Genomic DNA, 142,073 nt, shown 5'->3' with positions numbered 1-142,073 from the left:
ATTTGTGAAATTGTTTGTTGGTTGTATTTTAAACAGTTATGACAAATATTGTTTTTTTTGCCATTATTAGCTATAGTGACAATTATTCAGTATTTTTTTGATGCACAAATAAGTGCAAACAATATTGAGACAAGTTGCACTGTACATTGTACATCTTTACATAGCGAAGTGTTGCACATATGAATAGTCCATGCAATATAACTGATCACAAGAAACCTTATACAGAAGTCTTAAATAATAAATATCCACCCTACAGTGACCAGAATACTCTGTTTTAAACATGTTTGAACCACTCTTTAAAATAAGTTGTATTCTGCTGATTTACATTATATTTAATTGTGGGCAATTTTTCAGACTATTGTGGAAGAAGTTGACGTCAAGGATGAAGAAGAAAAACCTTTGAAGAAAGAAGAAAATGATGAGGAAAAGGACCCAGATGTTAGAAACCGAGTTCCCAATAATAATTACAAATAGAGCGCATCTTCTTTCCTGGTGGCTACCTGCATAGTACATTTATGAAAAACTACATTCATTGAAATCACTTATTTAGTGCTTGTATGTGTTGTTCTGTGTAGCTTGTTGTTTTGTAGTACAATGGACAATTTGCTTATTACTTTAATACTAAATGGTGATTATGTTCAAAATATTGCTGTTTTTGCCATGGGTGTATTTTTGGTCAGACAGTGTTGTTTGGTGGCGACTAATTTATCATGCCATCTAATGTTATTATTAAGTAGATGTTTAGTGATCTTTGCTTCCCTTGTTCTATGCTGACAGATTCATAAAATAACAGAAATTTTGAAATTTTTCATAATAATTATGCAATATGCCTGTACTTGTAAAGGTTTACGGTTTTACAGTAATTTAGGTTTTGTTTTCTTCCTTAACAAACAAGTTTATATTTGTGTGATGGCTACTGGTTTTAAATTCCCTGGAACAAATGTTAACTGCCTTTATAAAGGAAACAACAGAACCATAAACAAACTAAAAAGTTTGTTCTCGTGTTTATACCAAACTCAGACCAGCACTTGTAAAAAAACTGGTGAAGTTCTGTGTTTTGAACCTATATGACATGACTGTAGAACGTCAAACTTTATAGTTAAGTAATATCTTGGCCCTTTAGGTTAAGATCGTTGTAAAACCATATATTTTGTCGCTATATGATAATTGTTTGTTTATGCAGTAGTCAAGCTTTTGTTTGATGAAATGTTTTTACTTTCAATTCCTTAAGAGCACAGTTTACACCAACCTTGTATCATTGATTAAAAAAGTGCAGCCACTATTTCATTCATGTTATGCCTGGGTTCAAAAATACTGTGTTGTGCTTATAATTGGGAGTTTTGCGCGACTTTTTCCAAATTGTTTACCTTTGGCTACAAATTAAATGCTGCACTGTGTGTAATAAATCAAACTTTTTTGCTGGAGTAAAAACAAGCGTATCATATAACTGTGTAATTGGTTCTATTTGTTGTATGTTGTTGAACATACCAAGATTGGAGCTCAATGGCCCAATGAAAAGATTGAGAGTTTTGTGATAACTGATTTTTAGAATAGTTTTCTAACAACTGTTGTCAGTTGTTATTTTATTGGTGGGTATAACTGCACAAGTTTATTTGATCGTGTTTGTTGCATATAAAGTGCACCTTAATTTGTCCCAAATTTTTTGTGACCATTTGTGATATTTTAACTTCTAAACAACAACAAACCTTAATTGTTTGAAAACAGTGCTTTGTGTTATAGTTAGGCGCATAAATTTGATATATTGCAATTCGTTGCTTTGTTTGTGTGTAAATGCTCGCAATGATCTTGTGCTGTGTGGTACAATAAACTAGTATTCTGCAATAAGTCTTTTGGTAAAAGCTCCATAAAAGATGTGGCAACCGCAGCATAGGAATTTATTCAATCTGACGCAACATCGAGCCGACTTGTTTTTCCCACAAACCAAAGCTGTACTTCGGATTGCAGGTTCGTGATGATTTCTGAGATTTGTGTCCTTAGCCTTTCATCCTTGCCTGTATTCATCAATTAGGTTTGTCAGATAGTATGGCTGACTGCAGTATAGTAGTTCACGTAATTCAGAGGTTTCAAAATAAGGTTTTTTGTTGTGATCTAGGCAATTATTGCGTGGTCAAAGTAACGTCATATTGCCTGTACAATAATCAATAATAATAGACTTTTTGTCAACGTAACTGACGCAAAGCATAATTTTAACGTGGTAAGCTGCTGCGTAATCGTAAAGCAGTTCGATTATTTTTTAATTTGGACAGATGGATAACCCCGGCTACAGCGGTGGGATTCAGCCGGTTTGCACCGGTTTTTGGAATTTAATGACCAACTCGAACCCGTTGTTAACAACCCTATGTTTAGGCCTATGCTTAACTTCGAGCACTGTAATACCGTGGTTACTTTAATATGGCATGCTGATGGTGAGAGAACCGGATGCTCAAATATTGGAATCCCGCACTGCCTGACGATACTCCCCATTTGGCCACCGCTTTGACTGGTGCTTTTGCGCCAAAACGTTGGGCACAAATCGATTTAAAAAAACACTGCCTCCAGGTGGCCAAATTTTAGGAAATGTATGTCCACTAGGGTGTGACAAAAAGTTGATAATTGGACATTGGCCGAATACACTGCACAATAACACAATTATAATTGTAGTCACTGTTCCGTCCCTAACGTTGACTACGATTCCAAGTACGTCATTTGCCACTGCAAAGCAAACGCTACTTTTGTTATTAATATGATTATGGTCATAATCGCCAATTGGAAAATTTTTGACATGGCCGACGTTATCTTTATCTAAAATGACAACAAATACAAAAATTTTTACTTGATGGGAGACTCGCCGCAGTATAATGCAGGAATATTCTGATCATCATGACATCAAAGAATTGACATGTACGTTAAACCGCACAAAACCTGAATATTTTCATCGCAAATCAGTTATCGATTTTGGCAAGTAATAACCGCCACGGCAACTGTGCAACATGTAATTTTTCGAAAATATATTTTGTTTGAATCACAACATGGTGGAAAGATTTTCATGCTCCCCCTTTTTTTATGCGAATACCTGGACACTTGCGTGTGCGTCTCACATGTCATGCGTCACTTGTGCAATCAAGCGCAACGGCAGTCTTTACGGTACTTTCCCACTTGTAAGGGTAGAACGCAACACGCAAATCTGCGACCAAACAGACCAGACAGAAAAGGGAACAAGTTAGCACTTCCACAAAGCCGACATTGCTCGAGCAGCTGGCAATGTTTTCGCGAAAAGTTAGGTTTTAATATATATGGTAATGATATATCGAAGTGGTCCTTAACCGGGTTGTAGGCGGATAATTAGTCGGCACCAAAATATACAAAAGTAGTTGTTGTGTCCTGTATTCAGTGTGTGTAATACACTTATTGGCAGTTGGGCGCAAAATACCGTCAAAATGTTATGAAAGCATAACAGATACAATAACTAAATTCTAAAAGTTCAAATACCTAAACAATAGTGGGAAAAAGGGATTTCCTTCTCACTGAAAGTGGAAAATGTGAGAAAAAAGGTTAAGAACCACTAATGTTGTAGGGTATGTCACCCAGGAAGATATTATAACTTACAGAACTTACTAGTGATATTTATTAAGCTTCAGACAGCAGTACACACACTATTTGACCTATCTTTGCAGGTAATAGTTATATTAGTTCAGTATCGCGACATTGAATCAACGTAACACTTGTGTTTTAAAAGGCTACCTGATCTTCGCACGAAGATTTTCGCTTGCGTTGTTATGTTAGTCCAGGCAATCATGGGTCTATGAGTCATAGTGAGAAAACAAAACCAACTCGTGCTACCTGCAATGCTATCTCAATTTTACAGAGGTTGATGCGAGTGTCAATGAGATGCACTTAAATCTCTCATAAGTGTGCACTTTTTCATTCACATGTAAGTTTTCTTTACTGTCAATAGTGGTTTTCTATATAGAGGTGTATATGCACAATTGCACTGCAAAATATGTAGGTCTGCTAGAGGAGAAGTGTTTGGCGTTCAAACAAGTACAAAAAGAACTGACGAGAAATATGTGTTATTTGCCAAGAATTATTAGTAAGAATCATTTGAGAATATATCATCTAAGAAATAATATTTAAAATGTGCATAGACGTGATAGTCACGCCTTGATGATTTTCTAGACTGTTGATGGGGCAAAAACCTGTAGAGCATTTGCAACTTTTCTGGCAATTTACAGAAAACGTGTCTGCGATTGCGAACGGTTAGATTTTGTGCCTGATAACGGGCACTTCAGCCAGTCGCTACTTGCTTTGGTAATGGTGGGCTTCACACCACCGTTGGTTGTGATGGCTTGCTATAGCAGGATGTGAGTGTTGACTATGGACTTTTAGGATTTTGTGTTTTTCAAAATTATGTTTTAAGAACTACATAAGAGAGTGACTGCTAGTTTTTTTGGTTTATCAGGCGAAGCAAAATGTTAACCAATGAGTATCAGAAGAGTCCAAGACTCTTCGCAAAAGTTGTTGTTCGAAAATTAAGTCTTCGGTGTACAGATATGAATAAAAGACAATTCCTGTCGACCATTTGATTATTATGGTTGAAACTATGATTTCAGTATAACATTATGTTAAGAATATGCGAATAGGTTCAGTTTGTTTGAAATTTTTTTATGGGTTAATTTAGTGGATATTTTCCGTGCCGCACTCGTCCGAGAATTCGGTGTAACCTGCATTGGTTTAAATCTCAGGAAGGAATAAATGGAAACGGATATACAGAAACCGTTTATAGAACTACTTTGTTTTGGTGCCACAGAAGTAGCGCTTCTCCGTGCGTCATCCTAAACTAGAACACAATGTATCTGACGTCATCCTTCGCCAAATACCTCTGCGCTGTTGACGTGTGAATAAATTTGTATTTTGGACAGGGATTCTTTGCCGTCTAATGGAATGAATGATCCATCGGGGACCTAATGGTCATCCGGGAATAAATCGTCCCTAAGCCGTTAGATCCCATTTGATGTTGCAGGCAATTGACCGTTTTTATAATCATTGTGTTCTGGCTTTGACGTAATACGTTTAACAAACTCCGGTAATCTACTTATGTCACCATGTTTATCTTGGGACGTTGCTCTTTCCTCTAAATTTCGAACTGTTTCCATTAGCACTTCCCTCAGAAATCAATTGATATGACAAATGATGTTTCATGCTTCACTCCGTTTTATAGAGTGAGGACAATCGTGAATATTTCCACCTGCTGAATGATATGTTGCGTTTATGATATAAAAAGTGCTTGTGTTTCCACTAAGTATAGCATATGGTTTGTGGACAGTTTTTGGAGATGCCAATCGCAAAAAAGTAGCGACGTGTTGTCTGTTGGCCTTAAAAAGTACCCAAGTTGTTTTTTGATTCGTTGCAATGTAAATTCATATGTAAGTGAAGATTTTAGGGCGTCCCAGCGATCAATAACTTTTACATGGGAAAATTGTTTAAGATTTCATATAAACGCAAACTAAAACTTGATTGTGTTTTATTGTTTCAGGACCTAAGAACAGCACTTTTTAATATCATCCAATACCAGTGCAAACCTAAATGTATGTATACAAATGGGTAAAGGGAAAAAATGAATTACAACGCCACTGCCATTGCCCTGGTTAACTTCACAACTTCTTCTTGCAACCAAACTGACCGAGCGGACATATTTGAAGTCTTTTATCTTTCTTTCCTAACTGTGCTGGGCACGATTGGAAACTTCCTCGTAATATTTTCGATCGTGTACGCTAAGCGAGTTCACAAGAGCGGCAACCTGTTTATCATCAATCTTGCGGTGGCGGATTTAATTGTGAGTATACAAAACCTATGCATGTGCATCTAGTCTTCCTGTTTAGTGTTGTGAGCTTTTTTTGTATTTTGCTAAATAGCCAACGCTTTAACCCACTGACCCGACTAGTGCGAGTTTCGAATGAATGTAGCACAAATTTCTATTATTTTGTAGCGTTGGTTCGGGCAACAGTGACATTCAGATAGCATGTTTCTAGCAGTACATGACTGGTTTTTATTTCTCAGTTGCAATAACCATCACGTGGACAAACAATCATATACGTTTTGCGTATAAACATATCGCATTACGAAATATTTTCGGCGCAATTCAACTTCAGAAAAGTCCTCCATTCAACATTTTCAAAACACTATTCTTGATTCACGAATGAAAACGAATTTTTTTGTTTTAGGTAACAGGCTTTTACCTTCCCACTGTGATAGCCAACGTAATCCACGGGGGTAATGCCCTTTCTATGCCAGCTTGTCAGGTTGCGGCATACCTGGTAACTGTATCATGCGTGTGTTCTGTCTCAAATCTCACATGCATTGGCATAAACAGGTATTTGAAATTCTGTTGCTTGTAATTTTCTGTGTTTATTTCGTGTTGTGTTTTGTTTATTATTTGCGGTTGAAAAGGTTTTCCGTTGTTAACTATTCGATTCAGTGTTTAAAAAACATTTTCTGTTGAAATATTTTTTTGTTACAGAATAGTTACAATAGGTTTCGTGCAGTAACAGATGGTTTTGAACTATTTATGAATTGTCCTTTTCATAAAATGGCAAAAAAATGTTCACGCGTATAAGTCTGACGCTAACTTTAAATATTGTCCGGGCTTCAGGAACAACGAGCAGTCGTTCTTCCCACTGATATTAACTGTTGAAATGTGAAAAACATTTAATAATCGCTCCCACTTCAAGTTACGTCATTTCCGGATCTGTTCCTTGTCGCACGGGTCAGTTCTCCACGTGCCAAAACATCTGTTAGTCGCTATCACGCAATAAATCTCTTCATTTACTTCTGTTCTCCTTAGGAGGTTACTAGTCAAATATTGACTAAACCAGAGCACTCCTCTATTTTTGACGATGCCACCGTGAGTGTGACGTGCGCTTACGATAAATATTAGACCCGGGTTTAACCGAACCGAACCGGCGGAGTAAATCCTGTGCTTAACGTGCCCTCGGGCCAGCTTCGGCGCCCGGCAACGCATTTTAGGGGGAGCAAAACAGCTTGTGTGTTGGATGATAGACGATAAAGGCAGTTTTATTCAATACTGACGCTTGATTGTGACGTTTCGAATCGCGAAATAGTGGTTTTCTCTTAACACCAGTACATGCAAGGTCGTTTTGCTCATAATCGTACTTTGACCGGTCTTATGGCTTTATACTGTCGACCCATCGCTTTAACACATGTTGTAAAAGATATGTTTTTTAGTGCTTTCTATTTTTCATGTGGCCACTGGCTTGATGCCTTCTAACTATACTTATAAAAGCGCTCCGCCAACAAATTGGTGTAGTCTCAGTATTTAATTGCTCTATAATCCGTTCTTGAAGAGAGAATTTTGCCATGGTTCAATTCCTTTGCGAAACGGAATGGTTCTTATAGCCCAGATTAAAACGTCCAAAAATCGATGACCTTAGCTAGCCAATATATCGTAAATGGTTTTTGTACGTCAGATAGCAACATAAGTGCACTAGGTGAGTATAAAGCATAAAATCAAAATTTCAAGCGCGCTAAACCGTTTGGACGCAAATCCACCCTTGGGCAATCACCGTTAAATGCTCGTGGGTTGCACTTAGCCGAGATTTATGGCCGTGTTTAGCGGCACATACCGCAAATAAAACGTAACCAATGGCTTATAAATATTTAATGTGTTGATTTGTCTTGCACAAACACAGGTACCTGGTCATCGTCTATCCGTGTTGGTACGAGACACATTACACGAAACGAAAGATGTATTTGGCGATCCTGGTGGTCTGGTTATGGTCAAATTTCCTCACATCTCCCACACTTTATGGGTGGAGTGGACTGGTGTAAGTCATTGTTATTGACACATATTCTGCGTGTTGTGGTTCAGTCCGGTTGCGTGAATATTACTTGCGGCAGTGATTCACAACCTTTTCGTGGTTGTGTACCACTTGGAGGTAAACAGTTTCAACGCGTATCGCTTAGTTGATTAACCTAAGGGGATGAAGTTACAAATGTTTTGAGACCACTGACGATTTTCTAAACTCGAACTAGATCCGCAAATTACGAAAAGGTGCTCGCATACCACCTGGAATGCAGTTACGTACCACTAGTGTACCACCGGTTGGAAAACACTGACTTAGGGGAACTTAAAAGTTCGAATTGAAAGGGTATGACAAGAATCTGAAAAAAATCATTTTGTAGTTAAGATTACAAAATTTGTAAACTTTTTTGCGCACAACTGATGTTGATGTTGGTTTCTTATACATGCTGCAGATGATCTTTCACAAAACTTGTAACAATCCAACAAACACAACCGCGAGGCACGCGCGCTCAACACCCATCACAACTTTTTTGCCTTTTTTGCTTTATGCGCGCGTGAATATTTATCACCGTGTGGGCGTTTTCACTTCATTATCCTGATGAAGGTTCCGACCGAAACGTCGATCTAACAAGTTTTTCTTTTGCCAGAAGAGCTTTTAATTACAAACCCATCACAACTCACAGCAACAAGTTGCACAAACGACTTCTCACTAAACCCGATTCTTATCTCAACCCCAAAGTATCCGCGCATTTTTCGTGCAAATCATTAATCAGCTTGGATATTTCAAATGATTGCAGCTAACAAAGTTGTGTCACGAAACTCCCAAATTAAAACTTATCAATATTTATTAAAACCGACATGACTTTTAGTATTGAATATGACGATTTAATACTAGTACCACAGTCGATGACCTAGCGATCACTTCCCATTCCGTAATAGTGCCCATAATGTATTTTGTTAAATTATTACAGGTTGACCCTGTTTCAAATCACGTGCTTTGTGTATGTATTACCAATACTAAAGTCAACTTTTTAATCGCTATTCGTAACGGAGAATGTATTTTTCGTTTTGAAATTTAGTTACGATGACAAGATGGTCGGGTGTTCCTGGGACGATAGAGCTTCAATAAGTTACAACGCAACGTTAATGAGTCTTTCCGTGTTCATTCCTTTTATTGTTCTGTGTGTTTGTTATTGGAAACTCTTCAGGTGAGGCGACTTGTAATCCGTGCCCGTCCTCGAAAATGCGGGTCCTTTTATAAAAAAAGATTTTTTCGACCCATATTACACATAAAAAGACTATTATAATTCGACTTGAGCTTTTCTGTAATTTTCGAGGCGAGCCTAAAATGCAAAAAGATTTGGCCAAATCGGCGAAATGTGCCCAGAACTAGCCCTGCTTGTCATATTGTTACATCGATACGAAAGTAAACATCTCAAGGATTATCGAATCATGTTGATAATCTACCATTACCAAAAGATATCCAGTAGCCCACCTTTATTCTAGCTTTATCGTTTGTAAACTTAAAAAAGGCAATTCTCAATATATGTCACATTTGCAGATGTGTGCGGAATCGTGGTCGGTGGATTCGCAGTTTTGGTGTTTCACCCACCAACGTCTTGCGTCAAGCGAAAGAACGACGCTCGCTTCAGAAAGAAATTAACCTGTTGAAAACCCTTGCCACCGCCCTCGCATTTTTCACACTATGCTGGACTCCGTACGCGTTCAGTGTAACCTTTAACCCCAAGGGAATTTCCCACAAAACGAAACAGGTATGATTTGGTTGCACGTTGGTTCCCGACGTTCATTAACCGGTAACTCACTGATAAAAATGCTGTAACAACGCACTCGAAACATGGTGATCTTATTTTAGGATAACAATAAATATGACCGTCCATTTTTAGGGACGAATTTGCCTACGTAATACGACAGTTCGTTTTTATGTAACTGCAACAGCTACACAGTTTATTATTGAATTAAAATGGGTCCAAAGTAAACATTCGACGGCTCAACAACAATAAAACGATGCACTATTTGGAACCTCTTGGTTATTTGTTGATTTTGTACGGGTGTTAGGGATATTGTGTAATGGAGAGGAAACACTTTAAATAGGATTTCCGCAAAGTCAAACAGGACGTTTTATGTTGAAGCTAAAGACAACGAGAAGCGATAGAATGCTTGTTTATTGTCCAATCTATAAATGATGCCTGCATGTATTTGCAGACAGTTTAGGTAAATTTATTTAAGTTGGCAATGGTTCTTTTTGGCCGCTTGATTTTGTAAACATAAAGAACGCATTGAACCAAAGGTGCCTTTGATTCATTAAAGTACGCCAAAAAAAAAAAAATGATTAGTCAAAAAATACATGGCCATTACTATAACATACGTCTGATGGTCTTCAAAACTTTACCGGAATGTGTTCTCCAAACAGTCTGTTAAATGCTTTACATTTCCAGGACGCGAATGCCAAGCAAAATGTCATTCCCTTTTCTTTACGCATGGTTTGCCACCCAAATCCCAAAAATGACGCAAAAAGGTTTACAGCGCAAATAACAGCACGATAAAACCTTGTCTGATGTTTCCAGATCGTTGCCTGGTTCGGACTCTCCAACTCGGTGGTGAACTTCATGGTTTACGGTGTGATGAACACGACGTACAGGAAAGGTTACAAAAACTTACTTCTGCTGCTTTTGTGCTGCAAAAAGCCGAGTCTGGCGAGGTAAACATCTTGCGCGCTGTTTCTGATCGAAAGGGTTTAAATGAGTTGCTGCTAGTTAAAATTGTCCACCAAGGTTGAATCATTTGCAGTAACATGCATTATATTCTTCACAAGGTAAAACACTTTCATTACAATCTATATTGGTTTGCCTGTTTTCTGTGTTACATATATGCATTCTACCGCAAATGTTCATTACAGTATACAAGGTTGCCCGAATATGAACTACAACATTAACTCTTTAACCCAAGTCCTTGTGCAATAGTTATTGCTACTATTTGTGGGCATAGTCTCATTTATTTTCCAAATTGTTTCAGATTTCCTTCTCTTTTCAAAAACTATGCAGCTTCACAGAACGTAGCTGCTCCAGGGCAAAGGTATGATACATTTTCTCACATAAAATTACAAGCTGAAAAAATATAAAGGATAGAATAGTCAGTTATCAAATATAAAGAAATAAAACGCCTTGAGACCTATAGGAAACATTTGATTGCAACTCTGCTCTATCCATGCCAAGTTAAACCATTTCCGTAAAATTACACCCATTAGTTGTGACGTAAAGGGAGTAAGAATTCCATATATGGCGTGCGTATTTGACATTTTAGAATGCGTGTGGTTCGTAAGCACATTTCTCAGCATGTGAGCATTCCCGAATGCGGCGACTCAAGAATTCAACCGCACTTATTCTTTCTCGCAGGAGCACTCAGCATGTTGTTTGCGTGAATTTCACAGCTTCCAGTACAAATTGCCATCAAACGATTCCATCTCCTGGCACGTGACTTCAACAAAACGTTCGAAACGCTTCGTCGCAATGTTTATATTTTATTTTATTTGTAGAACGGTATGAAATACGTCGTAACGTCACTGATGTAAGCTGACTGTCAATTATTTCTCACTGTGACTCTTCCTGTTGTGCTATGTTTACGTTTCTCTTTTTCCGAATCGCGAATACAATTCACAATTTCAAGCTGTGAAAAAAATGTTCATTTTTGTGGGCGAGATAACTGTAGCATGAAATGCCGACATTAAAATAGGACTTTGTATGCGTCATATGCACTCCTGACACGAACTCGGCAATGTGACAAAAAAATTGTGCTTGCGCTGGTGAGAAAAACCACAGTCAAGTAATTACTTTTCAGGTTTTTATATCGGTTGAGGGCAACTTTTTACCACGTGCTGGGATGCTGTATTTTATGTGCTTTAACGCTCCGAAGTCGCCAATGATAACGAACCACAAATCTAAAACCGTTGTTAACGGTGTGTAGAAATTGAAAGGCACACCGTTTAACAAACCCTGGTGTACATACATAAATGGATACCGCAGAAAATTCTTAGTACGTATTTGTTGACCATGATTTCGTGCACCGGAAAATCGATTGGACCTTGTGACGATGTTAACAGAACGACAAATTGCGTAGATTCATAAATATTTATTTGAAATAGTAATAAGTTATGGTTGTTTATGGGGTAACGGTGGTTATATACTCATGATTGCTGTCGCAGCACTAAACCCAGTTACTTTAGCGTTCATCTATTGTTACGACACAAATCCTTACATGTACCACCTATACATTTATGGGGTCATGTGCTGTGTCTCCTCAATTTTCTCAATACTTTCTTGACATTTGTGTTTGACCGAATCGTAATTCAATCAGACTTCACCATTCTTTTTTTGCCACACCGCGGTTTGCACCCAGGATATCCAGGGCACGAATCCCGATCAGGTTTTCTTTTTGGTATATGGGTCACTTGACCGATGCTGCCAATCACCCACCCAGACTTCGCCATTTGCTTGATCACATCCCAAACAACTATTTCACGACACTTAGCGGACAGCCGCATTATTACTTATTGCCACGCTGTGTCGCTCTTGTGTCCATTTATCATTCACAAGGTCCGTGGCACATAACGATGTAGGGCGAGCAATCGACTGGTCGGCCAAGGCGAGCGTCCCATTCACAAAGTATAGCAAACCGGATCGGAATTGTTGCCAGGATAATACGGATTCGAATTCTGGTTGCGTAGAAAACGTTGTACCGAAACCAACCGGTAATTCAAGTCTGAAACTAGGGAGAAGTATGTTGAAGACTTTTTATATCTGCACTTGGCCCTCTTCACCTTAACGCCCACACGACACAACGCTATCTTCCCTGCAGATATCAAGTTCCTAAAGTGTATTCAAAGCCTTGTGGGAAGGAGAATACAGCGTCATATCTGTTCTGCTGCCTTGGCTGCAAGTGACGTAGGAGTTTACGTGTTGTATCCTGTTATATCAGATTTTCATTGTGTAAGAATTTCCCTGCATGCAGTCTGTGTAATTCCGAGCATCGTTGAAACTTATAAAGGTAATGGATGAGATCAAGTCAAGGAGTTGATGTATGAAGCGGTCGGCGATCGTTGCGTACATCCTAGAGAAAAAATGTCTCTGTATGCTTTTGAATAGTATGTTACAAAAAAAAACGCTAAAAAAAAAAACGCTGCTGTAGCACCTGGTTAATGCGCTATAGTCTATTAGTTTTTCTTGTAAAAAGGTTTTTGTGTTTACGAAAAAGTTTATGAAACTTGCGTATTTTTTTATGTGAAATAGTTTTTGTTTTTTTCGTGTCACGCCTGAAAATCGTGAGAGGCGTAAAGTGGGTGTCATAGCAAGCAAGAAATTTCCCCAAACTGCGGTGTGTGTTTTTAACTTAACTTTGATGATTTGGTGTTGTGCTGGAAAAATGAAAAAAAAAAGATGCGAAACTGCTTCTGTAAAAGTCGTTTCTGCCAACAATCGGTTTTATATATCAGTCATATATATAACTATACCTTTCTGACACGAAGACAGAGACACGAAAATAAGAGCAACATAATCAAAGAACACTTTTGAATGTGGGATAGTGTATCAAAACTAAGTGTTTTAAAATAGGTTAAAGTTCCAAACATGGCCTACACGATAACATTGCTTAGCGTTACGCTAAATGGACTTTAAGTTCGCGATATAATTGACAAATTTACTCACTAGGCAGGATTTTCGTTCCCCTGGCAGACCTCCTTTTCGAAGTGACCATTGGTTTGTATAGGGCACAATTATGATCCTGGGTCCTGTTGTGTTGCATCATTTGAACCCTCTCGTGTGGGGCTTGTTTTTGTGTCAATACTGTATACGACAAGTAAGCGCTGCTTCGTGTAACGGTTTTCTGAATGCACAGTAACGTCACTGCATTGTTGAGCAATTATCAAAGAAACGTGTTAGCTTGATGACGACAGGCCACGACTTCCTTAAGCTAACGGAAGTTGAATGACGACCGGAAAATGCGCTGAGCTTCCTACTATCGATTGTGGCATCACAACTAACTCCTTGCCTCGTGTGTGATGTCATAGATACTGCTGTTCGGTGGTTACCGAAGCGTGGTTGCCTCGGGCAAAGTACCGAAATTTTTCTTTTGTTTCTATTGTCGCGATTTTGCTAATATTCTGACATCATTGTCCTGGCACTGCTTCGGGTTTGAGCATCAAAAGTTGTACTTCATTAGCGAGACTGCGCGTGGCAAGCACGGTGCCATTGCCAGACACGTCTGTGTTGTTGTGTTTTTGCGGAAAACCCACTTTTTCAGTGGGCCGCCTTTTCGTGCTAAATTTAACCATCGCTCAATTTTTTTTACCTGTCTCCGGTTGTAGAGCACCGCTTTTTATTGCGTTTTTCTTCTTGGATATATAAACAACGGTGTGCGTAATGTGCTGTCTGTCGTGCGGTGAGTGGCAGCAAGCTGATGTCCTGACGCAACGCTCTCTCCAGTTTACTGCAGACTAGCGTTTGGACTTGGGTTGAAATGTTTGCCCTTATATGAAGATTATAAGCAGTGTTGACACAGACATACAGGCAATCCTGTCGTGCAAATATCATGCAGGGTTTTCCGATGCAGCTCTGTTGCACATAACACGCGCGTTTGCCGTGGTATTCATATTGCGTTTAACTTTTTGTTTTTAAGTCAAAACGCGGGGTTTCAAAAATTGCATTTTTGGATTACTTTTCTTGGGGCTTTGTATGCTAAGTTTTGCGGTTTGTTTACCTTATATGTTTATGCTACTTAAATTCATGCTACTTTTTACCTGCAGGAAACTATTTCAAATGACTAACGTTACTATGGACGTCCTTATCTGCGACAATACGACTGGTCCTTATTGCGGTGTTTACGGGGCGGAACGCATATTCGACGCAATATTCCTCGCTATCCTGACTGTTGTTGGATCAATTGGAAATTTGCTCGTCATATTTTCGATCATAGTTTCCAGGAGAGTGCATAAAAATGGCAACATTTTCATCATCAACTTGGCCATCGCGGATTTAATAGTGAGTTTTGACAAGTGTGTAATTGTTGGTTTTACATTTACCGTTCCCATGAATTGGGTTTTTGTAACATGAAACGCTTGTTAAATACATCGTGGGGGAATTTTAAAACGCTTTACACAGATTTTCGTTTCTTGCGTTGTTTCACAATACCAGTATTTTAAGATACGGTCGAATCTTTGTCTGTGAAACACCTCCTGGGTATTCCTGTGGCCAGTTTCGTGTGTGGACATCCAACACATACATTTTCGATTTTTAAAATCCTAATTGCTATTTTCAGCAGCTTCAAACGCCTTTGGCGGCCGAAGGTTTCGCTTTGACAATTGTTTAAAGCTATTTAGTGCACAGAAGACGAACTTAAATGCGATATTTGTATTTTGCCGCAGGCAAAAACACTTTCGTTCAAGAATATTTCGCTCATGATTTAGCCGTTTTGTAATCCCATGTTTTGTACAAAAATTCAGGCTGTCTAGAACAGATCGTTCAAAGTGTTAGGAATACGGCACCGTTTGTAAGAAGCGATCAACAGTTAATTTGTGTTTCATTTTACCTTTCAAATATATATTAACGCTGAATGTTTCGGGCAAAGAACAAATAAAACACAAATTGTTTTCTGTTCTCGTGTTTTAAGGCAAACGCAACATAATCAACAATTGAGGCACAACGAGAATATTCGCACCTATTGGTTTTACGCTACAAACATATATTTTGACCGAATTCGCCATAGTGTGTCGCCAGTCCAATACTTACAGCCCAATTGCATGCGGTGTGTTAACAATAGTGGTCATTAAAGGTGACTCAACAAACCACCACTTAAAACCGGTAGGAGAACAGCCCAACGGTTATGGCAGGGCTAAAGTGTTACTCATTGCAAAGCTTATCTAACTTGTTATCTCCAAAACCACGTACGACGCAGGAGAAATCAACCTCGGAAAAATTATTTTGGACATTTCGCCCCATTTTAACATTATTAACCGCCTGATTTTATTATACCTTTGATGAGTATTTTAGGGTTTGACCATTTGTTGCTTTCATGAGCGAATTTATAGATCTAGTAAATATAGTCCGAAGGCAAAAATTAAATAACACCGCCGTCTCCATTAACCAAAATATACGTAAACAAACCAACCTTTGTACGTGTAATGACTCGGTAGCCCGATGACTGTGTTCATGCAGAAATTTATCATGACCACATGAACAATAAACAAGCCAAGCTGTGTGAGCCAAAAATTAAAAACAAAGCAAAATTTGTGATTAATTGTCACGTGACAATATACTGTACGTTCATTGGTCAGCTCTTTATGAGCGTTTAAGTTGTAACCAAACCTTGAAAACGTAAGTTTATGGCAATTGCAACACCTAATTTGTTAAATATATTTTACAGGTAACAGGTTTCTTTACTCCTACCGTCATTGCCAACGTTGTCAGGACAACCAACGCCCTATCCAAACTTGCGTGTGACGTAGCCGGTTACCTGGTAACCGTGTCTTGCGTTTGTTCTGCCAGCAACTTGATGTTTATTGCTTTCAATAGGTGAGGCCAAACTTATACTTTTGCGATAATCACGAAAGATTAATTTGACAAAATATAATAAATGCGTAGAGGTAACTGAGCTAAATGGGATCTGTAGCTGTAGATGCACTGTTTAGACATATGGAATGTAATAAAATATGTTATGTAGTTCCTACCAAACGATCTTTATTGTTGCAAGTGAGTGAGGCTGCTTTGCACTAAAGGTAGTTGTTAAATTCAAGCATTATGGTCATTTGTGCAAATCCGCGATATCTTTATAGTTTTGATGTTCGCATCTCATATATTTCAGGTACTGGGCTGTAGTCAGACAACCAAGCTACAACCGAATATTTACCAAAAGGCGCATGTATATGTTGGCTTTTCTAAACTGGGTGTGGGCCAACTTGATTATTATGCCGACAGTGCTTGGTTGGACCAATCTGCAGTAAGTTAGCGTGCATATAATTTAATCTGTTATTTTAAAATTTTGTGTTAAAATTACTCAAATTAACCTATTCCCAACTTATTACGATTAGGCCTTTATGTAAAACGTAATATCAAGCTAATTTGCAGTGTGCGAAAATAAACTGATCATCCTGACAATGTCGTGACAGAATCCTGACAGTGTCGAAAAATACTGGCTTGGTTAAATTGGCCTCCAAAAAACACGTTTTTCCGCTTTAAAAGGTCGACTGCTTGTGCGGTTAAATTTCAAGAGATTTGTGTAGCTTTCGAAGCGCGCTATTGTTACAAAGCTGTTTGTCACGAAAATTAGCGATACGAAGGAAAAGCAGAAATGTTTTTCTGATTGCAGTTAAATTTGCCGTCTTCTACCAATAACAAGCTATTTCCAATCACGCAGACCTTTTCGTGCGTTATTTTAAATCACAGCATGTTTGTGACAGGTTGGTGTGTTTTCTAGGTACGGGCAAAAAATGATGCTGTGTTCGTACGACGATGGAAATGCCCCCGGATATAACGCTTTCGTGATGGTCCTCGCGATCGCACTTCCTATTCTGGCTATTGTTTTTTTCTACTGGCGTCTATTCAAGTAAGCCTTAAAGTAATTATGTAAACAATTTATCCTGCCAGTAATATGACAGCATTCATGGGGAGATGGTATATTTCACGACAAAACAATGAAGTTTTACAGGAAAATTAACCAATATTTCTTCTGATAGGAATGTGAAGAAGCGTGGGAAGGTGGTGAAGAGAATGATGAGCAACACAAGCACCGGAATGCGGAACCTGGAACAGCGACAACTGAACAAACAAATAAACCTTGCCAAAACTCTCTCCATGGCTGTCATTGCCTTCGTGTTGTGTTGGACTCCGTACGGTGTCATCATCATCCTTCCACAGGACATAGTGCCGCCTTTAGCAAAAAAGGTGCGTTTTGTGATAATTTCTGTGCAGATTAGAAGATGGTTCTGAGCCAACATAAAGGATGGTTTGAAATTTTTGGATTTAAGCTAATGTTTCACTCTACGCTGTACAGACGTGTTACAAATATATATAGTTGAAATTGTTGTAGCTTTTGACTGAGGTTTAATTTGCACAGCAAGGTATTAACCAATAATAGCCTTAAAATGAAATGTAAGCAAACGATTCCCATGCCTACATCCACGTGCATAAAAACCGCACCCAAAGCGAATCCCACGCGATGCAGGCATCAAAGCCACAGAGGAAACAGGTGTCGAAGAATACTGTCCAAAATTACCACACAAAAACATGATGACATCTAGCTAACCCACAGCTTTTTTGCGAATAAATTCGAGTATGTCATTTGTACTTTAGATTGCTTCCCGGTTGATCTTAACCAACTCTGTCGTCAACTTTATCATATACGGCATCATGAACCCGACATACAGAAAGGGATATCACCTACTGCTCTCCTACATCTTCTGTTGTGGAGATGGAAGGTGAACATCTTATAACTTGAAAAAAATAAGCAATAACGAAAAATCAGAAAAAATAAGCAATGAGCCATTGCAGTACTCAGCATACCGACCCATAGCTGTTTTCAATGAAACTTACATGCAGAGTTCAACAATCTTCTTTTAATTTTTAGCAAAATAAAGGGAGAGCTGGATTCAAGCACGATGGGACAAGCTTCCACAGTCCGTCAACGGTTCAAGTCCCGGTTCTTGAAATCAAACGTAATTAAGTTTGCATGGCAATGGAGCCCCTAATATGTTTTAAGTGAGCCTCATACAGGGTTACTGTTCCGAACTACAAGCTTTACTGACAGTTCGAAGCAATGGTTGAAACATTGGCCTTGTATATAGCTCATTTAAAGTGTAATTGTTTTAATCATTTTTGTTGGAACCACTAACAGATTTATTTTTATTCGAAAACTAACGTGTTCACATTATTGTTGGATATATAGTTGAACAGGGCAGTACATAAGAGCTTGTGCGAGCGTGTCTTAGTTAAGACCATCTTTGTAACAAGCGTGATTGGCTCACTTCCGCTTAACATACTTAAACAAGAAGTGGCCTGTTCGTGTTGTTCATCACAAGATAAAGCTGCCTGCCCGAAAAATCGTTACATTGATATAAACGGAAATGATGAATCACTTTATCAAATTCCGCTGGTCGGTCCACGTCACTGTCACAACGATCCACCTCCTCAAGGTTTATAAATGGATTGCGTGTTTTTTAGAAATCCTCCCCCAGTCGATCTCCTAGTACTTTGTCGCGAACCAACAAAACTAATCTCCGCAATGAGACTCCTCTCGGATCCAACAACACACTGGACCAGCTTTCTTGAATGGATGTAGATCCATTTTGCTTGTTTGTGTCATGTCTGCTGTGTTTGTTGTTTAGTTGTACGCTATGTCTGTCTTATATTGAGGAAAATCATGAATTTCTTCTAGTAAGAAGTTGTAATTTCCGAGTTCGGTCGTGGCGTGTTCAAAAGGTTGTCAGAGCTGGCCTCCGAGGTATTATTATGAAGTGTTTGGTATGCGCTTTCTGAAAAGATACACAAAAGATAGAAATATGTGTACGTAAATGTCTTGAATAGTTGTCATATCATTCGGCTTCTAATTATTTAAAAATTATTTTAAAGACTCCTTGCTTCATTAGATGCATTTTTTTTTAATTTGGGAGTTTAACTTGTGCATTTCTGTTGGTATTTATGAAAGACTTGAGATTGCCCTATTTCTTTTACTACCAATCCAACCGCCACGCTTGTCGCGTAACCTTATTTATGTTATATTTTCTTGTACAAATTTTTGCACCTTACATGGAATAAAAATCGTTTTTATAAGAAAATGCGATTTACAGAGGAAAATATTGGTATGCAGTAGAAGCGATTCAGGCAAGATGAAGAGCAAAAAAAAAGCCTTTTTCAATTTTCTTTTTCGGCCGGCCAACCCAAATTAACCTGGGCAAGAATTCCGAACAGACCTTTGTACTTGCTACATTTGGCCGAGCCCCGTGACCGGTCGTATGAAAGTAGACGTATTTTACGCTTTGATGCGACCTAGTCGGTATATTTTCCAGAATAATCTGGCCACATGGAGGAGCTAGATATGTTGAAGTTGATAGACGTCGCCAAATGGCCATGGCAGCATTGGTCAAGCGCCCGACCCATATACCAAGAAAAAAACCTGATCGGGATTCGTGCCCAGGATATCCTGAGTTCAAATCCCGGTGCGGTCAAAAAAAAAAAAAAAAAAAAAAAAAAATGGCCATGGCAACATCGGTCGCCGCGCTCGATCCATTTACCAAGTATAGAGTACCTGATCGACATTAGTGACCTGGGTTCCAGCTCGGCGTTCGCGTTCAGAATAAACTGGATTCGAATCTCAATATAGTAACATTTTATGAACCGAACAACTATACTTTCGTTGGATGGATTATTTCTCAATTAAATCCCAGTAGAGAAGAACTGAAGATCCAAGCTTAGATTTTTTGTTAAATTGCGTTTTTTTCATATTCTATCTTAAAGTATTATCTGCTATACATGTGTGCTTAAGCAAGCGAGCACAGCTTAGTATGCTTCAATTAATTGCATGTAAATGCGGTGAAGCGTTTAATTAATTATTCACAAAACATGAAATCACACCTTCCGCGACTTTGCCTAAGCGATGGTATATCGACTTAGATCTCATTAGAGGGCATAGGCAGCAATGCAAAGGTTACAACGAAATCTCCGAAACTTAGTGCCATTCATTTAGAACAGAGAAGTTATGTTAGAATGTTAAATGCACCAAGTCAGACATTGAAAAACAACAATCTTTATTCTTGCCTGTTGGACATTGTTAAAAATGACCACTGTTTATACGTTAATTTTTGTAAGTGAATGATTTTATAAACTGCAGTCTAAACACACTTTGTTCACGCTAAGCTCATATATGGCCCATCGGGACCATAAGTTTTAATAATTTATAGGACAAAATGTTTGCCCTACTAATTAGAATTGACACTATAGCCGGATTCATAGTACATGTGTCTATGAATGCTGAAAATTATACACAAGTATCATCGAAGGGTATCATTTACTTCATAGAAACGTCGCACGTTTGTCTGTTACAAAGCAATGAGGATTCGGGAGCTGTGTTTGCCATAATATGATACAGATAAAACAGGTGGTACACCCAGTACAAATTGTCGATTATACAAAGGCCACAATGCCTCTGTGGATGATGAGTTATTTTAACAAATGCCCTTGTCGGGTATATGTACGCAATTTCCGCCATTGGATCTGATAGTTTTAACTGGGAGTTCCGATGGTTGCCGGTTATCTCCCAGGGGAGTGTGTGCGTCTTGTCGCGTTGATAGAGCAATTGAACTTCTGTGATTGGGCAATACAATCGTGACAGGATGTCATACAAGTCATGAACTGTAGGCAGGCCGGTTCATATCTTGCTAGACAAACAAAGATCGTGAGCGCCGTTTTTATATAAACCTTAACCTAGTGATGCTACAATATGTCAGGGAGCATTACTATTGTATTTAGTACAGAAATAACATTGTTTTCTTGTTCTAGTATATAGAGTACTCTTGAGCTATTACCTTCTCCATAGCCGAAGAATTTGTTGATTGCGTTGATATGTTCATAAAATAGAGGGGTTTTCTTTGTATTAAGGTATTTTGTTCATTTCTTTCGTTTAATGTCTTAATTTTTGACACAAAAAACATGTGCAATGATCAAAATACTTTGAGGCAAAATTAAGAACGGTTTGGTTTCCGAGAAATTGGAAGGGTATTTTTTGCATACATGTAAATATAACGCCAAGGTGGCATTTGCATAATTTGCACATGAAAATTTCCCCGGAAAATCGCTGATTTTACAGGCATGTGTTTTTGAGATCCGAAGTTGACACAGGGATTTTATCTACCCGGAATAACATTTGTCTTGCCAACATTGAATGTTTTGTTTTGGCAATAGCATTTGCATGAGGTGATATAAAGGCTAATACTCCATATGCAACAACTTAGAATAATGCTCGTCCATTGCTCTACCACTGACCATACGCACACATGAAAACGGGGTTGGCCCTCGATTACCAGGAATCTAGCAGTCAATAACCCACGTGCAACTGCTCGGCAACATGCTTGCGTTATAGCTGCTGCTGGCGTAATGCTCACCTGATAAGTACCTTACAAGGTCTTGCATTTACACCGCTAATTTTGTTTGAAATTTGAAAGTTTATTTTTTGATAGAATAAGTTATGTGGGCATTGCTGTTTAGGATCGTCAAGAAAGCTGGTGTTTTGGGCGATGTGATATGCATGTAATTACCACTGGTTTGTGTGAGGATGTCGATTGTTAACACTAAAGGATGTTTTTAGCCACCGAAAATACTCGTTTCGTCGGTGATGTTAAATGACACCACTATATTTAAGCGGATTTCAGAGTACGCGACTTGTGTGTATAACGCAATATACACATATGCAAGCATCTTCGTATGATGTGATTCACTATGTTTCGTTCTTAATTTTGGGAATTTCGAAAACAGTTTTAGCAATAGTCGATTTTTTATGGTCCACGTTTTCGAATGACTTTTTATTTCCAAACAGTCAGGGTTATACTTACGAGAAATATCGAGTTACGCGCATCAGTGTAGTCGCCACAGGTGCCATACAACGACCGGCGCTATCGTTGTATGTTACCGTGGCAAGGGATATGCGGTGTTATCTTGGCAGCTTGACAACTTCCTACTGTTGGCGGTGGTCATTGTTGGCAGCTCTATTACGGCAATCTGTCACTACCTGGACACCAAACATAACGACTCCTGTTTATATGTAGCTTTATAAAAAATGGTGACCTAAAGTTCAGGAAAGGCAACCGATTGTTTTATATTTGCTGGTTTAGTGTTTATATGTACGCCGCAAAATGCTGTGAGAGGCAGGCATCAGAATAACTTTTAGAATCTGCGTTTCGTGTCGTAGTGAATTTTGATTAAAATCGTGACAGTTTTGGGTGGGAATTCGTCATTTTAATTAAACTCTCCTGTGATTGGACAAACGACCTCTGTAAGGAAAGGGTTACAGAAGTTGAAACATGTTGATTTCTTAGAAAGAATGGCACTTTTACAGGTTGTTTTGTCCAGAGTTGTTAGATAACCTTTTTTGGTAAACAGCGATCAGTTATTTTGGCACAGCGCTTTCTGTCATTGGTTTCTAAAATAAATTCCATCCAACTTCTGAATCTAGACCCGAAAAAGTAACAAGTTGTAACATGTTGGTATTGTTTTCCGTTTAGGCTACTTTCAGACTGATCTTGTATTAAAACCGCCCCACGTGATGTTTATGCGGAGGTGGCAAATTCAAAAGCACATCGCAGCAAAATAGAAGTCAATCAGCCTCCATTAGCGCTGAGGTGGCGAAGCCTCTATGACGTCGACAACCACGACAATAACCGACTATGCTGTAACAAATAATTTCGAACACGTGCTTGATTAGGTGTAATGGTTTGAATTGAAGGAAGCAATATGAGAAGGAAATTGTGCTGTCGCCGAGGCTGGGTTCGAGTTCCCTTGGCGCATTAATTGATTAATTACAATATTTAGTGCGGTTGTTTTGTGAAGGATTTGTTTGAACGAAAATTGTGGTTAACAGCTTACATATCAGTTTGCAATTGGAACTACCCTTAGCTTGCCAGCCAATTTGCATTTCATGGGCAACTGGTGGTTTCCAGTTTTACCAATAAAACACGAAAAAAGAAAAGTCGTTTCAATGCTCTTATTCACTGTCAACTCTGTTTTTCCCTTTAACGAACGACAAAACCATACTTAAACTTGTACACATTGCACCTAAAGTAACCGTTGTTGACTGAACGAACTTCCGCACAAAGTTAAAAATGCCCTCAACCAGCTCATATTTTGTATCAATCATGTCGGTACCATCACATGGGGTAACACCGTTTTGGGATATTTTATCACAAACTTGGGCGTGGTTAATTATGATCAACAAATCGTGTTTAATCAACAGGAGACTTACTAAAAAAACCTCAAGTTACTGATTCGTCACGGTAACAGGATAGCAAGCATACGATGAACCACACGATAGCCACGCATCGACTCCAATTACCTAGCTGACTTTCGTCACAACACGTCAATTAGATAACTTCAAATGCCTAAAAGCCGAGACCACAGCCTGATTGATTTTGTTGTGTCTCTGATTAGTGCGGTCAGCTTGTGTGCGTTGTTGTGTCTAGGGTGAGGCGAGCCGAGCGATCAAACGTTTACAGCTGGCAAATTGGCAACAATCTGCCATTTGTGGCGTTGCCGCCAGCACAGTCTAGCATAACGCCTCTGTGGGCCATGCAGCGAGGTATTTAATTTGATCGCAAATTACTGCGCCAGCTTGCTCCGTGTTAACATACGAAGTTTTCAATATCGAGGACTCAGTTGCATTGCGCACCGAGGGACAGTGTGCCCGTTGTCACACGTTTCGAAAAGATGACATCGCTTGTCATGAGCTATTTAATTCGACAGAGCCGTATTTCCTTTCGGAAACCACACTATCGTGCTGCTCTTTATAAATCTGTTTCGGCATTTTTAGTGTGGCCTGCAATGAGGTCAGAGTGCAAACAGATGAATATTAGCAGAATATTAAAACCAGACGAGTAGTTTTGCAAAGAGATATGAAAGCAAGCAACATACAAACTGTCATATGCGACTAATGAGATTCGATGTAAGGAAATGACGAGAATATTTTGCTATTTGTCGTTGCATATGTTGCACTTATTCATAAAGATGCACCAGACGCTTTTATTCACCGCTTGTTGGGTGGTATTCACCAGTTCCAAGAGATATTGTATAGTATACAAACGCCTAACTGGTAACTTATGAATATTACAGATCGAATGGATGTCAGTGATCGTTGTAAGTTTTAAGTAAAGATAAACACAAACATAACAAATACTGTGAAGATGTCATCAAGAGCCAAACGGCGACAATAATACGAAGCTCAACGCATTAGCATGTGGCTACACTAACATCCGTTTTAACAAGTTTAATTTCCGCAGCGTCACTAGCGCGTTTGCACATAGCGCGTAGAACACAGCTCAAACTTTGCCAAAAAGTTCGTGTAATAAAATGTACCAAATAAAAGGTTCCGGTACCTTTTTGATTCAGTAAACCCGCAACGCGCTTTTTGGCCACATATGTTTGGTAAACGTTTAGTTAAAACAAACACGAATCCGAAATGCCATTGCAACGGCCTTCTTGCCTATGTCTCGGGGGTGAAAAAATGTGGGCAAAGTGCTATTCAAAACGTGTTTGCTGGCTCAAATTAGCTAGTATGGAAATCCATTTTTGTAATGTCATAAAACTAACCATTAAACCGAAAATTTTGCGTTTGTCAACAGCCACCATCAAAAACACGTACAAAACATGTTCACGTACTACTGAATCAGAAGCGTGGTAAGAAAATAGATCAACGTAGCAATTAAAACGGAAGCAGTACAAGCGTGAGTAATTGGAATTTAAACATGGCTGTAATGCTGTGACGGTTTACTCTGGGGTGAATCGTCTATAGTTAGCCCTTCGACCTGTTTACAGAAATGGAACAAAATTTACGTCATTGACTAAATGTTGAAAATATATCGGAGGTCAGTTCTCTTTGAATACTGAATAAGGATAGAAAAAATAAGAATGCTCTGTGCCTATTAACTTGAACACGATAAATTGTTAAACAAACACTATTACGAGGACAAGTCTTAAAAACAGATTGTAATTTGTTTTCACACTTTTGTTTCATTCCCTGCATAATATTTCTATAGCGACAATTATTTTTAGTTACGTCATGCAAAATACAAAGTATCAATTTCAATAGTTCATAATATTTCTAGAGCTTGCGAGATAGCGGAAAAACAACTTTTACATATCCCGAGACAAAATACGATAATTGGCATTGGTTCAATTCGGTTTCACTCCTATATTGATTCATTTTAACATAATAGCCTACATGGGTTCACCTGTTTTGCATATTCAAGTTTAATTTTTGTTCTGAATTCATGATGTTTTTGTGTGTCCAGTCAGAGTCAGATTTGCTTAAAAGCATCTGAAAGTTAGAAAAAATCAGGTCACAAAAAAAAAACCAAGTTACGAAGACAGAACTAACGTTGACACAATAGCATTCAGTGAGAGTTCGTACATGTGTTACATGATATTCAACATGACGTAAAGGTTAATACGCTTGTTCTCGTTTGACAATATTGTCAAGCACGTTTCCGAAAACTAATTATAGTAAATTGTTTTCCTTGCAAGGTATCGGTTGCTTACGTTTTGACACTTACAATGCCCGTTTCGGGGCAGTTCAGCTTAGGGTTGTAGGGAGCTCTTCGGTGCATTAAGGCGCCAGAAACAAAGCTATTACTTTGAACTGCTGATACACATGCACCGGCTTCACTCCCTGGATACGCCATTGGGCCGTTTCAGACGTAAACTTAGAGTACCACAAACTAGTAAAATTGCAGCAATTTCAGCTCGGCGCGCGCATCAGAGACAAAAGTAATAATACAAAAATTTGCCTGGATTAAATAATTTCGTTAGTCAGCACTGTGCACAGTTGTGACGCATAAACATATTTCTTTCAAAAGAATCTCGTCAGAATGAGGTGACGTTTGTGTTTTTTTGATTACCGAATTTACTGCTGCGTGTTTTGCACCGTAGATCGGTAATACGCCACCAATAATGATTAATTGGAGAAGTATTAATAGCACTTAATGCTGTCACTCAATAGGTAGCGTGCATATAACATTCTTCGTCAGACATGTTTTAAATTCTAATGGACAGTTAGGCAGACATACGTTGGCCAAACAACGTTAACAGGTCGATGGAGGATATTATTTGCAATTGAGAAACGAAAAAATGTTGGTTTTTCGGACAAATTTATCAATAATTAAACCCTTACTGTAGATGTTGGAGTTGGGATGTTTGGTTTTTGGTTTTGTTTTACGTGTTACAAATTTGAAGTACCAGAGGTTTGATATTTTCAGTAGCACAGTGGCCAAAAGCCCATTTCTCCAAAGATCCGCATTTATTGTAAATTTTTTCTTATTAGTGTACAGATATCTGGATTTAAAAATGTTTTTTTGTGTATTGCCTTCGCAGATATACAACCGAAATATATGTGTACAACTAAAAAATGTCTTCTGCGATATTAAACATAACCCTTGCCGCGTTGTCGACATATGAGGACCATCACGATCACGATGGCGATCATCACGATGAAGTGGTCACGGGCAATCATCATGATCACGACAACGAACACCACTGGGTAGAGAGGACCGAGGCTGAAATAGGAATCGAGGTGTTTTTTCTCACGCTACTGGCTGTGGTTGGAACCTTCGGGAACATCATTCTCATACTTTCCATAACTATTCAAAAGAGGGTTCACAAAAACGGAAATATTTTCCTCATTAACCTCGCCTCAGCCGATTTGTTGGTAAGTTCAGCAAAAAAACTTGGAACGTACTACTTTAAACAAGAAAGTCAATGCTATGATGTTGTTTAAAACTCTATTACTTCTTGTGATTGCATTCGCTCCTGTCATTTCACCATTGTTTTGAACAAATCTTATTGTTATTTAACAAAGTTTGTCACTAAATAACTTTGCGATTTTCATTCAAGTAATTTTGTAATGAGTTTTCTCGCGCTAAGGCCGCTACATTTCTTTCCTCAGGTATCGTGTTTATGTGTTCCCATAGTGGCCGCGAACGCCACGCTCGGTCGGAACGTTTTACCTGAAGTCGGCTGCACGATTCTTGGCTACTTGACGATTGTATGTTGGGCGAACTCTTTATCCAACTTGGCGTTTATTGCTGCCAATAGGTTCGTATTTTTTTTATTTTAGGCATATAACTTATTTTAATACATTGAGGTCTATCTATATACCGGTGTACACAGAAAGCATTGTCAAGGGAACTCTGCCTCTTGTATAGCATCGTCTGCTGACAGTAAGACGAATGGGGATTTACGCTTAGTTTAACAGACCCGGATATATTACCGCGAACTGTGAGCTCTATAAAAAGTACAAGGAAATTACCAATATACGCAGTGGCGGGTTGGTGCTGGTTTGCGGACATAATTTGATTTTTATGTACTGGACTATGGGAAAAATACCTAATTATGGAATATGTCAATGAAACAAGCATTTGGTAAACAAATAAATTGCTACAGTTAACAGTTACGTTCGTGTGGAACTTCCATTCAGACCTAAACTTTGTGTACTGTTTATTTGTTAAAATAGCTTTTGTTGGTATATATAGTGTTTTTCATAAAAGGTTGTTTTTGTCAAAATCGGACCTACGAGTGTTTGTTGTGTTGTCCGAACCCATTAGGATAGACATGTTTTGGCATCGGCTACGATGCTTACAATGCCTCATTGCAAAATAATTGCGTTTCGGGCCTTGCATGCGCCGTGTTTAGCCATATTAGCACTACTGATGAGGCACATGTACCTACTTGACACTCGCGAAATGCCTGATGATAAAATGGCATGATCAACGCCGTACTGTTTAATCGCACGCGTAGCGCTTAGTTGGCAAACGACAGTTTACAAATATTGCCCTAATTTGCATACACGTCGAAATTCTGCGTCATTGCATGTGCGTTTGAAGCAGGGCATCTGAATCCATTGGAGTGCCAGCAAATGCACCTGTACGTGTCATTGATCGTTACTCGTTGTGACAGGGGTATTGCGTACACACAGACAAGGGTAATTTGGGAATGTATGTAGTAATGTATTACTGCGAAAAAATAAACTCAAAATAAAACACAGTTTTAACAGTTTAACAGTTTTAACAGTTTAACAGTTTAAGTTTCTGCCGTTCGGGTTAAAAAACATGATTGTTTTGGTGCAAGTTAGCTGACGTATTTCCTTTGCGAAAAACTCATTTTAAATTCACGGAAAACTAATAAAATCGCATTCGGAGAAGCGCTTCCAACAGCAAAGGTCGTTAAAAGCCCGGCACGTTTTCTCTCCGGTATTTCAAATTAGGAATAATTCACATTCTTTTAAGGTTATGGATTTTGCGTGGTTTTATTAGCTCTTAATGATTGAGCATTTCGTGCAGTTTGAAGGTTACAAAAATATTTTAATCAAAGTTAATACGTAACTTCTATTTCGTATTAACGTTTCTTTAAAACGATAGAGTGAACATTCAATGGCCTATGCAAGGCCGATGCTGAATTACAAACCCTTGTCCTCCAAAATTACAACACAACGAATGTATGCTTCAACCTTTGTCATTTTAAGAAAGCAAATGCTTTTCTATTGGTGATAATTACTTGGTAAAAGTTGCTGCATTTGTTAAACCCTGTTTTGTTGCAGATATTGGGCGGTCGTTCGTTATGAGTCGCACGGAAAAGTGTTCTCGAAAAAACGTACCATCGTTATGGTCCTGTGCACATGGATATGGGCGAATCTTCTTGTCCTGCCGGTCCTGACCGGGTGGAGTAAATTAGAGTAAGTATGTCTTCTAAGTTACTCAATTTTGGGTAATTTTACTTTTAGGGATCACAGACAGTTCTACAAATACCACGATTATAAAAAAAACAGCAATTTATCTTGGGTGAAGACAATCGAAGTCTCGAATTTGTGATGTCATCATGTTGCAAAAGAACTTGAATTATTTCGACCTAAGATTTATGTAATATTGTTGCTCTAGATTCGATGGGAAGATGATGATGTGCTTGTGGCACGACACAGAAACACCAGCTTTCAACGCGTGTATGATGATAGCAGTCTTCGTGCCTGTTGTTATTATAATAATTTGCTACTGGAGACTAATTTTGTGAGTACTTAGTTCTGAATCGTGAATGTGTCAAATCTATTCATCTTGAATTACAGATTTTTACTATGCATGTTCCCTTTGCGTTTGGTGCATAATTGTTTAATATAACATTGTGAGAACTGGATTTTGGCCCAACTTAAAACTATTTTAATGTATGGTTTTGTCCTAACGGCAAAACGAAACTTTGAAGGCAAGGTTTATATACTGTATTTTAATGTTTTAACAAACAGATCAGTGCGGAAACGTGGCAAATGGGTAAGAAGCATCAGTCACAGCTGCAGTTCCCAATCCCAGGGGGCGAACAGGAAGTCGATCAGGAAAGAAGTTGATCTGATGAAGACGCTCGGAGTGACGGTCGCCGTTTTTCTTTTATTCTGGCTTCCCTACGGACTCATGTTAAGCGTAAATCCAGAACAAGTTCCAGCTGTCGCAGAAAAAGTAAGATGCCGTTTGTTGCTTTGAAGTTTTGAAATTTTCTTTTACCAACATTCAACTTTTTCTGCTTTGGTTTCAAACACGAGCAAAAATATACTAGCGAATACTCATCTACAAAACTAGAATGCTTACAATGCCATGAATACGGTCTAGTTACAAACATGGGCTTCGCACTTAAACTTAGGGTAAATACAAAAGCGAATTAAATAAAAGTAGGGTTACATCTACTAGGTGTTACAAAATAATAATCAAACAGTGCAACTGCACTATTTGTTCGCTACATATTCATTACGGTTAAAAAATGCTTGCTATAGAACTAAATTTAATTTTTGCTCAATGCTGTCGTCTAGCGGTAAATAATTATTTGGAAATAACTTTTCTGATCGATCTCAGATTGTTGCCTGGTTGGCTCTCAGCAGTTCCTCGATCAACTTTATTATTTACGGCGTGATGAATCCTGTTTATCGACGAGGTTACGTCAGGTTATGGACAAGTCTGCGCCACTGCACCACCAAGCGGTTTACGTAAGTTTGATAATGTTTTTTTTATTCTTGAACTATCTGCAAAGATAAAAAGTGGATCATGATAACATTGTTAAGTAGTAGTCTAGATTTAAGCTACTACACCCTTCGTTCTGGAAAACATGATTGGGTTTTCATCAAAAGTATCCTGCTACGAGTTTATAGATAAAGAACTACCTGCATATTTGTGCCAATTCTCTTACATGTTTATGTTCCACAGTTCGGATACAGACAGCAGTTCGACCTTTTCTTCAAAACCAAAAAAATGTTCGACGACTAAGGTGTGTAGTGAATGAACTAATAGGTTTTTGTGTACGCTACTGAATGCTACGTTTTAAAAATAACAAGGATACACTGATGATTTTCATCTATAAGTCGACATTCTACAAAATTAGTTGCATTTATAAGATATTTGGTTTTATGACAATTTTTTTGTAGTTGTAAAGAACCATTTACATATATCAACTCAGCATTAAAGACATAAACCGTATCGTTTGATTTAAAAACAACTGTTTGGTTTGTTTCAGCCAATTCCGCAAATTAACCGCCTTTCAGCGCCTCAACTGAACGTCGGCTTCAGTAGCACAGCATCGAAATCGGAAGTTAAAGATATGTCGGATGAGCGCGTCTGTCAGAGTGTGTCGTGATTTGTTTTCTGATCTTGGGAGACTTTTTCGAAAAGTGTCACCCGTATGTTAAGTTTACGAATTAGGGAAACTTGTTCAAGTTGGTATAACTGCAACATTCAAATCTGAATGCTGTTAATAGCCTGTCGTTGACATGATGTTAAGGGTTCCCACTGCAGTTTTAATTTTCATATATTTCTCCCAAATTCATGATTTGTTTATCAAAATCAACTCGCTCTCCTGTTCTAACTTTTCATTTTCTTTGCGTTTTTTTTTTATATTTGGCCTTTTTGTTGGCGTGTGTAAGTGCAATAACGATTATTTTGAAATAATAAAAATCAGTGTAAATCTGTGTAATCAGTGACATATGATAAATAAACTTAAAAAGCTATTTTGGCGAACAAACTCCCAATTAGGCTTGACGTTTAGATTGGTATCCAGCGAACCTTAAACAGTATCGTATGGTGTTTTAGGTCTCCATACGATAACATATTTTCATGCTAATATCAAAATATAAATTTAATGTTTCACAAAAATATAAAGTGCTTGGGCCTAAAAGTACAATGAAACCCAACTTGGCGATCACAAGTGTTGGTATTTGAAATGGTAATGATCAATCTATTATATATGTCTCTTCATATACATCTGTTTAAAAAGCAGCATTGTTTTAAACTTCACAATATCCTGCTGATGGCCTATTTGAACATTTTCCAACGCAAAATATTGCAGATTATTTCCAAAATCTTTGAGACTATGTTTTGACGTTGTTCCAATAGTTTCTCCTGTGCGATTCTCTGTTCTTCCTCTCTCCGTTTTTCCTCATACTCCAATCTGGCAGAAAGTAGCAGGGCCACTATTGTTACTGCCGCGAGCAAACTTATTGAAGTCTTCCAACGTAGTAATCCACAGAATGAGGCACCCACTGCTACCACAGCAAAAATCGCAACAGCGGCTTCCGACATATCAAGTAATTACAAAATCTAAAACGTTCGTATCACAAGTTGTAAAGTCCCAATGATGCTAATTGCGCTTGATACACGCATGGATCATGAAATGTATATTGACTAATCTCCCCCTTAATCTTTTAGTATAAGTTACCTTGCTCTAATACGCCTTTGTTAACACAGTCTGTGGAGGCGCAATGAAATGTTAATGTATTACTCAGGGCAAACAAAAATCTGTTTTCACAGCACAAGGTTGGTAAAGAGTTTTTTTTCTATGTTCTGTTACGGGCGGTTTAGGACCATTTACAATTGTATGGAACTACGAAAACTTTGAAGGGGCAACAATGATTTGTACGTTTTCAACACTCAGCTCTGCACTGCATTCAGACGAATTATTACGTCACTCTCCTTCGCAGACACACCTTACTTGCTTGCTGGCTGCAGGGCATACCGCCTGTACAATCAGTTGTTTGGTGCTGATGATGAACGCGATATTAGTGTTGATAGTTTGCGTTTGTACTATCTCAAAGATAACCAGCAAGTCATTTGGTTTGGTAACAGGTGAAATGTATTGCCAAAATATTAAGACAGATCAACCCACAAAAGCTTGGTCCCTCTCAAAAAGAAGGTCCATCACCGGCATTTTTTGTTTTCAAAGCCCCTGCGTAACCATGAACACGTTTTGGTTGCGCAATGCAATACAGACAGATCTGATTTACTTACTACCGTTAATTCGGTTACGTGAGGTAAGGACCAACACCCACTTGTACAAATATAATTTTATATTTGACTAAACGATAATTTTGCACAAGATTGTTCTTTAAATATTTCCTTTTACCAGCCACTGTCCATACTAGGTGTTATCAGGAGAAATTTGTATCAGCGCCGTCGTGAGGCTTTAATACCAAGTCCCAGAAGTGCAACCCCTCCGATTATTCCCGCAACTCCCAAGGCAATTTTCTTCTGTTCTTCCTCATATCTTTTTTCCAGGTACGCCAACACGACAATCGTTGCAATGGCCACAATTACAACTACAGCAAGCAAAGCTATTACAGTCTTCCAACTTATTAATCCACAGAAAGTGGCACCCAGTGCCACCACTGCGAAGATCATCGCGATTTTTAACATTGCGATTGCCTTCCAAGTCTGCAACGGTAATATCATATGTTACATAGAGGCCCTGTAATGTTAAAGTGTCATAGTACTTAATACACTACATTGCACTTTAAGATCAGGTCCGTCAAAACTTCTGCGGCCTGTGTATTGTGTAACAAAGCTTTTAAATACTTTACAATATACTTCATAGTACGCCGAAATTTTATTAGTGATAGATATGACTAACCCTGTTATCACCTTATCTGCAAAGCTATTCGCATACAATATCATCGCGATCAAACGTCAATTGATGAACCGTTCATACCAAGTAATGTTTGCATACTGTGGATGTGTCCAAACAATGACGCGTTTGTGCAATGACGTCTTTAAAGATAGGTGAACTGATGTTTTGCTTTGGTCAGTATGCTGTGAGTTGAACCACGTAAGGATATTCGTTACATCATGTTGGATGCAAGAAAGTTTTTGTGCCAATCGAGGTATATTATGTTAAAAAAAACAGACATCACTTAACAATTTGGAAGCACTCTTTGGCTACATTGAATATTTAAGTTAGTTGCATAAATCAAGCAACAATAAAACATTTCCCCTAATGGAAAAAATTTAAACTTTTTAAAACTAACGATACAACCAACCACCATGGGTTTTTTATTATGTTTGAGTTAAGGCTTGGGAACGATTTAACCAAAAATAATCAAGGCAGTTGGAATTGATTTTCTGCCAAAGCACCGGCAACACTACCTCGCATAGTCGTGCTGTGTAAATATAAGCTGCTCGTTAACGTTAATCTTTCTCTGAAGACAAATGTGAGCGTATTTACACAACCATCGACTTCCAATTTTTTTTTAAATTGCGGTCATTGTTAAAATACCAGCGGCTTCTGATAAGCCCAAAAGAACCCTTTACTGAAGTAAAATCTCAAAAAGAAAACACATTTTGAATTTGCCAAATCTATTTTGAAATACGTTAAATTATTTATCACTTTATCATTTGACTCGTTAACTCAAATAGTTATAAAAACTATGTAATTAGGAAATATCACCTTTTGATTATCTTTAAAGCAATCAAATCGTAAAAGCAGAGAGCACTTGTTTGAAACCGCTACTGGTCAACCTCTGGCATTTCGCTCACCAGAGAGGAACTGTTGCTGATGTGTGCAAATATTTATGCAACAGATCATTGTGCAAGTCGAACTTCAGACCCTCTGTAAAAATTGTTAACCAAAGCGTTTTTTGTCACACATTAAAGCGATAGTAAAATAAAGATTGCTGGCATTGCGTCTTTTTTCATACCTACAACAATAGTTTACGCGAAAAGCGGAGGTTATTCTCTTTCCACTTCGCTGCAGTCATGCACTGACATTGTTACGCGTTTGTTACACGTTTTCGCTAGTTCGTTATTCCCTTATCATGAGCCTTAATTAGAGCCCATTGTCAAACATGTGAGAATGACGTCAGTCAATACGTAACATACATCACTTACCGATTTGTGGAAATACTCTTTATCCACCTTGATTATTTTAGCTTATACCGCAAATCAAATAGCACTAAAAGATTTGGACTAATTGAAAGAAAGAAAAAATCAAATATGACGAAAGACCCATGATTTTTTCATATTTCAGTTAATCTCTGAAACGATTTTTACCAGAAATATTTTTGGGAGTTGGCAGTGATAGGCTACCAATACATAACCAACGCTGTCTCGCGAAGTCTCGCGAAATAACGCAAAACGTAGGTTGTTGCAACGTGCCGAGCAGCTTAAAGAGATAAACAGGTGTTGACTCAAACTGTTTACCCGCGTCAAGTGGAAAACGCGGTTAAATTTGATAGCCATGTATGCCTTTGTGTTTTGGGAAACTGTTGATGGACAGATAAATTTTAATACTTTCAAAATTCTTCACTTTTTAAAACTAACAAAGCTGCGTCGAATTATGTCGATCATCCTGTAGGATACGCAGAGGATGCGCTTCAACCTTCTGCGATTACAAATATTTTTAAACGCCCACACGGTACAAATAGAAGCGTAAAGAGGTACAGGATGTTTAACATCATGTGTTTTTTCACCATTTTAAAAGACTACACGCTGTTGTAAAGGTTTTGTGAAATTGGAGATAAAGGATCGAAAATTTACATTTTAATAGGCTAATGTCATGGATGGATTTTATATTTTTTACTACGTTATTCTTTCAACCAACTCTGACATATGGTGCACAGGCTGTGTAAATGGTATACGTAAAATTTTACATTGGAATTGAGACCTTTGTTTTCAAGTTTCCGCTGCTTCTGTCTGTCTGTTTGACAACAGCTTCACTCTGAATGAGGCTATTTGTATGTTTGTACTTTAAAACCACATGCTTGCGTCATTTTCGTCTTACACCATCTCACTCAAGGACATGTGTAAATAAAATGCTTCACAACAACGCGCTGTCAGTTGAAACAATTTATTTCAATAAACCGAATAACTGTACACACATCGTTTTAAATTTTACAAGATTTTTTAATTAAATGTGTCAGATAATCTGATTAAAATCAATAACATCGTATGTCTAAGAAATTTGTGATTGGTAGACCGACATACTTGTGTTTAGACAGAATTTTGGTGACCATTGCTAAAAGGTTTATATGAAGCAGCACTTATAAGTGCACAACACTTTAAATTCAGGAGCCAAAATTACGAACGTAAAGCAACAACGTCGGTTTTTAAATGCAATAGACTGATGTTTTAGACGAAAATAAATGTCATCGCAAATGTTAGCTTTTAAATTTAGGTGAAATTTGGAAAGATGGTGATTTATCTTACAAACAAGAGAAGAGACGAAGTGATGTCAGTAGCTCCGGTTTGGTTTCGTTGTTTGTTGTGTTCGATAAGTTGATCCCAGGCTAAAAATGATACAAAAAATTTTAGGCGTGAAAAAGTAACGGCTTCAAAAGCAACCATAATTCTTGCATTTTATCCAGGGCAATAAAAATAAATTGAAACAGCCATTATGAATTGTGCCTGAATAAGACTATTATATTTACCAGCAAAGTCACCACACTTGTTTCTGAGCGAATAATGGGTTTGCACACTTCCAACACAATGCATCGCTGGATCAGAACCATTTACTCTGCAGATAAAATACAAACAGCTGGTGACACACATCCAGGTGCTTATAAATATGAAACCAAACACTCCTTTTTGTGGACCAAACAAGTTGTCGCGGAATAAAGTCAAAATTTGTTAGTTGCGTTTTGCCATGCAGCTTGATCATAGCAAAACAATTACCATTAACTTATTGTTACCACCGCTTTGCGAGGTTTGTTTCATGAAAAATAGAACTAAAAGTCGATCTGAGTTTGCATTTACGTTTAAATGGCAGTGTAGAGGTTAATAGACGGCATATCACCTTATTCCTGGGCAGAGAGCGAAGGGGTAACCAAGCGAGTCGTATTTTCTCATCTCTATGTAACCGGGAGTGACATTCTTAATATTATCAATCATTTTTCCTTTAATGAACCTTGCCTCAGTAGAGATACTTGGGAACTTGTTGAGCTGAAATTGTTCGGTTTTGGCTGAATAGAAAAAAAAGGCAGATTACTAAACAGTGACCAAAACTTTTTTAAATAAATAAGAAAAACAACATTTATGTTCTAAATAAATAAATAAAATTCATGAAACGAATGTCTTTTTGCGTAAAAACGAAATGTAAATTTTATTTTATAGCGATGTCGATAATAATTTTGTGAAATGAGCAAACAAATGTTGTTAACCTTAAAAATGTTTCAAACCAGCCAAATGTAAAACCCCTTAAAAATCCTTAACGACAATAACCAAACCATGAACTCACAGAAGCAATTCATCAATTTCCTTAGCATTTCCCTGACGATGCGAGAGTTCGGGACACCCACTGGTTGTCTGTATGCGAAATAACACACGTCAATACACGAGGTTTAGGCACTTTAAATTGCAATACTGTCAACTGCTACCTTGCAAAGTCTGCGTGGCCAAACATGAAACGTTGATTTGGACTCGTGATGTTTATGGTTCCCCAAAACGGCTGAGTGCTGTTGAACCGATTCCCTGGCGTCCTCGAATCCCAAAGCTAAAGGTTTCATAAAATTTGACTCTCATAAGCAATGCGAGCATCACAAATGTAAACAATATTCGGCGAATTTCAACTGCACTCGTGTCTCCAGAAAAAAAACTACCATGAATCCCATGGCATAGTTTTCCAAATTCCTGACACAAGTTTGACAATTGTCCATTCTTACCTTGGTGCTCGTGAGGATAAAGAAGACGCTGCATTTTACTGACGAGCAAACGTACTGGAACTGCAGGGAGAAATCTCTCGTAGACGCATAGTAAGCGTATCTGGATTTGCTCTTGGCTCCATACTTTCTCTTTACCTGAAATTCCAAAGCAAGTGATGGTCTAGAGATAAATAACAATGTAAAAGCAAGTGTATATTTGAAGAAAAACTAGTGGGTTGACTGGGTGTTAATGTAATGGCATCAAAAAGGTTTTTTTACGCTTGAAACAAGTATTTTATTGCAGAATCAAACGACAACGTTTGGATCGATGTGGGAAAGTTATGACACAAGTATTTGAAAAAGGTAAAACATTTTTAAACTAAAAAACTGCAACGAACGGCCAAATTATGAACACAAGATCGTTTTTGAACAAAGTTCGAAACCGTCATGTAAAATACAAGCTGGCTGACGTAGTTGCACGTGATTGTAGATTCGGAGAACTGTTTTGTAACAATCATCACGTTGTGACGCAGTTTTACGTCAATGCACTCACGACTTTACAAACACAAACTTTTTTGCGAGATTTCCGTTCAAAGGCCAGACGTTACTCATGGATTTCCGGACAATTGTAAGGGACTAAGGATATTTTTGGATAAATTCCTTTGCTTTTGAGCAAATCGTCAATAAAGTGCTGCAAATTTGGGTCTCGGGCGTTTCCGCCCGACATCGCTTCAGTAGACGATGATTTGTTTCTCGTTTGCTCGGGCAATATCTGCACCATGACTGAACGAATTTCGCTGTCATTATTTTCCTCGCAACTAATTAGGGAGTTTTTCATTTTTCTAATTATCATTAAAAGTTTCACAAGCAATATCTCCTATGCACTGTGGTTCAAAGTGATTTTCTATGGTATTCTGTTGTCAGCTGTGCAATAGTGTCTTACCGTAAAGAGGATTGTCTTGATGGAGCTGTCTTCGTTCCCGACCCACGCTAGCATCACTGTAGGCGATTGGTCACTGAAGGAAACGTTAATTTGTTTCGAAACGCTGTAGAAACAAAAAAAAATTAAAATTAAAATTCACTTTAAACGAATCAACAAAACAGTAGTCTATACCACATCCCTCTCGCTTAGCAGCATTTTAATAAAATGCCAAGTTACTATTTTAACAATATAACATCGAACGTTATGCAAATAAGTTGAACTTGTAAACCTAAACATTGCTGCAATTACTTACTTGTTGACTTTTCCACTCTGAACTCTAATGTTTGGTCCTCTGTTCACACTGATGTAAAACTGCATAAAGGCAAAATTGTTAACCACTAAGAAGCAGTACGATTCAAATTATGTTCTTCTACAACTGAGAAACTGAAAATCACTTAGTCTTGCGATGAGATCTTTCCTAAATCGTTTTGGGCCAAAACGTTTTCTTTGAAAAAAATGAAACAAAACGAGGAAAATGTCTATTTAGACCAAGTTGCATAAACTCACGACGAAGATGTTTCCATTGCAAACATTTTTAAAGCTGCTTCAGGATTTGTGGCGGTTACCATTAGGAAAAATACTACATTACTGCGTTACAGTGCGTGATCTATGGCTTACCAGTGACTGTCTAAGAAATACAGTTTTTACACAAATATCACTTATAAAGTTTTGAATACCTCGTCGTTCTGGATCTGAGAATTTACTTTGGAAGATGTAGTTGGAGGAAAAGAGGTTGTGGTTAATGAAGAAGTTGATCTGGAGTTGGGTGGACGGCGTGGAGGAGGTGTTCTTCTTGAAGAACTGGAACCGGTATCGTTGTAAAATGCCCAATCCGTTTTAAAGCAAGGCAGGAATTCTTTTTGAATCCCTAAAAAAAAAAACCAATTGTTCGACTGATCTGTAATTTTTTTAATCCATGAAAAAAGAGAGAAAATTTACCTTCGGGACTCAGACGTTTCAGTGGAGCGTATCTTGAGTAGAGTGTTTGCAAAGTTGATCCGTACTCTAAAAGGAAGTTTGTGTCCGTATAGTACTTAAAAAATGCCTCATCACTGATACGAGACATCATGACATTGTTAGGAACATGCCATATCATCATGTTTGATCCCTAAATGTATGGTAAGGCTAAGTAGACTGAAAATACTTAAACTGGATTTAAACTCGTTAGGTTATTTAAACTGACAAAATATTGACATCTTTATATTTATTTTTATACATTTAACTTATAAGTTTACTTGTTTACTTATTTAGGGGCCAAGACACAAAAAAAAACAATATTTATTATCACAAAAATTTTGTTGCATCTTTAGTTTTTGCTCAAATGTATTTGATTACTGGTGGGCTGGGTCTAGGCCAACCGGCCTTGCACCGAACTTGACAAAATGTTGAAAAGTTTAGGTGCACGAAAAATAACTTTTTTAATTAGTACTTACAACACAAAAGAACGTTTGTAAGATTTTACTTTAATTACTTTTTCCCATACGATTGTACTTTTTAGTTTATTATTGTATTTGTCTGTAAGCACCAGACAACCATGGAATCATATGGGCCACCTGCTGTGCCTTCAGGTAAATACAAACATGTGCTCAATCGCTCATACAATGCATACTTACTGGCACAGCGTAGTAGGCCTTGCTTTTATAATCAGCGCTTGTAGCTCCACTCGGATCTCCGAAGGTGATCAGGTTTTTCCAGTGTTGAAAACCTTCAGGAAGAAAACCTCCTGGGTTATACGCGTAGTTTCTTGATGGCCCGTAGAACGAGTAGTCACGGTAAAAAGGCGGCGCTGTGAAGGAACATGGCTCGCGTTGCTTTAAAGGATCGACCTTCGAACGTGTTATACGTGTACGCAAAGTGATCATAAGAAAAAACGAACCCTTCAACCCTGTTATCTGTCATGTGAGTTAATATTTTTGAACTGACTTTTACTTTTACAGGACTTTACCCAACTGCCTTATAGTGGTTTCCAGCATTAAAACAAATGTTTCGTTGTCAGTAATGAAAAAATGACTCTGGAGCTACAGACATAAGCAAGGCGTGACCAAGATTGCAAACGCTTTCCAAATACTCAATTGGGACATTGGCTTAATCCCACGCCCACGATGGTAGGGACCAGCACAGCCAAGTTTATTTAATTGAGCTTTTCAACTTTTTCTGCGTCGTGTTTTGCCCTGTTATTGCAATTTAAATGACGTTTTTTGGTAGCAAAAGAAAAGAGTCTCCACTTTGCTTATCAAAGTTTCAAAAAGTATTATGTCAGTTAATATCCTCGTTGAGGGTTCAGGCTATTTTTACATTTAGGCAACACGGTTTTAAAATAAACACTTAAATTTTTGTATTATAAAAAAAATGAAGTTTTGTGTCCATATCGCATGTTGCTGCTACATGCATGCAGCAAAACAACACGAATTTAGTGTTGTTTTTGCAATTTCTTTAACATATGTAAAGATCAATCACAAGTGTAACAAGTTAATACGAAGCACAAACAGAAAAAAATAAGCAAAAAGAACCAACCGGAGGAAGAGCTTCTGGTGGAAGAAGACCACATGTCTCCGGGACCACACCTTTGGGAGATGTCGTCCTCGTGAATTGACGCAATCATGGTCCATCCACCACCGACTGCCGACATGTCACAGTAAACCTGAACAAACACGAGTAAAAACAATTTCGAACGCAAAGTTTTGTTTGTTGCTGCAGGAAAATATTAGTCACAAGGTTGCCCTAAATGTGTATTTGGCTTAACACATCCACGCCTTGTGACAATTTATAAAGTGATGAAGGCCGGAGTAATCAAACGTGATGTTTCCCTTAGATTTATTTAAATAAACAGATCTGTTTAAATAAAATGGCCAGTTTTATCTAAATACAATTTGATAATGATATTATTGCTTTCAATGTAAAAGACAATGCCGATTAAAAAATATTTTTGTGCAAATGTGAAAGTTGTATAAAGCTAAATTATTTTTCTCGCAAAAAGAAAAATAATGAGAATATTCCTCGTAAATGTAACGAAGGGTGTGTCAGTTGTTTGTACCTCAAATGGAGACATTGAAGTATCAGGCTGTATAGAAATGATTCCAGAATTCGTGATACCTTGTTTTATGGCATCATTGCACGACTTCGGAAGGTTTTGGTTGAAACCACTTTGCGCTGAGGACGATCCGCCCGCTTGGGTGTTCTACGATTACAACACATGCATGACGTTTCTTATATTTTAAAATTTAGTAAAAATTTACCACTTATAAACCCTGCATCAAAACCTATGAAATGTAAGACAGAAAACAAGACTTTACCTTAATTGTGGAAATCCCAAAAGCCATGATGAAAACAAGAAGAATCACAATCAAAATAAGAAAAATCCATTCTTTTAGGGTGCACGGAGTGCCTTTAAATTTCTCCTCCGACGTTTTTTGGGCTGAATACATAATGTTAGTCACCGTCACGTTTTATAACAAAGTAGTTGTCGTTTAATTGTAACAATTACCGTTGTATTGGGTATGTAAATTTGCTATGCCTTCGGCTGCTAGTCTTAAAAATACATAAAATTTTCAAAATGAATGGCGGGTTTGGATGTGTATAAAGAGTTTAATGTACTTCCAAGCTATATAAAACAGGGTGCATTTTCTAAATTTTACGTACAGTTAGTATTTCAATTTCCACAAACTTATTTATTACAAAACAAACTTCCGATGTACGTTTTATATCACCATAAAAACCTTTGACAAAGTACTTAGTTGCCCAGGCTGAAGTATATTTGCCAGACAATAAAACGATACTCATAGAAAATTGCCTAAGTCTCATACGTGCTTGTGGTTGTTGCGTCCTGGTTGATTCCACGTCCTCATCCAAAGTTCTGTACTTCATCGATGAAGGAGTAAGATCATAATCGTCCGTTGAAAATCCATTTGAAGTCATGTCGGTTAGCGATACTGATCTGCTTTGCCACCCGAGATTATTACAGACAGTTTGTCAAACAACGGAGAGCAGTTCTTTTGCGAACAAACAGCCGCGCAACTGAATTTAAATGATCTGTTTCCGCCGCCAACTTCGTGACGGGCCAATAAATATTTTTGGACACGATTAATTTTCTTCTCGTTGGCGCAGCGCTTGGGAAACTTTGCGACGAAAAAATAACATCTCTCTGTGATCTCAGCCGCTTTCCACGATTCCAATTCATAGGTTTTCATTTTAATACAGCAGTTAAGAGCATGTTTACAGATGGGACATAAACGGTAAAAACAGCCATAGCTCTGTGTCTAAATGGTAACCTAAGTAAATATATATACATTTTTATTTGCACATTGTAATAAAAACTTGTCTACATCATCAGTTGATACAAAGTTTCACAAAGTATTGAAATGTTGCCCGAATTTAATGGTTTGCAGCAACCGTATCGTAACTTATCTCGTCAATTTCATTTTTCCACGAAGTGACGACGTGAATAATTTTTTTGTCTCCGTGTCACGTTTTTTATCTTGTGATGTTTCTCAGCGTTACTCCTCAAATGTGGTAGAAAAACGTTTCTTGTCATGTTGTTTTAAAACGAATCAAGCGAAAAACCTTTAACAAAGTTATGTACCGTTCCGAAAAGACTATGGAAAAATATGTGCTGTACAATATAACACGTTTATGAAATAAAACTACGTCCACAAGCAGCGACACGTAGTTTATAATTGGAATGGTTTAACAGTTGAAATTAATTTTCATAAAGAAGTCCAACAACAACTACTGCAGTAAAAAGTTACGGAAATATAAGAAAATGCAAGTGGAAAAAATTGATGTCCGTTTCCAAAACTGTGTTTCGAACAGACAAAATGGCTACATGTCTGCCAGGTGTCGCAACAACAGTCGCTGTATAAATGACGGTTGAGTAGCATCGGCCCAAGCAAAGTTTACAATCTGCTTAATTACCAAAAGCACGAGGCCCGAAACATACAACATGACGTCACGTAGTCCGGACATCAGTTTTAAAGTTCGTGACGATTTCCAAGAACGTTTTTCTGTTTAATGTAGTAACAACTGCGGCAACTCGGGGATCCAACGTGTTTCGGTTCGTGAGCAAGTCTGGCGCAATTTAACGCTAAGCTTTTTCAGAACTCTCGGTTATTTTGAATTGTCAAGAGCAATTTCTGTTTCAGTTGCGACCAAATCTTGCTTCGTTTGCTATTGAATTAGTTAGGCATAGTGTGTAGTTTCAATAGTCAAAAACTCGGCAAATGAGGAATGTGCGATTGCACTATTAGTTCCAGTTGAACAAATAAGCAACACGTTGCTGCTCAAATTTAAAAATGGGTGGTTTGATGTGGGTTGGTAGTGTGTATACAAAAACAAAGTTTCCCAGCAATTGGACTAAAATTAAGAAGAAAAGACTATTTTTTTAAGATTTTGTGACAATATAGTTTGAATTCAGAACAAGAAAAGTTTGTTAAATTTTTTTGATAATCTTATTCGTCTGACTGTAAAACTCTCCCAGCTGAAAAAATGGCATCGTATAACTTACGAAATGACGAGGTGTCTGTGCAACCAACAGGCACATATCGGAATCTAGAAGAAACAGACGACAAGTTTCAAACAGGTAAAAACATTTTGCAATTACATTAGAATTCGATCAAGACTTAGTGCAACAACTTAGTGCTTTTGCCACAGAACCGAAGCCTCGAAGCAAAAGCATGACTTTCAGTCTGGGAGTGGTTGTCATTATTCTGTTGGTTGCCTTGATTGCAATTACTCTGGCATTTGGCATTTCGTTGGTAAGCGTTTGAACCCCACCGAACATTATGCTCGCAGTTCCGTGCCGAGAGGAATTTAAAATATGTAATGTTTCAGACCTCGGGAAGCCAACAAAGCACAAAAACAAAGCAACCAAACACGACAATTCCAACATCGGCAGAACTCACTCCAGTCCCCACATTTCAATATAAAACTCTTGATATAGGTAGGCACCATTTTATCAATTACGATTGACAATGCTAATAATGCTATAATCAATACATCAAAAATCCAGGCCCACGGAACATCACAGTCAAAGTTTACCCCAAGTCGTGTAAAGATGCTTACAACGTAGGAGTAACGATGTCTGGTCTCGTCACGTTGCAACCCGACTTTACTACAAACCCGTACGAGGTTCGGAACGGTGACTAAGAAGTAACAACGCAATTAAACACATTTTGCGGATTAAACATATTCCTAGCAATCAACTTGTTGTTTTGATTGCGAATTAAACTACAGTAATGCTTGAAAGCAGCAATGAACCAGGAAGACTTGCTTCATAGAAATCACGCAGGATATATTATGTCAGAAAATACATTGATGAGAAAACTTATTTTCGCCTCTTCATGCAGGTTTACTGTGACATGAAATCAGTTGGAGGGGGTTGGACTCTTGTCGCGTCAATTCATGAAAACGATTTATCGGGAACTTGTACATCTGGCGATAGATGGTCATCACAATATTTCGGAACTAATAATCGTAAGAACAACATTTCTTTATTTACATAATTTAGTACAGCAAAGACAATGAAGGGTATAACAGCAACGACGTTACTCTGTACTTCGATAAGACGGGAATGGTGCGTTTCTTTGTTCAGTGACATTACATGACGTCATTTTGGGTGTAATGTCATAACTTTATCCTCACCTTTGTGTTGACTTTAATTTGATGATTCCAACATTTTCAGTTACGAAATATATTGCGAAAAATACATTAGTGGTTGATTGTGGCGAATTTATCAAACCATTTATAACGCGAACTCGTAGGTAACACTACTGCCAGACAAAAAGTGGTACCATGACTGAATAACAGTGTTGTGTTTCATAATCAACTAGTTTGGTCGGTTTTTCTCGGCGGTCTTTGCCAGTCTCAAAATTCAATTACTTCTATCTTGTGAGTGGACAAAAAGACAATGCCGAAAAGACGGTTTGTCTCTGTCGTGTTTTGAAAAGTTCATGCATCACGTTAGTATCTCGGAAACCAGTCGCCGTATCAAGCTACTTTTTTCGCTAAAAATATTTTAAAGTTATGACCATCTCTTAGTTTAATTATTATTATGTTTTATTTTTCCGTATCACATTCACTTTAAGGATGTTAAAAATTGATTTTTTATTTTGGTTTCGTTATTTCTCGGTTCAAAAGTAATCAATGTGTTTCCTCCTGTAAGTAAACAGAGATCACACGAAATAAACTTTTGTTTCTTCAGAATACGAAAATTGGCTAAATGAAAGAACTTTCGGGGATGTTGAAGCTGCCACAAGCACTGACTACAAAACTTCTGCATATTATAACGTCAATGTAGGTTTCCTCCTATAAATTGTTAAGCAAACAAAGAAAAATCCACCCATGGATGTAAATGTACCTGAGTAGCAAGATACCAACTAACTTTGTTAAAAAAAATATTTCTATTTTCTGCTCAATGACTTCAGGCGACAGACATGATGATATGGCACGTCCCAAACAACGTCGTGTTGTCTGAGATCGATCAAGAGGCTTTCTTGAAGTACTACACTGACAACGGGTTTCTGTCTAAATACGGGAACAATCTTCAAGCTTTGTACACAAAACATGCTCCGATTGTTCGCGCATATCCTAAAGGTTCGTACACAGTTGAAGAAACAAGTTTTCCGAATGGTTTTAACACAATTATGTCAAAAGATCCAGCTTTAAAAATGTCCAATCCAATAGTCATGATGGAAATCTTAATTCAATTCCATTAGTAATCAAGGTTGTAGTGGAAGCATTTTGCTCTTGAATTAATTTCAGATATAAGTGCGGAACTAATGACGTGCATGAAGTCCACCAACTGGACATACAGCAGCCGTCGATATTCATGGATCAGTACATCAAATAGTCGATACAACACACCGGAAAAACTAAATTTTTCACACAAGGTATGCAAAGTTAACAAATCAAATTCTGCAATAATCAATCATCACAAACTGTTGCATGCAAGGTCTACATTCAAGTCAACGAGGGTGGATTTTTACAAGTAAATGATTCTACTCCACGCAAGTAAGGTTCTAGCTAGTGCTGACAAAACCTTTCCCATTTACTTCATACGTTGAACTTCCCCTTACCATTTATGGAGAGCCTACATTCATCGCACAAACGTTTATTTTCAGTGTTTTTAATCAAGTCGATTTTTCGATGCAAACCAAAACACTTCCATTCACTGCTTTGGCATTCATCGACAACACCGACAAATCGATTGAGAGTTTTACAATGAAGGTACAACAAAATGAATTCTATTTACTTGAACTTATTTAAATAAACTATTTCTTCCGATAACGTCAAGCATTTTGTGGTGTGAAAGAACAGCATATATAGTTACGTGTATAGTTTGTGCACAATGCGCGGTCGCCATCATGAGTTATTGACGAGCAACACTGCATATTCAGATTGAACGGACTGACCCAACTTCCACATACAGGACTTATTTAACTTCCGAGTATGCTGCAGGGTTTACGATCCGGTATCGCTTTCTTTGTTCAGACAACGTGTGTCACATGATCTTCTACGCCCGTGGTTCCGTAAGTTAGCCAGACTCATTCTTGAACGTTTGTTTTCAGTAATACAAAATATTGAAGTTGCATCGTTTAAGTTTTCGCCTCATAACAATGTATTGCTACAGTTGAAACAAATTTATAAGCATTTGTTTTTAGTTGCAGTATGTTTGTTTGAACATATGCCTTTTGGGAAGCTTTTATTATAGTAGGAACTTATCCTATTACTGAGGTGGCATTAACAGCAAAATCTCACAAGACGACAAAATGCTCCTCCTGAAAGTTGTTCAAAATCAACTAAACAAATACCAATTACTCGTTTTCCTTAGGATTGGAATTCTATTTCACCATATGACTACGACTTTAAAGGATCCACTATGTCGGAGTATATTTTAAATGTCACAAGCCCTTTCCGACAAATCCTCGTTGGATATACTGTATTTAGAAGGTCGGTCAAAAATATTAAGAACGGTTATCGCTTTGAAAGTGACAATAAATCTAGCTTCGCGCTTATATTTTGTTTGGATTACAAAATTAACCCAACACTGATAACAAGTTACGTAACGATATGGACAAAACCGACAGCATTGTATCATACCATACGCGCAAAGTTGGTGTTCCAGGAATATGAAAATTCCAACAAAGCAATGACAACAACAAAATTTTACTGTCTCAGATTAGTGTAACGTCACAAATGTTTGGTTGATGCAGGTTGTACTACAGAACATATGACAATGCAATTGAAACTGTGCTAAGGAAAGTTATGGTATGCTTTGGTAAGTCTTATTTATAGCAATTATGTTCCTAAATAAGCAAAATGCTCCAAATTTGCTTAGATAAAGAAAGCAAGATTAATTTGGCCCATTTTCCTTCTATCAACGCACCTGTGAAGTTCTTGAAAGGCAACATGTCGGAGTTTAATGCAGGTGTAACCCCAGGTTACATTGAATTCAGACAGTACGACCACTTAGGTTATCCGTATGCACTGTGTCCTGGAGTAAGGTAAAATTATTGTATCCTACTTACAGCTGATATCTTCACCACGCAATCAATAAACATTCACAACCTTTTTATTTTAGAATTACAAATTCTACAAGCTCGAAGTTTTATTGTGTTGGTTCCGTTAACAACCCTGGTCATTGTAGTGACTTTGCTGGTAAGGCATCGAATTATTTGCAATTAAAATAACAATTTCTTGAAGCCGATTTTGACGTTTTACAGTGTTTTATTTTCAAATTTAAGTTTCAAGGATACTTTTTCTTGGTAAAGCTTTTCTAAACAACAGGTGAATCTCTGACGAAATATTTGCTAAATTATCCTCTACCCTAGATGGTCACATGGTCTTTTGTTGTATTTTTTAAAATCTTAGATTCAGGTGTTAATGATCTAGCTAACAAATAGCGATTTGATATCTAGTTCAGTTCATACCTTACTTTTTACTTGTTAGCTTGGGACAAATTGGCCGAGCACCGTGTGGTTCGTCCGTCATCTTCCAACTATACCGTGGTAAACGACATCACCTCATCCTTGCTGCTCTTCGTGAGATGAATTCCCTTACATTTATATATTTAACTTTCGCTCACTTATATCTCATTCCTGTATCACAACTTTTGTAATGTCAACAACGGTTGCAAGTCTATTAACATTGTGGCAACCGTATCGTAACTTATCCCGTCAATTTCATTTTACCACGAAGCGACGACGTGAAGAAAATTTTGGCTCCGCGCCACGTTTTGTGTTGTATGATGTGTCTCAGCGTAACTCCTTAAATGTGGTTGAAAAACGTTTCTTGTCATGTTGTTTCACAAAAATCACGCGAAAAACCTTTAACAAAGTTCCGTACCATTCCGAAAAGACTATAGAAAAATATGTGCTGTACAATATAACAAGTTTATGAAATAAAACTGCGTCCACAAGCAGCGACACCTAGTTTATAATTGAAATGGTTCAACAGTCAAAAATTATCTTCATAAAGAAGTCCAACAACAACTACTGCAGTAAAATGTCACGAAAATCTAAGAAAATCTAAGTAAAAATTTGATGTCCGTTTCCAAAACTGTGTTTCGAACAGACACAATAGCTACATGTCTGTCAGGTGTCGCAACAACAGTCGCTGTATAAATGACGGTTGAGTAGCATCGGGCCGAGCCAAGTTTACAATCTGCTTAATTACCAAAAGCACGAGGCTCGAAACATACAGCATGACGTCACTTAGTCCGGACACCAGTTTCAAAGTTCGTGAGGATTTCCAAGAACGTTTTTCTCTTTTAATGTAGTAACAACTGCAGCAACTTGGGGAATCAACGTGTTTCGGTTCTTGAGCAGTCTGGCGCAATTCAAAGCTAAACTTTTTCAGAATTATCGGTTATTTTGAATTGTCAAGAGCATTTGCTGATTCAGTTGCGACCAAAACATGCTTCGTTTGCTATTGAATTAGGTAGGCATATTGTGTAGTTTTAATAGTCGAAAACTCGGTAAAGGAGGAATGTGCGATTGCACTATTAGTTCCAGTTGATCAAATAAGCCACACGTTGCAGCTCAAAATTCAAAATGGGTGGTTTGATGTGGGTTGGTTGTGTGTATATAATAGATAAAATTTCCTAGAAATTGGACAAAAATTAAAATCGACTAATTTTTAAAGATTTTGTTAAAATATAGTTTGAATTCAGAATAAGAAAAGTTTGTTAAATTTTTTTGATAATCTTATTCGTCTGACTGTAAAACTCTCTCGGCTGACAAAATGCCATCGTATAACTTACGAAATGACGAGGTGTCTGTGCAACCAGCAGGCACATATCGGAATCTAGAAGAAACAGACGACAAGTTTCAAACAGGTAAAAACATTTTGCAATTACATTAGAATTCGATCAAGAAAAAAACTTAACGGTTTTGCCACAGAACCGAAACCTCGAAGCAAAAGCATGACTTTCAGTCTGGGAATGGTTGTCATTATTCTGTTGGTTGCCTTGATTGCAATTACTCTGGCATTTGGCATTTCGTTGGTAAGCGTTTGAACCCCACCGAATATCATACTTGCAGTTCCATCCTGAGAGGAAAATATGTAATGTTTTAGACCTCGGGAAGCCACCAACAAAGCAAAAAAACAAAGCAACCAAACACGACAATTTCAACATCGGCAGAACTCACTCCAGTCCCCACATTTCAACATAAAACCCTTGATATAGGTAGGCACCAGTTTATCAATTACGATTGACAATGCTAATATTGCCATATATTAATATTGCTATAATTGATACATCAAAAATATCCCTACAGGCCCACGGAACATCACGGTCAAGGATTACCCCAAGTCGTGTAAAGATGCTTACAACATGGGAGTAACGATGTCTGGTCTCGTCACGTTGCAACCCGACTTTACTACAAACCCGTACGAGGTTCGGAACGGTGACTAAGAAGTAACAACGCAATTAAACACATTTTGCGGATTAAACATATTCCCAGCAATCAACTTGTTGTTTTGATTGCGAATTAAACTACAGTAATGCTTGAAAGCAGCAATCAACCAGAAAGACTTGCTTCATAGAAATCACGCAGGATATATTATGTTAGAAAATACATTGATAAAAAAACTTATTTTCGCCTCCTCATGCAGGTTTACTGTGACATGAAATCAGTTGGAGGGGGATGGACTCTGATCGCGTCAATTCATGAAGACGATTTATCGGGAACTTGTAGACCTGGCGATAGATGGTCATCACAATATTTCGGAAGTAACGATGGTAACAACGACATTTCTTTATTTATATAATTTAGTACAACAAAGACGATGATAAAATCCGAAGGGTAAAACAGCAACGACGTTACTCTGTACTTCGATAAGACGGGAATGGTGCGTTTCTTTGCTCAGTGACATTACATGACGTCATTTTGGGTGTGATGTCATAACTTTATCCTCACCTTTGTGTTGACTTTAATTTGATGATTCCAACATTTCGAGTTATAAATTATATTGCGAAAAATACATTAATGATTGGTTGTGGCGAATTAATCAAATCATTTATGACGCGAACTCGTAGGCAACACTACTGCCAGACAAAAAGTGGTACTGTGACTGAATTACAGTGTTGTGTTGCATAATCAGCTAATTTGGTCGGTTTTTCTCGGCGGTCTTTGCCAGTCTCAAAATTCAATTACTTCTATCTTGTGAGTGGACAAAAAGACAATCCCTGAAAGACGGTTTGTCTCTGTCGTGTTGAAAAAGTTCATGCATCACGTTAGTATCTTAGAAACCAGTCGCCGTATCAAGCTACTTTTTTCGCTAAAAATATTTCAAAATTATGAACATCTCTTAGTTTAATTATTAATATGTTTAATTTTTTCGTATCACATTTACTTTGGGGATGTTAAAAATTAATTTTTTATTTTGGTTTCGTTATTTCTCGGTTCAAATGTAATAAATGTGTTTCTCCCTATAAGTAAACAGAGAACACACGAAATAAACTTTTGTTTCTTTAGACTACGAAAATTGGCTAAATGAGAAAACTTTCGGGGATGTTGAAGCTGCCACAAGCACTGACTACAAAACTTCTGCATATTATAACGTCAATGTAGGTTTTCTTCTATAAATTGTTAAGCAAACAAAGAAAAGTCCACCCATGGATGTAAATGTACCTGAAAAGCAAGATACCAACTAAATTTGTTGAAAATCGAATTTATATTTTCTGCTCAATGACTTCAGGCGACAGACATGATGATATGGCACGTCCCAAACAACGTGGTGTTGTCTGAGATCGACCAAGAGGCTTTCTTGAAGTACTACACTAATAACGGGTTTCTGTCTAAATACGGAAACAATCTTCAAGCTTTGTACACAAAACATGCTCCGATTGTTCGCGCATATCCTAAAGGTTCGTACACAGTTGAAGAAACAAGTTTTCCGAATGGTTTTAACACAATTATGTCAAAAGTTCCAGCTTTAAAAGTGACCAATCCTATAGTCATGATGGAAATCTTAATTTAATTCTATTAGTAATCAAGCTTATAGTGGAAGCATTTTGCTTGAATAAATTTCAGATATAAGTGCGGAACTAATGACGTGCATGAAGTCCACCAACTGGACATACAGCAGCCGTCGATATTCATGGATCAGTACATCAAGTAGTCGATACAACACACCGGAAAAACTTAGTTTTTCACACAAGGTATGCAAAGTTAACAAATCAAATTATGCGACAATCAATCATCACAAACTGTTGCATGCAAGGTCTACATTCAAGTCAACGAGGGTGGATTTTTACAAGTGACTGATTCTACTCCACGCAAGTAAGGTTCTAGCTACTGCTGACAAAACCTTTCCCATTTACTTCATACGTTGAACTTCCCCTTACCATTTATGGAGAGCCTACATTCATCGCACAAACGTTTATTTTCAGTGTGTTTAATCAAGTCGACTTTTCGATGCAAACCAAAACACTTCCGTTCACTGCTTTGGCGTTCATCGACAACACCGACAAATCGATTGAGAGTTTTACAATGAAGGTACAACAAAATGAATTCTATTTACTTGAACTTATTTAAATAAACTATTTCTTCCGATAACGTCAAGCATTTTGTAGTGTGAAAGAACAGCACATATAGTTACGTGTATAGTTTGCGCACAATGCGCGGTCGCCATCATAAGTCATTGACGAGCAACACTGCATATTCAGATTGAACGGACTGACCCAACTTCCACATACAGGACTTATTTAACTTCCGAGTATGCTGCAGGGTTTACGATCCGGTATCGCTTTCTTTGTTCAGACAACGTGTGTCACATGATCTTCTACGCCCGTGGTTCCGTAAGTTATCCAGACTCATTCTTGAACATTTGTTTTCAGTAGTAAAAAATATTGAAGTTGCATCGTTGAAGTTTTCGCCTCAAAACAATGTACAGTTGAAACAAATTTATAGGCATATATTTTTAGTTCCAGTATGTTTGTTTGAACATATGCCTTTTGGGAAGCTTTAATTATAGTAGGAACTTATCCTATTACTGAGGTGGCATTAACAGCAAAATCTCACAAGACGACAAATGCTCCTTTAATTGAAAGTTGTTCAAAATCAACTAAACAAGTACCAATTACTCGTTTTCCTTAGGATTGGAATTCTATTTCACCACATGACTACGACTTAAAAGGATCCAATATGTCGGAGTATATTTTAAATGTCACAAGCCCTTTCCGACAAATCCTCGTTGGATATACTGTATTTAGAAGGTCGGTCAAAAATATTAAGAACGGTTATCGCTTTGAAAGTGACAATAAATCTAGCTTCGCGCTTATATTTTGTTTGGATTACCAAATTAACCCAACACTGATAACAAGTTACGTAACGATGTGGACAAAACCGACAGCATTGTATCATACCATACGCGCAAATTGGTGCTCCAGGAATATGAAAATTCCAACAAAGCAATGACAACAACAAAATTTTACTGTCTCAGATTAGTGTAACGTCACAAATGTTTGGTTGTTGCAGGTTGTACTACAGAACATATGACAGTGCAATTGAAACTGTGTTAAGAAAAGTTATGGTATGCTTTGGTAAGTCTTATTTATAGCAATTGTGTTCCTAAATAAGCAACATGCTCCAAATTTGCTTAGATAAAGAAAGCAAGATAAATTTAGCCCATTTTCCTTCCATCAACGCACCTGTGAAGTTCTTGAAAGGCAACATGTCGGAGTTTAATGAAGGTGTAACCCCAGGTTTCATTGAATTCAGACAGTACGACCACCTAGGTTATCCGTATGCACTGTGTCCTGGAGTAAGGTAAAAATATCGTAGCCTACTTACTGCTGATATCATCACCACGCAATCAATGAACACTCACATTTTTTTATTTTAGACTTACAAATTCTACAAGCTCGAAGTTTTATTGTGTTGGTTCGGTTAGCAACCTTGGTCATTGTAGTGACTTTGCTGGTAGGGGCATCGAATTATTTGTAATTAAAATAACAATTTCTTGAAGCCAATTTTGACGTTTTACATTCTTCTTCTGAGTGTTTTTTTTTCAAATTTAAGTTTTAAGGATACTTTTTCTTGGTAAAGCTTTTCTAAACAAAAGTTGAACCTCTGACGAAATATTTGCTAATACATCCACTACCCTAGATGGTCACAGTGTGTTTTGACGTATTTTTAAAAATCTTAGATTCAGGTGTTGATGATCTAGCTAACAAATAACGATTTGATATCTAGTTCAGTTCATACCTTATTTTTTACTTCTTAGCTTGGGACAAATTGGCCGAGCACCGCGTGGTTCGTCCGTCATCTTCCAACTATACCGTGGTAAACGACATCACCTCATCCTTGCTGCTCTTCGTGAGATGAATTCCCTTACATTTATATATTTAACTTTCGCTCACTTATATCTCATTCCTGTATCACAACTTTTGTATAATGTCAACAACGGTTGCAAGTCTATTAACATTGTAGCAACCGTATCGTAACTTATCCCGTCAATTTCATTTTACCACGAAGCGACGACGTGAAGAAAATTTTGGCTCCGCGCCACGTTTTGTGTTGTATGATGTGTCACAGCGTAACTCCTTAAATGTGGTTGAAAAACGTTTCTTGTCATGTTGTTTCACAAAAATCACGCGAAAAACCTTTAACAAAGTTACGTACCATTCCGAAAAGACTATGGAAAAGTTTACAAAATAAAACTGCGTCCACAAGCAGCAACACCTAGTTTATAATTGGAATGGTTTAAAAGTTGAAAATTATTAAAAAAAATTTGATGTCCGTTTCCAAAACTGTGTTTCGAACAGACACAATAGCTACATGTCTGCCAGGTGTCGCAACAACAGTCGCTGTATAAATGACGGTTGAGTAGCATCGGGCCGAGCCAAGTTTACAATCTGCTTAATTACCAAAAGCACGAGGCTCGAAACATACAGCATGACGTCACTTAGTCCGGACACCAGTTTCAAAGTTCGTGAGGATTTCCAAGAACGTTTTTCTCTTTTAATGTAGTAACAACTGCAGCAACTTGGGGATTCAACGTGTTTCGGTTCTTGAGCAAGTCTGGCGCAATTCAACGCTAAACTTTTTCAAAATTATCGGTTATTTTGAATTGTCTAGAGCATTTGCTGATTCAGTTGCGACCAAAACATGCTTCGTTTGCTATTGAATTAGGTAGGCATATTGTGTAGTTTTAATAGTCGAAAACTCGGTAAATGAGGAACGTGCGATTGCACTATTAGTTCCAGTTGATGAAATAAGCCACACGTTGCTGCTCAAAATTAAAAATGGGTGGTTTGATGTGGGTTGGTTGTGTGTATATAAAAACAAAGTTTCTTAGTAATTGGACTAAAATTAAAAAATACTAATTTGTTGAAGGTTTTTGTTAAAATAAAGTTCGAATTCAGAATAAGAAAAGTTTGTTGAATTTTTTTGATAATCTTATTCGTCTGACTATAAAACTCTCCCGGCTGACAAAATGGCATCGTATAACTTACGAAATGACGAGGTGTCTGTGCAACCAGCAGGCACATATCGGAATCTAGAAGAAACAGACGACAAGTTTCAAACAGGTAAAAACATTTTGCAATTACATTAAAATTCGATCAAGAAAAAAACTTGATGGTTTTGCCACAGAACCGAAGCCTCGAAGCAAGAGCACGACTTTCAGTCTAGGAATGGTTGTCATTATTCTGTTGGTTGCCTTGATTGCAGTTACTCTGGCATTTGGCATTTCGTTGGTAAGCGTTTGAACCTCACCGAACATCATGCTCACAGTTCCATGCTGGGAGGAATTTAAAATATGTAATGTTTCAGACCTCGGGAAGCCAACAAAGCAAAAAAACAAAGCAACCAAACACGACAATTTCAACATCGGCAGAACTCACTCCATTCCCCACATTTCAACATAAAACCCTTGATATAAGTAGGCACCAGTTTATCAATTACATTTAAAAATGCAAATATTGCTATCAATTAATATTGCCATAATTGATACATATCCCTACAGGCCCACGAAACATCACGGTCAAAGTTTACCCCAAGTCGTGTAAAGATGCCTACAACATGGGAGTAACGATGTCTGGTCTCGTCACGTTGCAACCCGACTTTACTATAAACCCGTACGAGGTTCGGAACGGTGACTAAGAAGTAACAACGCAATTAAACAAATTTTGCGGATTAAACATATTCACAGCAATCAACTTGTTGTTTTGATTGCGAATCAAACTACAGTATTGCTTGAAAGCAGCAATCAACCAGGAAGACTTGCTTCATATAAATCACGCAGGATATATTATGTTAGAAACTACATTGATGAAAAAACTTATTTTCGCCTCCTCATGCAGGTTTACTGTGACATGAAATCAGTTGGAGGTGGGTGGACTCTTGTCGCGTCAATTCATGAAGACGATTTATCGGGATCTTGTAGATCTGGCGATAGATGGTCATCACAATTTTTCGGAAGTAATAATGGTAACAACGACATTTTTTTTATTTACATAATTTAGTACAACAAAATCGATGGTAAATCAACTGATTAAAAGGCAAAGACTTAAAAGCAACATCTTCAGGACCAAAAAGGTTAAAAATGTTAAAAATTAATTATGTGACCATGCTTTATATTTTTTTGCTTTACTTTGGTTTCGTTATTTCTCGGTTCAAATGTAATAAATGTGTTTTTTCCTACAAGTAAACAGAGATCACACGAAATAAACTTTTGTTTCTTTAGACTACGAAAATTGGCTAAATGAGAGAACTTTCGGGGATGTTGAAGCTGCCACAAGCACTGACTACAAAACTTCTGCATATTATAACGTCAATGTAGGTTTGCTCTTATAAGTTGTTAAGCAAACAAAGAAAAATCCACCCATTGATGTAAATGTACCTGAGAAGCAAGATACCAAGCAAATTTGTTAAAAATCATATTTCTTTTTACTGCTCAATGACTTCAGGCGACAGACATGATGATATGGCACGTCCCAAACAACGTCGTGTTGTCTGAGATCAATCAAGAGGCTTTCTTGAAGTACTACACTGATAACGGGTTTCTGTCTAAATACGGGAACAATCTTCAAGCTTTGTACACAAAACATGCTCCGATTGTTCGCGCATATCCTAAAGGTTCGTACACAGTTGAAGAAACAAGTTTTCAGAATGGTTTTAGCACAATTATGTCAAAAGATCCAGCTTTAAAAATGACCAATCCAATAGTCATGATGGAAATCTCAAATCAATTCATTAGTAATCAAACTTATAGTGGAAGCATTTTGCTCTTGGATTAATTTTCAGATATAAGTGCGGAACTAATGACGTGCATGAAGTCCACCGACTGGACATACGGCACCCGTCATATATCATGGACCAGTGCACCGGCTCGATACAACACACCGGAAAAACTTAGTTTTTCACACAAGGTATGCAAAGTTAACAAATCAAATTCTGCGACAACCAATCATCACAAACTGTTGCGTGCAAGGTTTACATTCAAGTCAACAAGGGTGGATTTTTACAAGTGAATGATTCTACTCCACGCAAGTAAGGTTCTAGCTACTGCTAACAAAACCTTTCCCATTTACTTCATAAATTGAACTTCCCTTACCATTTATGGAGAGCCTACATTCATCGCAAAAACGTTTATTTTTAGTGTTTTTAATCAAGTCGACTTTTCGATGCAAACCAAAACACTTCCGTTCACTGCTTTGGCATTCATCGACAACACCGACAAATCGATTGACAGTTTTATAATAAAGGTACAACAAAATGAATTCTATTTACTTAAACTTATTTAAATAAACTGTATCTTTCGATAACGTCAAGCATTTCATAGTGTGAAAGAACAGCTTATGTAGTTACGTGTATGGTTTGCGCACAATGCGCGGTCACCATCATGATTCATTAACGAGCAACACTGCATATTCAGATTGAACGGAATGACAGAACTTCCACATACAAGAATTATTTAAGTTCCGAGTATGCTGCAGGTTTTACGATCTCGTATCGCTTTCATTGTTCAGACAACGTGTGTCACATGATCTTCTACGCCCGCGGTTCAGTAAGTTAGCCAGACTCATTTTTGAACCTATGTTTTCAGTGATAAAAAATATTGAAGTTGCATGGTTTAAGTTTTCGCCTCAAAACAATGTATTGCTACAGTTGAAACAAATTTATAAGCATTTATTTTTAGTTGCAGTCTGTTTGTCTGAACATATGCCTTTTGGAAAGCTTTTTTTTATAGCTGAAACTTATCCTATTACTGAGGTGGCATTAACAGCAAAATCTCACATTACGACAAAATGCTCTTCTAATTGAAAGTTGTTCAAAATCAACTAAACAAGTACCAATTACACGTTTTCCTTAGGATTGGGATTCTTTTGCACCATATGACTACGACTTTAAAGGATCCACTCTGTCGGAGTATATTTTAAATATCACAAGCCCTTTCCGACAAATCCTCGTTGGATATACTGTATTTAGAAGGTCGGTCAAAAATATTAAGAACGGTTATCGCTGTGAAAGTGACAAAAACTATAGCTTCGCGTTTATATTTTGTTTGGATTACCAAATTAACCCAACACTGATAACAAGTCACGTAACGATGTGGACAAAACCGACAGCATTGCGTCATACCATACGCGCAAAGTTGGTGTTCCAGGAATATAAAAATTACAACAAAGCAATGACAATAACAAATTTTACTGTCTCAGATTAGTGTAACGTCACAAATGTTTCCTTGTTGCAGGTTGTACTACGTAACATATGACAGTGCAATTGAAACCGTGCTAAGGAAAGTTATGGTATGCTTTGGTAAGTCTTATTTATAGCAATTATGTTCCTAAATAAGCAACATGCTCCAAATTTGCTTAGATAAAGAAAGCAAGATTAATTTAGCTCATTTTCCTGCTATCAACACACCTGTGAAGTTCTTGAAAGGCAACATGTCGGAGTTTAATGAAGGTGTAACCCCAGGTTACATTGAATTCAGACAATATAACCACTTCGGTTATCCGTATGCACTGTGTCCTGGAGTAAGGTAAAATTATTGTATCCTACTTACTGCTGATATCATCACCACGCAATCAATGAACATTCACATTTTTTTATTTTAGAATTACAAATTCTACAAGCTCGAAGTTTTATTGTGTTGGTTCGGTTAACAACCCTGGTCATTGTAGTGACTTTGCTGGTAGGGCATCGAATTATTTGCAATTAAAATAACAATTTCTTGAAGTCAATTTTGACGTTTTACATTCTTCTTCTGAGTGTTTTATTTTCAAATTTAAGTTTCAAGGATACTTTTTCTTGGTAAAGTTTTTTTAAACAACAGGTGAATCTCTGACGAAATATTTGCTAAATTATCCTCTACCCTAGATGGTCACATGGTCTTTTGTTGTATTTTTTAAAATCTTAGATTCAGGTGTTAATGATCTAGCTAACAAATGCCGATTTGATATCTAGTTCAGTTCATACCTTACTTTTTACTTCTTAGCTTGGGACAAATTGGCCGAGCACCGTGTGGTTCGTCCGTCATCTTCCAACTATACCGTGGTAAACGACATCACCTCATCCTTGCTGCTCTTCGTGAGATGAATTCCCTTACATTTATATATTTAACTTTCGCTCACTTATATCTCATTCCTGTATCACAACTTTTGTAATGTCAACAACGTTCGCAAGTCTATTAACATTGTGGCAACCGTATCGTAACTTATCCCGTCAATTTCATTTTACCACGAAGCGACGACGTGAAGAAAATTTTGGCTCCGCGCCACGTTTTGTGTTGTATGATGTGTCACAGCGTAACTCCTTAAATGTGGTTGAAAAACGTTTCTTGTCATGTTGTTTCACAAAAATCACGCGAAAAACCTTTAACAAAGTTACGTACCATTCCGAAAATACTATGGAAAAGTTTACAAAATAAAACTGCGTCCACAAGCAGCGACACCTAGTTTATAATTGAAATGGTTCAACAATCAAAAATTATCTTCATAAAGAAGTCCAACAACAACTACTGCAGTAAAATGTCACGAAAATCTAAGAAAATTTAAGTAAAAATTTGATGTCCGTTTCCAAAACTGTGTTTCGAACAGACAATAAAGCTACATGTCTGTCAGGTGTCGCAACAACAGTCGTTGTATAAATGACGGTTGAGTAGCATCGGGCCGAGCCAAGTTTACAATCTGCTTAATTACCAAAAGCACGAGGCTCGAAACATACAGCATGACGTCACTTAGTCCGGACACCAGTTTCAAAGTTCGTGAGGATTTCCAAGAACGTTTTTCTCTTTTAATGTAGTAACAACTGCAGCAACTTGGGGATTCAACGTGTTTCGGTTCTTGAGCAAGTCTGGCGCAATTCAACGCTAAACTTTTTCAAAATTATCGGTTATTTTGAATTGTCTAGAGCATTTGCTGATTCAGTTGCGACCCAAACATGCTTCGTTTGCTATTGAATTAGGTAGGCATATTGTGTAGTTTTAATAGTCGAAAACTCGGTAAAGGAGGAATGTGCGATTGCACTATTAGTTCCAGTTGATGAAATAAGCCACAAGTTGCAGCTCAAAATTCAAAATGGGTGGTTTGATGTGGGTTGGTTGTGTGTATATAATAGATAAAATTTCCTAGAAATTGGACAAAAATTAAAATCGACTAATTTTTAAAGATTTTGTTAAAATATAGTTTAAATTCAGAATAAGAAAAGTTTGTTAAATTTTTTTGATAATCTTATTCGTCTGACTGTAAAACTCTCTCGGCTGACAAAATGGCATCGTATAACTTACGAAATGACGAGGTGTCTGTGCAACCAGCAGGCACATATCGGAATCTAGAAGAAACAGACGACAAGTTTCAAACAGGTAAAAACATTTTGCAATTACATTAGAATTCGATCAAGAAAAAAACTTAACGGTTTTGCCACAGAACCGAAACCTCGAAGCAAAAGCATGACTTTCAGTCTGGGAATGGTTGTCATTATTCTGTTGGTTGCCTTGATTGCAATTACTCTGGCATTTGGCATTTCGTTGGTAAGCGTTTGAACCCCACCGAATATCATACTTGCAGTTCCATCCTGAGAGGAAAATATGTAATGTTTTAGACCTCGGGAAGCCACCAACAAAGCAAAAAAACAAAGCAACCAAACACGACAATTTCAACTTCGGCAGAACTCACTCCAGTCCCCACATTTCAATATAAAACCCTTGATATAGGTAGGCACCAGTTTATCAATTACGATTGACAATGCTAATATTGCCATATATTAATATTGCTATAATTGATACATCAAAAATATCCCTACAGGCCCACGGAACATCACGGTCAAGGATTACCCCAAGTCGTGTAAAGATGCTTACAACATGGGAGTAACGATGTCTGGTCTCGTCACGTTGCAACCCGACTTTACTACAAACCCGTACGAGGTTCGGAACGGTGACTAAGAAGTAACAACGCAATTAAACACATTTTGCGGATTAAACATATTCCCAGCAATCAACTTGTTGTTTTGATTGCGAATTAAACTACAGTAATGCTTGAAAGCAGCAATCAACCAGAAAGACTTGCTTCATAGAAATCACGCAGGATATATTATGTTAGAAAATACATTGATAAAAAAACTTATTTTCGCCTCCTCATGCAGGTTTACTGTGACATGAAATCAGTTGGAGGGGGATGGACTCTGGTCGCGTCAATTCATGAAGACGATTTATCGGGAACTTGTGGACCTGGCGATAGATGGTCATCACAATATTTCGGAAGTAACGATGGTAACAACGACATTTCTTTATTTATATAATTTAGTACAACAAAGACGATGATAAAATCCGAAGGGTAAAACAGCAATGACGTTACTCTGTACTTCGATAAGACCGGAATGGTGCGTTTCTTTGCTCAGTGACATTACATGACGTCATTTTGGGTGTGATGTCATAACTTTATCCTCACACTTGTGTTGACTTTAATTTGATGATTCCAACATTTCGAGTTATAAATTATATTGCGAAAAATACATTAATGATTGGTTGTGGCGAATTAATCAAATCATTTATGACGCGAACTCGTAGGCAACACTACTGCCAGACAAAAAGTGGTACTGTGACTGAATTACAGTGTTGTGTTGCATAATCAGCTAATTTGGTCGGTTTTTCTCGGCGGTCTTTGCCAGTCTCAAAATTCAATTACTTCTATCTTGTGAGTGGACAAAAAGACAATCCCTGAAAGACGGTTTGTCTCTGTCGTGTTGAAAAAGTTCATGCATCACGTTAGTATCTTAGAAACCAGTCGCCGTATCAAGCTACTTTTTTCGCTAAAAATATTTCAAAATTATGAACATCTCTTAGTTTAATTATTAATATGTTTAATTTTTTCGTATCACATTTACTTTGGGGATGTTAAAAATTGATTTTTTATTTTGGTTTCGTTATTTCTCGGTTCAAACGTAATAAATGTGTTTCTCCCTATAAGTAAACAGAGAACACACGAAATAAACTTTTGTTTCTTTAGACTACGAAAATTGGCTAAATGAGAAAACTTTCGGGGATGTTAAAGCTGCCACAAGCACTGACTACAAAACTTCTGCATATTATAACGTCAATGTAGGTTTTCTTCTATAAATTGTTAAGCAAACAAAGAAAAGTCCACCCATGGATGTAAATGTACCTGAAAAGCAAGATACCAACTAAATTTGTTGAAAATCGAATTTATATTTTCTGCTCAATGACTTCAGGCGACAGACATGATGATATGGCACGTCCCAAACAACGTGGTGTTGTCTGAGATCGACCAAGAGGCTTTCTTGAAGTACTACACTAATAACGGGTTTCTGTCTAAATACGGAAACAATCTTCAAGCTTTGTACACAAAACATGCCCCGATTGTTCGCGCATATCCTAAAGGTTCGTACACAGTTGAAGAAACAAGTTTTCCGAATGGTTTTAGCACAATTATGTCAAAAGTTCCAGCTTTAAAAATGTCCAATTCAATAGTCATGATGGAAATCTTAATTCAATTCTATTAGTAATCAAACTTATAGTGGAAGCATTTTGCTCTTGGATTATTTTCAGATATAAGTGCGGAACTAATGACGTGCATGAAGTCCACCAACTGGACATACGGCACCCGTCGATATTCATGGATCAGTGCACCGGCTCGATACAACACACCGGAAAAACTTAGTTTTTCACACAAGGTATGCAAAGTTAAAAAAAAATTCTGCGACAATCAATCATCACAAACTGTTGCAAGGTGTACATTCAAGTCAACGAGGGTGGATTTTTACAAGTGAATGATTCTACTCCACGCAAGTAAGGTTCTAGCTACTGCTGACAAAACCTTTCCCATTTACTTCATACGTTGAACTTTCCCTTACCGTTTATGGAGAGCCTACATTCATCGCACAAACGTTTATTTTCAGTGTTTTTAATCAAGTCGACTTTTCGATGCAAACCAAAACACTTCCGTTCACTGCTTTGGCATTCATCGACAACACCGACAAATCGATTGAGAGTTTTACAATGAAGGTACAACAAAATGAATTCTATTTACTTAAACTTATTAAAAAAATCTGTATCTTTCGATAACGTCAAGCATTTCATAGTGTGAAAGAACAGCATATATAGTTATGTGTATAGTTTGCGCACAATGCGCGGTCGCCATCGTGAGTTATTGACGAGCAACACTGCATATTCAGATTGAACGGAATGACAGAACTTCCACATCCAAGACTTATTTAACTTCCGAGTATACTGCAGGGCTTACGATCTCGTATCGCTTTCTTTGTTCAGAAAACGTGTGTCACATGATTTTCTTCGTCCGCGGTTCAGTAAGTAAGCCAGACTCATTCTTGAACGTTTGTTTTCAGTGATAAAAAATATTGAAGTTGCATGGTTCAAATTTTCGCCTCAAAACAATGTATTGCTACAGTTGAAACAAATTTATAAGCATTTATTTTTAGTTGCGGTCTGCTTGTCTGAACATATGCCTTTTGGGAAGCTTTTTTTATAGTAGGAACTTATCCTATTGCTGAGGTGGCATTAACAGCAAAATCTCACATGACGACAAATGCTCTTCTAATTGAAAGTTGTTCAAAATCAACTAAACTAGTACCAATTCTTTCTTTTCTTTTTTTTTCTTTAGGATTGGAATTCTATTTTACCATATGACTATGACTTCGATGGATCCACTATGTCGGAGTATATTTTCAATGTCACAAGCACTTTCCGACAAATCCTCGTTGGATATACTGTATTTAGAAGGTCGGTCAAAAATATTAAGAACGGTTATCGCTGTGAAAGTGACAATAAATATAGCTTCGCGCTTATATTTTGTTTGGATTACCAAATTACCCCAACACTGATAACAAGTCACGTAACGATGTGGCCAAAACCGACAGCATTGCATCATACCATACGCGCAAAGTTGGTGTTCCACGAATATGAAAATTACAACAAAGCTATGACAACAACAAATTTTACTGTCTCAGATTAGTGTAACGTCACGAATGTTTCCTTGTTGCAGGTTGTACTACATAACATATGACAGTGCAATTGAAACCGTGCTAAGAAAAGTTATGGTATGCTTTGGTAAGTCTTATTTGTAGCAATTATGTTCCTAAATAAGTAACATGCTCCAAATTTGCTTAGATAAAGAAAGCAAGATTAATTTGGCTCATTTTCCTTCCATCAACACACCTGTGAAGTTGTTGAAACGCAACATGTCGGAGTTTAATGCAGGTGTAACCCCAGGTTACATTGAATTCAGACAGTACGACCACTTAGGTTATCCGTATGCACTGTGTCCTGGAGTAAGGTAAAAATATTGTAGCCTACTTACTGCTGATATCATCACCGCGCAATCAATGAACATTCACATTTTTTTATTTTAGAATTACAAATTCTACAAGCTCGAAGTTTTATTGTGTTGGTTCGGTTAACAACCTTGGTCATTGTGGTGACTTTGCTGGTAAGGCATCGAACTATTTGCAATTAAAATAGCAATTTCTTGAAGCCGATTTTGACGTTTTACAGTGTAAGGATACTTTTTCTTGGTAAAGCTTTTCTAAACAACAGGTGAATCTCTGACGAAATATTTGCTAATATATCCACTACCCTAGATGGTCACATGGTCTTTTGATGTATTTTTTAAAATCTTAGATTCAGGTGTTAATAATCTAGCTAACAAATAGCGATTTGATATCTAGTTCAGTTCATACCTTATGTTTTTCTTCTTAGCTTGGGACAAATTGGCCGAGCACAGCGTGGTTCGTCCGTCATCTTCCAACTATACAGTGGTTAACGACATCACCTCTTCCTTGCTGCTGTTCGTGAGATGAATTCCCTTACAGTCATACATTCAACTTTCGTTCACCTAAATCTTATACTTGTATAACAATTTGTGTCAAAACAGTGGCAAGTCAATTAACTAAAACATGAAATTCACCTATGTACATCAATTTTGCTCCATACCAATTTATGTCATTAATTCTGTTATGCTCTGTACAAATAAAAGCATAAAAAATCAAAGTGAGTTTGCCTGGGTAATTTTGTAAGTTCTTTGTTTAATTCCATGCAGCAACCTGAGCAGGGCCATGGAGAGAGAAAAAAATATGCCGGTGCGAAGAGGTCTTCTAATGTTGATCACATGACATTGTCAGTGAAGCTTCTTTGATTAAACCAAAGGGTATTTTTTATGACACAACCTAAACTGTACGCCTTCAAGTGTCATCAGGTCTTTCACTCTTAACACATTTCACTTCTTACATAATTTGACACTTACCTTGTTACACTAGTCATACCTTGTTCACATCGTAGTTTACCTTAACAAATTAATATTCAAAACATTTAAAAATTGCCAGATTTTGTTATTCGTCGCAACCGTATCCCGGGTGAACCCGGTAATTTTTTTTCACTCCGTGTCACGTTTTGTGTCGTGTTTCGTTGTTCGAGCGTTATCCCGTCTAATGTTGCAAAATGTAGTTCTCGTGAATTTGCTTCAGAACTTGCCCTTCATTACAGTTAAAACGTAATTCTTACATTATACCAAGAATAATTCCACATGTTAACAGGTGATATATTATCTCAAAAAATCTATTTGTGTAACACTTCACACAATTGTCAATTATGGTGCGTTCTAAGGGAGCAACACGTATTTTGTAATTACAAAGTTAACGATTGACGTCACATGCTCATGTCTAAACAACACGTCAGTGGTTAGAAACAGTCATAAAACTTACATATCCACGCCTAAACTTATGTCTGCTTTGATGGATATTACTTCCCATTTTTTTCTCCGGAGACAATTTTAAAACGGAATACGTTTCAACTCAACTGTCAAGTGGCAAAACAAATTAATACACTCTGACGTCACGTAGACCGGAAGCTGAATATGAGAATCGTGACAGTTTTGAGAACGTGTTTCTCCCTAATGCAGCAACTGCATAATTTAGCTTTTTCTGAATTCTCAGTGTGGTCTTTACTACAACCTAGTTTGTTTTATTATTGGACGGGCTTGACGGTGTGTTTTCGAACAGTTAGCCAAAACAGTTCTGGAATATGTGCTTGTCACATCATTTCCAGCTGACAACCTTGAGCTTTTCGTTGAAGAGGTTTTCGGTATACATTGCGATGCAGTTTTTGAAAATCAGACCAGTCGCTTTGATGTGTTTTAATGGTGAACACTGTTCAAATAGTGTGTTTCAATAGCGAACATACAAACAATGACCGAAAAGTAGTCTATAAAAATCATAGCTGTTGTAGTTTGATTATAACCTTATTTTTCTGACTGGTAATTCGCTGTAAGAATGGCTACATATAACTTGGCCGCCGACGAAATATCAGTGCAACCAACAGAAACATATAAAGATCTGGAAGAAACAGATGACAAGTTTCAATCAGGTAAAAATACATTTTGCTATTACGTTAGAATTAGATTGAGACAAAGCTTAAAAATGTTGTCACAGAACCGAAACCTCGTGGCAAAAGCACGGCTTTCAGTCTGGGTGTGATAGCCATTATTCTGTTGGTTGCCATGAATTTCATTGCACTGGGATTTGGTATTACATTGGTGAGACTCTGATTAAATTTCAAGTCCTCTAGTACTGTAGTTTTGAAATGTGTTTCAGACCTCAAACAACAGACAGCTAAAAAGCAAATCAGGCACAATGTCAGTGTATCAAGTTAAAACCATTCATACAGGTAGGCACACTCGTAGGTTATTTATTTGGACGATAATGTCTTCTAGTTGATTTTAACTGACAAAAAAATAATATCCTTTAGGGTCCCGAAACTTCACATTTCAAGTTTATCCTAAGTCGTGTAAAGATGCGTATGAGAAAGGACTGAGAATGTCTGGTCTCATCACGTTGCAACCCGACTTCACTACGAACCCACACAAGGTTTAAAACTGTATTTTAAAACTTCAAGCTTTTATTTTTTAATTGAACAACAGGATTGTTTAAAGAACCGCAATGTCATATTAAAATTGCTTTGTTGAAAATTTTTCCTCAACCTTTCCAAATAAAATTAGGGATTTTGTAACATTAAACCACATAAAAGGCGGCCAAATCCAAACACAAGGCCAAGGCAAAACTAAGCCTGTGCACTAAATAGATATTTCGGATATTTAAAACTTTTTTGTTCAAAAAAATTTTTTTTAGGTTTTCTGTGACATGAAATCTGTTGGAGGGGGGTGGACTTTAATCGCTTCCATTCACGACGACGATACGGGTGGTTGTTCGTCCAAAGACAAATGGTCATCCTATCGTTTACGTTCCGGACGTGGTGGAGGTAATACTACGTTACTTTATTTTCGCAAGGCATTAGTTGTTATTTTACCTAAAAACTACTGCCGAAATCCTGAACGATATTAACCATCGAGGATCAAGCACGCACCAGAAACAAAATCATGTATTGTTAAAACAGTAAACATTTTTTTTCTGTAGGCTATGGAAGTTGGCTGGGCACGAACGACTTTGGAGATATGGAAGCTGCAACAAGCGCAGATTACAAAACTTCAGCTTATTACAATGTCAATGTAGGTTTGAGATGAACAAACAGAAACCAAAACAAAACGAGTAGTTTTTACGTATGTTCCTTCCTGGTAGGAAAATTTAAACTTAGTAGAAGATGCTCAGCACTTGGTTGTAAATCGTCACCTTACATCACAATTTTCAATAACACAAAAATTTAGCTGGGCCCATTATATTTACTTACAGGCGACAGACATGATGATATGGCACGTTCCGAACAACGTCTTGTTGTCTGGAATCGACCAAGAGGCTTTCTTGAAGTATTACACTGACAACGGGTTTCTGTCTAAATACGGAAATAGTCTTCAAGCTTTGTACTCGCAACACGTCCCGTTCGTTCGCGCCTATCCCAAAGGTTCGTATCCGTTTGCAAATAATGAATTCACCTCCAGAACGCCAACAATTTAAATTGTTTTATTTTGCTCTTTATTTTGCATTATTTATTTTTTAGATATAAGTGCGGAACTAATGGCATGCATGAAGTCCACCAACTGGACATACAGGGACGGTCGAAATTCATGGAACGGTCCTTCGGTCTCACACAAATCACCGGAAATTCTTACCTTTGCAGACAAGGTTTGCAAAGTTAACAAAAACAAAATACTGCAAAAACAAGTGTTCTCTAATCGTTCTTGGTAAATTTTTTAACAAAGATTCAATCATACAAAAACTTGAGTGCTAACTTCAACTAATTATAAATAAGTCCTTTATGCAATTTAGGTCTACATTGAAGTCAATGGTGATGGATTTTTAAGAGTAAACGATTCTTCTCCAAGGAAGTAGGTTTTCAGCGATTTTGAAAATTTTCAAAATATTGTGTTGCAAACGTTAAGTAAAATTGAACGATATTTGAACGGCTTGTTAAAAAACGAATTGCTTAATCATATAGTTTTAAAATTGTTAAAACAAAAGTTAACAGACCATTACAAACTATTTTTGAACGTATTGCTGTCAAGCATTCATTTGGCCACTATGATCGGAACAAACAAGTTTTTTTTGTATGCCCTTGAGCACTTTTGTCTCACGAACAACGTTTTTAGAGTTTTTGATCAAGTGGACTTCACGATGGAAACCAAAACACTACCATTCACAGCATTGGCGTTTATCGACAACAGCGACGGATCGATTGAAAATTTTACAATGAAGGTGTAAAAAAATAACTCTATTTGCATTGTTTTAAATAAAATTTCTAAAACATTGAAGCGAGAACGAAAACATCGAAATTTTTCCAAATTTATGATTAGAATATTTATATCATGTTAAAGGAAAAAGGTGCAAAATAATATGTCAAAAATAGCCACAGACATTCAAAAAAAGCGGAGTTGTTGAGCATCGATAATTTCCATCACAATATCTTTTAAAAAATACAAATGCAAAATGTACAGCAAATAACAAAATTATAAAAAAATTTTCAAAATCAGGTTGAACGGAATGACACATACCGGACATACAGACCTTTATCTTCCGAGTATGCTGCAGGTTTTACGTTTCGATACCACAAGTTTTGTGGAGGCGACGTGTGCCATATCATCTTTTTTGTTCGTGGAACTGTAAGTTAGTCTGTCTTGTAGTACATGTTTCAAGTAAATATATAGCAAAGTGTGTTTCCTGTAGTAAGTGATTTAAAGCACCTTTGTAAGGTTCACCTTAAATGCACATAATATTGGAAAAGTTGAAACAATTTAAAAGAAACACATTTGTTCCAACTGATACCTTTAGCGTTGTCATTGCGCCTGACGACTTTTGGTGTAAAAAGACACACAAGAGTAAACCCACACGAAGGCAGCTACAAAGGTTTGTAAGAAAATAAACTAGTACCACACACTCGTTTATTCTTAGGATTGGAAATCCTCTGTTTCTACACCAGACTATCACTTCGACGGATTGACAACATCGAAGTACTTCTTAAATTTTGCAGGCCCTTTTAAGCAAATCCTCGTTGGATATGCTGTTATCAGAAGGTTTGCAATGCATTTCTTTTGAGTGCGTTATTCATATAGTCTTATACTTCATCAAGGTAATGTCAGTAAAAGAAGTGAAAGTGAGCCTATCAAATAAAAAAATCGGTTATCTAAAGATTTAAAATCAGCATTACAGCCACAAAACTAACAGTCACAAAGGTGATTTTTCTGGGCAATGTATTTTTTCAGGTTGTACAAAACAATCTATAGCAATGCAGTCGGCGCCGTGTTGAGAAAAGTTATGGGATGCTTTGGTAGGTCTCGTTTGTTGTGTCAAAGTTCTGTTTGTACATAAGCAACACACTCCAAATGTGCGTAGATAAGGAAAGCAAGATTGATTTATCTCACTTCCCTTCTTTTTCCACTCCTGTGAAGTTCTTGAAAGGCAACATGTCAGAGTTTAATGATGGTGTAATCCCAGGTTACATAGAGTTTAGACAGTACGATCACCTCGGTTTCCCGTACGCACTGTGTCCTGGAGTAAGGTAAAATGACTTTTCTGAATTACGTTTATGTAGCATTGCACATGATTGGTATTTCATGGTTGTAATAGCCTGATATTTTCTGTTTCGTTTGCCAAACCGGTAAGTAACGATAAGAATTTTGTTCAGTGTGGTAAAAAGAAAACTGGATTGTTATAGTTGCTCTTATTAATATAATATTGTGTAAGTACTTGTTAGCAAAACCACCACCACTTATTTTTTTACGGCAATCAAGCAGTTACATTGTTTCGTTTTCAGAGTCACAAATTACACAAAAACGAAGCTATATTGTGTTGGTTCGAGAGGCTCTCCAGGTCATTGTGGTGATTTTGCAGGTAGGTAGAAGCATCTACTTACTAACGAAAACCTTTGTGTTATATTTTGCAATTTACTAAAGTGTAAAATTACATTTAACTGGACAATTCACAAAAAATCCTTATTACTAACTCCTCGCCACATTGGTTAGATATAAGTTGAAAATCTGTTTAAATGCTAATGTGTCAGCAAATAGCGATTTGTTTTCTAATTCGATTCTTTGTTTTTCTTTCACAGCTTGGCATAAATTGCCTGAACACCTAATAAAACGTCCGTTATCTTCAAACTATACAGTGGTAAACGATATCACCTCATCCTTGCTACTTTTCGTCAGATGAATTCAAACTTTCATTTTCCTGTGTCTTAATATTTGTAAAAATGGTGATGTCAATATTTCTGCTGGAAACAATGACACAGGCAATCTACATTTAACTTGTATCATAACAAGTCTACTTTATTTGGGTGTAAATCTAAGCTATCTATAGGCTAAGTAACTACAAAGGTTCTAACCCAAGCATAGATGTGTAACTATAACTAGGCTACCAAACATCCCTAAGCTTACTTGTCAGCCACAACAATAAAAGTTATAAACTTTAAAAAAATGTATCTTTGTTGCGACCAATAAAAAGCTCGGCCTGTGGCCTATGAAGGACCCTTTCTATTAAAATAAGTTTCGCTATCGGGAAATGCCAACTGTAGAAAGGACGTCACAAAGCTACCAGTGATGCATGGGGGGTTAATTTTTACGGTTTATTTGAGCACATTTGCTAGGGAGAATTTAGGCCAGTTTTAGTGGGGTTTCGCTTTGATCCAGGCTACTTGTACCGGGTGCTGTAGAAAACTAAACTAAAATGCCAGCTCAAACTTCAGGCTATATTTGCAGAAAAATGAATCGTTTAAGGATACAGTCATTTGTGGTTGTATGAAAGATCACTTCCTCATCTACGCATTCTGGTCACATTTGGTCGCCGAACAAGTTCATTTTTATCCCTCGGGGGCATTTGATCCTTTACTTTTCGACATTATTTGGGGTAAAAAAGCAACAAAAAATGCAATTGGACTTTGCAGAAAAATTTTTCCTATCTATTGCAGTACTATGCAAGGTCCACCTCTCCTCCTGCACACAGTAACACCAAAGTAGTTGCTAAATAAATTGACTAAGAGCTGTTTATGACTCCCATGTAGCTCATCAGATCCTTCTGGAGGTGCAACAAATCCTTGCTGTGTACTGAACTTTTTTTAACTTTGAATATTAGGTACCTATTATAAGTCACAAGATCCAACAGCAGTTATCGGAAAACAAGCGGAACACTCGGCAGGTGCATTATTGCAGAGGGCCTTGAAAACAGGATTTCTTTGGTTTAACTTCCACGTAGGTCATGTAATCTCGCTTACCAACCTGAACGAGAACTATTTTTAAAATTAGCAAAGTGCAAATTTCATGACAAACTGAAAACGCAACCAGCGAGAACATGTTTTCTGGTTTAGGCCTCGACGGTGTTCTTTTAAAATGGAACTTATAACATACACTAACTAAATCGAAAGACCAAGGTTTTCACTATCGACTGGGCCTGAAAATGGCGACTGCAACTTTATCAACTCGTTGGCGCTGTTAGACAGCAACAAACTGAAACAAAAAGGGTGTCATCAGTTTATTAGCAAAAACAAATCAATAACCAACGCTTACCACAAACTAAACGTCAAAATACAATTAAGTAAAAATTGAGCTACAATGTATTGCGTCTCAACGCATTGATCGGTTTTTCGGCGTAGTTCAAAAGTTTTTGTAGAAGATAAGCAAATGTGCCCACAAGGGGCATGACCAACAGATGCACTACACCCACATCTACGGCTATTATGACTGCTAGGTTTTTACCGGCCCCTACAGCAAGATCTGCACCCTTAATACAAAGATACATGCTTGTACCAACTGCCCACAGGACTGCAGATATTGACAAGATAAATCGTAAAATTATGCGGTGCGGTATGAATTTGTTTTTCGTTGCAAACTGTGCGTCTCCTTGGCCGGTTGCGTCATTTTCTCCCAAGTGGTTGGTACAAAATTTCAGTCTTGTCGGGGGACTCGAGTAATGTGTAAAAATCGTCGATTTACGTCGCTTCGAATAGACTCCACTCTTTTTGTCTTCCAGCTTAAGAACGCTCGTGTCAGTGGCGCAGTTTAAATTCATCGAAGTTAGAAGCGATTGCACGGCGACGGACAGGGGTTTGATACCTTGAAAAAACGACACTCCGTCTTCAATTTCCCTGTGCCATTTTCCTGATACAAAATGCAAGAAACTATGCAAGACACTAAGACTGACGCATGCTACCAGGAACGACATTGTGTGGGTCTGACACACTGCACCTATCATCGAATACAAGTCAACTGGTATCCCATAGTTCAAGTCATAACTATAGTCGAAGCCGTGAAAGAACGTGGTTGTAAAAATGGCACTGAATGAAACGGTCAATGCGATACAGACTCTTTCAACGCACAGCAAGTTCCGTATAATGTAAGACGGGTTGTTTAGACAAAGACCGGCCAGAAGGTGAAAACCGCAGAGACATTTAAACCATCTCCTGCTATTTTGAGAAAAATGAGCTGGTTCCAAAGGCAGAACAGTCGATCCTCCATGTCGTAGGGCGACTGCGGTACCAATAAACGATATCCACGAACAACGCTCGCCGCAGCACCTTATGTCAGCAACCCATCTTTCACCTGTGGTGGGGTTTTTAATGGCTACACGCTCAAGGCCAAGGCACTTGGGTGCGGACTTGCTCCTGTCATTCTCATAGGATGAACTTCCACCAGTGTTTTGTTCAGAGTCAAAGAGGCTGATAAGCGTGTGGGAAAGAGATTTTCTTGCTTTCAAAGGCGCACCTTCTTCCGACGATCTGTACTTTTTAATCTTTATCTGTTCTCGCGCCACCGATTCACGGTGGATGGCGACTATGCTCATGTGGACTGGAGTTCCGACAGCGTTGGGCAAGTGGACAGCTAGCGTGTCGGTAAAACCAGGTCTAAAAACAATAAAAAAAATCTATGTCACAAACAACTCAATGAGCACCATAATATGTTTGGTCAACCATCTCTATGTGCTGTCTGTACACCTCCCAAAATATTTTGTGAAACTTCTACAACGTAAATATAAAATGGCGATACCTAAACACCCACCTGAGTATACCAGGATAATCACGACGCAGCCAAACGATCGGAGTCGATCCTCTGCTTCCATGGATCCGTATAAGGAGATCGGAATCCACCTTCTTCCATGCAGTGGTTATTGAGAGCTCGTAACTATAACTTGGTTGTTCAATCGGAGGCGATGGTATGGAGAGTATGTATCTCTAAATTTTCATACTGTCTTAAGGCAAAAGTCAAATCACTGACAATGTCCATGAGGTGATTACAAGAATACTTCGTTACTGACATGACTTTTCGTTACATAATTACACGAAACAAGTCGATAGCCTTATGTGCAGATTCTTTGTTTAACGTAAAGCTGAGCGAAAATACCTCCACCTCCAACTTCCGTTGAAAAAATCTAACTTTCTACCAAACCGCTACTGTCTACTGCAGTTTACACATATGCCTGTCACTGACACTGCTAAATCCTGGGCAATTCATGGCCCCAAAAACTATTTCCTATCCTACCCTCCATCTATTCTTCTGATCCTTTCTGACTGCAAGTAACATGAGAAGAGCATAGAAGCCCAACAATGCAGATACAAGAGCAGGCACTGCGTAACGATCGAAGTTATATGTAACAAGATCTGTGCAGTCGAAGGAAGCTCCGTACAATCCGAAACCGGAGACAACGGGTGGTTGCATTAAAGCCGTGGCCGTGATGTTAAGTCTGACGTACCTGCATGTTTATCATTACAAAGTGTAACAAGATGAAAAAATCGCATCAAATTAAAATAATACCTTGCTTGAAACAGATCAAAATTGTAGAAAAAATATTTCCTTGATGTCCCCACCAAGGACTTAAAGGGACCCAAGGACTTCCATTCCCGGCCATTAGAAGACAAGTACAAATAAAAGATCTAAAAGCAAAAGAATGATCTCAAAGCATTTTGGTGTTGTTTCCCCAGATGCGCACCGCAAGTGATGAAGTTTAACACTTTTTAAACATTACCTTCACATCATTCTTAAAGTTAGTTGAGGAGTAGAGTTGGATGCTTCCAATGACATAAATATTTTCGAGGTCAATCGTGAATGTCCAACCTCTCCAGGCAGCATATTGTCTTCCAGAGTACGGAGCCTGTCACATAATTAACCTCCAAACACATTTGCTCAGTGGGAAAACTTAACATGGTCGTTTTTGTTTCCAAATATTCCCCAAAAGGACGCTCGGTTACGTTTTAATATTAGGGGAGTGCAAAAGTTAATGTCCAATCAAAGGTTTAATCCAGTGGTTGCCAGCCGTGATGTCAATTGTAACCTTCAGAGTTGCCATGAGCTTTTCTTTGCACTCTAATATTTTGTTACTGTATGGTTTGGCGGTTGTGTAATGCTTATCGGGGACAAAATCGCCTGTAATGATACGAGCCCCAATCAAGAATTAGACAGAATTGCAGCATTTGTGGTGTGCGCTCATTAGTTTGCTGCCACTGGGTGTTGCAATATCTTCAGAAATTCTGCAGGGGTACTATGAGCCAAGGAAGGTTGGGAACCATTGATTTATTGCATTTAAACACTCTTATTGTATATTTGATTAGATTTCATTTTGTACCAGAGTTGTCATGCACAAACACAGCATCCCATTACAGGTTAGCGCGACTATTTTTAAACAATGTTTATTGTTAAAAGTTAGTTTTTTAAAACATTTGAGAATATCACAAACAACAATTACTGGGACTCACCTCAACTGGCATCCAGTAAGTGTTGAATTCACCATCAACCGCTTTCTCAACATTGCATTCAACACCAGTATCCGGAATGATAGCAGCTACATGGATAGTTCTGATGTTAAACTCAGACAAAGGAAGCCAGTTGCCTTGGTCTCTCATGGCCCACATCTTAAATAAAACATATCACAAGAAAATTGTAGATAAAAAGGTCCAAAAGGACATTTGCAACAATCCAAGACTTCTGGTTGCAAACTAAACCATTTGCTCAAAACTATATTATTGCACCGAACATGCACATCACATTTTTCTTTAAATTAATAAACATACACAAATTTGGCCATAGTGCGCACCACAGTGGTTCGTCGTCTCTGTTGTTCGGTACTCAGTATAGGGTACCCTGCAGATCAACGTTGACCGAAAGGTACCACAAAGTTGAGACTAGTCTGCCTGCTAGTGTAAAAGCTAGCACAGTGCCACTCAACAGCTGCACTGATGAGACCTTACAGGTCGAAACAGTGCATGTAAACACCCTGTCTGCAGCTTTGCAATAATATGGCTTATTTTGCACACAACATACACAAATTTGATTTCCTCATTTCCAACAGGTTTTTACTATGAACACACCTGTGAGTCTTCACAATCCATATTGATAGTGGAGCTTGATCTTCCGGTTTGCATTCTTCCCAGAAAAACAGGGTAATTACTTGCAACTGGTGACAGAATCAATTTTTCCTCAGCACTTTCATCCGACAACAAACTTAATGTCACTGGCGTCAATTTGTCTGCAAATGTTTTATTAATATTTTGAATTTGTATCTGAATTGGTGCTTGGTTGTCTACACTTTTTTTCCGAAGGCTTTTTGTTTACTTATGCAACAAGAGAAAAAAATGATAATATCCTACTTAGCTCTTGCTGCGAATCTTTTTAGTTTAAAATATTTTTCCTCAGGTGCAATGCTGTTTAATTTTTTCCTTTTTGTAGAAAAAATTAAATCTCTTGAATGTGTTCATGCTAAAAAGTGATGGCTTACCTGTGCAATATACATCTCTTTTAAGTGGATTCCAATTGCCATTGGCAGTGCAAGTCAATGTTACTGATGTTTCTTGGACTGAGCTGGCAAACCAGTTACCGATAGCATCTTTTTCTCTAGCTGTGTAATATCCCTGGGTGCATGTGTATTTTATAGATGAGCCTACACTGTAACTGTTGGTCACACTGCCAGGAGTAGAATGGTCAATGTTGCCGGGATATTTGCATTGGGCAACTGCAGATAAATGACAATTGTTTATTACCACCAGATAAGGCACTATAAGGCAGAAAATCCAGGAAGTTTCCCTCTGGGGTTGTTACTATCCAAAACTTATTGTGACATAAATGCTGATGTTCGTTGCTGAACAATTTAATAGACATGCATGCAGCGACTAGTGATGTGATAAACGAAAATGAATTGACAGCACTTTGTCTGCTATTGCAACATGTCTTTTTAGTGTTATTGCACATTCTAGAGTGGAGGGGGAATATTTTTTACTGAAAGTTGTTGGTAGTAAGGCCACTACTGCTAAACGTAAAATACATACCCATTTCTCAAAGAAGATCATTTGTTTCCTGCTAAATTTCACAAAAAGTAACTTGCATTAATCACCTTGACATTCAAAAGATATTGAAGGAATCCACTGTGCGTTTTCATTGCACTGGGATGTGATTCTTGTCACACCAGGCTCGATGATATACCCTTCATCGCATGTATATGTAACTGTAGACATGTGACTGTTATCTTCACCCTGGCGTTTAGCAAACCCTTTCTTTTCAGGTTTTGGGCATTGCAAAGCTGTCAACAAAATCAGTTTGCATTAAATACAGCATTAATCTAAAAACGATGTTTGCATTTAACCAGGATTTTTTGTCAATTTAAAAAACAGTTTGCATTAAAACCAGGATAGTCCAATTGTTTTTTTGGGACTTTAACATCATTTCCTTGAGCTCATAAAAATAAAGATTTTTAATAATTATACAGTCCTGAGGTGAACTGAAATAGTTTTTGATATAAGCTACTGAGATGGGAGAACTTATTCAGCATTTTGGTACATGCCAAGCACAAGTGTCTTTGCAAATACCTGAGTCATGATTTTAATTACTCACACACCTGAGCAAACAACTTGGGTAAGATTGATGTTCCAGTTTCCATCAGCACCACATGTGGCTTTCAAGAACTTCTGTCGCTCTGTAAGTTGATATCCCTGCCCACATGAAACACTGGCGACATCCAGGTATCGGAAGATTTTTCTTCCATAGGCATTGACTTCTCCACCAACAATGTACCCGTACATGGGTCGGACAGGCATTGGGCACTGTATCCCTATGCATACAATAGTGTGATGTTTAAAGGTTTTTCAATAAAAAGCAACCAAGAAAAGTAAATTAAGAAACTTTAAAAGATTTCACAGCCCCAAAGTAAAGGTATAACAGTATATGACAAAGGTAGCAATTACCAAAACGAACTGCTATTTGTGTTCAGATTATAATTACTTGGTCAATAATAATTATAGCCTATGATCAATGCATAATAATCTTTTTGTTGTTGAATAACATTGGGCTACTTACGAACACATTTGATTTCATGTGTATTAGGATACCAGGCAAATGAAGAATGACACAAAATGTTGATGGTGTTCGGAAGAGGTCTGTTTCCAGAGTTAAAGCCCTCTTCTCCGTGGTCAACAACATATCCTAGAAAAGGTTGGGATAATAAAATCCTTTCGTGGCCTTTCCTATATATATACTACATCAGGTGGTAAGTTTCAGTAACAATTCACATCAGCCAGCATTCAGACGTCAAGTTTTTGCCTGGAAACTTAAAACCAATTACATAGTTTCAGTGTAGTCTTACCTTTATCACATGTGTATGTTGCCATTGACTCAAAAATGAAGGAAGAAATCTCCAAAGTTGAATGAGCAACCTTTGCTGGTCTCCCGCAATCAAATGCTTAAAAATATGGTTGAAAAACACTTAGCTACATTGCAATTATAAGGCCACCCTGGAGCAAAGTGTCAAGTTTGAAGGCATGCATTTATATTAACAGGAACTCACGTAAACATTGCATAAACTTGGGGTTTGGAACCCAAGTTGCATCAACAGAGCACTTGCTTATAAACTCCCTTGTATAAGGATTAGTTGCTTGATCGAAAACATGTCCTTCATTGCATGAATATCTTGCCTCAGCATCATAATGTTTCCCCACATATTGAATGATTGCATTGAGGACATTCAACGGTGCACCACATTGCAGTGCTAATTGTAGAAATTGTGATTAAACAAAAACATTTCATTAACTTTCACATGTGGTTGTATTTCTTTTAATAAATTGAATTAAATGCATAACCTCCTGCTTTAACACACATAATTTTGTTTCTGAGCAAAATTAAACATCTAAAATTTTTTATTGTGGACTTCTTCATTTTTTGCAGTTCTACACAACCAGTTTGGAAATCCAAGGTCAAATATAGGCAATCAAGCACAACAAATATCAATACCTTTGCAACTGAGTGTTGCAGCATCAAGGTCCCAAGTTCCATTGTCCTGACACTCGATCATAAAATAACGTAATCCTTGAAACTTAGACAACCCATAGACAAGATAACCATCGTCACATGCATATGTAACAGCATGTCCGGCAAGGTAATCAGTTCCACGTTTTGAAGCATGAGGAACTGTATAGGGTGGCATTGGGCAGGTAATATCTAAACAATGATATTGCTTTTATTTACCCTTCAAGTCACATATTTTATGGTACAAAACTTAGTATCTGACATACAAATATAGACATGTTGTTTTGGTAAACTTAACTGACAATACCAATTACAATTAAGCTTTCATTTCAAGTGGCTAGCTTTATGCGAACTAAATAAAATACAACAAAAAATATGGAGAGAACTTGGCCTTTGGAACTCCTTTAGTCAAAAGCATTTAAAATTATTTATTTTCTGAGCAATTAAAAAACTACCTTCACACTGATGTTCTCTTGGATCAGGTTCCCATATTCCAACATTGCTGCATTTCGATTGGAAAGAAGTTTGAAGTGTTGATTTACTTGTTGATAACTTGTATCTTTTATTGCAAGTGACGGTTATTTGTGATCCTGCCACCAAATCTCCGGTATATTGAAGTGTCGAATGGGGAATTGGGTCCGGCAGTTTGCAATAAATATCTGAATTTGAAAACAAAAATACCACTTTTAACTTAAACTTTAAATATGCAACTTGGTCCCTAGACCTTGTCAACACATTAAGGTCAAAATCTGTTGCAGGACAATTACTCAGCTGCTCTTACTGGCATTTCCCCACTCTGGTTGCACATTATTTTGTAAAAAAAGCAGAGGTACTCTCTGTGCTCCGTTGTGTCAAATGCAGCGGCATTCATTTTTTTAATATACATTTATTTAATGTTAGGGCCTCATCACAAGTGATTAGCCTCAGTAACTATTTTCTTACAAACAAATAAACAGTCTGTATGTGTTTCAATGCAGATCACCTTCAAAACTAAAATTTTGGGATTTAGTAATTTCTGGTCTTTGTACAATGGAAGATCACAAACTAATTCTTATGGTAACATGAAATTAAACACACTTGTCAGAGTTTGCAAATTTAAACTGACAACTTCAAATCAAAACTAAACAAAATTTAAAACTTTGAAATGGTCACCTTCACATCTCAAGTTATTCAGAAAAGAGGACCATGTTGCATTGGGTTGGCATTGGATTAAATGGTATTTCCCCTTCTTTGGTGGATTGTTAAACCTTTTTCCATCTTTACATCGATACATAGCTAGATCGCCATGGTGGTAAAAGGACTTTGCCACCCAATCCGGTTGCTTTGCAGTGTGTGGCAAAGTAGGTGGAGGCCAACAAGTTACAGCTTAAGAAAAATTAAACTTTTTTGAAAAATGTGCATAGGTTTCGACTGAGAAAAATAAAATTTGTCTTTTATAGATAAAAATTTTAAAAATTAAGCATCTCTTATCCGGTTGTGCATATGACATCTATTGACTGGGCAACATATTTGTACCTCGACACTTCCGTAAGTCAGATGCTGGCCCTGGGTCCCATCTTCCATTGCTTGTGCATGTTATTTCTTTTGTGTATTCATTTTCTTGAAACCAATATCCTAAACAAATTGTTGCTAACAGATACGGAGCATTAATACAGATTTACATACACCAAGAAAATGTAAATACCATTTCAGATTTTCTATAAGTCGGTTACTCTACAAAACACCAACTAAACACACCTTCCACACAAGTGAAGTGTACCACAGCCCTGAGTGAAAAAGCTTTGAAAAGTTCTGCTGGCATTCTTGTTGTATCCGGAAGAAAACCAGGGTCTTTACAGACAATTGCTACAAAATCATTCAACATGTCACATAGAGTTTGGGCCGAAAGATTATCAATGTAATTATTTTACCAGACAACTTAACATGATTTTAAAGGAATTCATAATCAGAAACTGCAGTTAAATTGATTCAAACTCCCTGTTAACTTACGAATGCAGTCTTGAATCATGTTACTTGGTTCCCAATTCCCATTATCGCTACATGTAAGTTGTACTTCTGAGTGATATTGCCCACCCACCAACAACTTATAACCTTCTTGACATTTGTAAATAACTGAACTTTGGTAAGATGTGTGGGATCCGACAAACACTCCATGCAATGGCTGGTTGGGGAACCCACAAACAATATCTGGAATAGTGTGTTTTTACTAACAGCAGCCTCTGTCCAAATACTTTTCAAATATTCTTATGGGGATGTTTCACTACTGAATAAGTAATACATTCTTATCGCTTTTTTGATGTAGGTATGAAATTGATGTTTATATATTGCTTCTTTTTTTGTTGCTATTGTATGACTTTGGCAACTACTAAACACATCACAGGCAATGCGTGAGTTTGATTATTAATAAACTTCAGTAGTTTTACCAAACAAATCACAAAAAACATTTGCAACATTTGTCAGGCTAATTTAGTATTGCTAACCATGACACTCAAGTAGTTTCACATCTGGCCACCACTCTCCTTCTTCAAGACAATAAATCTGAGCAGTTGTAATTCCCTGCTGCATTTGCATTCCTTCTAAGCATTCTAATGCTATCCGAGAACCAATGTTTGTTACATCTGCGTTGGTGGTGTTGACCATCATTGAGGGAACTTTAATCTTGCCGCAAAAGTGTCCTTAATGAAAATAAAGTTAATAATCAGTCTTAGGTATAGAATAATGATTTCCAACTTTACTTTGACAGTGAACAGAGTTTGGATCTCTTTCCCAAGCCGCATTTGCATTGCAATATATTGGCCAACTTTTCTCTTGTGTTTCCTGTTCGCTCTGCATGCACAAATTTTCAGTAATATTGCCATGGTTTGTTAAAATCCCAAAAATAAACCATCGAGCAAAAAATGTTTTTTTGTGAGGAAGAAAATCAATTTAGACAAAATGACTATGTGTATTTGAATAAGTTGGAGAAGCTGATGATGCCTTTTTAAGGCGAAATACATTTTCGCCATAAACATCCACCATCTGAGCTATCCACAGACCGCTTTGTAGAATTTAACATATAATAACATCGATACAGTGCGTGATCGACAGCCTGCCAAAAGCCTTTGGCTTAAAAATTGATCCAGTTTTTTCATTCTTTAAGCACACAGTTTTGACAAAAATTGAGTTGGTAATGATACATTAAGTTGACTGTAGCAAAGGTTGAAAAAACTTACACCGTCATCATTTTCCAGTGCTATTCTGTATGATTGATCACATTGTATCAACAACATTGAATTGTAGCCATAGCTTGATCCAATGTACTTTGAGTTGGGTCGGTTTGGTGGGGATTCACATCCAATCACTGTTATTTTAAAAACAGATTTATATTTAATATCATACTATTCATTTTTTTGTTAAGTCATATATAATTTTGTTATGAATAATTGTGTATGAATAGCACAAAAACGAAAATGTGAAAGACAATAAATCACTTTGACACTGTATAGTTGAAGGGTCTGGGATCCAAGTTCCATTAAAAGCGCACACAAACTGATCAGAGTAAACTCCAGGTGTTAACCAGTAACCAGATGCACATGTGATATACACAATAGATTTGTAGGTAAAACTCTCTGCAACCATGTTCGCATTTTCAATGGGTGTCGGTGGTTCGCATGAGAAGGATGTAGACGCTAACAAAAAAGAAAAATCCTAAAATCATTATCAGCTCAAAAGAAAATTATTTAATTTCTTGTGTTGGTGATATATTTTACCAGTAGTATTTCCAGTTACTTTTATGTTAAAGTAACAGGAGAAATTTTTTTTTTAATGACCGTTTATATTACATAAGCAATTTAAATGCACAAATTTTAAGTCAGTCAAATGCCAGCAGGAAGGTTTTTAGGGTAACCAAATTCATGATACAACATTGTCAGTTAGACTACTTACGTAGGCACTTGAGATACCCTGGGTCTGGATACCAAAGACCGGTCTCAGCACAAACAACTTGAAACTCTTTAACATTTCTTCTTGCATAATGACCCTCATTACAAAAATACGTAACGGCGGAACCTCTGGCATAACTTACATTACCAAGCACTGCATTGGAGACTGCTGGTAAGGAAGGACAAGTAATTTCTGAGCAAAAAGTATAATAGCTTACATTTTCCGCCATTTTTAAACCAATTTCAACATGTTAGACAATTGGCAACAGCACCTTCAAAGAAGCAAACCTAAATAATTAGTCACAAACCTTGACATGTGAAGTTTTTCTCATCAATATCCCATTTTCCTGTGTGCAAACACCTTATAGTAACATGTTTTCGACCGGAAGGAGTTCTGTAGCCTCCATCACATCTAACGGTCACCAAACTGAGGTATGCATATGAATTCCCAATAAAGTTTGCATGATCAATAATTGTTTGTGGATCAATACATTCCACCACTGGACATAAAACACACAGATAGAGCCTAGGAGATCTTATTCATAAATTTATTACTCAATGCATAAAGCATCCATATGAAAAACAAACATTACAATTAAACAGTATCATATACTACTAATGTAAGGTAACTTTTCTGGTGAAAAGTCTTCTTAATTTTAATAGAAAATCAAAAGTTTTTTGTAACAGACTTATCAATTACTTTTGGGTCCACAATCGGTGCAGCTAATATCAAGAAATAACATTTGCTCCTAAGCTTAACATGAGCACAAGAAATAAAAAGACAAAAGAGGATTACCTTGGCATCGAGGTGGACCCTTACTCCATGTTGCATTGCCATGACATATTGCAGTTATGGAAAAAATGTCCCGTGCTACCCACATTCCCTTTTTGCATTCATATGTCACTTTGTCCTTGTAGCCAATGCCCTCAATGTAAAGAAAAGCATTTTCCTCTGGTTTTGGTAGATCACAGGTTACAACTGTAAAATATTGGGGTCAATCTGTACAAAAACACACAAATAGACACATTTTTGACAAGAAAGCAAAAACAAATAAATAAAAGAAATGAGAAAAAAATTACCCACAACAATAGTTAAACTTACAATGACATGCAATGTTTTCAAAGTCAACACTCCATTTTCCATCAACTTCACACGTCAGATCCCAATGAGTGGTTGGTGGTTTAGTTTCAAGTAGTGCAAAACCATCCACACAATCCAGAGATATGGTTGACTTAAAGTTGGTTTTTGTGCCCGACAATAAAGCATTAGGTATCACAGGAGGGTTTGGACATTGGATTACTGCAAAAAAGGCTTCAGTTTCTCTTATTTGCTACAAAAAAGCAGAAAATAATATTGTTCAAAATATACCCATTGCAGAAAATTGTTACCATTATAAAATAAATTAGCATCCACATTTACCAAGTACAGAAAAAAAAGAATTTTTGGAAACTTTTTAAGTAAAGCATTACACATCTTAACTTAAAATGTGCAGAAAAGATTGTCTCAATAACTTTACCAGCACATTCCGCATACAATGGATTTGGGTGAAAAAGTCCATCTTCCTTGCATTCAAAAGGCAATAAGTAGTAACCTCTCTCTAGCAATACCCAATGACCTTCAGTACAGTTCAAGGTGACAATGTCACCTTTATGAAAAACTCCATTGTGCTTGTAGTTGTCAGGAAAGATGATTTCCCCAAAATGGTAGAATTGAACAGAGAAGTTGCAAACTTTGGCTGGAAGTACAAGGATAAAGATTGCAATTTATAATTTCCATGTATTTCAACTTTCTTCGAGAATAACCCCCTGAAAATGTTTTATTAGTTTGGCAGAAATCAAACAAAAAAACAATTTAATCATAACTGAGTACAAGATTTTGGAAATAATTTGTATATCTTTCATAAGCCTAATCATGTTGTAAGAAACAAAAATTAAGAATGGCTTATTCGATAAACTCACAAGCACTTCTGGCAAAAAATAACATACTTTTCATGCCTTCCTATACTTGCTTTTTGCATTTACGCACATTGTCCTGATAAGGATCGACAACGACCGAAACGTCCGAGTAAATAACAAATGGCTTGTAGTAGTAATGTGGTAACAAGGAAGCTACTTGCACACTCACGTTCACACTGTAGGTCTAGAGGGTAAGGCAACCATAATCCGGAATCCTGACAAGTGGTTATCAGGCCTGATTTTAAATCAGCATTAGCAAATTCGTATCCTTCCTGGCATCGATACAATACGGTTTCAAGGTAGGTAAAGGAGGGAGCAGTTGTGAAGCGCATCCCATTTTCTATTATTCCAGGATCAGGACACTGAGATGCTGAAAAGAGCCAGTGAAAAACACTTGACAGAATTGAAGACACAATGCTGTTTCTACAGCCACATTACAGTTTATCAATATGGCAAATAACATCTGCACAATGTTTATTTTTATTCAGCATTATCAATGAACTGGCAAAACACAAACCGTTGTCTTAAGATAAATTTGGATCATCAACTTAAAATATACCAAACCTTTGCAAGCAACTCTCGGGGCCCAAGCTCCAAAAGTGGAGTTGCACTTAATTACAGTAGCTCTCTCCACATATCTCTGATTGAACCAAAAACCTTTGTCACATGTCACATTGCGGGTGCTTCCCCCTGATAGCCCTGTACCAGTAATTGTTGCATTTGCAATAAAGTATGGTGCTGGGCAATAAACCTCTGAAAAATAACAACTCTATGTCAGTTTTTACCACGGAACCAGCAAAGCACCGATACAACGATATGATTTATATTTATAAGTACCATTTTACAAAAACTGGACATTACTGCAGTGACAAATTGGACAAGAAAGATAATAGGTGGATAGTAATGAACATACTTTGTTTTGGGCATACTTTTTACATAAAACATCAAAAGTTATGATGCAAGAGCAAAAGTATGGTTATTTAAACATGGAATACACGTATTACACTACATTTGTGCATTATACAGACACAGGTTTGCAGTTCATGCGTGTGGTGCACTGTAAGTGTATGCTGTTTTGACTTTGTAATACTTTAAAATTAGACAATTGGCTCAGTGGGTCTGTGGCCACTTCAGCATCAAAAAAGGTCTGCTAACATTGAGAAATATTACTTTTTATCGATGATTTTTTTACCTCCTGTGGTGCTTGAGTCAAACCAATCCAATGTTAGTTATATAACTTACTGTGTATTGGTAAAATATTTTACTACAACAAATTTACTGCATAACAAAAAAAAACAGCAATGACTTTTATTGAAAAGTTAAAACAATTACCAAAATAAAAGCTACTTTTGTGGTGTCTATGGTAGTTTTATAAACACAAAAACAAATTTGAGAATTTCTCCAACATTACACATACCAGTGCATGTAATTGTTTGTAAGTTTGGTTTCCATTCACCATCAATCATACAAGTTATTTTTTGTGAAACCTTGCCTGGCTCAATCCAAAAGCCTTCAAGACATCGTACAGCAACACTTGTACCTTAAAAGCGGTGGAATTTACAAATATTAGGCACAAAAATGCATTAAGAATAAAAGTAGCATTAGTTTATTATCTATGTTTAAAAACAACGTTTAAACAACAAAGTAAAAATTAAATAGATGGTTTTATCACCTTCTGGGTATTCTTTAAGACTTGACGGCACAACTTCTGCATTGTGCAACGGCTCAGGTGATTCACAAGTTACAGCTGTGTAAGGTAATAATGATTAACACATGCGCAACAGAAAGAGCACAGCTTGCACAACATTTACCAACACATGTAGTCACAGCTGGATCAGGAGTGTACGTCCCATTCTCGTTACACTTTAATCCTATCTCAGTTTGACCTTTTTCAAACCAATAACCACTTTTACAGGTATACCTGTACAAGAAAACAATGTTTTTTAAAAAAGGTTTAAAGTTACATAATATGAACATTAGCTGGATAAGATTTATTAATGTACAATTGAAGTACATGGAAAGATATTGCTAGGAGATGTGAAATCGTTTTACTTTCTTGAACATCCTCTTCCTTTAACTGCAAGCTGCAGCAATCAAACACACAAAACAATTACTTAGGTAAATTATGTAAATATTCTTCAAAAAGTAAGTTTTTAAAAATTTAACACAGAGCATAAGGTACAGCAGAACATTGTGATATCGATGTACATGCAAGTGTAGCAGTAAGAATAATTTTCTGTTTCACTTGCTCAGTGTTTGAATTGCTTTATGGCAAAACACATTTGAGCAATTATCAACATCATTGTACAACATCTCCAAACTTACACAACAATGGCTTGGTAACGCACGTCATTGGTTGCAATGTAATATGTTGCCAAAGGAATAGGACCAGGATCTGGACAGCGGATTTCTGCAAACAACAAAACTGCAAATCAAAAACACAACAAGATTGGATATGTTATTTTTGCTACCATGACAATAAAATGTTTCTGGGTCAGGTTCCCAGTTTGCACTGGCTGCACAAGTTGTAGTCCTTTTAACAATCCTAGGGGACATCCAGTAACCTGAAAAATAAGTTTATGTGTTAAAAAGGACAATTTAAATTGATTTAAGTTTTTCAAATCCTTTCGAACTGAGTGTCAATAGATCAAGACCAAAAGACCGTAAGCACCAACACAAGGTGGGTGGATGAGGTATTTGCTTCAATACGAAATAAGGTATTAGCATTTTTTTGCGGACAAAGATTACAATAGACAACAAACATAGACAAAGTCATAGAAAATAACTTCAACACTTTTCAAGGCTGACAAAATGACTTTACACATCAGTGCATTCAATACAATGATCACCACTAATTGAAAGTTTTTGCATCACACAACAGAAATGTGTATGGACACTTGCCAGATAAACATGTGTATGTAACCAGACTCTGGTAAACCCATTTGAAACCACTTTGGGTTGAACTCTGAATTGCAGGGGGAGATTCACAAGTGAGCTCTGCATCATAAGAACTGAAGTTAGAGGTAACCTTAATGTGTATTCATAATACAAAATAACAAGGATTTAAAGTACGTATAAAACATTGTTTCTGTATTACTAGGTGGCAAACTATAGTAACAAAACTCCTGGTTTTTGCTCATTTTAACAAAATCTTACAACTTTCACCGAATGAATTGTGCAAACATTAACCGCTATGATAAATCAAGACACTATTTTAAACCACTTCTTACCAACACATTGAACCACAGGCACTGGTGGATTCCAGCTTCCCGATTCATCACATGTCAAAACTACTTCAACCAAGTTCTCTTTCAACCAAAACCCATCCTTACATCTGTAAGTCACTTCAGTCCCAAACGTTCGAGAGCTACTTGCTGAACATGTATATGCACCAAAGTGCATTGGTTTAATTTTTGTTTTAACAATAAAAAACACATTAAAAAAAAACTCTTTTTAGGGCATCATGTTACAACAATCTAATACACAACTTGCTCATCCAGTTTAAGTTAATGAATAAATTTCCTTAACTCGAATATCATCATGAAAAAACACACTACCCTTTACTAACAATACTGTATTTATGAGAGCTTACATGGAGTAATTGTAGCACCACCAAATGGTTCAAGTGGTGGGCACTTCTGGATAAAACATCTCAGCAAGGGGGGTGGGGGAAGCCATTCCTTATACTTTGTGCAAGTGGATTGCATCTCCAAAAAATTACCTGCAAAAAAACAAAACAGCGCTGTTGTAAAAAGTTTGATTAAGAACAAACTTTTTTCTTGAGCAGACACTTCGTCCAGACTCTATTTACTAAAAGGGAATTGGACAAAACAAAACTGAACAAATATATCTACACTGATAGGGCTACACATTATTTGTAGACAATGTGCATAAACTGCAAGAGTTCAATTCCAACACTCAAATTTTAGATGTTGAGTACAAACTTTGTCTTGAGCAGACACTTTGTCCAGACTTTATATCGGCCATCCAGGAAGCGGCTGTATCAGTCTCATTGCTCATGAGAACACCAGAAGTTCCATTTGATGAACTTAACAAACAATATTATAAAACTTGAGTCAACAACTTTCTCTGGCAAAACAGCAAACAATGTACAGCTTTTTGTACCAATTTTGGCTTTTTCTGCACAATTTAAAACTGAAATAAAAAATTAGCAAAAAATTTTGTTTTGTGTATATAAAGAGATTTTGAAGCTTAAGGCATCTAAATAACAAAAAAAGACATATTTTTATCATGTGTCAGTAAAAATTGTGCTAACACAGAAATAACGTAATATGAGAGAATGTAATATAAGCTTACTCCATGCTGAAAGAAATGAAAAAGTCAGGTAAACAATGGACAAAAAAACTAAGAACCTAAGAAACATGGCAGTACTGTCCACTCTAAGCAAAAATCCATTTCCATAGCGAAAGGGACAACTCCACTGTTGTCTGAAATGAACATAAAAATGAAAGAAATGGAAATGGAAAATCAAACCAATAATTACTTGACAGCCTTTTGGTCACATCTCTTTGCAGCCACTTTATCACCAGAAACTTCAAGACACATCTGCACAAAAGTAATTATTTGTTTTTTTCCTTATTTTATGTACATATTTGTGTAGGAGAGTAAAGGTGGATGTCAGTTTATAATACATGCAGATCTTCATAAGCACCATCATAATTACAGAAAAATAAAACATTTTTTGTCTAAACTTGTTTCAAGAGAAGTTAATGTTAATAACTGCAGTCAAAAAGGATATGTTTTGTTTTAAGCACAGCAAAGACTGAACAGTTATTTTTTATGAAAGAGCTAAAGTAAACATCTGAAGAATTATACCCAAGTGTAAGCAGACTTTATATGGCTTTCCCAGTCCCATATCCAAGTACTTGCTGCAATTTCAGCATTGCAACGGTCACTTACTGACACCTCTCCAACTCTGTTAACAGTTAAACATCCCAGTTTGCGTGGACTATATATGAGAAAGCTTCTTCTTAGTCCATAACCTAACAAGCAAAAATTTCATCAGAACATTATTACAAAGTTGCACATTCAGCTTAGCATAAAATCATGATGTTAGCCAATTTAAAAACAAAAATAAAATGAGAAGTAATGTAATTAAAATATTGAGGCTAAAACACAGTATTTGCCATTTACGACTTGAGATCGTTAATAATAAAAGTTACCTTGTTCCTTGCATCTGTATTGCAATGCATCCAAATATAGATGCTGCTTGTGGGGCTTTGAGACAAGCATGACACCTTCACCAGGTGATAGAGGCTCTGGACAAGTTATATCTACACAAAAAAATTGTTTAGATATGGGGTAGCTTTAAACAACACCAAAGAATTATATGTATTTATTACTTTGAGTTTTGTTAAGGTGACGCCAAGCTAATAAAAAACTTGGAGCATCGATTTAAAAGAAGTGAGAACACTGCTTTGCTCTATTCCGCAATGCAGATTTTTATAAATTAACATCAAATAACAATTCAATGTACTGAGTATAAAGAGACTGGCTCATATTGTTATTAACATTGTCATGTTTAAAAGAAAGTGTTTCTGCAAAAAATTATGCCATCATCAGTTTGAATGACGCAGTTGGTGTGGCTTCATCATTATAAGGAGCTGACCTGAACAAAGTCACAGATAAGGCTCCCGCGGGTGGTAACGTCATTTTGCTATCGGTCACACACCATAAGAGGCGGAAAATAAGCAGTAAGCGACGCAATTTAATATACTTCCGTAGTACATAAAATACACTGAGAATCCCAGAAGTATTGCAATCTATTTCTTACATTGACACCAAGTGTTGTTGGGTGAGGGAACCCAATCTCCATATTGATCACAAAGTATTCTTAGTTTTTCTGGAACAACTGTGTATCCAATTGAGCAGTGGATGGTAAGATTAGCCAAGTACCTGTGAATTATGTATTTACATGTATGAGAGTGCACAATGCAAGAGGTAATAAATTTTGCGTAATTCTCCTAATTTTCCCATATTTTTGTAGTTTACATATTACTGATGGTTTATACTTTTGATCATATTAAATTGTTGTTAGACAAAGCTGTTTTGTGTTAAGAAACTTTTTATTTTGGCTTACCTGTAGCTGGTTACAGTTATTCGATTAGCATGGGGTGGAATATCAGGAGGCATGCATGATAACACTGCACACAAAAAAACAGCATTATGATAAAAGGAACCGTTAATTGAGCACAAAATAATTAACTAGAGGCACCCATATTTTTTACAAAAATAACATGCAACAAATATTAACAAAAAAATACTAAGAACCCTTATTTTTGAGATCACTACAAGAATCCTAGTACCAGTACAATACAATATTCAATACAAATGTGTGTACAATAACAACCAACATACCCACACATGCCACAGATGTGGAAGGATTTGGATGCCAATGTCCTGTTTCATTGCACTGGAACCCTGTGACACTGTGGATTCCTCTTTTGATCCACAAACCCTTCCAGCAGTTGTAAACCACTGTTTGGTGAACAGGATCATACACCATGTCACTGTTCATTACCCGCGGTGGTCGATCACACCAAACCACTGCACATAGTAATATGAATTTTCATTAAAAGTGCATTGCTGAAAAAATAATAATTACAATATAGAAAGCAATCCTATCCTTGCTAAAGCAAGACTTGGTGAATAAAAGTATATGTTTAATCAAGCCAGAAGAGCAGATTAATTAATATATAAAGAAAGGCTGTTTACATAATACCAACAACAACAACAACAACATATTGTTATAGTTGAGAAATATCAGCTATAAACTTTACAAAAGTAAATTGTTGGCAAGCTAGTCAGAAAATTCCCAACTTAGGTTCAGTGGTAGGACAGTGCACACACCAAACAACTTGCCTTTACAAGTGAAAATGGATGGGTTAGGTTGCCATGTTTGGTCATCGCCACACACAATGGAACGAACTTTTGCGTCAACATCTCCACCAATTCCATATCCAAAGTCGCAGGTGTAAGTAACTTTGTCCGTGTACTTATAATTGCCAGCTCCAATACCATAAGGTGTAGAGAAAAAAGACGAGTGTACCTTAACTGGTGGGTCAGGACATGACAATCCTGGAAGAGTACAAATTATCCTAAATACAAGTTGAAGCGAATGAAATTAGTTGAGTGACTATCGGGACCCAAAACTTCCATGGAGATTACATAATTTTTTTTTACTCCAAACAAGGCAATTCCTGAGAAGTCTTAAGGGATATCAGGTAAAAACATTAGTGGTATATATAATTATAAAAACTTATTGCCAGAAGAGCAGCAATTACCACAGAATATTGTTTAATAAGCACATACATACAACATTGGCTTGAAATTTTATTTTAAATTTTCACCTCACATGTGCCGAATTATAAACAAAATAACTCATTACATGTCTTCCAACTTACTGATGCACATGAGATTAGTTAAACTTGGCACCCAAGTTAAATTTCCAACCATGTCATAACACTGAGATTCCACCTCAATATCCATGGGATCACCATTAAAACCGTAACCCTTGTTACATTGTATGTGGATCCCAGTGCCTCTAAACCTCCAATCTTCCCGAGTTGGGTGGCTGTTGTTTGGGTAGAAAGGGGCAGAGCATGTGTTGACCATTTCTGAATGAACATGGTATGGTTTAGTATTCCACCACAATATTGCCAGTTTTAGTACAACTGTTTTAAAGGATTCAATGACAATTATGTCGTGAAATATGTCATCAGCATAAAGTCATGCCAGCATCAGTAGTTACTTTTCTTGCATATGAAGTAGTGAGGTGTGAGACAACTTCTTTCCTCCATCCCAATTTTATGGGGAGCAAGCAGAGAGTAAGTTCCACACCAAGGTGAATGCTGAACATTGTTTAATATGTTGCTGCCAATCTCTCCTCTGCAAAAAATCAGAAAAATGTTTTAAAATTAAGTACAAAAACAGATTGAAAAATAAAGTCAGAAATGCGAAAGAGGAACCAGAAAACGAAATTTCATATAAAAATCATCCAGGAAAAAATTACCGGTAACACCATGCAGCACTTCGATTTCTGTCTGTACACTGAAAGATCCCAGCTGCATTTGGTGTCGTTCCAGTTATATTTTGGCAATTTGGATCATCATAAACTTGCACCCCAACCAAAGTATCAACATAGTCCTTAATGTGAGCACAGACACAACCATCAACAAAACCATCAGATATGGCTGCCCGCATTTCCGACAGTGTGGCATAGTGACCACCTATTAAAAGATTTGATTTATTAGGTTTCTGACTTTGAGCGCCTATACTTCTTTCTATTAGGATTTGGCACAACACAATGCAGTGTAAAAACAGCTATCTCCTGTTGATATACGTTCAAGCTAATGTAAATAAATGCTAAAAGATATTAAACAGTAAAAGTAAGTTAGAAGGGCACACGATCTACCATGGATGCTGCACAGTCGTTCTATTTCCATTGTACTAGAGAATCTTTCTTCCTCAGCAACTGGCTGTTGGCAATCTGCTTCACTCTTGGGAGGTGGATCAAAAGGCGTCCGATGTACAACAAAAAGATTGCCTAAAATATTTGTGTTTTTAGATAATATTTAGATCACAATAATCGGGTAATTTTAATATTGACAAATTTGTGAGTTATGATCCTGGCAACTCAAGAAAGATAGTTTAAACCTACTCGCTGGATAATATCTTTCATTGCAGAGATACTTGTTGGTAAGCAAGGTTCTCCACAATGACTTGCAGTCGCTGGTATAATGCAAGCCTGCCATGTGAGCTCTGTCGAATGGTTCGATCTACAATGTATACATCACATGAAAACAACAGACAACCTATAATCCAGGTCATGTCATTGCTATACTGACTGGGCCGCATGTTCTAAAGTTTGTTAGGTAGAAATAGATTTGGTCCAGCTGGAAACAGTTTGGTAACAAAATCATTTTGAATATTGTGTATGTGTAAGAATACCCACACTGGCTATTAATCTTTGTAAAAAATTTCAAATGAACTTAAACAACATCAACATTTAGTTTAACTGTCTGTAGGACTATAAAGCATATCAATTACCATGTCATAGAGAAAAGTGTGATGTTTGTTTCTTAACTTTATATGAAATGGATTGCTTGAGTGGCAAACCCACTGTTGGTTGGGGTCTGCTAAGTTACATGGAAGAACTCGGACACCAGGTATCAGATCTAAAAATATTAGTTTGCATTACAGCAAGTTTTAAACAAACAATCAAACGGAATTCTAAATTTGTAAATGCTGGAATATTTATTTAAGGTCAATTGTAATCTCGCTAACCAGAGTTTATGTAAATGTGTGCTGCACCGTACCTTTATTGGCTTGGTTAACTATTGGAAAAAGAGCAGTGAGACATTTTCCCGTGAAAATATGATACAGATGAAATGATGAAACCCAAACCCACGTGATCTGTTCAGGGTGATTATAATCACAGGATTTGCTGCATACAAGTGGGGTTTTCATGAAGCAGTGAAAATAAAGCTTGTCAATAATTGCTTTCGTTGGTATAAACATACCTTCGTGCATAATGATGCACTGTGAATGCACCTGTGGGGTCTCCAAAAGTACTGTTCATATGGTCGCCATAGAGACAGCGTTCCTCATATGAAAGTCGAGCAAGTGAATCATTTTTATTTCCCACATTTTCAATTGTAAATCCCTCTAAAAAGTTTTGGTAAAAAACTGGAAATATCAAACTGAAATCAACATATATTTTTAAAGTATTATAGATGCTTTAATTTTATGCTCATCAAGGTTACTCTGCTTGTTTCGCTGGTACCAATTTGCTAGGAAAAACGAATACCATGTACAAATGGTGGAGAATACTCAAAAGATTCAAAGCTTCCATTTTCTTTCCAAATCCAGTTCCTCTCTTCAGGTCGCTGCCTTGCATTGTTTGCATCGTCAAACAAAGATACCCAGAACCTTGAAAAACCAACAAACTTTTCTATGTCTGGATACAATTTTTGTTTATCTGATACTCAAAGACCAATAGCCAAATGCAAAGGATGGGAAATTACTTTGATGTGTGATGGTAGGTTGTGTTCGGTTGGAGAAAAATCTGTTGTTTAAGAAACTGAGCAGTCACATCATCTTTCACCACTGCTAACTCTCTACAACATAAATGTAAAATCAATAGCAATGTTGCAACAGCAATGTACAGAAGTCAGAAATGTGCAACATACACAAGAAACAGTAAAAGTGTTGACAGTAAAAGAAAACTTGAAGTTCACCCACTTGTGATAATACTGTGATAAATGGTTTTAGAAAATGTATAAAAAAAGAAAATAGATAACATTAGATTAAATTAACAAAACTTAATAATACAGAGCTACAAAAAAAAAAGAATTTCTGAAAAAAAAATACAACTAGTGACTTCACTCAAAAGATATTAACAACAAATGCAAAACAAATAAATTACCCAAAGGTTTTTTCACAGTTTTCCTGAGCTTCTTTAATTGGTTTTGCATAGCGACTTGGTTCTCGGTTAAGAGGGTCATGTCTGACATGGTAGCACTCATCACGGTGAATACCATTATAGAAATAAGGATAGCGACAAGTCACTGTAAGCAAAATATTTTCCACTTTGATCAGAATAAAAAAACAACTTTAGAAGGTGAAGAGTAGACAAAAATAATAATAAAGGAAGCTTCGTAAACATTAGGACAGAAAAGTTTTTTAAAACATATCGTTTTTTTAGCAATTAAAAACTTAAAAGCTTACTTTTTACACAAATGAAGCTATGCATGGTATTGCAGTCCTCTTCAACCCATCTGGACTGGTCTGTTACATTGATTGCGACACAATCTTTACTGTTTACAGGTCCAGTGTAATTAGGAGACCAGTTTGTGTAGTCACCGTTCTCAATGTCCAATGGTTCTCCAGTCGACCATTCATAATATCCTGTGTTAATCCCCAATGTATAAATACTCAAGTCCCTTCTATTACATTAAAGATCTCAATGCCATCTCCGACAGCAAAAGAAACAAAGACTTTGATATAGTTGAACCAAAATCCATACACCACTAAAAAAAGGAAAACATACCTTCAACCTTACGATCATCCAAACCAATCCACCATCCCTGTATGCCAGTGCTAAGGTGAGAATCTACAACCTTCTGTACAATCAATTCAGCAAGGGTTGTGTTCTTAAGCTACAGGAAAAAAAATATGGGTTGTTTGGAGAAAACCAATGATTGTAAGACTATTTTTGTCCAGATTTCCAAACAGATTTTTTACCAATGGTAAAACGGCATTGTGACTTCTGCAGACTTGAAGTGCTTGGTTGTAAGTGGCTGATTGAAGGTTGTAGTACACATGAATGTTTTCATCAATTTCTGAGAATCCTTGAAACACAATGTGTTGCTTGTAAGGTTTGTGACAGAAAAAGTTAAAAATGTGCAAGTGAACAATCACAAAACACTTTACCTTTAATATGGCACAATTCTGCATAAAGGCCATCAAGATTATCAATTGAGCGTTGCCTAATTTCCCGGTAATAGCTTTTCAATTGACCAGCAGTCATCATGGACAAGAAGTTCAAAACATTGTCTGTTAACACTGAGGCATTGCACTTTGCCTATAAATGGACACACACTAATACAAAACCTGTCCACATAAAACAAACTGGCAAAAGCTATCTTTTTCGAGTTCAAACCTCACCAGAGTGACACTTAATTTTGCCTTGGTATGCTTGTGTCTAATCCAAATGCAATTACAATGCTTACTTCATAAAATAATACTAATATGGGCAGTTACTGTTGTTTGAAAAAACACCTTTAAACCTGTGCTTCACATTTTCCACTAAATGACTCAAAAAATAAATAAATAATAACATGCATTTTCCATGATCATAATAGTTGACCTTTCCAGTAAAAAAAACAATATTGGAAATTTACAGTTATTATTAAAATAAAACAATTTTCATTGAAATAAGGTACAACACCTCAATAGAAACCGCTTTCACACAGTCATGTGCAAGAATAGGGTTGTATGTTGAACATCCAGCTGGCAATTCTGATCATAATATCAACACAGAAAAATATTATAAAATGCAAATATTCTAGACATGTATCAGTATTTGTTCGTTTCACAAAAATACTCCATTTTTATGCATTACACTCTTTGTTTTTGTTAACAATATGCTTTCGGGCAAATGAGCCTAATATTGATAGGTTTAAACCCATTATAATTGTATAGAAGAAACACTTACTGCAATTTTTTTACCCACCAGCTTCACAGGAAAATCCAAACTTTCGGTCACACATGTAGTCGTTCCAAAAATCATTTTTTACCCCAGTGAAGTCATAGTTAACATGCAGCAAGTCAAGTCTCATCGCTCCACAATGCTCGCGACACCAAACATTATTTGGTTCACTGGCTTCATTTCCACCATTATTCCAACGCTCAAACGGAAAAGGTCCTGCACCAAATATATTTTACAAAACATTGAAACATTCAAAGAACAAAGTAGAAATAACTCTTAAGGAGAGTCAATTTGGACTTAAACGCAGAAATAGCTATTTTGCCTGGTGGCTTCATTATCTAAGGCATGGTTTCTCAAATCTTTTAGGCTCTAGGAACACTCGGAACCTTCTACTTCATCCGCGAGCACACAAAACTTTCAAGAAATAAAAGGAAACAACAGGTGGCCTGGATAGGTCAATAAATTGTTTTGATTCTGGGCTGCTTTTGGTTCAAATGCTTGCTCTCTCCTAATGATTATCACAGTTCTCAAACAAAATGAAAATAGTAAAAAAAAATCATATCTAAACCTGCTTTAAGGCCAGCAGTTTGAAAAATCCTAAACTAAAGAGATATAATAATTTACCCAGTTCACAAATAACATGCAACTTTTGCCAGCAACCCCAGTCATCCCAAGTACCATCATGACGAATTCGCGCACAATATTCTTCCATCAACACACCATTAACTTCATGATACTGATTCGGTGTATAGATCTGCCAGTTCTGAAACACTGTACAACACTTTCAAACATTACCAAAGTAAAAGCATCATAATTTGACTTTGAATGTAAACTTGGCACTGCATAAAACAATGTACATGTAAAACTTGTGATATTGATAAAAAATATCAATCAATTTTATAATTGTAACAAAAATACATGACTAAAATATTAGAGATATGCATGTTTTTGTACAAACAATAACTGTTAATGTTATTGCTATGCCGGAACTTAAACATACTTTTCTGAATTTCAGCAGGTGGGTGAGGTACACCTCTTCCATTGTACCAGTATATAGGCATGTTAACCAGAGTACCATCGATCCATGTAATATTTTGCAGAGGTTGACCAACTCCTCTGGTTGTTCCAAGCCAGGCACCTTCATGTTCCTCCACATCACTTACATTATGATCAAGTATCCACCCACGTCTGTGGGACTGATCCAAAAAGAAAGCAAACATTTGTTGACAATGCCAATTTATTATTCTATGCAGTATGATCTATTAGTCTGCTATTGTCTGGTGCTTGACAGACTGAATTTATGAGGGTTTCATATTTTTACTACAATAAGTTTTGTTACAGAGGTTTACATTTTTTATTACGAAAAACAAAATTACCTGCACATTGGTCAGATTTCAACACATAAATAAAAGAATAATTAGTATTGTTTAGCTACAGAAATAAATAAAAAAATTTTACCCAAAGAAACCTCGACATACGAAAGTTTTCATCCCTGTCATAAATTATTGGCAGATGTCCTCCCATATGGGTACAGAAAGTTTTGGCTTCCTCTCGATTTACCAATAAATCAGCTTCATCATAATAAAAATGCCATCGCTCATTGATTGAGCTTGTATTGTAGACATACCACGGAATTTTGCCGTGACCAGTCAAATCTGAAAATTCAAGCATGAAAAACATTTAACTTATGCCAGAAGAACAGTCCTGTTTCAACAATACTGTTGGCTTTCAAAAAGGATTCATACTTTCAAACCGTGGGGAAAGATTCACAAGTTCTCCATTTTCAAACTTCCAAACACCTTCATCCACTAAGTCACTCATGCCTAACCACATTGCTGCATGGAAGTCTTGCAATTTGGCCTTAATTGCAATGTCTAAAATAGCATCATGTTTTTCTGCATTGTTTGGAAGGGCCAGCGTTCCCCAAATACCTTAAAAAGATGAAAAAATAATACTTACTTTAAATTGGACAACTACTATTACTGTAAGTGTATGAAACCTTTGCAGGGGTACTTCTAAACTAGGAATAAAACTAAAAAATCTTTTATTTTAGATAGGGTTTGAAGGATGCCACAGTAATTAAACATGTTTGTGATACAGTGATTTATAGCAAACCTTTGCAATAGTCAGCAGCTTGTTGCCAAGTGGCATTTTCCTTGAAGACAAGAATTGTTTTGTTGCCAATTTTTTCTTCAGCTATTGCTTCAAGTCCTATGATCAAACCAGTAAAAAACATGACAAAATAAATGAAATCACTGATTGTATTTTTGCACCTGAGACCCATGCACAGTGATCTTTATAGAACAAAGGGGAGCATTTGCAGGTATTGTTTACACATTCCTCGTGAGGGCTACATGGTGGGTCACATGAAACTTCCTCAATAAAGTTTTCTGCCAAGATTTCTGTGGAATGTGTTCACATGACTGAAGTACATCCTTGGGGAATTTAAATGAATGCATTGTAAATACCTTTCATAACATTTGGAGGATATCTGCAGACGTCTAAAGAAAAGCATTTGATGTAGTAAATGGATACTTTTCTCTCACATAAATTAAACGCAATCTTACATTTCTGGCACACAAAAGAATGTGACTCAGCACAGTCTCTTAAGTTCCATTTAAACTGTCTGTCAGCTTCAAAGATTCCACAAACTGTGTTAGGGTGACTATCCCGTCTTGGAACCCAGTAAGTGAAGCCTGTTGAATCGAGTGAAGTCCCAAAGTTCCAAATGAATTTATCTATAAGTTTTCAGAAATGTTTTTTCGGCACAAAGAATATCCTATGGTAAGTAATAAGGTTCAAGGTGTTTTCAATTTAATATGTAACATTACAATGCACAAAATCTGTCAAATTTGTACAATAAAAGGTCACTTATTTAAGATTGTTGTTTACAGAGATAACAGTGACATAATTTAGTTGTATATTTAATTAAAAATATACGCTGCAAATAACATTATAATTAAGATTCAAGAATTATTACAAGAATGTTAAGCTCTCCCAACCTCAAGCATACTTATCAAATTTTATTAAAACACTAAAACAAAATCACCGCAACTTGATTAAATCTACGTAATAACTTTCAAAACACAACCTGCAGTGGCATTATCATCAATTCCCAACCACCAGGAGGCAATATTGAAGTACTCAATTGAATTATGAAGTTTTTGTTGAATTGCTCGCTGCATTTCGATGCTAGTGATCTGGAGAAAGTTTAACTGTATTAAAATTTACACATAACATGACAATCATTCAAAAAATGTATCAACAATAAATAAAAGTATCTGGCCTGTTCTTTGCACTACAAGTAATATGGCAAAACAAATAAATTTATGTTCAATTTAGTCCAAAATGAAAAGTTTTTAGTTAACCTCATTGACAAGGTAAGCTTCTCTATCCAGGCAATACTGTAACGCTGCTGAATAATTCACCGCATTTCTTGAAACCAACAAGTGCATCCTCTCACTTGTCCAAAACCAACCTAGAAATAACAAGCCTTACATTAACTCAGTTTACCATGATCAGATGGGTCTGGGATCACCAACTTAATAATGCTGTCTAGTTACAAAAAATCACTTACGAAGCATAATCTAGCTGGCACCAAAATATTACCTACAAAAGCATATATATCAAAAGTTTTCATATGTGCTTGTTTGAAAAATTTCAAATTACTACAATGACATTGGTTATCAATGTTAATAAATCTGAAAATACTTACGTGACCCAAAACAACTATCAGCTTCTAAACCTATTTCTGGTTTATCTATCGAGTGGTTTCTCATTGCTCCATATTCCAACAACAATGCCCTCACATGGGTATTGTTGTACTGTGGTATTAACATTGGTGGGACAATGCCTTGAGTAGAATCACAACGAGCCTAAAAATACAGGTCGAATGGTAAATGCTGGGAATTTTTTAGGCACAGCCATGGTGTCCAGGAGAGATGCAAAAATATATATAAATAAATTATTTGGAGCTAGTGTGTAATTCATCCAAAGACAAAAAATGTTTGCCTTTTGTTACAAAAAAACAACAAATTGAAACACACCTGGTCGAAAACTTGGTTCAAACAAGTCATGTTATGTGGTGGAAAGTAGTTGCACACCTCAGGAAATACTAAAAATTTCACCAACAGTAAAACAAGCAACTTTTAGTTTGTATACTACAAATTGGCATTAACATAATTAAAATTTCTGGTAGAAAGGCTTATAAACTGTTGAAAAAGACATAAGTGCAACAAATTATTACTGGGTAAAAAAAATTCTTACACAGGCCATAACACATCATCTGATCTTCAAAAAATATCCACATGGTATCGTGCACGCCATACATGTCATCACTTTGGTACAGGTCTTTTTTGTAAGATATATTCAGCTTGGGTGGGAAAAATGTTCCCTCTTGCACACACCTTATTGGATTGAGCCAAATGACACTCAAACAACTGTCATTATGAGGTGGGTAAAACGTGCAGTTTGTGGGTAGTTCTGAAAAATCAGAGAATAATATACCAAGGATTTTGCTGTCATTTGTGCAAAAAAAGTGAAAACAAACCCATTCCATAACAGTAGACCTGTCTAAATTTATCAAAGTTGTCAGCTGCGTGCCTGATACCTTTTATCCAATCTCTAACTTCTCTGTAAAATAGTAACAGGACTTCAAAAAAACATCTTCATTTAATTGTAAACAAAAAAAGTTGCTTAATATGGAACATAAATAGGCGCAAAAATATATAAATTGTGTAAAAAAAAACAAATCATACAACAAAATATTCAGTTTGTCAAGAAGCATTCTGAACTTTAGCAATTGCAAACCTTTGGTTAAAATGAAAATACTGGCTGAGAAATGTGGAATTTAATTTAGGAGGATATCCTTCTCCACGATCAGAACACCTCACAACTTTGTGCCAAACATACGCCAGGCAATCTACTGATAACTCCCAATAGTATGTGGTGCAGTTTGTAAAATAAACTGCAGAAACAAAATCAAGCCATTGTTGTTTGTAATACACCGAAGGGTGAAGAAGTGTTTAAACTTTAGCTAATCAATACTTGTTAAAGTAAACTACAGATCTAATAGGAAAAAATAAGAAAACAAAATATACACATTTGCTCAAAAAGTATGTTTATTTCTGTCGTATTTCTTGTCTGAAAAACTAAAACTATTTACAGTCCTAACCTTTTTTTAAAGCGACCCAATTTTTTCAAGAATCCTAATTTGCAAAATCGCGAACCCAAGTATAAACTTGAAAACTAAAATTCTTAACTAGTTACTAGCACAATTTAGATAATTTGCTTTCAAATGTCGTAGCAATTTGTTTCTCTTTATTGATCCAAAGGAAAGAACTTTAAGACACAGTAAACATTTTTTACCATCTTTTGGGTCACCATCTAATTCCGTAAAAACTAGTTTTTTTAAAAAAAAAGCTTTATCGTATGAATGTTTTACCCCACATTTACCAGCCATTAGTAAGCGATCGGGTTTACAGTAACAAGTGCTTACTGTCATTGTTTTAATAAAATAACTAATTGTTGATATAACAAACAATAAACGAAGCTTTCATGTTTGTAATTAACTTTCAAAGAATTAATTGAAACCAGTTAATCACAATAGTTGTATGCTGTGCACATTGAAGTACAAAAAACATAGTTCATAAATTTGTGCTTCACTTGCAACAACAAGTGACCTAAAATAGTTTTCAGGTGACCCAGAAGGTGGAAAATATTTATGTAGAGAATCACAGTTAGTCATTTAGACCAACAAAACATCAGAAGAAAACATACTTTTGAAGGAAGGAAAACATTTTGTTGATTTTTGGAATGATGACTTACCCATGCCAAAACAAGACAGTTGGTCAGGCACACTAGCTTGGTCAGCAGCATGTCGTGATGTGTTATATGATTCCAGTAAAAAACTACAATATGTTATACAAAATGACAAATTCAAGCAAAAAATCTTTAAAAAAATATGTAGGGGAACATGTAATACGTCAAACAAGACAACTTATGTTATTCAAAAAATTAACATGCTCCAGAAACAGTATTTATTTGTTGGAAAAACTAAAATTCTGCTTATGACAAAGTTGTTAATATAATGAACCCTAAAATCAATAGCCTTACGTGTAATTCATATTAGACACAACATCTCTCGATGATGCAGTCAAATTGTCTACATAGTCATAGCCCTCTTCAACACACTCAACCATTTTCCAAACAGTTTTTAAACAATCTGATGAGTGATAGCCCCAAAACTTTGGACATGTGCCAGGTAGATCTGAAGGCATGTCATATGATTACACACACACATAAACCTGGCATGCATGTTTCAATGCTCTATTAACATTGAGGTATTTAAATGGGTGCAGAAATAGTACAAAAATAGGTGAGAAAATATAGGAAAGAAGACAGTGGTTATAGTTGGTATACACTCCCAACTTAAATATAGGGCACAAATGCAACTGTTTACCAATCCCAAAACAATTAAGCTGGTCTTCAGATATGCCTTGGTCAGAACTGGTTCGGGTTGCATTAAACTGTTCTAGTATCGATCTGACACAAAACAGACAGTTGGAATAACAAAACCTATGCAAGATATGTTGTTTAAAAACAAGCTTACGTGTAGTTGGTTCGTAAAAGCTCCTCAATTCTTGTCAATGTAAGGTTTTCAGGATACTTCCAACCTACTGGTATACAACGGACCAAATACCATATCGTCTTCAAGCAGTCCATTGATTGCCTTCCCCAAAACCTTGGACATGTGAATGGTAAATCTATTTGGATAGTCATTTTGTCAAACCATAATTGTTTCAATATTTACAAAAGTATGTTAAAACCTATTCCAAAGCAATTAAGTTGGTCTTCTGAAACTCCAGAGTCAGAGCTGGTTCTGGTTGTGTTAAATTGACTCAACAATCCTCTGCCCCCAATATTATAATGTTAGCAGCTTACATATACAATATGCTTGTTGTTCACTCACGAATAATTTGTTCTGGATCTTTCGAAAAACTGAACACGTGTGAGATTTTCAGGAAACTCATATCCCCCTGGTAAACATCCCACATTTTTCCAAATAACTTTTAAACAGTCCATAGATTGGATTCCCCAAAATCTTGGACACTCCTTGGGAAAGTCTGGAGTCCATTAATACACCGCAGTTGTAAAAAATACCCAAGTCACACTGATTTAAGATAACGTCATACCAATTCCAAAGCAGTTTAACTGGTCAGCGGAATCACCAAGATCTGAATTAGTCCTGGTGGTATTAAATTCATTCAGTAAAGCCCTGCCAAGTAAAATAAATGAGTATACAGTATCTCACAACAATAAAGTCATATTACGTATAGTTTGTCCATGAAACCTCATCAATTCTATCAGCTGTAAGGTTTTCAGGGAATTTGTAACCTTCTGGCAAGCATCTAACCATATTCCATAGGGTTTTCAAACAATCCATTGTGTGAATTCCATAATATCTTGGACATGTATCCGGAAAATCTACAGGAAAAAAATTTTGCTTTGTTGTCATTTACCAATATTACACCACAAGATAAAAGTCTTACCTATTCCAAAACAGTTTAACTGCTCCTCTGAAATTCCCAAGTCAGAGTTAGTTCGAGTAGTGTTGAATTGATCTAAAAGTGCCCTAAATATAAAAAATAAATTGCAAAAATGGACTTCCACTGCAGAAGCATATACGTATAGTTTGTCCACGAAAGTACATCAATCTGGTCTGCAGTAAGATTTTCAGGAAACTCATATCCATCTTCCAAACATCCCACCATTCCCCAAACCGTCTTCAAACAATCCATAGTTTGGATTCCATAATACCTTGGACATGTACCAGGAAAATCTAAACAGGAACACAATAGTATTTTTTCCGCCTTTTTTGCAATAAAACATTATCAACCTATTCCAAAGCAGTTTAGTTGCTCTTCTGAAACTCCCAGATCAGATTCTGTCCTTGTCTTGTTGAACTGATTTAATAATGCACTAAACATCAAGAAAAAAGTTATTGACCTGTAATATTTTTTAATGTAGTCAAGAGGAAATAATCGTCATAAAAAGACCGAAATGTTTTTTATGGGTAGATATATGTGTATCAATGTTGGAACAAGTGTTTTAGTTTAAAAATACGTTCTTAATCTTACGTATAGTTAGTCCAAGACAGAGTATCAAATACATCTAATGTAAGATTTTTGGGATAGTCGTATCCTTCAGGAAGACACTTGACCATGCCCCAAACTCTTTTAAGACAGTCCATTGTCTGAATTCCATAATATCTGGGGCATTCATCAGGAAAATCTGAGTAACACTTGAAATTTGAAAAAATTTCCTTGGAAAAATTCAAACAGTCCTACCAATTCCAAAACAGTTAAGTTGCTCTGCTGAAATTCCCAAATCTGAGTTGGTTCTAGTTGTATTAAATTGATGCAGTAGGGACCTGCAGTAATCTTGTTGAGGTACATTACACATATTTCAACAGAGATCAATTATTTACGTATAGTTTGTCCACGAAAATATATCCACTTGTTGAGACGTTAGATTTTCTGGAAATTCATAACCTTCTGGTAGACAACCAACCATGTGCCAAACAGTTTTCAAACAATCCATCGTCTGAATTCCGTAATATCGTGGACAATTATGAGGAAAATCTTATCACAAAACGAAAATAGGTTATTTGTAGCACAAACTATCAGTGATGCCTTTTACCGATTCCAAAGCAGTTGAGCTGCTCTGCTGAAACTCCCAAATCTGAGTTTGTCCTTGTGGTGTTGAACTTGTTAAGTAATGCCCTGCAAAAATAAAAAACATAAAAAAATTTCAATGTAGCCTATTTATTGTTTGCCATTTTAAAGTGAAATTTTTCACCAAATTATAGTAATAAAGCTTTTAAAAAAAAATTTTTTTTTTTAATACACTTTTAGTATATGATCAAAACAAATATTCTTTACAATAAAATGCACAAAACAAACAGGTCCAGCAAAAACAGTTGCAATCAGGAAAATTAGGCATTTATTAAAAGTTACGTGTAGTTTGTCCATGACAAGATATTGTATTGGGGAGCTGTCAGGTTCTCAGGATATTCATATCCTTCAGGCAAACATTTTACCATATCCCATAGAACTTTCATACAATCCATAGTTTGAATTCCATAATATCTTGGACATTCCTCTGGAAAATCTAATAAAATACACCTGATGAACATAGATCTGCCCACAATGACAACTTACATGTTTTTAATCATAGTTTAGAAGCATAAGCACAATATTTCAAGTTTATAGGATTTCTTTAAAATGTTACGGCACCTAAAAGTATTTAATTATCACATCTAGCTTTTGCAGTAAAAAGACACATACCTATACCAAAACAGTTCAGCTGTTCAGAAGAATCACCAAGGTCTGAATTGGTCCTTGTTGTGTTGAACAAATGCAGCAATGCTCTGTGAGAACAGACAAGTTCAGGCAAAACAAATGACAGGCCAGAAGCAATAGCTTACGTGTAGTTTGTCCACGAAAAAACATCGATTTGATTGGATGTAAGATTTTCTGGAAACTCGTAACCATCAGGTAAACATCCAACAATATTCCAAACAACCTTTAGGCAGGCCATAGTATGAATTCCATAATATCTGGGACATGCAGCTGGAAAATCTAGATAGAGTGTTTTCATTAAGTAACAAAAGCAGCAACACTTAAATATTAATGTACCAATTCCGAAACAGCTTAGTTGGTCCTTCGAGACGCCCAAGTCTGAATTTATTCGGGTGGTGTTAAACTGATTGAGAAGAGATCTAAATGATTTATAATTACATTTAAAATTAACGATGATTTATTTTTTGCATTTGGTGTAAATTTTGTGATCTAAACATCAAAAATAAACTGTTTACTGTGACAGGAAATCATTTGCACAACAACATACGTGTAATTGGTCCATTTGAAAATGTCAAATCGGTGGGATGTAAGATTCTCAGGGAAGTCGTATCCATATTGCAAACACCCAACCATATCCCACAGAGTTTTCATACAGTCCATGGTGTGAATGCCCCAATATCTGGGACACTCATCAGGAAAATCTGCAATAAAAATTCATCTGTAAAAGGCAAAAAAGGTATTGCAGAAGTACTTGCCAATTCCAAAGCAGTTAAGTTGTTCAGATGAACTTCCCATGTCTGAGTTTGCTCTTGTCGTATTAAACTGAAGGAGTAACCCTCTACATAAAAAAAAATTGCATAAATTCACACTGGTACAAATTCCAGCAATCAGAAACATACGTATAATTCGTCCAAGAAAGCTTCCTAACTTGTCTGGATGTAAGCTTTGCAGGAAACTCATATCCATCAGGCAAACATCCTACATTTTTCCAAATGGTTTTCAAACAATCCATAGTTTGAATTCCCCAAAATCTTGGACAAGTATCAGGAAAATCTAAAGACATGAGAAAAAAAGGGTAAAACACCAATAAACAAACCTTCTAACAGTGCCTTTGGGTTGTATTTAGGAGTAATAGCTAGCCTTCCAAATGCTTTCTATATATTATACAGGAACAAAAATGATTCACTTGTGGCAACCACCTATCTTTGTGTGTGGTTTGAAGTTTTTACAAGGAACGCACCGAAAGTTCGGTTTGCCGAATTTATTCTGCCGAAACTAAGGTTTTTATAACTATTCTTTTTTACTGCATGTAACGCTGATATGCAAAGTTTAGTGCAAACTGGAATTAATGTTCAAACTGTACGAATGTGTTTGTTATATTTGTTTTCGAGCAGTTGGATCATTCTTTAGGTGCCCAAAAAGGTTGTATGGTAGGATTAGATCCAATCCAGCAAATGCTTTGTTTAATTTTGTTTCGTTTAAAGAGATTGGATACCAAAATTAGTTTCGGTCTATTCGGCCGAATTTATTCTGTAACTTTTGCCGAATATTCGGTTTCGGCCGAATAAAAAAGTTCCTGTTTCAGTGCATCACTAGTTTTCACACTTCTTACCATGGAAAATCCCTACAGCCCATTATTATGACTTTGTAATGCAAATGCATTGGTATAAAGATACATAAAAACAAACCTATTCCAAAGCAGTTGAGTTGTTCCGATGAAACACCAAGGTCAGATTGTGTCCTTGTGGTGTTAAACTGATTCAGCAATGAACTGCAGAAAATCTGACTTGATATGAAACTATACAATGCACAGGCCATGTTACAGGGACATTATACTCACGTATAGTTAGTAAATGAAAATGTTGAAATTTCACTATGAGTTAAGTTTTCAGGATAATCGTATCCTTCTGGCAAACACCTAACCATATCCCAAAGAGTTTTTAAACAATCCATTGTGTGAAATCCCCAATATCTAGGACACTCATCAGGTAAATCTACAAGCGGGTCAAACAGTATTTTGAATGCAATATGATTGCATGAACACTTGCACATACCAATTCCAAAGCAATTTAGCTGGTCAGCAGAAACACCAGAGTCAGAACTAATTCTTGTGGCATTAAACTGAGTTAAGATACCCCTTCAAAAGATGCATTGGTTATTTCACAACAAAAAGCAAACAATGCAAAGACCTCATGCACATATTAGTTTAAAAGCAATAAAACAACACTTTTTTCTTTGGAGTATAAATATACTGATACAGGTGAAACTCTTGATGAAAAATTAAAATGTTTTTACGTGTAGTTTGTCCATGACAATACGCGGGTTACATGCAGACGCAGATTTTCAGGAAACTCATGTCCATCAGGCAAACAACCAACAATTTTCCAAATTGTTGTTAAACAATCCATAGTTTGAATTCCCCAAAATCTTGGGCAAGTGTGAGGCAAATCTAGAATAAAATGAATATCGGATATTAAGCAAAATTGTATAGGACAGAAGGCCTCACCAATTCCAAAACAGTTTAATTGTTCTACAGAAACTCCCAAATCAGAATTCATTCTTGTAGCATTGAACTGATTGAGCACACCTCTGTAACAAATGCCATTTCATTTGGTTAAATGTTTGGACAAAAAGACTTCAGAGAAAAATAATATATATGAATCTCTTCAATCCATTTTGATTTCTAATTTTGCCCGTAATTAAGAAGGCTTTCCATTCAGAAACATTGTAATTCAGGAACAGAAGAAATACTGCTTGATAAAATGTAAGATAAAGGTTTGTTTACGTGTAGTTAGTCCAGGACAGAATATCAAGTTCAATAGAAGTAAGGTTTTCAGGAAACTGATACCCATCTGGTAAACAGTCCACCATGTCCCAAATTCTTTTCAAACAATCCATGTTCTGAATACCCCAAAATCTTGGACATTCATCAGGAAAATCTAATTAAAGAACCAACAAATCCTAGGGTTTATGAAAGTTGTGTTTATGAGATGAAAGGTGGAATGTCAATTACAAATAGGGTATTTAAAATATGATGCTGTGAAAAATAATAATTTGAAAATATCTCAAAGAGTTGTGTATGAGGGAAAACCAGCATCCAATTGACTAGCTTTTTAATAGCATATGAAAATCAACAAACTTATTTTGCTCTGCAGAGTTTTTTTAAGTTGGCACTTGCCTATACCAAAGCAGTTCAACTGCTCAAGCGAGTCTCCTAAATCAGAGCTTGTCCTTGTTGTGTTCATGATATGATAAACAGCCCTGCAAATTATACAATGTCTGCTTTAATGTGTAGCTGTTAAACATATATGTTTACTCTGCCAACACCAATCTACAAAGTTTTTACCCCTAGCAAAAGTATTCAGAATCTTTTTGCCAAACTACAGCATTTGTCAAAACTTATTGAAAGTTGTTTCAGGCCAAAACGACAATCAATGAATTAAGCATAATTTATCAAAACATCCAAAAATAACTATTTTGTGTAGAACTACTCACGTATAATTTGTTGATGAAAAAAATTGCCTTCTGATCCTAGATATTCTGTCAATATATTCATGTCCCTGAGGCAAACAGCCAACAAGTTCCCACATTTTCTTGAGGCATTCAACAGTATGGATGCCATAATAAGTTGGACACGGTTCAGGTAGGTCTATTGCAAAGAAGTCAAATTTGGTTGAAGGTTTACAAGAAAAATATAATCTAGGGGTGATTGAGTAAAACAGAGGAGCCAAAGGTGGCCATAGCTTAAAAATATTTAGTGCTAAACATTCACATGTTCTTTATGTTTGAGTTCAAAGCACATATTACCAATTCCAAAACAGTTCAGTTGATCTTCAGATATCCCCGCATCCGAACTTTGACGAGTTGACTCAAATTGATTTAACAAAGATCTAAGCAGCACAGTTTTGTTTGGTTGTACAAAAGCAAGTAAGTAAGTTTCTTACGTGTAGTTAGTCCAAGAAAGTCGAGCTATTTCATTATTTGTGAGATTATCAGGGTAGTCATATCCCACAGGCAAACAACGCACAATATCCCATACAGTTTTAAGACAGTCCATTGTGTGAATGCCCCAATACCTTGGACACATATCCGGTAAATCTAAAAACAATGGCAAGGTTATATCAGCAGAAAGTACAAAAAAAATTTACTCGCAAACAAATAGATTACCAATTCCAAAGCAGTTCAGTTGATCATTTGTAGTTCCCATATCTGAGCTTGCCCTTGTTGCATTAAATTGGTTCAAAATCCCACTGCACATGTTTAGTTTTTAGTGTAAAAACATACATGTATGATCAAAATGATCAAAAAACAAATTAATATTTACGTAAAGTTTGTTCTAAGTAACTCTTTTTGTCTGGTTTTGGATAACTTTCGAGGAAATTGCCTCCCATCTGGTAAGCATCTCACCATATCCCAAATAGTCACCAAACAATCCATAATGTGTATACCCCAAAATTTAGGGCAAGTGCTGGGTAAATCTATTGAATGAAAAACAAACGATAAATCAATGAACAGGGTCTCATCATCACAGTAACACAATGGCTTACCAATCCCAAAACAATTCAATTGGTAGGTAGAATTTCCCAAATCGGATTTTTCTCTTGTTGTTTCAAACTGGCCCAGCAGTGCTCTATAAACCACAAGGCAATTTAGGTTACAAAGAAAACGGATTAACAGCAAAGTCTCACCTATAATCTGTCCAGGAAAGATTAAAAGCTTGATCTTTTGTGAGATTTTCTGGGAATTCCCAACCTCCAGGCAAGCACCCAACCATATTCCAAACAAATTTTAAACAGTCCATAGTATGAACTCCCCAATACCTTGGACATGCTTCTGGCAGATCTGAAATACACAAAAACTTTTAATATTCTTCTGCGGACAATAATCGAGTATTATCTGCAATACTTATTCCAAAACAACGAAGTTGATCTGATGGAATTCCACTGTCAGAATTTGTTCTTGTCGTGTTAAATTCTTGCAGAAGTGCACTGCATAGAGAAGAATGCAAATAAACAAGCATTTTGTACATAAAAACAGCATTTTAATCAAATGATCATTTAAAATAAAATTTCAAACTTCATCAACAGTTAAATTACTTTAAATAATCTGCATTACAAAAAATTATTACACATTAATAATGTTTGTTTTAACAGTCATTGGGATTTACAACTTACGAGTAATTTTTGAGTGTCAAAACATCAAAGATATTTGTTGAAAGCTTCCTTGGATACCTAAACCCTTCTGGTATACATCGAACAATACCCCACACTACTACCATGCACTCAAGAGTTTGGATACCATAGTACCTGGGACATTCCTTGGGTAAATCTAAACCAATTGCAGACCAATGTTCAAACAAAACCTCCAACGACTACAATTAATTCCATACCAATTCCAAAACAATTTAGTTGTTCTTCCGAAACACCCGAATCAGATTGACTTCTTATGTCTTGAAAGTTTTGTAACAGGGCCCTTAATAAATAAGATTGTCAGATATTTCGTTTTCCAAAGGATTCAAAACATGAAAGTACGTGTAATTTGTCCATGAAAGAACATTAAATTGATGGTCTGTAAGATTTTCTGGAAACTCGTAGCCATCTGGTAAACAACCAACCATGTCCCACACAGTTTTTAGGCAATCCATATTTTGAATGCCATAATATCTTGGACATGTTTCAGGCAAATCTACAATACCAACAAATTATTATACATGTTCAAATTTGGAGTTATTTAGTATTTACCAATTCCAAAGCAAGCCAGTTGTGCGACCGAATCACCTAAATCTGAGTTGATCCTTGTAGCGTTAAAAGTTTCTAACAAAGCTCTGCAAAAAAAGTACTGGAGCAATGTATGATATGTTCTTTGACAATCAAAATTGATTGGTTCCACAATTTTGGGTAGAAAGATAAGGAAACATGGAAAGAGTAAATATTCACCAACAGATGTTCTTACTTAAAGTAAAAACTTACGTGTAGTTAGATCGGTACAGAGAAGCTATTGCCTGAGCTTTGAGTTTAGATGGATATTCACGACCCTGTCGGAGACATCCAACCATACCCCACACTGTTATCAAGCAATCCGTAGTATGGAATCCATAATATTTTGGGCATGTGTCTGGGAGATCTTAAAAGCAATAATTTCAGTTGAGTACTTTGCAGTCATTCCTTATACCAATTTTAAAGGCTAATCAGTGTTTTTGATACCAATTCCAAAGCAATTAAGTTGCTCTTCTGAGTTTCCAGCATTTGACTCTTCCAAAATGTTTTGGTACTGACTTCGAACAGCCCTGAAATATTTTCTAATTTACTACTGTGCAAAATTTTAAAAATATCAATACATATTGACACATCATGAGAAGTTATATTTTTTTTCACTAAACATCTAAAATTTCTCAAAATAACGGCAACAAAAACTTACGTAAAATTTGTCCAAGCAAGAACGTTATACTGGCGATTAGTAAGGTTTTCTGGGAACTCATATCCTTGTGTTAAACAACCAGTGCGTAGCCACAACAAAACCAGACATTCCATGGTATGAATTCCATAATACCTCGGACATGGATCTGGCAAATCTTAAACCACACATTCTTTTAAGAAGTATGTATAATGAAAAGATCAAAGAGGGCACACCAATTCCAAAACAGTTCAGTTGATCAGTTGAATCTCCCAAATCAGCGCTTGTCTTTGTTGCATTAAAACTTTGCTTTAAAGCCCTGTTGAAAGCAAAGTATAAAAGCACATGAAAGCTGTTTCTAACTGGATACTTCAAGCATGTACTAACGTGTAGTTGGATCTAGAGAAGATTTGAGTTTCATGAAAAGAAAGTCTTGTTGCATATTTGTGTCCCTCCGGCAAACATCCAATCATACCCCAAACAGTCTTGAGGCAATCCTCACTATGTCTTCCATAAAACATTGGGCAAGTCGCTGGAAGATCTTAACATGTAACCAAGATTAATGTAATTGTATTGTACAGTCGACAAATAGTATGAAAACAATAAATATTACCAATGCCAAAGCAGTTTAGTTGATCATTAGAAATGCCAAGATCTGAATTTTGCCGGGTTGTCCGAAATAACTGAAGTAATGCGCTGCAAATAAAAATATTAAGCAGATAATACATTAAACTGCTAGTGTTGCTGTAATCTGTGTATATTAGGTAAACATGGGCAGTAATCGGAAAAAAAAATTCACCAGAGTTGCAGCATCACATGACTGGGCAAGAAACCATGGTTAGGCAATGACTACATGTGTCCCTTTTGACAAATAATATAAGATAAACTCAGTCAAACAGGTACTAAAATCATGAAGCAGTTACGTGTAGTTTGTCCTTCCTACATGCCGAACTTCTTCAAAAGTAAGATTTTCTGGAAACTGATAACCGTCTTGTACACATCCAGCTATGCCCCATACTGTAATCAAACAATCCATGGAATGAAATCCATAGTACTTTGGACATACTTCAGGTAAATCTACAAAGAACAAAGATTGCTTTTTTTCGTACAAAAATACTGAAACTACGATAAACAAACCAATGCCAAAGCAATTCAATTGATCCTCTGCAACTCCAGCATCAGAGCTCTGTCTTGTTGCATTTAGAATTCTGATTACACCCCTGCCCATGACAAAACAGGCTTATAACTTTGCCTTTAGGTACTTACATTGGGTCAATATTAAGTTTGTTTTTGCCGTATGATCAAATTACTCACAGCTGCTGCCACAGCAACAACTGTCGCATTTAGATAAAGGTTATGGATTACATTCACCTCACAGGTAAAGAGGACAATTATATTTAGGTTTGTTGTTTGCCATATGACAAATTTCTCTTACGTATAGTTCGTTGCAAAGAGTCCAGAAATCTCGTTGGGAGGGCGCTTGTCAGGGAACTGCTTTCCATCTGGTAAACAACCAACCAATCCCCACAATTCTATCAGACACTTCATGTTATGCCTTCCATAATATCTTGGGCAATTATCAGGCAAATCTAAAACAATTGTAATATGAATTGTGTAAGCTGCAGACAGATGCCCACTGTTTCGACCTAACGGATAAGCAAAGACTTCTACTTTATGGTGACTATACAATCATCGTCATCCGTTGGGCACCAAACTAGGTGCAACCTTACAGAGAAAACAAGGTGGAAACACTATGGCCAAGCAAAGCTCAACCAATAGTGCCGTCAGGCCCCATGTCACAATAATCATAAGATAAGCAAAGTGGAGCCAATTGTAATATGGTTTGCAATGGGTTTAAAAAATATGGTAAAAAAGTTAAATATAACAAAGGATTACCAATTCCAAAACAGTTTAGTTGATCCAGCGAATTTCCCAAGTCAGAACTATCCCGTATATCTGTGAATTCTTTCAGAATGGCCCTTTACAATAAAAAATAAATACAAAAGGTTGTTTAATATACATAAAATAAATTAATTCACGTGTAGTTATCCCCGGATAGCTTCAACTTTTCTGAAAATACCAGTTTTTGGGGAAATCTTTGACCTTCTGGCAGACACCCCACCATATCCCAAATCGTTTCCAAACAGTCCATGGTATGAGTTCCATAATATCTTGGACATACATCAGGCAGATCTGCAAGGTTTTAAGTGAAAGGCTAAAAGCTAAACCAAATTAGAAAAAGTTTATCTTGCCGATGCCAAAGCAGTCTAGTTGGTCAGAAGAAATTCCCAAATCAGAGTTATTTCTTGTTGTGTTGACTATTTCAAACACAGTTCTGAAAAAAACAAAAACACAGGATGTATTCAATAGAACCAAACAAAAAACTCTTTCCGAAGTTATTTTTTAATAAATTACAAATAACTAAAAAAAATATTGGAAAAAAAAACATAGTTACTGACGGAAAATTGGCAGAAGAAAGCTTATTGTAATCATCAAAACTAAGTTTTGAGGGATAGCGACGCCCTTTTTCTAGACAACCAATTTCTTTCCAAAATGTTTTAAGGCAGTCAACAGTATGTGTTCCATAGTAGGTTGGACAATAGTCAGGCAAATCTACAAAAAATTGTACAAAGTAATTTCACACCAGCCTAATGTTTAAGGTTTACCAAAGCCAAAGCAATTCAATTGATCATCATCATCTCCTGAATCTGAGCTTTGCCTTGTCCCCAAAAAGGTATCAAAGAGTGCACTGAGATGTATTGTAATCAGTCAAGGTTTGCATTACATGTGAGACGCTTACGTGTAATTATTTAGAGACAGTACATCAGCTTCAGTGGGGGTAAGTTTTTCTGGGTAATTATGCCCTGCAGGTATGCATCCGACAAGGCCCCAAACTGTCTTTAGACATTCTATGTTCTGGGTTCCATAAAATCGAGGACAAGTGTCCGGCAAATCTTTAAACAAATTTAATTTGTTCAATGCAAGTTCATGTTCTATTTAATAGTTCTTACTCCCACCTATTCCAAAGCAGTTTAGTTGATCACCAGAATCACCACTGTCGGCATTGCCTCTTGTAGCATTTAGGATACTAATCAATGCTCTAAATTTATAGAAATTGTAACACATTTAGCAGTTAACAGCAAACTACAAAAATAGTTTACCAGGACAAAAATTGCACTTACGTATAGTTTTTAGTCGATAGAAAGGTTCTTTTATCAAACAACAGCTTTTCAGGGTAACCTTTTCCCTCCGGGAGGCAACCAAGGCGTCGCCATATAAGATTCATACAATCAACTGAATGTTTTCCATAATATTTAGGACATGCCCCAGGCAAATCTGCAAAATACACTTGATATATACACGGGTAATTAAAAGTGTAGTCGTACCTATTCCAAAGCAGTTTAGTTGTTCTTGGGAATCGCCAGTATCGGCATTGATCCTTGTGCTTCTAAAATTTTCAAGTAATGCCCTGAGAGAAACCAACAGGTAAAAAAACTTACAAACAGTCAACATCACAAAATTGTTTTACGTATAATTAGTTAGGGAATGGGCAGTAATTTGTGGCCCTGTAAGATTTTCTGGAAATTTATGGCCTTCAGGCAAACACTTGGCTAGTTCCCAAACTGATTTTAAGCAATCCATCGGTTGACTGCCATAAAATCTTGGACAAGTATAAGGAAGGTCTTCAAAAAATAATTTGTATTAAAAACCGAAAGCCTCTATTCCAAAATGCACAAAAGTGACGAAATTACTCACCAATACCAAAACAATTTAGTTGCTCTGCATCTACTCCTAGGTCTGAATTTCGTCTAGTTGTGTTCATTATTTCCAGTGCAGCACTAAATCATGTTAAGTGTTGAAAATTATAATAACGTGATGGTCAAAAATAATTGTCAAAAAAAATCTGCAGGAATTAGCCTGTGCAGGTCAGTGTTCATTAAAGGATCTGTCTTTTTAGTATCCGTATATTAAGAGTAACAGACGATCAGTCTCAGTATGATCTTATATTTAAAACAAAATTATAACTATGGTCTATTGTCAGTTTCTGTCTTATTCAAATGCAATGAAAGGTTGACATATATTTACGTATAGTTTTCTTTAGACAGTGCCACAAGTTGATCATGAGGAAGTTTGGCTGGAAACTCATGTCCATCAGGTAAACATCCAACCATATCCCAAAGAACCTCCAAACATGGTTCCGAATGCATGCCATAATACTTGGGACATTCTGCAGGTAAATCTAAAATAAAAAAAATAAGGGTATTTAGAATGGTGGCACTGAAAGCCTGCTTCAGCTTGGATCTCCTTCACTGGTCTTTCCCTTGTCATCAAATTTACCCCCCATTGTTGCTGACGATACTGCACAATTATAATGTTAAGACACTTGTTATTTTCAATAATCTACTACAACCAGAGGACAACAACCATTGTTTGGGCTGAACAGGTGACAAATTTATTTATATTAAAACCAATAAAGTAAATAAATAATCAATATTTAACACTTTTAGTGTACATTTTAAAAGTCTGAATGGTCCCTCAGCACAACACCTTTCAATAAATTCTTGTTAAATTTACTTTTGCTTCCCAAAATACACTAAAATCAAAACAATATTTACCAAATCCGAAGCAATTTATTTGCTCTGCGGAATCCCCTGAATCAGAGTTTGCTCTTGTTGTTTGAAACTCATTCAACAGAGCTCTGCACAGCATTTTTAGGCATTAATTTCATTTTATCAGTTCACGAAAAAGTTGTATATTACGTGTAGTTTAATAATGCAAGTCGGGTAATTTCACTGTTGGCCAGATTTTCCGGAAACTTATCGCCCTCTGGCAAACACCCCACATTGTCCCAAAGAGTTTTCAGGCAGTCCATGGCTTGAGTTCCATAATACCTAGGACATGTGTCTGGAAAGTCTACAAAGAACAGTTTTATTTTCAAAATGTAGAGTAAAAAAATGGCATTTTTAAATTTTTTTGACAATTATATGAAATAATTTGTAATTTCTTTTTACATAAAACCCACCAATGCCAAAGCAATTCAATTGTTCCTCCGAGTCCCCTGAATCAGAATTGATTCTTGTTGCATTCAGTTTTGACAAAACGTTTCTAAAAATCAAAAAAAAGCATTCAAATTGGATGTCATACAAAGTTTCAACAAACATGTTTCAAAATTCATGACAAGCAAATATTTTTCCTCACGAGTAGTTTCCTTTGATCATGGAGGAGACTTTAGTCACCGGCAATTTGTCGATTGACTTGCGCCCGTCCAACAAACAACCAACATTTTTCCACATAACCTTCAAACAATCTTCAGTGCGTGGGCCATAGTACCTGGGACACTCTTGTGGAAAGTCTAATAACGAATGTACCAATCAACAATGCAGGGTTATTGACAATTCAAGAACATCATACCGATCCCAAAACAGCTTAATTGGTCTCCTGAGATACCCCCATCAGAGTTGTTTCTGGTGAGTCTGTAATTACTTAAGAGAGCTCTGAAAAAAAGTGATTACTGTTACTGCAACTAGCACTCATAACTATTGATTTCCATACGTATAGTTCAGTGTTGCCAATGCATTGACTTGCAATAGTGAAAGTTTCTCAGGAAACCCATGCCCATCTGGTAAACATCCAACCATTTCCCACAGAGTTTCTAAGCAATCTATTCCATGGGTTCCATAATACCTTGGGCATGTGTATGGAAGGTCTACAAAAAAGGATTTATTTAGAAATGTGGAATCACAAACACTATTTTAAATGTCCTTAACATTCTTATTCAAATGAACTACAATTGCAAAGTGGTGGCAAAGTTTTTTTTTACCTATACCAAAACAGTTCAGTTGTTCTTGGTCATTGCCAAGGTCAGACTCGGTCCTTGTGTTGTTCATGATGTTTAACACATAACTGAAAGAAAAAGAGTTGTTGTCACTCCACATATTTGACAAAAAAATCAATATTTTTAGAATTTTACAAAACAATAAAACAACCTTACTTACGTGTAGTTATAAGTGACTATAACATGATAATCTGTAGCAGTGAGTTTTCCAGGAAATTCATGTCCCTCAGGCAGACAACCAACAATTTGCCAAATTATTTTCAAACATTTCATTGTATGTATTCCATAGTATGTTGGACAATCGTCAGGCAAATCTAGAGGAGTATTTTTGTCAATGAGCAACTACCATTTTTTAAAACAATTACCAATTCCGAAACAGCTAAGTTGCGCTGCTGAAGACCCATTGTCAGAACTACTTTTTGTTGCAAACATTTGGTTCAACAATGTGCTGCAAGGTGAAAACTATTTAAATGTTGTCTGATGTACAAATTTAAAACAGATTACGTATAATTCATTGAGGAAATTGTTGAAATTTCAACTGAAGAACGTTTTTCAGGATACCCCAGCCCAGCTGGTAAACATCTGGCCATATTCCATACTGTTTTAAGACAATCTACAGAATGTTTTCCATAATATTTTGGACACGTTGAAGGAAAATCTGCGGCACATGAAATAAGCCAATGTGATTAGTAAATAAAAACTGGATCAAAAAACCAAAGGCCCCTGGCCTTATAACATCAAATAAGCATTTGAGTTTGTATGTATAAACTTTGTACAGCGTTCAGATTTGTTTTAAAGACTTTTTTCACTTACGATACAAGGTATTGACTTACCTATTCCAAAGCAGTTTAATTGTTCCTCTGAAACTCCTAGATCTGAGTTTGTTCTTGTTGTGTTCATAATATTTAAAACAGCTCTGTGGTAAAAAAAACACAATGTAGGATTTTGTGAGGCTGATTCTATTCTGAGCTCACGTGTAGTTGGAATTTCCAAGTACTGTCTCTTCAACAAAAGAAAGTTTTTTTGGGAACTCGTGCCCATCAGGCAAACATCCAACCATATCCCAAATGGTCTTCAAACAGTCGGTGGAGTGAAAGCCATAGTAAGTTGGACAAGTTTCAGGAAAGTCTAAAAAATGTGCTACTTTACTCCACGCTCTATGCTTACATTAAGTCAATGAGAGTACCAATTCCAAAACAGTTCAGCTGATCAACAGAATCACCAGAATCCGCATTATCCCTGATTTCCTGAAACTCATCCAACAAAGCACTACAAAAACAATTGTTTTTAGTATGTTGTCTGCCTGTAGATTGAATAAACACTCTCTGCACTGTATTTATCTCTGATGCAAAAAAAAACAAATTACGTGTAGTTTGTCCATGAAAGAACAGTAATGTTGTCAATAAAAAGCTTGTCAGGAAATCTGTGACCATCTGGCAGGCATCCAACCATTTCCCACACGGTCTTTAGACAGTTAATAGTTTGCATTCCATAATATCTTGGACATGTGTCAGGAAGATCTGTCAAATGAGGCAGAAAAAAAACAATAGTTATTTAAACGATGCAAAATTTGAAACCTTGAACATTTTTATTTGCGTTTGATGAAGTGCAAAGGTTATATCAAATAAAATAATTTTTTTTTACAACCAAAGTCACAAATCATGAGTTATTTCTTTTTGTTATCAATTTACAAAAAATCGGAGCAAAGGGTTATTGTCATAAGTCATGCCTTTAAGGAATTACACATTACACAAATTTCTGAATCACTAAACGTGACCAATTTTTAGGACAAAGTCACTATATACCAATTCCGAAGCAGTTCAGTTGTTCAGTTGAGTCACCCATATCAGATGTAAACTTGGTGTGGTTCATGATTGCAACCACATCACTAAAATAGATAAGATATACAAAAGTTGTTTCTTTGGTTTAATGCAAGTTTTTGCATTAAAGTAACACAATTTTCTTGAAATTTTTAATTCACAATTTCTTTAATTAATGATTTTGAATATTATAAAACATACACTTTGATGGTTTAGTACAACACACTCACGAGTAGTTTTTTAAGGTTAAGTCGTGCATTTCTTTTGGCGGAAGATTATCTGGAAACTCATGTCCCTCTGGTAAACATCCAACATTACTCCAGATGACTTTTAAACATTTGATTGACTGTTCACCATAAAATCTGGGGCATTCATCTGGAAAATCTAATGTAATTTTTGTTGTTATTAGGCTTGTGTGACAACTTTGATTTGCAATTGTGCAAACCTATCCCAAAGCAATTCAGTTGCATGATAGAGTCTCCAGAATCTGATTTATTTCGTATGGTTCTAAATTCATCCAACAAAGCACTGCAAATGGGCAGAATGTTACGAGTTACATTTACATATCATCTGTCAGTATCTAGTGCAGTCCGTGTGATAGAATTTTTAAACACTTTCAAGAAACCTTGGACGTCTATTTAAATACAGTGGTGGTGTTGTGTTTTGATTAAGTTCAAGTGGGTTTGCCTTCAAAATAAACTGCATTAGGTAACTTGTATTTTCAGGATCAATAGAAATATGACCACACCTTTACAAAAACAATTATGCATTGCTTCAAAAAATTTAAAATCCTAATCATAAGCTGTATCATAGCATAGTCATGCATATATGAGCAGAACCTGTAGTTTGTGGCTGCCAATATTGCATTTTCTTTTGGATTCAGATGAGCAGGATCTCCATCACCTTCGGCCAAACATCCTACCATCTCCCAAAGCGTGTTCATGCAATGAACAGAATGAAGACCGTAATATTTTGGACATGTTTCGGGCAAATCTAAAGACCAACCAAACAATTTGGAAAAATTACATTTGCCAGAAAGTATGTGAATCACAAAGGTTTTATTGTTCATAAGCTAAATTAGGTACTGACCTATACCAAAACAGTTTAACTGGGCGGTTGAGTCTCCTGAGTCTGAACTATTTCTTACAGAAGACATATTCCTTAAAATTGATCTAAAAGCAAATTAAACATAAATTCCCAGCATGGAATATTAGTGGTACTTTTTTTAATGCTGACAGCTGTTTAACAACTAAAGATAAAAAAAAGTTTGTTATTGCATGCTGAATTATCCAACAATAAATAAATTCTTGGATTTAAATCAAACATAATTAGCGCCATTTTGGAGCATCAGCTACATGAACACCCACGTGTAATTTTGTGATTCGAAGAATACAAGCACTGTCGTTGTGTGCTTATCAGGAAATTCATCTCCATCAGGCAAACATCCAACATTATTCCAAATTGTATTCAAACACTTCATGGTAGGGGGACCATAGAATAGTGGACATGTGTCTGGCAAGTCTACACGCAAAATTGATGTTTATTCATTTATCTTTAATTTTTCTTGAAAAAATACCAATCCCGAAACAGTTCAATTGGTCTTCAGTGACACCCAAATCAGAATTAGATTTTATTTTCTCGAATTCATCCAGCAAAGCCCTAAAGCAAATTAAAAATTAACATTTTGGAAGCAAAAAGGGCCAAGTTGTTTGTATTTACGTGTAGTTTGTCACTGAAAGTGTCCTTCTTTCAGGGACAAGAAGTTTTCCAGGATAGTCTTGTCCTTGTGGTGTGCACTTAACGGTCTCCCATAGGGTAATTAAGCAAGCCAAGGAATGAAACCCGTAAAAGCGGGGACAAGTCTCAGGTAGGTCTACCAAAAAAATAGGTCTTTTCCCCAAACATTTTTTTTAGCAAGGGGCTACTTTTATTTTGTGCTACACAAACCTATGCCAAAGCAGTTGAGCTGTTCCGTGGCATTTCCCAGATCTGAGTTTGTTTTTGTCATGTTCATCACATTATACAGCATCCTGCATACACACGGTATCATTTAAATAATTCAAGACCAATACTTTGACATTAAACCTGTAGTTTAGTCCTGATAAAGAATTAATCCTGGTTAACGTAAGTTTGTTTGGAAACTGATCTCCCTCTGGTAAACAACCAACCAATTCCCACACAATCTTCATACAATCAATACTTTGTGTCCCATAGTAAGTTGGACAGGGTTCAGGCAAATCTGCACAAACAAGTTGGTTAAAAATGAAAACTAAAAAAAAGACCAAAATTTACCTATTCCAAAACAGTTTATTTGTTCCTGGGAGTCTCCCAAGTCTGAATTGGACTTGACACTTTCAAACTCACTAAGCAAGAAACTGCAAAGAAGAAAGATTTTGGTGATCGTTGGAAAATATACGTTTCTCCTATATTTACGTATAGTTGTAGACGGAAATTGTGTTGAACTCTGTTATTGACAAGTTGTCTGGAAACTTGTAACCTTCGGTCAAGCAACCAACAGCCTCCCAAACAACTTCCAAGCATCGTAAAGTTTGAGGGCCATAATAACGAGGACAAGCAGTCGGTAAAACTGACATGAAAAATAGAGTTACAACAGTTATAAAAAACAAGCATCAGTACACAACTTCAATCAAAAAGTCTTAGCAATAGAAAAAATACTGCACAAAGTTTGTATGACAAGGCAACCAACTAACAATATACACTTTAAATAACCATGGGTAAATACTGGGAAAGTGGCATAGAATATTTAGGATGAATGCACTAAATGTATAATGCCAGGATGCCTCCCCACAGAAATGTGCACCTCACCTATTCCAAAGCAATTAAGTTGTTGTTGTGCATCTCCAGAATCAGCCTTAGCCTTGTGAAATTCCATTTCATCATACAAAGCACTGCAAGAAACAGCATATTTGTGCAAAAAAACAAAAAAATATTTTGTCCTAAACGTGGCACACCAAATGCAGTTTTACTAACCTATAATTAAGTCTGGATAATCTTGTCCTCTCTGTTAAACCATGATTGTCAGGACAGCGATGACCTTCTGGCAAGCAGGTCACTGTTTTCCACACCACTCGCAAGCATTCCAGTGAATGAAAGCCATAATATGTTGGACACTCGTCGGGCAAATCTTAGCAAAAACTCAAACATGAAACTGAGGTTTCTTTCAATATATTCAAAAAATTTACGGGAGTGTCAAATGACAATTTTGAAGTTTATTAACTCGGTCAGCTGATCTTCGACATGCCAGTGCCCATAATTAATTTCACTTGCATCTATGCGAGGGAATACACAGCGACCACATCTCTACAGCCAATGACTCATTACGAATCTTTTCCTTTGCTAATTTCATATTACAGTTTAATGTTTATGACTTACCAAAACCAAAACAATCGATTTGTTTCTGTGAATTTCCAGAGTCCGCCTCGGTTTTGATTGACCTCATATGAGATAGGAGGGCACTAATAGAAAGAAAAGAACATATCTAACCAAACACTTACAGACATCAACAAAAACACCAGCAAATTATCACACATGATAGGTTCGTACAAACACATGCAGTACAAGATACAAAACCATACAAAACAATAACCTATGGCATCTGGTCTGTGGACGTAAGATATACGAATGCAATAGTATGGTGCAATAACAGACTTGATCCCATGTATATTTGTTGGCATAGGGCCATCAATGAACACAAAAAACGGACCTGTAGTTTAGATGTTCATAAGCATATATTCTTCCTCCAGAAAGTCTGTCAGGGTGTTCATGTCCCTCTGGCTTGCACCCAAGTCGTTTCCACACCAGTTTTAAACAACTCATAGTATGTGGTCCATAGTATTGTGGACATTCATCAGGCAAGTCTACAGCAATGTGGTGCAAACACGTTTAAAAGTTCACAAGCCATTGATGCACTAACAAATCTCAGAGATATAATCCAGTTTATTGGAAATTTATTAGCAGCCTTAAAACAGATAGGATCCATTGCACAGTACATGCATATCTAGTGGAGTGTCAAACAGAAAAAGGTTTGCTAGACCCAGGTCCTTAGTTATCCTACTGGGAACCATGTAATGATACCTATGCCAAAGCAGTTAAGTTGTTCCTGTGAATGTCCGGCATCTGATTGAACTCTTGTCTGGTTCATATCATCGAATAAAGCCCTAAATGGTTTAAATAGCAATGCTGTCAAAGGGACACTCCAGGACAACTGCAACATTTATTTGAATTGGGATTATTATAGCCTGATATAATTAAACGAAGTCCATTGGTCGCCACATTCTTTTTCAACAGAGGTTGGCAACTTTTGTCTTGTTTGAGATTGGCCATATTATCATCTAGTTAGATAAAGGGACACACAAAAACGTCCTAATAAAGACAAAACTTAAAAATAGAACCCCAATATTTATTTTTATACCAACAGAACACCTACTTTTTTAAAAATAGCAATAAAAACCCAAATAAAGAATTAAAACAAACAATACATCTTTGAAAAACAAAATTCCCTAAAGCTTGTAAACTGCACCTGTAGTCCAAACGGGCTAATCTATCACGGTCTGGATGGCTTAGGGTATCAGGATACTTAAATCCGGGTGATAAACAACCAACATAACCCCACACAGTTCTCATACATTCCAATGAATGTAATCCATAGTAAGTTGGACAGGAATCTGGCAAATCTAAACAAAGCAAGTTTAGGTGAATGCTCAAAAAGAAAGAAAATGGTAACAATTTCACACAAATTAAATTTGTTCCAGAAAATTTATTACAAATGTAAATTACTTGTGCTTGAAAAACAGTATTAGTTGAAGCAAATAAAGCACTGCCGACAAAACAACTCTTTACTTTACTGTTGTGAAATTTTGGCCATTGTCTTACACTCAATAACCAACAGTAACGAAGTAACAATACCTATTCCAAAACAACCCATTTGCTTAGTAGAGTTGCCATCATCTGCTTGCAGTCTGGTACTGTTTATAAAAGCTACCATATCTCTGAAAATAACATTGACTAAACATGAACAAGAAAAGAGTGTGTGGTTTCAAATTAAACAAAACCTACGTATAGGTTAAGGAAGCCATTTCATTAACTTCACCAGGAGAAAGTTTTTCAGGAAACTCTGTTCCATTTGGTAAGCAGCCAACCATAATCCAAATGGTGTCTAAGCAGGTCTTCGAATGTGGACCATTGTACGTTGGGCAAGCATCCGGCAATTCTAAAATAATTCAATATATGTTTACAGGCAGTCGACAAATCACAACTAATTTTCTTCACCAAAAAATAAATAAAAGAATCACAAAGATTAGCAGTGTTTATATCAGCAGAACATAGGCCTGTTCATATGAGCAAAACATTGCATGAAAGCTTGTTTGAAATGAACAAAACTCTACACTATAACATATAAAAACTTTGTCAAAAGTTTCCTACCAACACCAAAGCACTTCAGTTGCTCTGTTGCAACTCCAGCATCTGCTTCTGTTCTGGTTCGATTCATTGCAACCAACAGGGCACTGCAAAAGAATAACTTTTTTGCTATGGCAACATGCATTTTCTGAAAAGTAAATACAAACAAATCCAAATAAACATAATTAATGCAGGTTTTATTTCTATTATTTTTGCCCTTTTCAAGAGCTGTGTCCTTAAAAATACTAATAGGCTTATTTCTAATAAACATGCTTTAAAATTTGCTTGTGTGGTTTAATCATGGTTTAAAAAAAAGTGAACTGTTAGTAATGGTGACACAGGTAGTTGAACGTTTTTTTGACATGCCTGTGGAAATGGTAGAAAAACAATTTATTGTTGTAAACCTCCCTAAAGTCATTATTCTGATATAAATAATAAATTGTGGCATTAAAAAAAAGCGTGCTTGCGTTTTGGTCCAGTCTGATATTAACCCAGACAATTACTTAGCACAAGTATGTCAAAATACCTGTAATTTAAGTCTTTTAAAGTGTTAGCATTTGCCACCGAAAGTGTTTCCGGAAAACCCTGACCCGCCACAAAACAACCAACTCTATCCCAAATAACCTTCAAGCAATCCAAAGAATGATTTCCATAGAAAGTTGGACATTCCTCAGGAAAATCTAAAGAAAACAACTTGATAATAATTATAGCACCAAACAGAGGGATGCAAAAATCACCAAAACTGACAAACAACGCCAGTGCAAAAGTCTTAATTAGGTTTGTGAATTTAAAACATCTAGAGAATGTTTTCAGAAACATTCTAAAAATCTAATTTTGTTGATAAATTTCACTGTAAGATATACTTACTATCATTCAAGTTTTTATTGATAAAGTTTACTTTAAGTTATACTAATCATTATTAATAACTTGCAACACTGACTCAAAATTAAAATTTTACCAATTCCAAAGCAGTTCAATTGTTCAGATGAATTTCCAGCATCTGCCTCAAGCCTAGTTGTGTTAAATTCTTCCACTAGTTTCCTAAAGCAGATAAGTTAGTCAGCAATGTCTATATCAGCAATGGTGAGCCTTGTATAAAACCAACGGGTATTTAAGAGTGGACAGACGTGAGATGGACACAACTGAAAGTTTTCCAGGAAACTGTTGGCCCTCTGGCAGACAACGAACCATATCCCAAACAAATTTGAGGCATTTCATTGAATGTTTACCATGGTAAGTGGGGCAGAGATCTGGCAGGTCTGTAATAATGTAAAGGGAACTGGGTGAAATATTTTACAAACACCACTTGCACAAATCCAAACCTATTCCCATGCATTTAAGTTGGTCATCTGAGTCTCCTGAGTCTGCACTATCCTTTATATCATTAAAGTGATCAAGCAATGCACTTTAAAACAGAAACCAATGCAAATTAGGGAACAAGATATCATTGATTGAATTTGTCACAAAGGGAAAAAAATAAGTACTACAACCCTGCATAAAAAACCTTGTCTCGATTTTACCTGTAATTATCAGATTTTAAAGCAGTCTGGTGAGTCAAGTCGAGCTTTGGTGGATGCTCCTCGCCCTCTGGTAAACATTCAACATTTTCCCAGACCGTTTCCAAACAGTCCATGGAGTGTGGGCCATAGTAAGTGGGACAGGTTTTCGGCAGATCTGGAAATGAAATAGTGGGAGGTTTGTTTTTATTCACACATTTTCTTTTGTGATAGTTTTCTGATGTGAAATTTAAATGAACGTTTGTGATGTGGACCAAAAAACAACCACATACCAATTCCAAAGCATTCAAGTTGTTTACTGCTCCCACCAGAATCTGCCTGTGCTCTTGTTAGGTTAAATTTCGCTAGAACGTCACTGAAACATTAACAGCATCATTTATAATATGTCAGGAAACGTCGTACAGTATTTTTTTAAATAATTTAATATTTAACTATTGTTGAGTATATATTGTTTGAGTTTTTTATTAAATATTATTGGTCATTACTGAGCACAGTGGAAAAAAATACAGTTTACATGACATCATAATTCTATCTTTAGGATGCTTTTAACGAGAACATGAGAAATTACCGGTATTTCATGTTGGAAAAGTCCTTTCTCTCCAGGACCGTAAGATTTTCGGGAAATTTTTGGCCAGATGGCAAACATCCAACCATTTTCCACAATGTTTTCAAACAATCCATTGAATGTGGACCATAGTACGTTGGGCAGGTATCAGGTAGATCTTTGAATAGAAAAACAATTACTATTCAGTATTCTCTGCTAAAGTGCTCACCTATTCCAAAGCAGTTAAGTTGATGAAAGGCATCACCACCATCAGAGGCTGCTTTTGCTGCATCCATTTGAGTTTTAAGTTCCCTTGGAAAATGCAAATTATTCTAACAAAACTATTCGAACATGCCATGACAGTAGTTTTTATTGCAATTTGACAAAACAAAATGTCAAAAAGCCGTCAGCAAAATCAAGTTGCAACTCGAGGGTTTTCAAAAAAATAAATATATAATCTTATTGCAATCTTATTTCACTCAAAGAAACCTGTAACTCGTTGCAGAGAGAATGTTAACTTCGAAATCGGAAAGTTTGTCGGGAAACTCGTCACCTTCAGGCAAACATCTAGCTATGCTCCAAACTCTTTTCAAGCAATCCACAGAATGCGAACCATAGTATTTCGGGCAAGGTATTGGCAAATCTAAACAAATTGTTTTACAAGTCGTAGTTCCAGTATTCACAAAAGCACATAGAAAATAGAAAATGTTAGTTAAGACCTATTCCAAAACACTTGAGTTGTTGAGATGAATCACCAGAATCTGCACTTGTTCTGCTCAAGTTCAAGGTTTTTGACAAAGTGCTGAAACAAAGAAAGAGATCATCACAGACTTAAAAGGTTCTCTCCCAAATAGTTTGGCGCAGTATCTATTTGCAATAACCAATGTTCTGAATTGTAAGCTGTAAAATTCAATTAGGTTTACAGACTTTGCAGCCTAAGCATTGCAGGAGGATCAGCCACTTTTTCCTACAAAGTTAGAATGAGATCTAAAAAATTAAGCTTCTGGTGAGGTTTTAATTCTTTATCTGGGCTTTAACAGGCCCAATGCTCTACTGACTGCCATGCAGGAACTCATGGGTTAAACAGGGCATATTGTGGTCAAGATACACCGTTGCACAAGCACAAAACTTTACCAGGCAACCTTTACAAAAAAAAGGGATCTCTGCCACTACAATCAGACAGTAAATTTCAAGTTTATTTACTGAAAGTCCAAAGAGGCCAGTGCTGTTACACGAATGTCGGAAAGTTTCGTGGGGTAATCTTCACCCTCGCCTAAACACCCAGTCATGTTCCATACAGTGGCCATGCATGGCACTGAATGAGGCCCATAGAAGGATGGACATGCATCAGGAAGTTCTTAATACAAAAAGTATGGTTTAATAATCTGAGGTGTTTGATTTGACATCGGTTAGCCTTACTGATAGCAATTTAATGAATATCATATTGAATAACTTTTGAAGTAATAAGGATTATACATTATCTGATAAAATTCAACTACCCTTAACTCAGGTATACACAACTTCTATCAGCATATAAATAAACATGTAACTTACACACAAAATAAATTTAAATTGCTAAAACAATGCTCTTAACCTATTCCATAACAATTCAGTTGATCAGCTCTGTCACCGAAGTCAGCGCTATTTTTAGTTTCTTCCATATGAGCAGTCGCATCCCTACAACAACATAAAAACACAAATTGCAAATGAAAAGATATTTGTTTTTATATTTATTCCACAAGCTTACAATCCTTTTTTTATACGTGTATTAAGACATGTGCATCATTCCAAATATATTTAACACACATAGCATATGTTTTTACAGATACTCTTAATGACAAACAACATGTTTATTTTATTTTCGATCAGGCGGGAGATCAAAGACATCAATAATGATTATTGAACATAATTTTTAAAATGCTATTCACAGATTTAATTGAAAATTAGAATTAAGTTGTCCCAAAACACAAATACAACAAGCACGTTTCGTTACTGTTGACTTTAAATGTTAATAGGCACAAACATATATGCTTAAGTCAGCGAAAAAAGGTGTGTTTGGTCTTGGTTTATTTAAACCAATTCTTATGTTCATTACAGAATCAAATGAGAAATACTTAAGTTACATGACTTACGTGTAGGTTGACAAGGAAAGCTTTGAATAGTCAGCAGTTAAGAGTTTTTCAGGTGATTCATGTCCAGCAGGTAAGCATTCCACCAAATCCCAAATTACTTTCAAACAATCAACAGTGTGCTTACCATAGAAAGTGGGACATTCATCAGGTAAATCTAATAGTAGCATTTGAACAAACCGTTACTGTTGTTTATCATTATAGTTGTTACCAATGCCAAAACAATCTTCTTGTTCTGCATCTTGTCCTGAATCCGCATCCACTCTTGTAGTATTCATAGTAACCAACAAAGCACTGGATAACAAAATGTGTATGTTGGTTTGTATATATATGTGGTCAAATTATGCAAAGAAATAAACAGTACTCCAAAATTTGAATATTTTGCGATAAAATAATGAGCATTTTTTTGAGGCAGAAACATAGAATATTATTCTGACATAAATCTTGACAGTGCCAACGGTTTCATTTAGACTTGATAAATTGCTATAAATACCCCAGACTATCTATGTGTAGAAAAATATCTGATTGCATTCTGCTATTAAAAAACACATGTAATCTCACCGGTAGGTTAATCTGGACAAGGCATCTGCTTCTGTATTTGATATGTTATCTGGATGTTTGTGCCCCTCTGGCAAACAGCCAACCATATCCCAAACTTCAACCAAGCAGTCTATAGAATGAAGGCCATAGTATGTCGGGCATGTATCAGGTAGTTCTAAACATAATTGGGACGGTGTGTGTGATGTTAAAAAGTAACAATAACCAAACTTTCGTACCTATTCCAAAGCACTTTCTTTGGTCGGCATAGTTTCCTGAATCTGCAGATATTTTTGTGAATCCCATTTCAATGTCCAATTCCCTATGACAAGTTATGTAACAGAATCTAGTTTGAAACCAGTTTTACTTTTTGTACTGTACATAGAATGAACTTAATATAAAACCAAAAATAAGAGAAAACTAAATTATTAAAGGTACTCTTTCAAGTGCTGCACAATAAATAAGAAAAAAATACTATGAATTTACTTTTTCCATTTCCAGCATAAAAGTTTGAAAGCTATACATGGCAATTATAACATAAGAGACCTAGGATACAAGGTTATACCTTGACATTTAAAGCTTATATAGTAAGAAAAAATACTAATATTATGTATGGCTTTCAAATTATTGTGTTGGAAATGAAAATATATGTCAATATATCACCTGTAGTTAAGTTGTGACAAAAAATTGATCTCAGAATTTGTTAAATTGTCAGGAAAATCTTCCCCCTCTGGTAAACAGCCAATAGCATCCCAGACATGTTTCAAACAATCAACAGAGTGTTTACCATAATATGTAGGGCAAGGTGCAGGCAAATCTGTTCACATGGGTAAATGTAAAGTTAATATAAAATTGTGTCTACGGAAAAGTACCAATTCCAAAACAGTTTAACTGCTGGGTGCTATCCCCAGAATCAGCTTCTGTCTTGATGAATGCGTATGTTGCAAGTAAATTGCTGAAACACAAAATTGTTGATGTTTCAACGCCAAACAGTTGTGATCACTGTTAAGATTTATGCCAATTTTACTTTTCAAAAGAACCTGGTTGTGCCATGCGGCAAAAATGGAAAAAAATTCAAAAAGTTTGTAACAAAGTTTTCCGGCAGCAGATGTCAGAAAGTAGTCAAAGGAAATTTTTAATCATACATTAAAATACTGTTGAGACCTATATGCCAAACACAAGCCTCTAGCTGGGTCTTAACAATATTATTTATGATCGATGGGAAATCCTATGGCTTAAAAGTGAAAGGCTAAAAAGATTTGCCTGTATTCCAGCCTTGAATAAGAAGAAACCTGCACTTTTGATAATTTGTCTGGATATTTGTCTCCTGCGGATAAACATTTAACTGATTCCCAAACTACTTTTAAACAATCCATTGAGTGTTTCCCATAATATCTGGGGCATTCATCAGGAAAATCTGAAAATTAGTGACATCCATTTCATTTTAGACAGACAATTTTCTTTTATCGAAACCCTAAGCTCTTATCAATATTTTGATGAGTTCGATTTCACAGTGAATTCGGTTTCTGTAGCAGATTGCTAAAACAAGAAAAACTTAAAACAAACCTATTCCAAAGCAGTTCAGTTGAGCTTGAGATGTCCCAGAATCTGAATCCACTCTGATGGAAGTCAAAGAAGCATTGACCTCCCTGCAAACAAAAGTGATACATGACATAATAAAGAGGAAAGCAGAATTGTATGGCATCAGTTTTATAATGCAGAGCCTTTTACATAATATATATATACATAATTGTTATAAGCACAAAAACATAAATTAAAAGTGTCAAACCAAACCTGTAATTCTTGGAAGCATAGTTTGCGAACTGGACATGTGACATATTTGAAGGAAAGAGTAGACCCTCTTCTAAGCAACCCACCTGCCTCCAAATTACGTTTAAACAATCAACTGAGTGGGGACCATAATATGTGGGACAGGGAACAGGCAAATCTACAATGCCAAGTAAATATGTACAGACACAGCATGTTGGCAGTGAAGTAAACTTTACCTATTCCAAAACAGCTTAGTTGTTGGGACGATGAGCCGTTGTCAGCTTGGAGTTTTGTCTGGTTCATTTGATGCAACAAAGCACTATGTAAAGTTAATACATAAAACAGACATATGAGATAAAGTAATCGAAGACGTTTAAGACAATATGGTAATTACGTGTGGTTTGTGATAGATAGTTGATTGATTTGTAACTTTGAAAGATTTGATAGGAATTCCTCTCCCTCTGGCAAGCATTTCACATATTTCCAAATACTTTCCAGGCATTCCAGGTCATGGGGACCATAAAAGTTAGGACATCCAGTTTCATGCTCTGAAATCAAAACAAAATTAAGTAAATTTAAATGTTATCATGCTACATCTTCAGTGGACAAAACCAACATATCAGAATCACAATGGATACATGAATACAGTAAGCCCATAAGATAAGAGCCATAAACACGAGTTCCAATAAAAAGCCTTACCGAAACCAAAGCAATCAATATAATTCCCTTCATCTCCACTATCTGCAGCCACTTTTGTTTTGTTCATATGTTCCACCAATTCTCTGCACAAAAATATATGAAATCCTGTTTTATGCAAGCTAGAATGGTAAAGCCAAATCACAGATAATGAGTGAAAAAAGGCAAATCAAAGCCAGATGCACGGCAACAATGTAGGTTTTATGTATCTGCACGTTGTTTATGTAAAAGATAGTCAAAAAGACCTCATATTTATGGCAATTGTTTGAACTTACTCATATGTCAGTTTTCTTAAAGGCATTAGATCTGATTCACTTAAATTCCCGGGATATTTGTATCCGTCCATAGTGCAACCTATATCACTCCAAACAGTGTTCAAGCATTCAACTGAGTGTGGGCCATAATATGTTGGGCATGTGTCAGGTAAATCTACAAAACAATTCATGTAAATATAGCACAAAAAAGGAAATCAAGGTTTCAGTTACTTAAATATAAGCACAAAATATACACAATCATAATTTAAATCATAATTTATAGTTTGTACCAATGCCGAAGCAATTTAATTGCTCTGATGATACTCCAGAATCAGAATCTATCCTTGTATGGTTCATTAACTCCAACAGTTTTCTGCAACAACAAAACAATATGAATAGATATATTTAGTAAAAAAGGTTAGAAGTAGAAAGCAAAATATGGTAAGATGTAGTCGGGGCACTGTGTTTATAGCAAAACCCATAATTTAAAGCAAAGTGAAAGGCATGTCAAAAATACTTTTTCCATACTTGTATGTAAGATAGGACAGGGTATGAGTATCCACACCGGACAGTTTATCAGGATGCTTCTCCCCATCCGGTAAACAACCAACCAAACTCCAAACATCATTAAGACAATCGTCAGAATGGGGTCCATGGTAGTTAGGACATGACGCTGGCAACACTGTAAATTGAACATGAAAAACGCATTATAAGAAATGTAGGTAAGAAAATATATATTCAGAGTTAACTAACCTTGTCCAAGACAGTTGAGTTGACCCAATTTATTACCATGATTAGATGAATTTCTGACACCATCCATACTAGCCTCTAATTTCCTAAATTAACAGTGAAAACTTACATTCAAAACAACAAAAGTCTCCTTGTTTATTTTGTTAAAGGTAATGCGTTTATAAGCAGTTGGAAAGCTCCACCTCAAATAAAATACAATCAAAAACATTTCAAATGAACTTCGAAGTGTTTTCAACAATTCATGCAGCATATCTACTATAACTGATCCAGAATTAATGTAAAACAAAATATGTTTCATACTTACGGAAAAGTCAATGAGGAAAGTCTTTCAAATTCAGAAATGGTAAGGTTATCAGGGGACTTGTGACCTTCTGGCAAACACCCAGCAGCCTTCCACACAGTTTTCAAACATTCTTTGGGGTGAGTACCATAATACCTTGGACAAGTATCCGGCAAATCTATAAGAAAGATAATAGAAAAAACTTATAAAGACTCATTCCTTAATTTTGTCAGAAGCTATCACTCTACTGAGCAATGTCATTATTACTAGCAGCGACACCAATTCATTCCGATAGGAAGTCAATAATTTGAAACTTTCACAAGTTTCAGATTGAAGTCAGCTGGTTTTATTACACACACTAAAAAAAAAACGATTTTTCGTCAATCTCAAATTATAAAACCTAGAACTGGTGTTGCTATGTTTGAACAGTGATTTCCCCAACAGGGTGTTTTAAATAACGCCGGGGGCCAATAATTCAGCAAAAAAAACCTCATTATTAAATCTTGATTAAATTCTATGTATATTTTCTTATTTTTCTATTTCACCAAGTTTTTTAATATTTTATTTAAAATTTTGAAGAAAAGTTGAAACTTTTCCTACCACACAAATTTTTTTTTAAAGAAACATGTCTTTCAAAAAAGCTTTAGGTAAATTTCAGATAATCTATGCAGATGATTTCATAAAAGTGCTCCGTGGCTACAAAGGGCTGGGAACCAATGTACTAAGAAGGTACTTACCTATTCCATAACAATTGAGTTGTTGTGTGAACAGGCCAGTGTCCGCTTCTGCTTTAGTCAAGTTCATCTCACTAAACATGTCTCTGAGAACAGGGATTACAGTTTGAAAGAACCACAGATTTAAACTAGGAATGTAAGATGCAGTTTCATTTGTTACCACAACAAACCATATGTGCTATCTTATTACGAAGCCTAACATATGATAACAACGTCAACAAAAACTCCTACCTGTAGTTGAGAGGGGTTAAGGATTCTAATTCCACTTGGCCAAGTCTTTGTGGATAATCATGTCCCTCAGCTAAACAGCCCACTGCTACCCAAACTTCATTTAGGCATTCCACTGTGTGAATTCCATAGTACTCCGGACAGTGATCAGGTAAATCTACAAGAGACCATTCAACATCGTTCACAACCCACTGTGTATTTGTAAAAAAAGCAAACAGGTGCAACAGCAAGGACTGGCAAAAAGAGCAAGTTGCATTAATAACTGAGAGCATATGTGTACTTGGTTAAAAAAATAATAATTTGCAGGGATATAGACCATGTAATCATGCTGTATTTAAGACAGGGCCTCTTTGTCTCTCAACTAAAAAGAAAAACATGTACACTAACCTACACCGAAGCAACTGAGCTGTTCAGAACCCTCACCCGTGTCTGATTTATTTCGTATTAATCCCAATCTATGGGTTAATTCCCTGAAAAAAGAAAAACAGTTTTACAAGATTCATTGCAAAAATCCTTTTATATGTAACATATAATGATGTATACTGTACTGTCGCTCTTCACTTAGCTTGCACAATTGTAGTTTTCATAACAGGCTAATACAGAAAAAGGGTCTCTTTAAACAACTGCATCAACACAGAATCCCACTAACTTGTATGTCACTCGTGCTAAGTTGTCAATTTGAGTTGGGTTCAATTTCCCAGGAAACCTGTCACCCTCAGGTAAACAACCAACATTACTCCAAACTTCAATTAAACATTTTTCAGAATGACGTCCATAATATGTTGGGCAGGTATCAGGAAAATCTATCAATGAAGCTGAATAGTAATAAGAAACAAAAATTGTATAATTTGGACATTTACCAATGCCAAAACAGGCAAGTTGCTTTGACAGAAAACCCGAATCGGAAGCGTTTCTGGTTGCATTGAGAGTGGCAAAAAGGTGCCTGTAAAATATTGGTAAAACAACAACAAAATTGTTAGTCTCAACCATCATTACATGTTTCTACAATGGTAAAAGAAAATTGAAATGGTAATTTCCAAGGCCCATGGCTGATAGATTTGATGTAGTGGTGAGACTTTTATAAAAAAATAAATAAATACTAAGCCAAAATGTATATCGAACACTCAGTCAACTTTGGTAAGTTTTAGGCTTTGCTGATTCAAGATAAACAAAATGTAATATCACAAAACATTTATAAAAATATTGCATTTTTGTTCAAAAGATCCCAACAAAATGTGATGATACCTGTATGTCAGTTGAGACAAAACATCAATGTCATTAGCAGGAAGCTTGTCAGGGTACTCGTCACCTTCAGGTAAACACCCCACCAAGGCCCACACATCTCTCAAACATTCAGGTGAATGAGGTCCATTGTATGTTGAACAATTTCTTGGCAAGTCTGCAAATTGTCAAGTTAGCAAGAGTCGGACAAGGTTAACAAATATAGGATAATTTTATACCAATTCCAAAGCACTTAATCTGGTCTTCTGTTATTCCAGCATCAGAGGAATTCCTTGTTGAATTCATTTCAGATTGAACTTCCCTGTTAACAATCACCACTTTATGTGTTAGAAGAAAATTGTTGCCCTAACGGTGTATATACAAACTAACCTATATGTTAGGTCGGCAATTGTGTCCAATTCAAAAGAAGTTAGATTTCGAGGAAAATCAACACCCTCTGGTAAACATCCAACATATTCCCATATAATTTCCAAACAATCAACAGAATGCCGACCGTAATATGTTGGACAGGGATCAGGTAAATCTTAACACAAACAAACAAGCATTAAGAAGGTATCTTTCGATAAATTTTGTGTACACAACCAGCTTGCATACAGAAAAATCCCCTTGCTAGCATGCTGTAACAGTGCTAGCATGCTGTAACAGTACGAGATGTTGCAATCAACTTTGACCGACAATGTCTTACTTAAAAACAATGTGTTTGTACAGACTGTCGGCTGCACTCTGACATGCACCTCTTACATGTGAAAACTTACACGGTTTGGTAAAAAAAAATGGCCCAGCAGCTTTCAAAAAGGACATTATAACAAAGTTTTGAGTGCAAATCAGATTACTGTTATTTACTCAACCAACAAATTAAAGGCAAAAATAAGGTGTTACCAATTCCAAAACAGGCAAGTTGTTGGTATGAAGTTCCATTATCAGCTTCCAATTTGACAGTTTGCATGTGATCCAAAGATTCACTATAAAGTAATAGGGTTTGGGTCTTATTCTTGCACGACTAACTATAAATACTATCAATTTGAATCAAGGGTAGATTTAAATATTAAAGGTTTATTTACATCCAGAAGTAGTGCTAAGAATACAAATGTGCATTTTTTTCCAACTCTAGACAAACCAAAAAAATTTGTGCAAACCGATAGTTAATTCTAGATAAAGTCAGAATTTCACTGGGAGATAGATTATCAGGATACTCATCCCCCTCTGGTAAACATTCAGCTATCTCCCAGATGGCATTTAAACAGTCAACAGTGTGAGTACCATGGTAAGTTGGACACTGGTCTGGCAAATCTGTCCAAAGACAAGTGAAGTACAATTATAGTTCACCATAGGTAGACAATAATTACAAAAAACATGGACCAACCAATTCCAAAGCAATTGAGTTGATCCGAACCTGATCCACTGTCAGCAGATGATTTTGTGGAATTCATTGTTTCTTGTAAATCCCTTACAAATTTATTGTATAGCACACTAGTAAGACTAAAACCAAAAACATCTGCAAAGCTTAGAAATACAACACACCTGTAATCCAATTTCGCAAGCCTGTTGATGTCAGCATGGCTAAGTAGGGCAGGATATTCATGGCCCTCAGGCAAACATCCAACACTCTTCCAAACAGTGATTAAACAATCAACAGAGTGTCTTCCATTGTATTCTGGACAAGTTGGTGGTAAATCTAAGGTTAAATAGCATCATATTTTAGAATGTGAATCTTTTTTGCATAAGTTAAAGCGGAAAACCTATTCCAAAGCAATTCAGTTGTGCTAGGGAATCATTTGCATCTGACTGGTTTCTGATTGCTTGCATGTGATTCAGTAAAGATCTATGCAAAAAAACATGTTAAATGTAAGTGGAAGCAACTACTAACAGTTCCAGGTAATTATCCGTCTACAGTTTATAAGTGGAAATTAATCCTACCTTGCTTGATACTACCAGTCACAAAACATAGCTTTATCCATCTGTGGTCCAATTTACCTATAATCTAATGACTGAAGGGAGGTCAGTTCAGAGTTGCTCAGCTTCTCAGGAAACTCTTCACCCTCTGGTAAACAACCCACTGAACTCCACACACTTTTCAAGCATTCAACGGAGTATGGGCCATTGTATCTTGGGCATGTTGCTGGCAAGTCTGGAATATCGCATAAAAGTCACAAATCCAAAAACTGTTTCAGTTTTTGCAGAGGTTTTGTTGCAGGTAATATGTCTTATTGCCAAAATTAGTGCAACATTAGTTTATTCAAACAAATGGCAATGCAACTTTTTATGGATCAAATATCGGTGAACAAATGTATTCACACTCTGAAGCACATCTTCTCAATATAGATATTATTTTTAACTGCAGTAAATTTTGAAAATAACTGCAGAATTACCGATTCCAAAGCAATTCAGTTGCTCAGCACTATCTCCTTGATCTGATTCAGATCTTGTCGTATTCATGTTTTGAAGCAATTCACTTATTAAACAGAAAATCTCAGATTATCTTCCCGATACTACCACCAGTTTTATCTTAATGTGGATAATATTTATGGATTTCAAATGTCTAAACTATAAAAAAATGTTGTATTGTGTGGTTACCCAAACAAACAAACTAAAACAAAATCTTGTATGCAGTATATAAGAGGATAACTATTTCGTAGAGTTTCAAAATTTTTTGCCAAACTAACATCATGGCCAACCTGTATTTTAATTTTGACAATCCATTAAATTCAGCAGGCAACAGTTTATCAGGATGTTTGTCTCCCTCAGTTAAACAACCGACTAAATTCCACACTGTCTTCAGGCAATCAACAGAATGTGTTCCATAAAAAGTTGGACAACTTCCAGGAAAATCTGTTGGAAACGCCCAAAACAGGTCAAAATATTATTTAAAAGAGGGCATTTTTTTACCAATTCCAAAACATTCCAATTGCTTGCGTGAAATTCCAGAATCAGCATCTCTTCTTATGTCCTGTGTGTGATTTACAAGATCTCTGTAAAGTAATGTGCATTCTTTTAAATACATCATAATAACTAAAACGAACATTTGGACTTGTGTTTTCACATACAGTGCATTAACAGTAGGCAAATAGAAGTCAAAATGATGGGAAATCCATCACACCTGAAAGTCAGTCTTGACAGGGCGGTTATTTCCGTGTCACTAAGATTTGATGGGTGGCCATCTCCTTCAGGTATGCATCCAACCTGTTCCCACACCACATTTAAACAGGCTTTAGAATGTAGTCCATTGTAGGTTGGACACTCATCAGGTAAATCTACAATCCATAACACCATCACTTATAATATAGGATAAAAGTAAGTCATAAAGGATTGCTATGGTTGAAACCAATACTGCCTGAGAAATTCATACACATGCGTGAAAAATAAATAACTGTTTACAAAGAAACTATTTTAAAGTATGACCAAAAAAGGCAGCATAAAATTGTAAAAACCAATCTTAAAAGCTGAAAACAATTTTAAGAAATGACTAAAACACACCTATCCCATAACAATGCAGTTGCTCTGTGCTGTTACCAAAGTCAGCATTTGTTTTCAGATTCATCAGAGTAGCGTTAAGATCCCTGAGCAAAACAAATCACTTCAGACATCACAATTTATATCATAACATTAAACCCATATTCTCAATGCAAAACACTTACATAAACTTTAAATTTGCCAATTGGTTTTGCCGAGGAATGCTTAACTTTTCAGGATACTCATCACCCACAGTTAAGCAGCCAACATCAGTCCACACTGCATTTAAACATTTCAATGAATGGGGACCATAGTAAGCTGGACATGGATCAGGAAGGTCTGTAACAGATTCATTACTAGGTATGTAGCCATACAGAGTGATTTGATATCCCTTTTACCAATTCCAAAACATGCAAGTTGCTGGAATGCGACCCCATTATCTGACTCAGTTTTTGTTGTGTTCATGTGTAGAAATAAATTTCTGTAAATATATGATGTTATCAACAACATGGCTATTTTATTAACTATTTTTTTTAAAGTTGAAATACTACATTTTTATAAGCTAATTTAATGTCAGCAGGCAAAACGTTTACTGTATAATGGTATATTAACTCGAATATATTGGAATATAGTTTTTAATCGTAAAAAATACACTTTTGTACAATTACAATTAACCATGACCACTTCTTTAGGAAATTCATAGAGACAAATAAACAAAACCAAATTCATGCCTGTAGTTGTATAATGACAGCTGAGCAATATCAGAGTTGGATAGATTAGCAGGGTACTCATGCCCTGCTTGTAAGCAACCGACCAAGTTCCAGACTTCTTTCAAGCATTCAATCGAATGTGACCCAAAGTATGTTGGACAAGATCCAGGTAAGTCTATGCAATATATTGAAACAAACCATTGATCAACACAACTTCACAAAAGCCTAAATCAACAAAATCAAGTTAATTGTGACGGATTAGTTCAAAATACTATTTGCAAGAAATATAGCTAAGAATAAAGCAGGGATCCAGGGACTGCACCACTGTTTTAACATACAGCAACTACCAAGTCTCCACAATGTCAATAGAATCATAAAAGCCTGATTAGTTAGTTATTAACACTGTGTACAGTCACTAATCTGATAAGTAGAAACAGTAGCTTTGTCTATTATTTCAGAAAACCTTTCTTGTAAATCTAATCAAACAGGCAGGGCTTAATCTAACCTGTTCCAAAACATTTAAGCTGTTCTGAACTCGTTCCTGTATCAGCGAGTGATTTGATGTCTGTCATTTCAGCTTCCAGGTCACTTTAAAATAATATTACATTGGTCAAATTTTAGCCAATTTCATTGGTAACTTTTTCAAATTACAACATTTTGTGGCTATTTACCAGTTTAAATTCAAAACCCCCAAAAAGAAAAAAATGTGTCACAAAACAAAATATGTGTAGGACAAATTCTCATGAGTAACAATATAAACAGCAACTAACTCATAATTCAACAATGAAATTCGGGTAAATTCCAATGGAGCAAGTTTTAAAGGATAATCACTTCCTTCTTTAATACAACCAGAAAATATCCATACAAATATCAAACAATCCGTAGAATGTGGTCCGTAGTAAGTTGGACAATGAGCTGGTAGATCTAAAAAGAATGTAACACAATAACATCTGGGAACAATTGCTCCAACTGCTTGTGCAAGGGCAAATAGCATGAAACTGAATATATTTAATTTAGGCTTATTCTTCTTATCCCAAGTTTCCAAATTGTTTAACAATTTAATTACTGTTTATACTCTGAAGCAATATAACATTCTTGTTTGTTTTACCTGCCCCAAAGCATCGAATTTGTGCAGATGTGTCATTGGCATCAGCCTGGTCTCTTATGTGCTGCATGTGTTTC

At 36.5% G+C, this 142,073-nt stretch overlaps 12 protein-coding genes across 13 annotated transcripts in view; 10 read left to right on the top strand and 2 right to left on the bottom strand.

The window, feature by feature from the left end:
- LOC145898559 (basigin-like) overlaps positions 1-1,845 on the top strand; it is a 3,246-nt gene extending 1,401 nt beyond the window's left edge. Inside the window, exon 5 of the mRNA XM_082987064.1 lies at positions 355-1,845. Within this exon, the coding sequence (XP_082843190.1) occupies positions 355-474 (120 nt within the window). The 3' untranslated portion in view covers positions 475-1,845. The remainder of the gene's footprint in view (positions 1-354) is intronic.
- Positions 1,846-3,912: 2,067 nt separating this feature from the next.
- Positions 3,913-11,502, top strand: LOC145897369 (melatonin receptor type 1B-like). The gene is made up of 9 exons (XM_082985627.1): positions 3,913-3,931; positions 5,534-5,833; positions 6,222-6,370; positions 7,707-7,841; positions 8,899-9,027; positions 9,381-9,591; positions 10,405-10,538; positions 10,853-10,912; positions 11,233-11,502. The coding sequence occupies exons 2-9, from the start codon at positions 5,615-5,617 to the stop codon at positions 11,312-11,314; spliced, it is 1,119 nt and encodes a 372-aa protein (XP_082841753.1). The 5' UTR covers positions 3,913-3,931; positions 5,534-5,614; the 3' UTR covers positions 11,315-11,502.
- A 3,138-nt stretch (positions 11,503-14,640) lies between these two features.
- LOC145897368 (melatonin receptor type 1B-A-like) lies at positions 14,641-19,615 on the top strand. The gene is made up of 8 exons (XM_082985626.1): positions 14,641-14,868; positions 16,250-16,398; positions 16,688-16,822; positions 17,300-17,428; positions 17,559-17,766; positions 18,175-18,299; positions 18,449-18,536; positions 19,042-19,615. The coding sequence occupies exons 1-8, from the start codon at positions 14,647-14,649 to the stop codon at positions 19,147-19,149; spliced, it is 1,164 nt and encodes a 387-aa protein (XP_082841752.1). The 5' UTR covers positions 14,641-14,646; the 3' UTR covers positions 19,150-19,615.
- Positions 19,616-26,983: 7,368 nt separating this feature from the next.
- Positions 26,984-31,236, top strand: LOC145897370 (melatonin receptor type 1B-B-like). The gene is made up of 8 exons (XM_082985629.1): positions 26,984-27,283; positions 27,521-27,669; positions 29,171-29,305; positions 29,508-29,633; positions 29,864-30,071; positions 30,462-30,592; positions 30,810-30,870; positions 31,117-31,236. Exons 1-8 carry the CDS (start codon positions 26,984-26,986, stop codon positions 31,234-31,236), a joined length of 1,230 nt encoding a protein of 409 aa, XP_082841755.1.
- A 4,548-nt stretch (positions 31,237-35,784) lies between these two features.
- On the bottom strand, positions 35,785-42,464 carry LOC145898485 (uncharacterized). 2 transcript variants are annotated; one of them, XM_082986954.1, is made up of 15 exons: positions 42,287-42,464; positions 41,777-41,898; positions 41,518-41,661; positions 40,998-41,124; positions 40,097-40,269; positions 39,423-39,591; positions 39,161-39,351; positions 38,737-38,795; positions 38,445-38,547; positions 37,523-37,657; positions 37,238-37,353; positions 37,099-37,166; positions 36,658-36,823; positions 36,293-36,378; positions 35,785-36,151 (listed from the first exon to the last, which is right to left on the bottom strand). In XM_082986954.1, the coding sequence occupies exons 1-15, from the start codon at positions 42,396-42,398 to the stop codon at positions 36,063-36,065; spliced, it is 1,860 nt and encodes a 619-aa protein (XP_082843080.1). In that variant the 5' UTR covers positions 42,399-42,464; the 3' UTR covers positions 35,785-36,062. The 2 variants fall into 2 exon arrangements, with proteins under 2 accessions (XP_082843080.1, XP_082843081.1); XM_082986955.1 differs by having other exon boundaries at positions 40,097-40,188.
- Positions 42,465-43,902: 1,438 nt separating this feature from the next.
- Positions 43,903-48,827, top strand: LOC145898486 (uncharacterized). Its single transcript, XM_082986956.1, has 16 exons — positions 43,903-44,058; positions 44,130-44,233; positions 44,310-44,418; positions 44,488-44,606; positions 44,825-44,951; positions 45,679-45,770; positions 45,902-46,070; positions 46,239-46,366; positions 46,429-46,487; positions 46,598-46,703; positions 46,874-47,005; positions 47,308-47,426; positions 47,690-47,754; positions 47,815-47,980; positions 48,058-48,134; positions 48,426-48,827. Exons 1-16 carry the CDS (start codon positions 43,965-43,967, stop codon positions 48,524-48,526), a joined length of 1,767 nt encoding a protein of 588 aa, XP_082843082.1. The 5' UTR covers positions 43,903-43,964; the 3' UTR covers positions 48,527-48,827.
- An 821-nt stretch (positions 48,828-49,648) lies between these two features.
- LOC145899066 (uncharacterized) lies at positions 49,649-54,511 on the top strand. The gene is made up of 16 exons (XM_082987777.1): positions 49,649-49,812; positions 49,877-49,980; positions 50,052-50,163; positions 50,255-50,373; positions 50,592-50,718; positions 51,455-51,546; positions 51,678-51,846; positions 52,013-52,140; positions 52,203-52,261; positions 52,372-52,477; positions 52,648-52,779; positions 53,078-53,196; positions 53,459-53,523; positions 53,584-53,749; positions 53,826-53,902; positions 54,207-54,511. The coding sequence occupies exons 1-16, from the start codon at positions 49,719-49,721 to the stop codon at positions 54,305-54,307; spliced, it is 1,770 nt and encodes a 589-aa protein (XP_082843903.1). The 5' UTR covers positions 49,649-49,718; the 3' UTR covers positions 54,308-54,511.
- Positions 54,512-55,455: 944 nt separating this feature from the next.
- On the top strand, positions 55,456-59,721 carry LOC145899141 (uncharacterized). Its single transcript, XM_082987862.1, has 16 exons — positions 55,456-55,512; positions 55,577-55,680; positions 55,757-55,865; positions 55,950-56,068; positions 56,287-56,413; positions 56,670-56,761; positions 56,893-57,061; positions 57,230-57,354; positions 57,417-57,475; positions 57,585-57,690; positions 57,861-57,992; positions 58,299-58,417; positions 58,680-58,744; positions 58,805-58,970; positions 59,047-59,123; positions 59,427-59,721. The coding sequence occupies exons 2-16, from the start codon at positions 55,618-55,620 to the stop codon at positions 59,525-59,527; spliced, it is 1,629 nt and encodes a 542-aa protein (XP_082843988.1). The 5' UTR covers positions 55,456-55,512; positions 55,577-55,617; the 3' UTR covers positions 59,528-59,721.
- A 905-nt stretch (positions 59,722-60,626) lies between these two features.
- On the top strand, positions 60,627-63,237 carry LOC145898263 (uncharacterized). The gene is made up of 9 exons (XM_082986692.1): positions 60,627-60,791; positions 60,856-60,959; positions 61,031-61,142; positions 61,234-61,352; positions 61,571-61,697; positions 62,434-62,525; positions 62,657-62,825; positions 62,994-63,118; positions 63,175-63,237. The coding sequence occupies exons 1-9, from the start codon at positions 60,698-60,700 to the stop codon at positions 63,235-63,237; spliced, it is 1,005 nt and encodes a 334-aa protein (XP_082842818.1). The 5' UTR covers positions 60,627-60,697.
- A 193-nt stretch (positions 63,238-63,430) lies between these two features.
- Positions 63,431-65,296, top strand: LOC145899277 (uncharacterized). Its single transcript, XM_082988011.1, has 7 exons — positions 63,431-63,449; positions 63,620-63,751; positions 64,066-64,184; positions 64,447-64,511; positions 64,572-64,737; positions 64,814-64,890; positions 65,160-65,296. The coding sequence occupies exons 1-7, from the start codon at positions 63,444-63,446 to the stop codon at positions 65,258-65,260; spliced, it is 666 nt and encodes a 221-aa protein (XP_082844137.1). The 5' UTR covers positions 63,431-63,443; the 3' UTR covers positions 65,261-65,296.
- Positions 65,297-66,727: 1,431 nt separating this feature from the next.
- Positions 66,728-71,050, top strand: LOC145898262 (uncharacterized). Its single transcript, XM_082986690.1, has 16 exons — positions 66,728-66,821; positions 66,887-66,990; positions 67,049-67,121; positions 67,203-67,321; positions 67,583-67,712; positions 67,868-67,959; positions 68,141-68,309; positions 68,406-68,530; positions 68,675-68,733; positions 68,995-69,100; positions 69,376-69,504; positions 69,794-69,915; positions 70,105-70,169; positions 70,235-70,400; positions 70,656-70,732; positions 70,950-71,050. Exons 1-16 carry the CDS (start codon positions 66,728-66,730, stop codon positions 71,048-71,050), a joined length of 1,731 nt encoding a protein of 576 aa, XP_082842816.1.
- Positions 71,051-72,439: 1,389 nt separating this feature from the next.
- LOC145898261 (uncharacterized) lies at positions 72,440-121,788 on the bottom strand. The gene is made up of 123 exons (XM_082986689.1): positions 121,722-121,788; positions 121,472-121,625; positions 121,258-121,380; positions 121,078-121,160; positions 120,863-121,016; positions 120,618-120,700; positions 120,179-120,332; positions 119,999-120,081; positions 119,787-119,940; positions 119,646-119,728; positions 117,737-117,890; positions 117,593-117,675; positions 115,080-115,169; positions 113,001-113,064; positions 112,325-112,407; positions 112,115-112,268; positions 110,751-110,833; positions 110,528-110,681; positions 110,391-110,473; positions 109,369-109,522; positions 109,090-109,172; positions 108,879-109,032; positions 108,638-108,720; positions 108,424-108,577; positions 108,272-108,354; positions 107,483-107,636; positions 107,339-107,421; positions 107,131-107,284; positions 106,920-107,002; positions 106,709-106,862; positions 106,569-106,651; positions 106,239-106,392; positions 105,922-106,004; positions 105,710-105,863; positions 105,570-105,652; positions 105,360-105,513; positions 105,119-105,201; positions 104,908-105,061; positions 104,772-104,854; positions 104,553-104,706; positions 104,415-104,497; positions 104,192-104,345; positions 104,049-104,131; positions 103,336-103,489; positions 103,048-103,130; positions 102,031-102,187; positions 101,771-101,853; positions 101,488-101,703; positions 101,268-101,335; positions 100,937-101,096; positions 100,590-100,699; positions 100,313-100,421; positions 99,789-99,959; positions 99,690-99,722; positions 99,495-99,623; positions 99,337-99,432; positions 98,967-99,152; positions 98,680-98,876; positions 98,222-98,417; positions 97,846-97,992; positions 97,246-97,437; positions 96,961-97,031; positions 96,444-96,594; positions 96,255-96,361; positions 96,061-96,169; positions 95,739-95,918; positions 95,437-95,578; positions 95,036-95,128; positions 94,819-94,940; positions 94,532-94,676; positions 94,328-94,455; positions 94,059-94,186; positions 93,670-93,787; positions 93,424-93,555; positions 93,022-93,238; positions 92,761-92,897; positions 92,414-92,626; positions 91,872-92,087; positions 91,368-91,556; positions 91,090-91,153; positions 90,784-90,905; positions 90,173-90,283; positions 89,826-89,992; positions 89,494-89,555; positions 88,934-89,037; positions 88,582-88,710; positions 88,220-88,363; positions 87,891-87,986; positions 87,461-87,553; positions 87,315-87,399; positions 86,801-86,910; positions 86,662-86,736; positions 86,407-86,529; positions 85,554-85,742; positions 85,159-85,359; positions 84,551-84,769; positions 84,136-84,333; positions 83,830-84,012; positions 83,342-83,533; positions 83,038-83,226; positions 82,584-82,781; positions 82,326-82,453; positions 81,849-81,939; positions 81,594-81,788; positions 81,103-81,300; positions 80,851-80,958; positions 80,629-80,727; positions 80,266-80,478; positions 79,569-79,772; positions 79,099-79,305; positions 78,656-78,856; positions 78,455-78,550; positions 78,169-78,294; positions 77,711-77,923; positions 77,210-77,395; positions 76,598-76,831; positions 76,191-76,348; positions 75,579-75,734; positions 74,852-74,977; positions 74,641-74,759; positions 74,368-74,578; positions 73,888-74,060; positions 72,440-73,733 (listed from the first exon to the last, which is right to left on the bottom strand). The coding sequence occupies exons 1-123, from the start codon at positions 121,786-121,788 to the stop codon at positions 72,440-72,442; spliced, it is 17,805 nt and encodes a 5,934-aa protein (XP_082842815.1).
- Between the last annotated feature and the right edge of the window lie 20,285 nt (positions 121,789-142,073).

Source organism: Ascidia mentula, chromosome 4 (genome assembly GCF_947561715.1).
Source record: "Ascidia mentula chromosome 4, kaAscMent1.1, whole genome shotgun sequence".
Taxonomy (NCBI): Eukaryota; Metazoa; Chordata; class Ascidiacea; order Phlebobranchia; family Ascidiidae; genus Ascidia; species Ascidia mentula.
This window is presented reverse-complemented; position numbering and strand designations above follow the sequence as displayed.

Coding starts and splice junctions, on each gene's coding strand:
- LOC145899066 (XM_082987777.1), top strand. CDS start 49,719: ATGCCATCGTATAACTTACGAAATGACGAGGTGTCTGTGCAACCAGCA. Junction 52,478..52,647: donor TTGAGAGTTTTACAATGAAG/GTACAACAAAAT, acceptor CTGCATATTCAG/ATTGAACGGACTGACCCAAC. Junction 53,750..53,825: donor GCACTGTGTCCTGGAGTAAG/GTAAAAATATCG, acceptor TTTTTATTTTAG/ACTTACAAATTCTACAAGCT.
- LOC145898485 (XM_082986954.1), bottom strand. CDS start 42,398: ATGACTTCAAATGGATTTTCAACGGACGATTATGATCTTACTCCTTCA. Junction 41,899..42,286: donor GACGCAACAACCACAAGCAC/GTATGAGACTTA, acceptor TTATGTATTCAG/CCCAAAAAACGTCGGAGGAG. Junction 40,270..40,997: donor CACCAGAAGCTCTTCCTCCG/GTTGGTTCTTTT, acceptor GTTCCTTCACAG/CGCCGCCTTTTTACCGTGAC.
- LOC145898263 (XM_082986692.1), top strand. CDS start 60,698: ATGGCATCGTATAACTTACGAAATGACGAGGTGTCTGTGCAACCAGCA. Junction 62,526..62,656: donor CTGCATATTATAACGTCAAT/GTAGGTTTTCTT, acceptor CAATGACTTCAG/GCGACAGACATGATGATATG. Junction 63,119..63,174: donor AACTTAGTTTTTCACACAAG/GTATGCAAAGTT, acceptor AACTGTTGCAAG/GTGTACATTCAAGTCAACGA.
- LOC145897368 (XM_082985626.1), top strand. CDS start 14,647: ATGACTAACGTTACTATGGACGTCCTTATCTGCGACAATACGACTGGT. Junction 14,869..16,249: donor TGGCCATCGCGGATTTAATA/GTGAGTTTTGAC, acceptor TATATTTTACAG/GTAACAGGTTTCTTTACTCC. Junction 18,300..18,448: donor TTCTGTTGTGGAGATGGAAG/GTGAACATCTTA, acceptor TTTAATTTTTAG/CAAAATAAAGGGAGAGCTGG.
- LOC145897370 (XM_082985629.1), top strand. CDS start 26,984: ATGTCTTCTGCGATATTAAACATAACCCTTGCCGCGTTGTCGACATAT. Junction 27,284..27,520: donor TCGCCTCAGCCGATTTGTTG/GTAAGTTCAGCA, acceptor TTCTTTCCTCAG/GTATCGTGTTTATGTGTTCC. Junction 30,072..30,461: donor TTCCAGCTGTCGCAGAAAAA/GTAAGATGCCGT, acceptor GATCGATCTCAG/ATTGTTGCCTGGTTGGCTCT.
- LOC145899141 (XM_082987862.1), top strand. CDS start 55,618: ATGGTTGTCATTATTCTGTTGGTTGCCTTGATTGCAGTTACTCTGGCA. Junction 57,062..57,229: donor TGTTCGCGCATATCCTAAAG/GTTCGTACACAG, acceptor ATTAATTTTCAG/ATATAAGTGCGGAACTAATG. Junction 58,971..59,046: donor GCACTGTGTCCTGGAGTAAG/GTAAAATTATTG, acceptor TTTTTATTTTAG/AATTACAAATTCTACAAGCT.
- LOC145898262 (XM_082986690.1), top strand. CDS start 66,728: ATGGCTACATATAACTTGGCCGCCGACGAAATATCAGTGCAACCAACA. Junction 69,505..69,793: donor TCTTTTTTGTTCGTGGAACT/GTAAGTTAGTCT, acceptor GTTTATTCTTAG/GATTGGAAATCCTCTGTTTC. Junction 70,733..70,949: donor TCATTGTGGTGATTTTGCAG/GTAGGTAGAAGC, acceptor TTTCTTTCACAG/CTTGGCATAAATTGCCTGAA.
- LOC145898486 (XM_082986956.1), top strand. CDS start 43,965: ATGGCATCGTATAACTTACGAAATGACGAGGTGTCTGTGCAACCAACA. Junction 45,771..45,901: donor CTGCATATTATAACGTCAAT/GTAGGTTTCCTC, acceptor CAATGACTTCAG/GCGACAGACATGATGATATG. Junction 47,755..47,814: donor GAAAGTTATGGTATGCTTTG/GTAAGTCTTATT, acceptor AAATTTGCTTAG/ATAAAGAAAGCAAGATTAAT.
- LOC145898261 (XM_082986689.1), bottom strand. CDS start 121,788: ATGTCTTCTGTAAGAAATAGTTCAGACTCAGGAGACTCAACCGCCCAG. Junction 104,855..104,907: donor CTTTCGTGGACAAACTATAC/GTATATGCTTCT, acceptor TTTTATATTTAG/GGCACTTTTAGATCAATTCA. Junction 102,188..103,047: donor ACTGTCTTGTTTTGGCATGG/GTAAGTCATCAT, acceptor TTGTTTCTGCAG/TTTATTTTACAAACTGCACC.
- LOC145897369 (XM_082985627.1), top strand. CDS start 5,615: ATGAATTACAACGCCACTGCCATTGCCCTGGTTAACTTCACAACTTCT. Junction 9,592..10,404: donor TTTCCCACAAAACGAAACAG/GTATGATTTGGT, acceptor TGATGTTTCCAG/ATCGTTGCCTGGTTCGGACT. Junction 10,539..10,852: donor AAAAAGCCGAGTCTGGCGAG/GTAAACATCTTG, acceptor AAATTGTTTCAG/ATTTCCTTCTCTTTTCAAAA.
- LOC145899277 (XM_082988011.1), top strand. Junction 64,512..64,571: donor AAAAGTTATGGTATGCTTTG/GTAAGTCTTATT, acceptor AAATTTGCTTAG/ATAAAGAAAGCAAGATTAAT. Junction 64,738..64,813: donor GCACTGTGTCCTGGAGTAAG/GTAAAAATATTG, acceptor TTTTTATTTTAG/AATTACAAATTCTACAAGCT.